Below are 144,179 nucleotides of genomic sequence, written 5' to 3'. Positions count from 1 at the left end.
ATTCCTCAGATTTTGAAAGCTTTTGTCTCCTTTGTCATTCACTTTGAGAATTCTTTTGATTTCCATCATAATTTCATCATTGACCCAAGGATAATTCAACAGCAGGTTGTTTAATGTCCATGACTTTGAATAGATTTGAGTGTTTCTCTTGGAATTGATTTCTAGTTTTATTCTGCTGTGGTCTGAGAGGATACATGGTATGATTTGGATTTTTTTGAATAGTCTTAGACTTGTTTTGTGGCCCAACATATGATCAATCTGCATTGATAACATGCTTCCCAGTTAATTCTAATCTCCACTGATTTGGAGAGTTGGGATTATTGAAAATATTTCCAATGCATTTCAGTTTATTAATCACAAGTTTGATTACTTAAAGCCCTACACAGAAAATAAGAAATATGGATTAAACTTCAAGTTTTAAGCTCTGAATCATCTTTCCCAGTTTGGAGAGCATTCCGATGACTTAGTGTCTCCTGAGTCATCTTACCATGATGTTGTTATCAATAACATTTTGTGCCAGCAGGGCCTTTATAAATTATCTAGACTATTTTTTTTAAATTTTATAGATGATAAAAATAAAGCCTAAAAAGTTTAAGTGATTTTAAACTTTGAGCTATAGTAGGGAGATGACAACTTGAAAAAATGTTCAAGATATGAATTTCTGTGATTGTTCCAGTGTGTCATACTGATTACATTTTTATGTAAATATAGCCAACATTAAAACACTGTCTCATAAAGAAAACTACTAAAATTTAAGATCACCATCTATCTATGATCTATTTTTTTTATCTTGAAGGCATATACCATGACTTTTCAAAATTTCAATTCTTGCCTGGTATACAACCAGCAATCTGTGGGCTTTTAAAATAGATTAGGTGATAATACTAGATTTTGGTTTGTATCCAGTAAAATAACACCAATATAAAGTGCTTTATTTTTCTTTAGCACTTTTAAATGTTCCATATGTCATCCTTGATATATTTAAATCTCATTTTGTTTTATATGCAATTTTTAATAATTTCAGTTGCAAATATCTAATGTTATAGATTTATTTGTGCTGTCATATTTCTAAGTAGATTTTGCTTACAGTTTAAATAATTTTTGTAACTCAAAATTATTTGGTTTTATTTCAGTGAATAGTAATGCTTTTGTTTTCACATTATCAATATTTTCTCCTGATATATAGCTCTATTGTACAAAAGCATGAAATAATTAAGAAATTTGCTGCATTGGAGTGTGATAAAACATTTTAAAATGCTCTCCTTTATGACAATATTTGTGTTTTATAGGGATTCTTCTCTTAAATACAGAAGCTCTTCATAGTTATTACAAAAAGACTGGTAAAAATAATTACTTAAAAACTTCTCTCCATCCAGGTGATGTCATCCTAACAAAATACCTCTTTGAATTTGAAAAGCATAGTGAAACTTCAGGCACTTTTCGAGTCTGTGGATTCACAATGGAAGGAAGGAGAACTGTAAGTAAGGTTGGGATATGATCATTTTAGTGATGCTGACTCTAAACCAGAATACCCAGATTGCTTCCAAGTTTTCTATATATTCCTATATATTCTATATATTTCTGTATATTCCAATACATCTGTCAGTTTATCTTATTATATAGCAGAATTGTCACCAATTACACATTCACTGAGATGAACAAGATTTCTTTATAAATTAAATATGTTTTGGAGGTTAAGAAACTATTACTCATTCCGTATTATTGATTAACTGAGATTATTTTTCTCTGTTCTTGTGTAAATTTGTTTGGGAATTTTGGCTGATGGAAGAGGACAGAAGGTGGAATTCTGAAATAAAAAAAAATTGGGGGAGATGGGCAAGTCTAGTCAGGGTGGCATCATCAGGGTCTTTGAATAGTATGTAGTGATAAAGAAATCATAGAGGACTTTTAGAGGTAGGGATGTGTGTGGGTGTGGCTGCGGGTGTATGTATATATATGTGTGAGAGAGAGAGAGACAGGGAAACACTAGAAGGATAATGGGCAGATGCTTGCCAGTTCTTTGGCTCTTATCCCAGGCTTCATTGAATGCAATGGATTTCCAATTAAAGTTACTTTCCAAGAAAATGACATTCAATTCAATTTTAAAAATATAGTCATTTTTTTCTACTATATGTAAAGCATATGACCACTCAGGAAAACAAATAAACAAGCGGTGCTAATTTTCCCATACCTTTAAAGCTAGTCCAAATAAGAAGACATATAACAATTTCATTTTATCAATGTATTTAATAAGACAACAGAGCTTTTATAACTGGAAGAAACTTAAGACATGATAGATTCTAATTCTCTCAGCCCACAAAAAAAAGGACCTCAGTCCAAGCAAGACGAATGATTTACTGAGAGTCCCAGAGAAATCTCCCAACATTATCCATCTATTCAAAACAGACTTATATGGCTAAGAAAAAAAGTGAGTTAACAGTCAGGCCAGAGGTACACCATGATTGCTATTATTGCAAATTTGTTTATGAGCAACTAGTTTAATTTGATTTGCAACTTGCTACAGAATCTCTTTGACCCTAGCTTGGCTTTGAGACATAATTATGAACTGTTGATTCATTTTTCATCAAGGTGAGGTTGTAGAAGGCTTTTCTTCTCTCTTAGAAATTACCCAATTTCCCTAATTTATTGTGAAAACAACTGAGAAGTTAGTCATTATCAGTATAATTTCCAAAGTTGTTTTCAGACTGGATGCTAAGGCGATAAAATTAGTCAACTGGGAAATTCTAAACCATGGTTCACAATCGAGGCCAATTAGAAATTCTTAACATCCCCATGAGCCTCAGGCACGTCTAATCAGAGCAAGAGCCACGTTCTCCATACAATTGTTGAGTGCTTGCTGCCAGTTGAAAAAGTTTTTTTGAGTGGGTTCTTAAAAATCTCTCTTAAAATGATTACATCATAACTCAAGATAGACCTGATTTATTTCAAATAAAGGGACTAGTGTAAAACACCTAAAATTTGGATGCTCATCATTTTCATTATAGAAGATTATCTTATAATTTCTTCCCAAGCCCCAGAAGTTTTCATTTAGTTCTTTTTTTTTTTTTTTTTCCCGGTCAGCTCAATTTAGGAATCTTTCTCTCATCAAACGAATGTGAACCAAAGTCATTCTTGTCACCCAGTGACACCAATTTACTCCAATACCACAAATTTCCCCAGAAATTTCTTCCTGATTAAAGGCTCAACTTCTCAAATCTGTTTTTGTTAAGTGTCACCTCTTTAGTCTCTGTGTAGAATGAGTCACAATATACAATGAGTCTCAGATGAAGGATTAAGGCAGCTGTGAACTTCCCAGCAGAAAGAAGCATCTCATCTATTGCACTCTGTCTCGTTAAGGTGACCTGCTGAATATTAGCTACAATATGCAATCACGAAATCTTAGGTTCCAAGGTGGACATCCATATAGATTTACTGATCTTCTCAATCATATAACTTAATGAATAAATATCTTGCTTTGGAGCAGGCCAAGACATAGGAACTTAAGTGTAGATCCTGTAATTTTCCTGTCTGACTTTAACAACAAATAATTACAATACATCAACCTCTCTCTGTCCAAAGTTTGAAGGTTATTTTTCATTTATATATCCAGAAAAAACAACATACATATTAACTTGCTAATCATTCTTTCTAAATTCTATGGAAAATATAATAGAAGACCTTAGAAGGGAGTATTTTGCTATAGTGGAAAGAAGGTGAATCACTGAACAGACAAAACTTGGCTCAAATTCTGGTTCTAAAACCAATTAGCTTTTGACATATGAAAAATTGGCTATCCCTTTTAATCTGTTTCCTTATTTGTAAAATTAGAATGCTAGCAACTGCTGTGTCAGTCAGTCCTCTAGATTGAAATATTTAAGATATGTGAAGTATAGTACCTGTAACATATGGTGGTATGCAATAATAAATGTTAATTAGTTCTCTATTTCCTCTTTCTTCCTCATAAATTGAAAAAAAAGTTGAAAATAATGCTTACTATGAACACTGAGCAATCTATATGCATAATTACTGTAGTAATACTGTTGTGTATGGATAAAAAGCAATATGAAAGGTTTATCCTTGTTTATTGATGAATTATCAATTATAAATGCAAGAGAGACATATTATGGACAGCTGTACATTTTGATGTCTATACTGGGTTTTTAACGGTTCTTCAGATTTTCTTTCACTATATCATAATAAGAATTAATACTCAAATGAATAGGTAAAATTCTACATGCAAAGACAAGTATGGAGTTAGAGTTAGACATCTATTGGGTTAAATTATCAAAATTACCTAGCTCAACAAAATTTGTGATGTCATAACATTTATATCTTGCCTTTGAACACTCAGCAGAAATCAAGGGGAAAATTTGTCAAGTAAATAATTAAAAAACTATAGATGGCCAAAATTTACCTCTGTAGGCAAATTTGTCACAGCACTGACAAAAATCTCAGGTCTCAAACTGAGCTCAGCAGAAGGCTGGAGGATAAAGTGACAGGTAACTATGGGGAGAACATAATAATCTTCTTTAGGTATCCCTAGAAATACTGAGGTTTGCTTATTTGTATTTTATTAATGATGATTCTAGAAGGAACATACTACCATATACATAGAATAAAGTTCTAAGATTTAATTAACAAGTGAGGAAGAACTGATACATTCAAATGTTTGATCTTCTTTCTTTGAATATAATTTCAGAATGCATTTAGTAAAATGATAGAAATATGTGTGAAAATAATTATGAGCCTTTTTTATTGCATATGTTTGATATTGATTTATAAAAATTTAGAAGATATTCTTTTACCTTTACCTTTTCCTCTTCTCCTCTAGAATTAAACACATGCAACACACATACATGCAGGCACAGGGACACACACACATACACACACACAACCAGACTTGATTATGTTTTTATAAGCAGAAGACAGAAGCAGATGGTAGAAACTGTGAATTCCTACCAACAGATTTTGAGACCACAATATTATTCTAGCAAAACAACAAAACATACCACTCATGTAAACTGATCAATATATAACTCATTAATAAGTCCAAATATTTCTAGCAATTTGCTAAATAATTAAATGAGTGGTGATTGAGAAAAAGTTAAGAATGTATTTTGCTTGAGTTTCCACCCTCAGATTATTTTACTTTTCCAGATAAGATAAAAGAGAAATAAAAATAATTTAATTTCCTTTGGCAAGGACAATTATTCAAAAAAGATGAAAGAAAATAGATTTTTTTTTTTAAAGGCAGAGCTGAGCATGGGACTTCAGTTTACCTAACATAAGGGAAAATTGAAAAACAAAATCAAACAAACAAACAAGCAAACAAGAAAGCTACTACTTATCATTCACAAGGGCAACTCTAATAGAGATTTTTAGATTTGGAAAACGTAAGATTCTAGCCTGTTAGCACACACACACCACACCACACCACACACAAACAAATGCATCTTTATTACCCAGGAAAATAATAAGCCTCCAGGAGAGTAGAAGAAATCAAATACTCAAAATGCTGAGATACTGAGGGAGAAATTGATATTGCTGTGGCGTTTGTTTATAATATCAGAGTCTATGTAAAGAACCTCAGGCTGCTACAAATGAATAATAAACTAGCAGATTGTCAAACTATCTTTTTTATCTCTTCAAAATCTAAGGGAGATAAAACTAGTATACTGGTCAGATCTGCTAATGCAATGAGTGGTCAGTGTTCACAAGCTGCATATAAAAGAATTTTTAAGTCAGGAAAGGATTTCCAGGGGTCATTTTCCTTCTCTTGGCAAGCATTCCTTTAATGCAAAGGAGAAGCTTTTTTTTTTTTAACACTCTGTCAGGTTTATTCTGTTTTGGTTAGGCTCCATAGACTTTAACATTTAGAAAACTCTTTTATGAAATCTTGCCTAAATTCCCATAATTTCTTCTTATCTGTTCTTGAAAAACAAGATGAAACCATGGTCACATAAGATTGAGAGATTTGGGCTGGAGTATGGTCTTCCATATGGGATTACCTTAATTTTTCCACCTATTCTTGAATTTTTAATTTAAATTTTAGAATGTCAAAAATCAACTGACTGTCATTATTTATGAGCAGCTGAAGAATGATTGTCTGTACTACCAAATTCACATGACTCCATAAATAACTTTCTTGATTTTTTCCCTAAAAACATTATAATAATCTGTTGATCAAGCAAAGTCCAGTTTATTATTGCAGTAAGGGAGAACTCTTCCTTAACAGAATCTTAGAGGTTAAGTGTGGATAATCACAGCATTTAGGGCTTTTGGTTGGAGTATTTTAAAGTGGGTCTTTCCATGTGTAGATATGATTGGCTCGGCCAACCTTCGTATTATAACAAATAGTTTATGATTGATAGACATAATGAGGATAAAATCTTGATGGTTAAAATCAATCTTGAGGATAAAATCAGATGTTTGGTAAGTGAGCAAGTTAGCTCAGTAGAGTGATCTACTGTCCCAAGAAGGGCTCTTTACCTGACGTTCAAATTATCTCCTGGGAAAAAAACTGGTTTAAAAACCTATTGTTTGGATAAATGGAATTTGGCAGAGTTCCTGAGGCTAACCAGGAAGGTATTTACCATTTTACACCATTATCTTCTTCAGCAAAAATTTTCTGAAACAAATAGTAGAGGCATATTGATGTAAAGACCCCAAAATTAAGCTATGGGTCTTCAGTATTCCAGTTTTCACTACTGAAGTCATGGGATTCAGAAAATCAGTATATCAATGTATTAATATATTTAGAGACCATGATAAGGAATGTAGAACTATCTTCTTAGGCTCAGATCCACTCAAGATAATAGACTTAGTTCATAAGTATAGAAAACAGAGATCAAATGTTACTGTACACTTGACCGTTTAATTTCTGGAGATGTGAAGCCAACATAAGCACAAGCCAACAGGCTGAACAATGGGAAGAAAGCCTTTTCTTTTCCCTCTGAGCCATTACAAATGTCAGGGCTGTGCTGGACAATATCTACATAATTCTCAACCCATTTAGCCTGAAGGAAGTGAGGTGGAAGACAGAGCAAGGTGTAACTGCAAAAGCTATAGGGCTTTTCCTCTGCACAATGAGATGGGCAACTCTCAAGCACCAACAGTGAGACAAGGCTTGCAGATCACATATTTGTCACCTTTATTATGAGTCAGGTGACTCAAAGTCCAGCACAGCAATGTATGAGGGAGGAAGGGTGCAGGTGGGCTGTGGGCAGAGGTTTCCAGAATCACTGCAGCCCTGAGGGTATATATGTGTGGTAATAAGGGAAGAGGGCTGGAGCCAGGAGCAAGCAGAAGAATAATCGTCTTCTCTCTGATCTCAACTGTAGTGAAGGAACATTTAGATCCTTTCATCACAACTTGCCAATATCTCTGAGGGGGTGGAAAAAGGAAAGGATTTATTTCTGTGTAAAAAGAGATAACATTTAGATTCTCGCTAGATTGGATTATATTTCCTTTTGCTTGGCTGCTAGGCATATGCGCATATATATATTAATATACACACATATAAGAGATACATTTGCAGAAATATTAAAGGAAGAAAAATCTTTGCATTCTCTGAAAATACTTCATTTTTTCAGATAATTACCCAACATATAGAGAATTTTACATGGAGATGCAAGTCCAGAATATTATCTAAATGGCCTCAACCAAGGCATATTTTAATTATGGTTTTTAATTTAAAAGTTGCTTATCAACAGCTAATATTTGTATAACACTTTAAACTTTTATAAAATGCTTTTACTTGTATAACCCAAATTTTCAACCTATAATAAAAACATATCTGAAAGAGAAATATAAAAAGGCAAGCAAGAGACACATGCTATGGATTAGGGTCAGGAATGTTCCAAAGGACTAAAATTAGTACAAAATCTTTAAGGTGTAAAATACTTATTTTTCCCAAAAATTACACAACGAATAAAGAATAAATGACTTTTGCAAACATAATGTGAGTTAATTTAAACAATAAAACAAAATTTCTAAAGAAATGTTTTTGTCTCAAATTCTTCTTAGCTTACCTGAAGTAATAATAATTGACAGAAAATAATTTTATATAGCAATCAAAAGAAGAATTTGATGACAAAGACTTTTACAAGTGATTGAGTAGGGGAATCACTAGATATCGAGTCTGGTTTTGACAGTTTCATGTAAATAGTATGCATATATTAAGAGAAATCTGAACATTCTTGTTCTAATAAAGGAATTGAAATAAATTTTCTCTCCCAAATAAATGCCCAATTGTTTTATGAACATTCATTTTAAATAGTTTTTAAATTCAATAATATTGAAGATATCTTTAATTCTTCCATTCCTACCAATCTGCTGTTGGAGTCTTTGGTGATATGTCTCCATTTTTAAGTTTTAGTCTTTTCCTTTCCTTCAAACATATTCAATCAATTTTTTTTCAGTAAATGTCAAAATGATTACAAATGGCAAAATTTGCCACCTTTAAAGTACTTAATGATTTCCATCTTTCTCCCAAATCATCATATAATCATCACTTTCATGTTTCCTTTTTATACTAATTTTTATAAAATAATGTCAATAGGCAATAAAATATTCAAGTAGCTTTAAGATGCACTGTCATATTGGCTAAAATTGGTGAACTCACTGAAATAAGAATATTGACAATCAGTTATTACCATCTCAATTAAGAAATGACTTGGATGGTGAAAGGTTAACATGTGTCCCTGTATCCTAACTCTCAATTTGAGATTTGTCTGCCTCTATCTCATTGCCTCTCTAAGTTATTAGAACTTGCAAAGCACCATGAGAGTTGAGATCTTATTGGACTTGGTCATCTCTGTGTCCTCATGTACAGAGGAATCTTGTAATGTGTTTGACTACAATGAATGTTTGTTAAATTAGTGAGGAGACACAATTTTTATCCATGTTGCACATGGATGTGCCTATTCTTTGCAATAGTTATAGTAGACATAGTTATTCAACATAGAAACATATCCGATGACTTGGCAGTGGAACAGATGAAGGAGGAATTAAACTCAGAGACTATAAACCTCCCAGGCCAGACAACTGAAAGAAGTGTCAAAAAAGAGGAAAAATTAGTCTGGGTGCCAAGTAGTAGGGAAAACACTCCATTTTTTAGAAGAGATTAAATGAAGGAGAAAGATGGCAGAGCCCAGTCCCATAGAAGCTGAAATAATATGCAGGGAATGAAAGTGGGCTCCCTAGCACGAAAAGGAATAAATAGGAGTAGGTAGTGATGCTTGAATGCAAAGCATTGATTTGATCACCAGCAAGAGCTCTGTTATTGGGGCCTGGGCAAAAGTAAGACATGGCCAACATCAAGCTTGTATTGATATTTACTTCTGAAGCTCCTCACCTTTGGTTTCTTAAATTTTGACAATCTTGGGGAAAAGAAAATGGCTCAGAGAATAGAGTATGATGAAAGCTATGAATAAGATGAACTAGTCCTAGCTTCTAAGAAAATCATCACCCAAGAATTAGAAACTGTGGTGGCAGATAATTCTGTTCACCAACATTCCCATAATTGTTGCTAGTGTGTTAGATGTTCCTGCCAGATTCATTAGAGTTTAGTGGCTTATACCACTGAGATTAAAAGTATGGTTCCAAACCTAGGAACAATCTCCTCCAAACATAAAAAGCAGAAACATTCAGAGGAACCTAAAAGAGGACAGGAGATATGACTTACTTTAAATAAAAGTATTAAATTTCCATTCATTTTTAAACAAAAATACCTACCCAAATTGTATCCATGGATTCTTAGGTCTGACCAAAGTGAACAAAATAAGTATAAATTTTGATTCACCATCTCCCTTCTATATTACTTTCATTTTAAAAAATAAGCAATTATTTTCCCCTCTTATGAACTGAATTATACACTTCTAAATTAAATATTAGTATTATACTTTAACATAAAACTGAAGCAATAACATACACACATATGACACAATATGGGGGATTATAACCATACCAGAAATAGTAATCATTATAGTACTTATGTGGGTCAAGATAAGTCCTTTTTACACAGAATCCCATGTAATCCTCAGGCTTAGAAAGGTTAAATTATTTTTTTTCCTAGGGCAAACAGCTAGTAAGTAGTACAACCAGTTTCTGAACAAGGAATTATTTAACTCTGAAGTCCACTACACTATGAGCCTAGAAAGTTTATACTATTAATCTCTAAGTAGTTATCAATGAATGTACAATAACAATATCTATGCTTTTATCACTCTAAAATCAATGTAGGAAGAATTGTGTCTACAGAACACTTAGTTTCCATACTGTAAACATGCTGTTGTGTTACCCCTGAAACACATATTACTAAAAGAGGTTTATTTTTCAGTGCTATGACTTCTCACTACTTGTAAGAATGACAGTATGTAGTCTAGGTATTCTGGGACTAGGAATTATACTCTAATGTTCCCTAAATAAACACAATGAAAAATAAGCTATCCCTACCTAATTGTGACAAATTAATTTAAAGGAATTCCATTATAGCCCGATGCTGTGCATCTATGTAGGAATTCAATGAGTCTGGTCAAGAAGAATAGCTGGATCAACCAGGGTGTTTCCCTACTTGAGAGAATTCACTGCTGTTACTGTGTCTCTCTGTCCAGAATGATTAACTTGAATCTTGAATCTTTCAGCAGAAACTCCTTGGAGTATTATTATTATTAGAGACAGAGTCTTGCTCTGTCACCCTGGGTAGAGTGCAGTGATGTCATTGTAGCTCACTGCAACCTCAAACTCCTTGGCTCAGTGATCCTCTTGCTTCACGCTCCTGAGTAGCTGGGACTATAGGCGTGGGCCATGATGCCTGGCTGATTTTTCTGTTTTTAGTAGAGATGGGGGTCTAACTCTTGCTCAGGCCGGTCTTGAACTCCTGAGCTCAAGCAATCCTCCCACCTCGGTCTCCCAGAGTGCTAGGATCACAGGTGTGAGCCACTGTGCCGGCCTGGAGTATTAATTTTAAAAGGGGCATTTCAAGGATCAGGTGTTCCAAATCAAGACCATCAAGGGGAGGGGGAAAGGAAAATCTGAAATGAGGATCAGATTATCACATTCAGATGTAAAAATTAGGGGTCAAAATAGAGAATGAAAGGAAAACGAGTAAATAAGAATTACAGGAGGAGGCCTCACAGGTCAAACCATAATCTAGAGCAAGGCAAAAGAAGAAAGATCAGTAGAAAAGGCAACCTAGACAACGAAAATTTTGGAGACCTGGTGAGAATATCATTCCCTTCACCTGGCCCTGTTGCAATTCACTCCCATCCCCACTGCTGCAGGGTCAGAACACTTGATTATACTTGCCTTTTCTCCCATAACTCCCTGCTTTGTAGGAATGCAATGTATGTGTTCCTGTATTTCCAAGAAGTCAGGAAGTATAAGAGCAGACTGGTCTGGGATGGTGCAAGATTATAAATTGGAAGAGGTAGCAGGTAAGAAACATATTGGTTTGGAGTCTGGAGAATCTTGTAAAATAGTATTCCCAAATTAGTTTGATTATGAAGATTGACAATGGATAATTTTTTTTAACAGATGGCTAAGGCTTTCTCTTGTTACTCTAATTTTTTTATGCATGGGGGAACCAAGACTCTGTAATTTAATATATTCTCAGAATTTTTTTTATGATTAGGAATGCTGGATAAACACTAGCACATGCTAGGATTAAAAGGTTTGGGGATATATAGGCTGGAGACAATACTAAAACACAGGAGCAACCTAATTGTTGATTTCAATTATTTAAATTAAGGCTGTGAGAAAGATGTTGTAGACTTAGTATGTGTGGTTCTAGAAAATAACATAAATAACTTGGAAATACATTTTAAATGACTGGTTAAATTGTTTTATTATACATTGAACTTTCCTAAAAAAGTATGAAGTGCTTATTATAGAAAAATAGAACGCTAGTTAAACAAAAAGAAGATTAAAAATAATTAATCATAAAATCATGCTGCCAAAAAAGAATCACTATTAATTTTACTGTGCAATAATATCTTAACTCCTCAGGGACATAGCTCTCAAAAAGTCTCATTCATGTGTGGATAAAACCTGTGTTTAGCAAGAAGTTTTCATAGAAAAAAATGTTTAAAGAAATCTTTTCAAAGTGGTTTTATTAGTCAGAGTTCTCCAGAAAAACAGAAACAATAGGATGTGTGTGTGTACACATATATTTTTTTTCTAGGACTTGGCTCCCATTATATGGAGGCTAAGAAGTCCCATGATCTGCCGTCTGCAAACTAGAGAACCAGAAAAGCTGGTGCTATAATTCAGTCTGACTCTGAAGGCCTGAGAACCAGGGTAGGCTGTAGGTGTGTGTCCAGATCTGAGTCCCAAGTCCCAAGTCCCAAGAACCAGAAGCTTCAATATCCAAGGGCAGGAGAACATGGATATCTCAGATCAAGCAGAGAGAGTAAATTAGCCCTTCCTCTTTTTTTTTTTGTAATAGGCTTCCTAAGAATTCGATGATACCCACATTTTTAAGGGAGATCTTATTTACTCAGTCTGCAGATTCAAATGCTAATGTCTTCTGGAAACATTCTCACAAACATACCCAGAAATAATATTTTACCAGGTACCTGGGCATCCCTTAGTCCAGGAAAATTAATCATCACAATGGTGTCAATATATTAAGCACAATAAATTAACATTCAGGAGGGTCCCCTCTTCCAAATCAAGTACATTTGCTTGGTATGTCACAATAATACTCCCACAAAAAGAAATGTTTTAGACATTATACACTATGATTGAATATTTTGCAATGTGTAGGGTAGGCCTATAAAGGGACATAAAAACTCAATTTGTCCACACTCCATTCTAGAAGTCAGAAATACTTAGATTAAAGTTTGGCCAACTTAGACAATGTCCCCTGAGTAATTGAACAGTGCCATTAATGAAGAAAAGTAAAAAGAATTTAAAAATATTTTTAAAAAACCTTCCCCTGAAAGATCTTCATTAATGTTTCATAAACGATTACAACCTTCTAAGGAAGATTCTTCTACAAGCCTTATGTTAATAGCTCCTATGTTTAATGTTTTGAAATAGCCCACACATGTCTTTTGCAGTTGTTTTCTCTTTTGGTAAGATAATTCAGGCAAAATTTAATGTAAAAATTTTTATTTTTCACAAGTTATCTTGCTGCTTAAGTCCATGTTATCAGAGTCTTTGTCTCTCCTCTCCCTCTGTACACACATAAGTGCGTGCTATTTGGAGAGGAAGAGTGACTATAGTTTACGCATAGCCAATTGCATTTCTGGCCAATTTTGTGAAGTCAGACATTATAAAATATATCAGCTAAATATTTTGTGACTTTTAGTAGCCGTACTTTAAATGTAGAACTTTTAAATTCAGATTAACTGTGATTTGCTCTTAAAATGCCTGAAACATCTCTGGAGTAAAAATGAGTATCTAATAAGAATGTTAAGGAAACAATGTTTTCATTTATGAAAGAGTCTGAAGGATGTGCTGAGTTTCAGGAAAATGCCAGACATGTAACATGTGACTCTAATGAGTAAATGCCAACCAAGGACCTTGTATGCTCTACTAACTGATGACGTGTGTCACCTCTTACTCTGCCAAGTCAGATGCGAGGGTAAGCTTCTATCAAAATTGATGTTAATAGAGTTCTGGAGCTTAGACATGTTTATAGAAGGAATTCTAGCAAGAAATGTCTGGGATTGTAAAGGAAGTAAAAGTAATCACTTTTCATTCTGGGTGTCACCATCTGGGGAAATGTAAGATAGTATTTTTTAAGCCTTAGCTACCACCTCATTACAAACACTTCATTAGTGTTTTTCAGCTGCTCATTTGTCTCTCTTCTCTCCACCTGCACATCCTCCCAGCCAATTTTCAATAATGGCTGTCCCTTTTCCCAGCCTTCAATGTGCCAAGCACTGGACAGATTCTGAAAGGCTTTGCTTCAAAGTGAAATGGAGAATTTGGCCAGGACTTAGCTGCCATGGAGACATCCTCGATATTTTGCTTCCAACACACATTTGTCTGAATTGAAGCATTTTTTTTTTTTTCCTATTTCATTTTCTTCTTAATGGCACCTCTTCCTTCCCAACTGCTCCAGGGCCACTTCTCTCAATTTGAGGATTAAAAGAAATCCAGCATTTTCTTCATTTCCTGCTTCCACTTGTTTAGCATAATGTAACCTACCATTTTGAAGTCTATGGTATTTATTTGTACAACTCTCTTTGTTTAATCTATCATCCTCCAGAATTATCTTCCATTACTACCGGAAACTTCAGAATCTATTTAACCTGCTTCATTTCCATCCGAGCATCTGATTTCAGCTTTTGCACTGAGGACTTGCCTAACATCCTGTACATACTCAGCGCTTAGTCATTTCAAATTATTCTAATTCACCTCTTCAAACCATAATAATGATCACTTTTTGTCCCATCATCATTTCTTGATTCCATCTGAAAAAAAGATAATGTTGAAAATCTCTTCTATTTCTAACCCAACCACCCTGTCCAAGTACCACCATCTTTATGCTGGAATGTTAATACCTTTGTATTGGTTTTCTTGGAAATCACCCCTCCATTCCAATCCACTTTTTCATTCTGCACCTGGAATATTTTTTTCAAAATATAAATTTGATCATGCACCACACCCTTAGCTTCATCTCCACTTTAAAATATTTCATGTTTTTCTTTGTTAGAAAGAGAGAATCAGTATTGTGCTGTTAATTGTTTAACAATCAGCTGGGTGGGGGAGGAGGGTGGGAGTTAAAAAATTCTAATTTGTAGTTTTTGCCAAATTTCTACAGTGTAAGTATTCCTATGGTAGATAATACCAAGCTGGCAATGTGACATCACCAAGCGTAGAGTTGGAAAAAATGTACACATTCGGCCATGAAGAACCAGTGCAAACTGGCTCTAGCACATCACTGGATAGAGGCCAATTCCTTAACTTGACATTCAAATCCCTGCTTCATCTTTTCCCTCTGACATGTTGTTAACCACAACTTGTCTCTTAGTCTCTGTCCACTGACCACTCTTGACCTTTGTTTAGTTTCTCAAATGTGCTCTGTGCTCTGCTCCCTCTAGCCATAAGGACTTTGCTATTCCTTCCACCTGGAACTTTCTCTCTACTGCAGCCTTGCCAAAGTTAATATCTCATCTCTGTCATTTTCTTAAGGATATCTTCCCTGATCCTCCCCAACACATCAGACTAATACAGACCATCCACTTACTTCTTCTTCTGTTAACATTGTTATAATTTTAACATCTATTTGTGTGACTGATTAATGTCTCTCCTCAAACAGATTGTAAGCTCTGTAAGTGCAAAGGTTATGCCTGGGTGTGACAATCATCGTATCACCAGTGCCTATTTATGTCTAGCATAGTTCTAAGCCTATAGTAATTTCTAAAAAATAAGAACAACATATGTTGAATGAAAAATGAAGAGATCTTAATCCTTTTTTACTCAACTGTACTTAGCGCTGTGCTAAGTACTAGGCTTTGCAATACTAGGACTTCATTAGATGTTTATTAAATGATTAAATGAAGACTTCAACCACTCCATTTCCTTATTTCTGCTGAAATTGGTTTTCACCTTTATTCTTTATGCCTCAGTATTCCTCAATCCAATATTATTCTTTACCCCTTACTTCCTACCCTATAATTCTCTACTCTGTTATAATTCTAAAGCCATTCCAAATTATTAAAAATGTTATTATTATAATCATAACCTGATGAGCCATTGGCCTTTATTACATTTATATATAGGTCCTATGCTCTCACCATTTAGGGAAAATTCATTGGTATTAAGCTTAATCATGATCAGAAGATGTTGGATTAAAAAATGGTAGTAAATATTAATGACAATGATTTAACATAAGATTTTTAAAAATTGTACACAGAATAAGGAAATTCATCCTTGACATAGATATTTTGTGAGAAAAGATGTGATTATTTATAAGTAAATGTTGTAAGTGGAATCTTGAAAATTTCTCTATGGTACTCTACCAGTAGACACTCGGGAATGCAAGTCACTGTATAAGTGATAGATTTAATGAGCTCACTCTGACATTCTGATTGCCTATATGGATGACATGTATGAATGAACCCAAATAAAGTTCTCATAAAGTCACCAGCAGCATTTAGTAAACATATTGTGATTTTAGTGAACCATATTATGTAGGTGTTGATACTTTAACATAAATAACTTAGTTGTATAAAAACAAATATACCAAATCAATATACAGTCTTTCCAGCTTGCAATTTCTGGTTTATTTTTCCCTGATACTATGTTCAATAGAACATCTGCTGAGGTTGTTTTTACTTTTTTTTTTTTAATCTTTGAAAGTGAGGCAGATTCTTTATACCTCTGCATCTTTTGCTTAAAAAATCAGATGGCTGTTTCTTCCAAAAAATCTATTTTAAAAAACTAACTTTAAAAAATAAAAGACAGAGAATCTCTTCTATCAAGATTTCTATTTAAACACTATGTTTAAAGTGCTCGTTGCCTAGTGTTTTAGAAGCTAGAGGTATTTCTTTTGAAGTGTCAATCTGACTATTACCATGATTTTGATGGTAATTACAGTGGAATGCCCATATTTCAAAGACTGAGATCAGAGTTCATTTTAATCTCTGCACTGAATGAATTTGGCAGGGTTTCTGCAGCTTTTGAGTTCTGAGTACATATATTTGCAATGCATTTTGATGTAATAAACTCAGAGTTTGGGTTTATCTGGATAGCTGGATCAGCTATCTCTATTTGCAAATATTCAGGGGTTTAAACATATGATATCTAATAGTACAATTATGTTTGGAAGTGGATTTAAGTATAGAGTTTATTAGACAAATACCACATGAATTTTTGTAAAAATTATTTTGAGTATAATCAAACCACAAATTGAATAACACATATATTTTTTTAACCATTCTTAAGGGAAATCCTAAACCAGATTCTATGAGGAATGTAAAAAAGTGATGTCATTATTTGGTTGCCATATGTAGTGATGAGATACTCATTTCATATAGGATTTTTCAATTTAGTTGTACATTTGTGCAAAGTAGTCCCATATTTTTTCTAAACGGTCTTAATAGTTATTTTCCTCTTGTCATGTTTGTAAGGTTTTTTGGATTGGCCAGAAAGAGAGACAAGCAGAGTTGAAAGGGATAAGTAAAGAGGCTTTATTAGAGCGCTCCCAGGTGAGGGTAACGGGTCCCAAGAGAGAGGGGCCCGGGCGAGGTTCTCAGGTCCTGGCGCAGAGGGGCCTGAGAAGTCTCATCACCCAGAAGTTTTGAGTGGACTTACAGAGGTTTTTAGGGCTGGGGGATGGGGGTCTCTTCGGCGGGAAGATTTTGGCTCGAAGAGTGAGGAATTTCTTTGTTGCACTTTTAGGGCAGGTATTGACAAATAGGAGGGGCTGGTGGTATGTGTGGACTCCGGGAACCATTGACTCTTATCAGGGTAACCATCTAGGTGTGGTCATCCTTTAACTTAGCTGGGCCTTGCAGGCATTGTTCTCGGCAGGTTTCCTGGGCTGCTTCTTTTTCCATTAGGGAGGGGAGGGGTGCCCACCACCAGCCTTACAATGTTCTCTTTTATTTATGTTTTTTCACTTTTTAATTAGTTGGGTCAAATAATGACTTTGACTTTTTTTTTATATAAAGAATCAACTTTTTAATGCTTTACTAGCTATCTGGGTATCCCTTAACTCAATCAAGCTGACACATAAATAGGCTATACCAAACAGCTACTCTGGCAAGGCACGCAGATAATATATTGGGCCCAAATTACCCTCATTTATTTTACTCATGGGGCAGAAGTTCCACAATGAAAGGCAAGTTGGGAAGACCAGGGGCTATTGTCCCCATTCAGGGCCCTATTTGTAAGCTGAGCTGTCACTCACTCTGCCCCCCACTCCCCACCTGGCTCAAGCAAGAGCAGAGACATACAGGTTCTCCCATGTGGAGGGCAGATCATAAGAACAGAGAGCTCAACACTTCACAGTTCTCACTGAGGGGACTGACTTTATTTTCATAAAACCTGGAGAAGTTTGTGTCTCAGAGCACTGTTGAAACCAATGGAGAATTTGACGGTAAGCAATTACGATGGGGCTGAGAGTTCCATAGGGCAGCAAGCGAAATCACAGGACAGCTAGAAGTTTGCAAGAATTAGGAAATGAGACAGATAAACAGAGTTTTCCTGGGGTCAGAACAAGATTGGGCTCAAACTACCCCTTCAGAGAGCTCAAATTTAATTTGGTCAGACTGTGAAGTAATTAATACCATTTATTGTCAAACATAATAGGGCAATCAGCTAGCGGTTAGTGGAGGCTAACAGCTGAGAGAATTTGTCCCTAGCAGACTTCTCTTACTAGAAATACTAAAGGAAATTCTTCCAGCTGAAAGCAAGTAACAGAAGGTAAAAGGATGGAAAAGAGTAAACCATGTAATGGCCATACATAAGAGAACTGGGGTGGCTATATTATAATTCTATCAGACAAACTAGTTCATTAAATAGATAAAAAAATTTGACAAACCATTAGCTAATCTGACCAAAAAAATAAGACAAAAGACCCAAAATGACAAAATAGAAAATAAAATAAAGGGCATAACTACTAACCTTATAGAAATAAAAAAAAAATTATAAGGAAATACTATGAACAACATGCCAACAGATTAGATAAATTAGGTGAAATTATCAAATTCCTTAAAACACACAAACTACCACAGCTGACCCAAGAAGAAAAAAAATAATCTGAATAGGTCTATAATAAGCAAAAAAATTAAATTAGTAATTAAAACTTTCCTCTGACCACACACACACACACACACACACACACACAGAGACCAGGTCCAGAGGACTTAAGTGGGGAATTCTACCAAACATTTCAAGAATAATTAATAACAGTCTTTATAAACATGTCCCAAAGATAGAAGAGAAGGGAGCACTTCTCAAGCTATTCTATGAAGCCATTATCACTCTCATACCAAAGCCAAAAACATCACAAGAAAATAAAACTTCAAACCAATGTCTCTTATGAATATGTATACAAAAACTTCAACAAAAATACTAAGGAATAAAATCTAGCAAACATATAAAAAGGATTAAACTTCATGATTGAGTGGGATTTATCTCAGGGTGTCAACAGTGGTTAATTTCTGAAAATCAATTAATACAATACATAATATTAATAGGAAAAAGAACCAAAACATATAACCATGTCAATTGATACAGAAAAAGCATTTGTAAAATCCAATACCCTTTCATGTTAAAAGTTTTCAGAAAAATTAACCTGATAAAGGGCATGTATGAAAAACTCACACCTAAAATCCTACTTAATGGTAAAATACTGAATAATTTCTTCCTAAAGTCAGAAACAAGACAAAGATGTCTGCTTCTATCACTTCTATTCAAAATTTTAGTGGAGGTTTTAGTCAAGGCAATTTGGTAAAAAACACTTCCAGATTGGAAAAAAAAAAGTAAAACTATTTGTGGATGATCTCATCTTGTACATAGAAAATCTTAATGAACCTAGTAACATAGTATTAGAACTAAAAAAAAGTGTTCTGCAATATGACAAGATATAAATCAATATACAAAAATAAATTTTATGTCTATACACTAGCAATGAACAACTCAAAAATAATATTAAAACAATTCCATCACAAAGCAATGAAAAGAATAAAATATCTAGGAATAAATTTGACAAAAAAGTTTACAACTTTGATAACTACAAAATATGTGGAAAGAAATTGAAGAATATCTACATAAATGGAAAGATGTCCAATGTTAATGCCTCCAAGACTTAATATTTTTAAGATGGCAGCACTCACAAATTGATCTACAGATTTAATGCAGTCTACATCAAAATCCAAGCTGTTGCCCTGCAGGGCAAATGGAAATCTATGTATGTATTATAAAACTAGTGTCTAAATTGCTAGAGAAAAGATAGACATTTTAAATATATGGTGTCAGGATAACCAAGTACTCCTTTATGAAACATATAATATTGTATCCATACCTCTTGCACCGTATGCCAAATAAATTCCAAATGGCTCACAGATTTATTTTTTAAAAATATAAGTAATAGAACACAGGAATTAATTCTTTTGTAATTTGAGATTGTGTAACACTTTTTAAGAAAAATTCAGAAATAATATGACAAAGTAATAATAAATTCAACTATATTAACACAAAAAAAGACAAACATATGAACCAAGTTAAAAGCAAAATGATGACCTTGGTGAAAATATTTGCAACTTATATCACTGACAAGGAGTTAATGTCAATAACGTATAAAGAAGTCTTAAAATTTACAGTAAGAATAAAAACCTAGTAGAACATGGAGAAAAAAACAATAAAAATGCATCCAAAGATGAAGAAAAACATACAAAAATACTAACTCTGGTTCAAAATAAGAAAAATACAAAATACAAGGGTGGGCACATTTTCTGTTGGTTCAGCTGTTGAAAAAACAGATCCTCTCATATATTGCCTATAGGAATGAAAAATGGTATAATCCAAATGTAAGGTAATTTATCAGTATCTCTAAAAATTTTATATGTGTATTTTTTGCCACTGTAGTTCCACATGTGGTGCTCTATCATGAAGTTATACCTGTATAAATACAAAATGACACATGCACAATGCTATTATTTGTAATAGCAAAACATCGGCAATAAATCCAAATAAGTACATTAATAGGTGAGACATTTTTATAAATTACGGTGTATTCAATTATGCGAACACAAAATATAATGAGGTAGACTCAATCTAGTAATGTGATGTGATTTCTATGGTATATTTTTAAGTGAAGAAAACAAAGTTCAAATCCATGCACATGGTATGTTAATGTTTGTGTGAGAAAGAAAGTGATACACATGTACACACATGCACTTATTTGCTTCTTAGAAAAGAAGAGACGCTATTTATTCACATAAATGTTTTCCCTTGGGGAAGAAGAGCAGGAGTAGAGAGACTGGAATGAAAGCAAAATTCCTTCAGTATACCTTTTCCTATAGTTTGACCCTGAAGCATGTATTTATTTTTCATTATTTATAGTTAAAATATAAAATGAAATATACTAATTTATTTTTAAATATATAAATATTCTACCATTCATTAATTTATCCATTGATTCATATATTATCTGTCCATTCAGTCTACAAATATTTACTGGATGCTGTCTTTGGGCCAATCCCTGTCCCAAATATAGCAGAAAACTATAGAGCAAGCTTATGCAGTTGATTTGGAATTACCTGCCTTTTTAGAAGGATTGCTCCCTCCAGTGGACTGTAGTCCATTTTAGACCTGCTTAGTCTCCATAGCATTTGTATACATGACCCTTGATTTGCAGGAATGATTTTTCAATAAATTTCATAGTAAAAAACTCTATCAATGGGAATGGCATATTTTGATTATGTTTAGAACAACAAGGTGCTCAATACAGAAACAGGGTAGATACGCTGACCGCTTTTGTGGTATCAATTTGTGGGATTGTCTTAGAGCAAGAAGAAATTCCCAAACAATTATCTTCTTAAGGTTACTAAGTGAAGGAAATAATGGATGTAATTACACTTTAATAAGTATTTTCTATGATCCATACATTTTCCTTAGGGCTTTTTTTTAATGTCCCCTTAATTTAGCTCCATCAGAGGTTATCCTCAATTTTACATATAAATAAACTGGGGCTTATGGATGTTAAATAGTGTACCTGATGTATTGAAAAACTTACCTGAGGTAAATATAAGTAGGTGGAGCTAGTACTCTAGTGCTATTCTTTCTGAATTTGGAGCCTGGATTCTTGTTCACTAATCATGGTATATTTAAAAGTAAAAACATAGTTTTCAGAGGCAAAAGGTCAGACAGCACTGGTCAAGAGAAAAATTAGACCCAATATGAGAGAGAAAGAGAACACCAAATGATTTGAATGGAAGTATATCTGTAGGCCTCAAACTGAATATTTATTAATAGCCAAATATTAAGGAGATGCTAAAAAGAGTAAATTAGTACAGAGGAAAAAGTCTTTTACTTTATTCAACTCTGACTTTATTGTAGTATACAAGATAATGCTTTATTTTCTACTCTAGTGTTTGCACTGATAAAAATTGTGTTGCGAAAAATTTCTTGGCCCAGACAAATCCATTCTAAGTTTCTCTTTGAAAATATAATTACTAATCCCCTGTTCTTGATTATTATAGCATCTTGGAGATTGGGAGAAATGGATGAAAAACAGGAAATAATTAGGTCCAGTTCTGACTTTCATAAATGTGAAGAAAGTGTCTTTGAACAGTAGAAGTGGTTGAGGTTAAAATGGATCCCCTGACTAAATCCTGTAACACATTACAGATGTTTTTCAATTTATGACCTAACCTATATAACATCACAGTTTAGCCCCGTCTATGTTACATATGCTCAGAACATTTACATTATTAGCCTTCAACTGGGCAAGATCATCTGGCAACACAATACACTGCAGAGCATCTGTTTTTTACCCTCGTGATCTTGTGGCTGACTGGAGTGGTTCCCTGCTGCTGCCCAGCATCCTAAGAAAGATAAAAATTCAAAATTTGAAGTACGATTTCTTCTGAATGCATATCGTTTTTGCACCATCATAAAGTTGAAAAATCATAAAATGAGCCATCATAAATCAGGGACCATCTGCATTTGAACACACATGTTGTGAACACTAGAAGAGATTTCTGAGAGTCAGTATCGGTTTAATTCTTGTCTATTTAATCTAGTTTTCCCACTTGGAGTGATTTCCAGATCTGGGAAATGAGGTTGATAAAGATTACAAAACAGTTAACAAGATTTTAAACAGTGTCTTAACATGATGTTTTTTAAGAATAAGAAACAACTCAATAGAAGAAAAACTGGCTGGATATGTTACTAGTTAATGGATTTCCCTAAAAAGGTGCCTAATCTCATCAACTGTGCTTTAATATTATGTGGCTAATTTGCGGACTGCATACAAATTCATAATCATTGTTTTTCCGACTAATGTTTTTGCCTCAAATTTTGTTTCTGTGATACTAATTTTGATTCTTCAGTTTTCTTTTAGGTAGCACAGCCTGACAAATCTTGCTCTGTCATTAGTTTCAAACTTTTCTATATGGTATAGTTTGAAAATAGCATAAAACTAGATTTTTTCTTTTCTTTTGATTTTTTGGTACATATTTAAGGTGTACAACATGATGTTTTGTTGTATACATGTGTAGTGAAGTGATTACTGCAGTCAAGCAACTTAACATGTCTAGCACCTCACATAGTGGCCCTTTTTTGTGGTAAGAGTACGTAAAATTTACTCTCAGCAAATTTCTTTTATATGATACAATATTATTGACTATAGTTTCATGCTGTACATTAGGTCTCTAGACTTACACATCCTGTGTAATTGTAACTTTGTACCCATTGACCAACATCTCCCCATTCCCTCCATCACCTCACTATCTCTGCTAATCATGTTCTACATTTCTTACTTTTTAAAATACAGTCTGATATCTACCATTACATAGGTGAATTTAATCCATTCACCTTTTATAAGTATTGATATATAATATAAATAAATTATTTCTTCAATCTTATTTTGTATTTTCTATTTAGAATCTCATCCTTTGCATGTTTATTTCTCCATGTCTGTTCTGGACTAACTTGTTGAAATTCTATTCTATTTTGCATTCCTTTCTCTACCCTGCTTTTCACACTTGTGCTGGGTTGAAAACAATAAATTATATCTCTTTGGTATTTCTTTAATTTGTTAACCTAAGCAATTACCTTTCATCATACATATCCAAACATATATACAAAACTTATTTGAGTAACTATGGAGAGGAGGAAGAGAGTAAGAGTTGAGCAGGAGATGAAGGGAAAAATAATAATGATATAAAATAAATAAGAGAGGGGCATAGTCCAGAAAGATGACTATGGATAGCCATGACCTGTCTAGTGTGTTGAACTTCTGAAGTACTCAAAATAAAATCATTTAGAATTTATCTCTCCCTAAGCGTGAGAGCAAATTTACATTAACTTTCAAAAAATTTATATCAACTTTCAAAAAATCCATATTATTAATATTAACTAGAGTTTAGCTTTACTTTCTTAAATACCATTATTTTTTTCACATTTGTCAATTTCTGTCTTATTTTTGTATTGTGCACATTAGCCTTCCTTTTGAGGTCACTTTGTTTTTGCTAGCATATATACAAAATGTTGGCAAACTGTTAAAGTCTTTAGAAGTTTGAAAGTGTCTTTATTTTTACCTGACTCTTGAATGAGAGTTAGCTTCAGTAAATGCTCCAGATTGTCAGTTAATTTCTCTTAGCACTGTGAAGGTATCATTCCATTCTCTTGCTTATGTGGTTGTTTTCCTGAAGTCTGTGTCAATATAATTGTTGCTCATTTGTAGGTAATCTCTTTTGTGTCTGTTAGAAGATTTCTTCAACCTTTTCTATTCTGCAGTTTCACTACAATGTGTCCTGTCTAGTTACAGATTTGAGTTTACTTACTTTGTTCCCTGTGCAGAGTGTACTTTTGATCCAAGGCACATTGTCTCCCTTCAGCTGTGGAAAATTAAGAGCTATTACCTCTTCAAATATTGCTTTTCTCGTTCTTTCTTCTCCTGAGATAAACTTTGGAATTGTATTGACTGGCTTCAAATTCTGAGCACTTATTAACTTTTTGGCTACAAACGATTTATGACTTACGTAAACTTTCTGTGCATTGGTTGCACCATCTGCAAATGGGCGAAATGCCCATCTTACAAAAGGATTAAATATACATATATAATATATAAATATATATGTGTGTGTATATGTGTGTACATACACAGAGACATACATTTATGAAACCATGTCTCTTTACCACTCCATTTCCTTGCTATTTCTGTGTTTCTTTTACTAATTAACTATTTAGTCTTGTCTTGTTTAGAGTTTATCCTATCTTTTCAGTCATTTCAATGATATCCTTTTACATTTGCAAGATTATAATCATTTTTTGTTTATTGTTTCATTCCTGCTTGTTTTTGTTTGATGATTTCTTCTTTTTTATTAAATGGAAGATTTGCTCATGCATTTTATATTTTACAGATTACATTGTTTTTAGGATTGGAGGATGAATTCCAGTCTCTGTTTCTGTGTTCACTCAGCCCTACAAAACAGCTTTTTGGTAACTTCTAATTGACCCTAGGAACTCTCAAAACCTAAATTAGATTGTTAATGATGTTTCTGGGTTTTGTTCAGTAACAATAATCTGGGATATTGCAGATGCAGTCATTGAGTCAGTGAGACATTTGGTTCACTTCCTGGTCAGTAAGTAGGACTTTCTCCCTCCTACCTCTCTCAATCACAACTTCTTATATCGTAAAGCAAAGCAGGTCAGTGGGCAAGTCAGATATTTTTAGTGTTTGTGTTTTGATTTAAAAAACTTATCTTTGATTTTCCCTAGGATTTTTATCTGAGCATGTTTGGCTTCAAGAAGTGAGTCTACTTCTGTTCCCATGATTGGAAATGAGCCTTACCCTGTGGAGCTTAACTCCTGGTCAACACCATCTAATTCCAGACACAAAGCCCAAGATGCCCACAGCATCAGAGCTAGTCTCTACTTTGTGTTTCTGTATAATCTTGGTACAAGACAACATTTATCTTGTTTTTGACCCAAATCTTTTCTTTCATTTTTTCTCTCTGCATGTATTGTTTGTCATTACTATGCCTGTGGAGTGGAGGATAGGGTAGGAGGAGGATGAAGTAGAAAGTTATAGTATCATCTTGACCAGAATTCCTCTACCACATAGTTTTTAATGCTCATTATTTTATGTAGATTCCCTATTTTAGGACCCTAATATTCCACTCCCATGATTTGTCTACTAATAGAATGTACTGAATATGAACAGTATGCTATTGGAAACACAACTGAAAAACTGAATGTGTTTAGTCCAGAAAATTGGGTTAGAGTGGAGAGCACTGAAAAAGTGTTCATATATTTGAAAAGGTGTTACATGCAAAAGGATTTAATTCATTAATATCTCTTGAAGTTAAGAAAAGCAGTTTGACTAAATAGAAGGAAACATTTTGTATGGTCCATACTACAGAAAGATGGGATGGCAGCCTACAGACACAGTGACTCTCTCAACCAAAAGATTTTACTCATGGACTGGGTGACCACTCAACAGCTTTTAGTGTGGATTTAAATATGGATTATATTGGTGGATTAGAGTAGATGAGTTGCAAGACTTTCCCACAATGGAGACTCTGACTTTACTTTAGTGGAAAAGGGAATATAGTAAATTCTGAGGTTGTCTTTTGCACTTAAATAGCCATAAGATTGAGGACTCGACCTAATCATAAGAACAAATAGGTGCTATCATGGGCATTTTGTCAATTAAAGCAGTTTGCTGTTAATTTCAGTTAGCTTGTTACATAGTAAGAGAATTGCCTCATTCGTAGATGCATAGCTTTGGTTTTGTAGATCATGGTTCTTTATATTGAGGCTTGGTGTATTTATTCACTTAACAAATACCTACATAGTACTTAGTGTTGGCAGGGACTGTTCTAAGTGCTTCACAAATGTTAACTTACTGAATCTTCAAAAATTCATATGAGACAGTACTAATACTGTCCCCACTTTATAGATGTGGAAAATTGGGGCATAGAGAAGTTAAGTAACATGCCTGAGATCATTGAAATACTGCATGGATTCAGGGAGTCAGGGACTTGAGTCTTTGGGCTTAATTATTATACTACTCAACCATAAAATCCTTCAATAAATCACAGGTACTATAATGTTCTTTAGAAACTATGCATTTTTATGTTGGAGAATACTAAAAAGGTTATTTACATATTAAATTTTGAAAAAATACATTTTACATAATACACAGCAATTTTTTGGCCCACAGTACATTTTTTACAAGACACACACACACACACACACACACACGCACATACACATATATATGAATGTAAAACAAAAAATGGAAATACAAATGTCACAATAGAATATAAGCTAAACTTTAATTATTCTTTGGTATCTTTAAATTTATTAACAGTCTGCTTTTCTAAAGGGGTTTTGAGTGGTGAGAGCAGAAATTAATTGTTTAATATATGCATTCCTTTCAAAGAAGGAGTGTTAAAGAAATCATGTGAACATGTAAGTTTTATTAATGGACTCCTAGATGATAAATCACTTCATTGGGAAACCTAAACTGGCATTAACATTCCATCTGTGACTTGTCTAGCAGCAGCCATATTTGAGGAACAATTTGTATGTAAATTTTAAAAAATAAATTGATATTGAGGTTATCTAAGGATGACTACTTTATATGTATGATTTATGATCAATTTTGAGCATGGTGTTTATCATGCAGACACAAGAAATAAATTGAACAACCAATACAAATCATAAAAATTGAAGAAAAGTACCCAACAATTGTTGTATTGACACATGTTCCCAGAAAATTGCATGTCTATTCATATTCACTCCTATTGCTGATATATAGCTAAAATAATGCCACAGAGAAAATTTTACCATGGCTAATAAAGTATGCCCCAGGTGCACTCCATTTACATGAAAGGACTTCCTATCTTCTAATTCATCCCTACCAGTTTAATTTTAACTGAAGCTGTACCATAGAATAATTGAGTTAATACTGCTAGTTCTCTGGCTGACCTTTTTTCTAAGTCACAGAAATCTTTTAGGTCCCATAGTGAACTCGGGCAATAAAAATGATAATCTTAACCACCTTCCTAACACTACAAACATTTCTGAACTTACTTGTTTTTGAGTATCTTCTGCATATAGGCATTATGATATATTGTCCTTCTGTCCATTCACAGTCTGAAATGTCAGTTCGTGGTGCGCTCATGGCTGAAGAATGACCAGATACACCAAAGTAGGGCAAGCACAAAAATGAGGTTTATTGAGGGGAGAAAGATAGGATTATAGAGCAAGAGCAAGATATAAGTTTACAGAGCAAGATACATATGCCACAGATGATGACCGGACCCATTTTCATAGCAAAAAGAGAGCAAAAAAAAGGCCTGGTTATGGTTGGGTCTTGGAGAGGGACCTCCCTGTGGCTCAGATGTCACCATGTAACCACTTTGATAGGATAGTTGGGAGTTACGTGACCTGAGTCTTACTGCACATGTAGATCTCCCATGAGCCTCTCTGAAAGCCCATTTTTTGGGGGGTGAAACCACAGCACCCACTTTTGTCCCTAGGAGACCTAGACCCCTTGCTATCAACTAACACTTCAAGCTTCCTCTTTGACTTCTTCTTTAACCCTGCAGTGATTGTCCTTAGGAAGAATATAAAACAAAAACGTTAAAAATTAAAAATAATTTTAAAATTTTATAAATTAAAATAAACAATACCAAAAATGGTTTATTCCTAGAACTTGAGTAGGACAGTGTGTTTAGTGAGTGTTGGTTATATATTCATGAATAAAGACCACCAAAATCACCTTGCTTGGGGCCAGAAGGCTCAAGAATGAGGGCAACTCCTGAAAAATCAGTAGGCCTAATGCAGTTGAAGTTTTAACTGCTTCTTGGCATGGTGGGAGTTTAATTTGTAACCTTTTTGGTTCAGAGTCTACCAAAATTAGCTGTCTATCACAGGACAGCATTCAACTTTACAGAACGGAAATGACTTTCTTGATGGTGAAATTCATTATTTTTTTTATCTTCTCTGAGTTCCATTGTAGCAAATGATACCTCTTTTGCTTAGTATCCCTGTCATCTAAATTGTGATTGAGATTTCCCCTGGGATTGGTTGTGAATGAAGGCAGACAATTGGAGCAGACTGTCATCTTAAGTAACAATAGAACCCCTGGCTCCCAGATGTTCTGTTTACTGTGGTAAAAGATGAATGCTGGTGGGAAAATGGGAGCATAAGTTTGAATGAGAAGAAAATAATCAGGGACTGTCTTATTAGGCTAACCATGGACATTAGCCTACTACATTCAGAGACCACTGACAAACAATTCGTATACCTAATGTACTCTCTTGCTCTCACGGAGCCAACAGCAATTCTCCTTGAAAGTAGTGTAATAAATGAGATCTTATGAAAAAGGAGTATAGGAAAATGCTTTTTCATGGCAAAAGTCTTGTAAATTGCTTTATTTCTGGTGGATGATTTGATTCAGAAAAAATGGGTATTGTAAAATATTTATAAAAATATTACTTATACTAATAATTCTGATGATAAGCATTTATTGAACATTTACCATACATTAAATTTTGTGCTGGGTTCTTTATATGCCTTCACTTGGTGAACTGGGAATTAGAAAACCTGAATTCCAAGCTGAGTTCATCCATTTACTTGTCAATGACATCAGTATTCTAACTTATTCTGTAGACTTCAGTGTTTGTTTCCATAAGGTTCACACACACGTATATATATAGCATGTAAAAAAATACACAGTAAATGTTAAAGCACAATGTTGGGGCTCAGAAAACCAAAGCCCAAAATATGTGCTTTAGTATGTTGAGTACTTTGAATTAAAGGATATTGGAAGGTCTCAGAAGCACCCTCAGTACTAAGGTCTCTCTGACCTCCTCCTGCCCTCCTGTTTCTGGCCACTCATTCTCACTGCAAGCCAATCATAGAAATCAGAAATCCCCTTCCCCAAAATGGATCATGGAAATTAGGACCCCTTTTTCCCAAAGCCAGACATAAAACCTAGAAATATTACTTTAACCTTCCCCTGTTTTTCTATCTAGGAGCTGGCTATAAATTTTCTGACCTATTGTTGTCTGATAGCAGGTCATAAGACCTTCATTCCAGAGGGGTCTTGACCTATTCCCGGGGGTCAAGGGTACGTGCTACAACAGAGAGGACAAGAAGAATCTGCACAGATAGATCTTTCTGAGTTTCTCCATTCAGTCTATTATCATTAGGTCATACACTTTGTCCAATCACATTTCTGCACAGCTGTCCATGCTTCATCAAACATAAACATAAAAAAGACATAGTTTTCTCTAACTCTTTGAGGGCTTCATTATAAAGCCTCTCATGTCATATAAAACTTCAACTAAATAAATATGTTATGCTTTTCTCTTAACTTGTCTTTTGTGCTGGCTATTACCCTTGTGAGGGGAGGAAAGATATCATGCCCTTTCTGTCCCCACAAATGGTACCAATAATAAGAATGATGATTGTCATTGTTATAGGCCAATAACGTTTCCAGCAGTTTTTGAATAAATTCCAAAGAAAGATAAACTCTATGTCTCAAATATTGCCCTCCAAGCAATCTCAGCAATGATGATACCCACCTCAAAAAAAATTCTTAGAGTATTCACTCATTATTTCAAAGTTATCTTCTACAACATTCTGTGATGGTCAGAAACAGTTCTTCAGGAAGGCTACAGCCATATCTTTGTATAATAAAGATGCTTTTCCTTGGCCAGACTTTAAGGTATATTATCATTTATGGAAGTTCTCATCAGAGGGCTACTTTTAATAGAGATCTTTGTATTCACAAATGACAATGGATGGAGGGTTGAACATTGTTGTAGGGATTTGGCTTAGTCAAAAAACTTAAGAAATATAAAGAAAATTCTTTGGATTGTTTTGTTCAAGATTTTACACACATACACACACACACACACACACACACATTTCTAACCAAGTTTATTCACCTCTATCTCTAGCTTTCTGGAGTAAATTCAGCCATCACAGAGATCACTCTAAAAGTGTTCTTTCCTTTGGATCTGAAATACATTTATATAATTCAGTTGCTTCTATCCTGGCATTCTCCATTTCAACAGCCTCCTGGATTTGTTACTATTGTTGTCCTGAAAGGTAATGGGGTGCTGAGTGAACAAAATGTATGTGTAACAGAAAGGATTTCTAGAAACAGCGATTCTAGATTTCAAAATATTGGAGGGAGTTGGCAGTTCAGTTTTAGCATTTGTGTTATTTATGAATTCTTATCATGGTGTAGTGTAGTGATTTAAAATAAGGTCAGCCCAGAGCACTTTTTATAAAATAAAGAGTAGTTTTGTTGAAGGCCAACCTTATCCTTTGCTTCTTTTACTGCCACCCAATATAGCAGTCCTATTTCTTACAAGTTTACATTTGCTTCTTTTACAATGTTAGAGAAAACATACCTTTTCTGGTGTCCTATCAATGTACCATATGTGAAACAAAATTTAAATGTAAACACAGAAATAATGTTTTTAGTAAAACTGCAAAAGGAGTCAAAGGTCAGTGGAGTTGCAATTAGATTTTTATTTTCCACCATTTCTCTAAATAGGCTTGCTGACAATAAGTCAAATTTTCATTATCAGTATCTCTAGCCAACCAAAAATAAACCTAGTTTGGGCAATATTTGCCCTTCATTTGGAAAGGCATTTAGCCTGATTACTTATTCATACTCTTAAAACTTTTCTGTTTTTATCTTCTGGTTATTTGAGAAATCATTGAGTAAGGTACTGTCTAAAACGTTTTGATGAGGGGAAAGGATGAAAATAAAATAATTTTCTTCTATGACTTTCCATCATGTACACTCAAGTACTTAATCACTTTTATCACTGCCATATATGAAATGTATGGTGATAGGCTGTTTGGAATAGAAAGTGATACTAGTACAAACTGAAGTCTTGTAGAGCTTTCTATATAGTTTAAGAACCAGAGCATGAACATGCTCCTGACCAAGATGGCTCCAATTTGACTATACATTAGACAGGTTTCTTTCTGACTAAAGGATCCTGACCTCTCTTTTCTTACAGAATCAAATCATTTACTTTACAACACATTCAGTGCTAAATTCTCTCTATGCCCCTTGGAGATATAAATTTTCTTCCAGTCTCTTGCCAGTTTTACAACCGAGGAATGTCTTTCTTGAGAACCTGGGAGCCAGTCCTTTGAAATGTAGTCATCAAGAGGAAAGACAGGGTCCCTTTCTCCTGGTCTTTGTGAGAAGGTAGGAACTTAACTCCGATAAGCATCAATTAGGCCACAGAAGGCCTAATCACATTCATCAGTCTTCTTGCTAACTTTTTCCAGTATTTTTCCACTTGGTCATCCCAGCACTCAAAATCTCTCTTGCCTTTTGTTTCAGTGGACTTCATTTCAACCTCTTTCCCTTATTGCAATAGGCTTGAATAATGTCTTTCTTGCCTGTTTATCTTGTCCAGTGCAATTTTTATTTGACAATACAGTAAACACTTTTAGAATGTTCAGTGGACATTTTTCACTTAGAACTGCCCAATCTCTGAACCCCTTTTATTTGGGAAAATTTCAAGAAAGAAAGTCAAGCTTTTACCTTCCACAATGAAAAGTGAAAAGGAAGGCATATTTGTTGTTTTCTAGGTCCTTGGCAGCTATATGTGGGCCTCTGACTTAAGCTTACCTTGGTTTACTACCTCCTGGGACTTTGAATCTGGAGTGGTTTGTGTCAATATGCAGATGCCAGTCTGGAAACCATTCTAGGAGCAGTTACAGATGCACTGGAAGGAAAGGCTGTATTCTCTCTGGAGGCAGCCATGGCACCAGGGATTCCCACACTCTCTATTATGGTCATGAAGGGTAATAGGACTTTGGAAGTTGTTCTGGGTCCCAATTTCTCTTGGTCCCTGCTAATTTTCTGGACCTGGTTCTTCAACTTTCCATCAAATTTTTTTGCAATTTGGAGTACTTTTCAAATATGCTTCACTCCCTTCAAATTATCCAAAGTTAGTTTATATTGCTTGTAACCAAAACCATAACTAGTAGATAAAGATGACCCACACAGTAAACACCGGAATGTCTGTGTGAGAGGTAGTGGGCACATCACCAGATTTGTGATTGAGGAACCTTATTTCTACTTCTTGCTCTGCAGTTCCGGGTTGTGTATATGCTGGATCATTAGCCGAGTCCCTCTATCTTTTTGGCTCTCAGTTTCTTTCTTTAAAAAATGACACAAGGCAGAATTCCATCTATCCCTAATGTTCTCAGAAGGTGAATCAGTGGTCTGACCACGGGAAAAGTGCTTCAGGAGGTCAAAAGTGGGAAAATTCACTGTGAACCGAAATGGCCAAGGAAAATTTCCCAGTCCAAGCTTGTCTAGAATGTATTTACATTTTTTATGAGATGCACATTCCAGTGACCTTTTCTGCTTATATAGAGGAAATTTTGAAAAATAAAAGAGAAATGTTACTAATAGATGCATTAAAATACATGACGGAGATAAAAGGAGAGACAAGAATTTAGAGCAGTTGCCCTGGCAATAGCAGTACAGGCTGCATTCATGGTTCCAATTATTAATCAATCAACTTGTTATTAAGAGCTTGCCATCAGAAAGACATTATGTAATGGGTGAGACAGAAGATAAGCAGTCCTCTCCCTGCCCTTAAGAGATAAATACACATGAGAAATGCTATGAGTCAAATTTCTCCCAATCTATCAATGTTTATCGCTACCCTGTCTTCCCTGGGGCCCCAAACAGAGGAAGCCTGATTCTCTTCCTGCCTCTGCATATGCCTTGATGCAAAGATATAAACTAAAGACATGGCTTTGAGTCACCTGGGATAAGATAATAACTCAGAACATGAGTCTGGCATTTACAGAAATGGATCCAAGTCTTCACCTCACTAATTTATTAGCTTTTGACTTTGATTAAGCCACGTACCTTCACGAAACTTCAGTTTCCTCACCTACCTAAAAGAAATGATAATAGTGTTTAATTCCTAGCTCTGTCATATAGATCAAATGAAATAATCCATGTGAAGGGTCTAGCAAAGTGTTTGGTATTCAATGACTGTTCCTTGAATGGTTAATTATTATGCTTTTACATTATATATAAATTTTTAAATCATTCCTATGACTCATTAGGTAGCATAAGGTGGAAGTGTCAGAAAGCTAGAAATAAGCACCTAAGGGCCTGTGGGAAAATTGGAAGACAGCGAATCCTGCTTAAACGTCGACAGATACAGACTGTGTGAGGAGGCAGGTGGCAAGAGGTAGTGGAGGATGAGAGGGAAATTTCTGATCCTGAAATTCATGTTTTTTTAGAACTCTCCCCCCCCCCCCCACCCTGAGTATGAGCTCAAGGAAAGAGAAAATTTACAACTTAGTCTACACACACTGTTGCCTAGGGAACCAAGCCATGTAGCATAGGCAACAAACACCAATAAAAATAAGTCCGGAGTATGTCTCCAAAACCTGGAAGAAGAACTATGGGATTTAGACTCCTGACTTCTCTCTTAGATATTTTAAGGTTGAAAAAAAGTGAGAGCTTATCTTTGCCTTAAGAATAAACATAAACGGCTGCAAAGTTGTGAAACTCATTGATGTCACAGAAATAAAAGAATCCAAGAAATTTCAAAATCGTCTGTTTTTTTAGGCAAGTAAAACTAAGAATTAGAAAGCAATAGGAAGGACTAGCCAGTGTCTCTTGGTCTCTTGCTCTCGTTCTCTCTCTTGCTTTCACTCTTACTCTCTCTTCTCTGATTTCTCTGCACATTTATTTATTCTATCTATAGAATAGCTTTCTCTACTTTTCCATGTGTCAAGTAGCTTCTCCCCACCCCTTCCGATTAGATTTGCGTCACTTAAGTCCAAACAAGCAGCTCAGACTGAATTAGAATCTTTCTTACGTCTAAATTCCTGGGAAGAAGAATCTGACTGGTCTATGTTAGGGTGGTTATCTACCCTTGATCATCTACACCCAGGACCCAGGACCTTGTTGGATAGCCATGGTAGTTCTCGGTTTTATTTTTCTGAGGCATAGGAATAATGAGCATGTTGGGTGGATATGTTCCCAGAGGAAAGAATATTATTAGGCACCTCAAATGATGCTTATTTCTTGTACGTTGAGTAGAATAATTGCACTTTTAATCATGTCAGAATATCAGAAAGAAATTCAATAAATGGCCCAATGTCAAAACTTTTTGACACACAAGAATTTTAAATTTAATGGGGAAGATTTTGAAAACAAATCATGGGTTTTTACAATTAAAGTAGCAATAAGCATTTAAGAGAAAAATGATCCTAAACAAATTTATCAGAAGATACAGAGGCCTTCACTATCTCCTGCCTACGTTGGCCTTTCAATCAGTATGGTTAGCTTGAATTCTAGGCTGATCCACAGCACCCTAAAGAAGAAAATAATGGATTTAATGTAAATTCTGTCCTTATTTTAGGGCTTCTAACCAGTCAAAGTTGAATAAAGATGACTCACTCTAAAAATGAGGTAGAAGGTCTCCCTGGGAGATGAATCTAAAGATAAATTCCTTCAATCTATGAGAATCAATTAAAAGTGAAAGGGGGGGGCAAGGGCAATATATGTAACCTAAACTTTTTTATCCCCATAATATGCTGAAATTAAAAAAAAAGTGAAATGAAGTTGGGTGAAATTTCATGATGTATTCATTTTTCATTAGACCACAATATCATAAGAAAAAGTAAAAACTGAATTTCACAACAGAATTATTTGCTTTCTAAAAAAATAATTATTGTAGCTGGGTTTGGTGGCCTGTGCCTATAGTTCCAGCTACTCAGGAAGCTGAGGCAGGAGGATCACTTGAGCCCAGGAGTTGGAATTTAGCCTGGAATTTAGAGACAGCAGGATCCTGTCTCTAAAAAAAAAAAAAAAAAAATTAATTCGGGAATTCTTTGTTAGGATAAATTCAGTTATGAATGTCAGTATTATGTATGTGTTCAGGACAGTCCATGCAAAATTTGGCAAACATTGGCATTACATATGTTGTATTTAGTTAGGAAAGCAATTAAAATAGAAAGTAAATAAACTGTGTGTGTATGTATCCCTCTGTATATAAATACTAAAGGATTCATTCCCCATTCTGAAAAGAGCTTTGCAGGAGAAATTTATATAAAAAATTAGAAAAGCATTGAAGATTATTTCAAAGAACATTTATGTTTCCTTGAAATGATTTCTTAATGGGATTTTCAGAACTCTCTGATACTGAAGATGATCTAAGGCCCAAGATAGTAATATAATCACAGTGCTACATGCATAGGCATTTGGTTACAAAGTGGGAAGCTGAATATCTGTTTGGCAGTATCCCTAGTAGCAGAATAATAAAATGTCTGTGAAAGGTCCGTTCAAATTACAGCTACCATGCATGATTTCTTTTCATCCTTATTGATTAGAATTCTAAGACCCTCATTTCTTTATGATGTGTAAAGGACTACTTGAGAATAAGAATTGTAGTTAGTATTGTTTCCACTTACACATACCAAATGAATTTAATAGACATTAAAGACTGAACACACTGTAATAACATATCTCCTCATTGTTTAATCATTAATAATACTTGACAGTATTTCATTCCTGTTTTAGTGTCAAAATCAAATTTTAATGATGTGAACATTCTATAAAGATCTAATAGTATTTTAAATAATACTTAACTAAGCACAGGAGAGCAGTATTTACAAAAGGAAATAGTAAATGCTATGCTATACTTGCTTTATACCATGTTTTTAATCTTCTTTATCTTTGTTAACTACACAATTCTAATTTAGAATAAATGAGCAGATAGTTCATTTTGGCAAGAAGGCAATAGCAGGAGCTGTAAAAGTTTTTTGAAATTCCTTGGCAATAATTATTTTACTCTCATCTGCAGAAGAAATTTGCACTAAGTTCTAATTGGAAATTGAGCTTCAAACTATCTCAGCTTTGAGGTACACGGTGAAGTTTTGTGGAGGAAATTGCATAAACCTGTAATTTCATATCAATGAGCACCTCTAAATAGTGCAAACTCAGTATTGTAGGAGAATAGCAGAGGTGGCAGGAAAATAAGAGTTTGCCAGTAAGGAATAAAAAATAGTTAAAATGTTGAAACCAAAAGGGAGTTTTGGCCTGAGTCCAATCTCTTGTTGCATAAAGATCCAATTATTGAGACAATGAAGATTACCAAGGAAGAAAGGAATTTTTTTAATACCACAGACCTCTTGTCAGGAGATTGGGAGAAGATGCTTCCAATCCCTCTCTTTGAATAATGGAGATCAAGGCTTCTAAAAGAGGGTCCTTGTGTCTTGGGGCAGGTCATGGTGACAAGGTGCTACTTGCATTGGGGGCAGGTTGTAGGGGAGGATGAATCTTGGAGTCAGGAAGTCTGCCCAGGAGCCTTCAGGATCTCAGCTCCTTTGTCTTGGAGAAAATCCACCATTTCTGGGAAACAACTCAAAAGATTAAGTCATTAGTCAAGGGAAATGATTATTAGAAAAAAACATAGAGGGGTCATTGAAATTTGTTCATAGAGCTGGTTATAAAAATATAGCTGTTTAAAAAGAGATTCAAGACATATACTTTGAGAAATTCCACTGACGGTAGTCTAGTATTGTGAATTAAATAATTTCCACATTCTACTGGGTAGTTTCCAGATTCACTGAAGATCAGGACTGGGCAGCACCATTGGAATATCTAGGTATTATTTTGATGAGTTTAAGCGACACTGTTATGTGAATGTAGGGGTGTAGTATTTTCTGAAATAAAGAGTTAAACCCATTTTCACATAAAAGTGCAAGCATGCTTAATAAAGACAACAGGTTTAAATATTTGAAATAAAATACATTTTAGTTTGCATCAATGTTTTCACGGGAGTATGCAGTGAATGTACCTATGGGAGATTCCACAACATTGAGAAGACTGACCTCTCTACCCAGTGGCCAGGCACTACAGAATTTGACTGCCACACTGATTAGCGTTCAGTTAACTCAGTATCCTGCAAGAGTTCTAACTGGGAGCCCATGAAGTCACAAGAATTCTGTTAAAAGAAATTAAGGAGTTCATAAACTTGGAGAGTAAAATTTTTACATCACTGTTTTCTAGATGTTCTTTATTTACTGTGTAAATGCTATACACCAAATATGTAACATAAAATAAAGATATACTGATTTACCTCATAGGCTTTGGGGATGCCTATGTAAGTATTTAAAGAGCTTGCCACATGATAAGAATTCTACAAGTGAGACCTGTTTTTATTATTTGCAATAATGGTAAGCCTAACTGGAAACAGTTTTTGCAATCGTTACGTTCAAAACATGCTCAGGGTACTCCAACAGGCAACAGTTACTCAACACGGATTAAGGGCTGAAAATTCCAATCAGTGCATTCAGAAGAGAAACTATGAATATTAAGAGTGTTTACCTCACAATTCAGGGGAGAGAGCCGCTATTTCCTTTTGGAATAATTATCATCACCACCACAGAGATAGTTCATCTGCAGTATATCATGACTTATTCTACTTGCCAGGACAGTCACATGAATGTATGTAAGATTGTTCCTCAAAAATTAAGGTTAGAGTTACGTTAGGATTAATCTGGGGTGTTATGTAGACCTGTGGTCCCCAACCCCCGGGCAACAGGTGACTACTGGTCTGTGGCCTTTCAGGAACTAGGCCACACAGCAGGAGGTGAACAGCAGATGAAACAGTGAAACTTCATCTGTATTTACAACCCTTCCCCATTACTAGTGTCACTGCATAAGCTCCGCCTCCTGTCAGATCAGCAGCCGCATTAGATTCTTGAAGGAGCACAGCTCATACTGTAAACTGCGCATGTGCGGGATCTAGGTTGCACGCTGCTTATGAGCATCTATGCCTGAGGATCTGAGCCAGAGCTCTCTGCAGCCCCCCCCCCCCCCCCCCCCCGCCAATCCATAAAAAAAAATTGTCTTCTATGAAACTGGGCCCTGGTGCCAAAAAGGTTGGGCACCACTGAAAATTGAGCTATTGCCATAGTTACAGAAACTGTCTTATATTAAAACCAGGTCTGAACTAAAATATTATGAGACATTTCCACATAAACTTGAAAAATATTAAATAGTGAGAATGTCCGATCTTAATTAGTCCTTGACTTTCTTGATTTTTCCCCCACTCCACCCCCAGGAAGAAGAGGATCAGGACTTCATGTCTCTTTGAGTACTTGCAAGAAAAGTAAGAACAAATTTTTCAAGTAATTGTAGCTTTTATTTTTGACATTTAACAATGAAAATTAGAGTAAGAAGGCATCCCTTTATCTAGCAGTAAAATCTTCAATATCAATCTCTATCTACATATTATCTCTCTTTTATCTGAAAAACTACCTATGTTTTAACACATTTAAAAGGCTTTTTGATGAATTTTATGATTACCCAGACCTGGAACAGCAACTGGGATAACAGTGAGTGAGTATATAAAAGAAGTCTCATAGCCAGTCCCAGTGGCTCATGCCTGTAATCCTAGTGACTCTGGAGACTGAGGCAGGAAGATCCCTTGTGGCAAGGAGTTCGAGACCAGCCTGGGCAACAGAGCAAGATCCCATCTCTAAAAATATATATGTGTATATATATATATATATATATTAGCCAGGCGATGTGGCATGAGCCTGTGGTCCCAGCTACTCAGAAGGTTGAGACAGGAAGATTGCTTGAACCCAGGAGTTTGAGGCTGCAGTGTGCTACTCCAGACTGGGCAACCAACAGAGTGAGACCCCATCTCTAAATAAATAATAAATAAATAAATAAAAGAAGTCAAAGAAGTCTCATTCTAAACACAAAGACAAAATATAGGAGAGATGTGGTTTCCTAAGAAAAAACTGGAGTGGAAGGCTAGAATAATGGAAAATATATGATGATTAAGTTGATCCATAGATGTCCACTACTTAATTTATGTGACTAGTTATCCAATTTAAAATGTTAAAAGATGTTGTTTCCAATACAAAGTCAAATAACCTTAAAATACATTTGCTCAAATAGTGAAATTAAGAAGCTAGTGTAAAGTAACCACTTGTTTGAGCTTTGAACTGTGGCCCTGTATTCTTAAGGAAATCATAAGGAGATCATTCCTTTTACTGGCTTCTAAGTGTCAAGCTCCTAAATGAGCAGTTTTCCTTGTGTCCCTTATGGGAGGAGTGAGAAGGCAGTGATGATTTATTTCTGGTTCACCTTTGGAGTCCTAGTCTTCTGAATGGTGGTTTCCTACTAGAGTTTCTATTTTGACTATACTGTGAATTTTGTCTCTTGCCCTCTTGGTCCGTTGAAGTCATTTAACCTGATTCAGCAAATGCTTTCAATAATAAATATGCTTTCATGTCCTGTTTATCTGTCTAGTTTCCATCTTTGTTTAGTTGTAGCCTGAGTATGCCTTACTTTCTAAGTTCATTGACATATTTAAAATACTAGTTAAAAATATTTTCCCCAGGTCTTTTAGTTGTTTTTCACAGAAAGAGAGACTACCTTCATGCCTAGTTCACCATATTACTATTAATGGAAACCGATACCTGAAAAGTAAATTTTTAACTTTTTTTATTGGCCATGGAAACCATTGGATTTTTTTTTTTTTTTTTTGAGCACATGACTCCTGTGTTTTAGAAAAATTAGCACTGACTATTGTAGAAAGAGTAAATTAGACAGTTGGAGATTTAGGGCAGAGATAATTTAGGGAACAAATTCAATTGTCCAAGTAAAATCTATTGAGAGTAGAAACTAAAGCTGGGTTAGCTGAAGGGGAGAAGAGGGAACAAATACTAGAGAAGCAGATATTTTCAAGTACAGAGATACGGGTGCATCAGCACCATTTCATCTCGAGTCCATATTGCTGGAAAATACCAGGTAGTAGTTAGGTTGTGTTAAGTTTAGCTGGAGGGCCCATTGGAATTAAGTTATATGTTGAATCATAATACATATGAACTGTTGCAAAGATGTTTTCTCACTATAGTGGCATAGAATTTTTAGTTCAATTACAGAATCAGAATTAACCTTACTAAATACGTGTCTTAGCAGATACAACAAACAAACAAACTAGTTAAGATTTTCCTGGGAAAGTCTTGATGGCATCAGGATTTATTAATCTAGCCATGTTTAAGTCTTTTAAGAATTCATTTCTACACTGCAAAGTTAACATCTTCTATAATAAATTGTTTTCTATATTCAAATATTATAAAGTGGTCTCTTTGGAGATATAATGGAAAGAGTGTGGACTTTGGAGCATTCAGCCAGTGACATATTTGCTGGGTTTGAATCCAGCTGCACCACTTTATAGCTGAGGGACATTTCTCAAGTGTCTTTTTCTCTGAGCCTTAGTGGCCTAATATGTCAAGGAAGATTGTTCTTGCTTTGAAGGACTTAAATATTTGAGATAATGTAAATTGACAAGCACAGTGGCTGACATGTATTAAGAACTTGACCCCAAATATATTGAGTCCTGTAGTATAGTGCTATGTCTTAAAATGAAATGATCAAAGTCACACAACTTCCCTAAACATTAATTTTTATAATTTGTTATCTGAATGAATTAAACAATTGTGTCTAAGGTCTAATCGAGTTCAAAGTCTGTTTCCATGATGCTCCTTCTGCATCCGATTATAATGTACATTAGTGTTAGATATGAAGAAATGACTGAATGGAAACATGTTGACTATATTCTAGTCATAAATTTGTGGTTAAAATTTAAAAAGTTTAATTTTTTCCATTAAACTTTGAGCTTTGGTGTTTCAAGTTTCTCTCCTTTATGTGTATGTGTGGATTTTTAAAGTTTTGCACACAAGTTAATTTTTCATAAGCTCTATCCATTTAAATGCTTTTGTGTTATGTGTAAACAGAAAAAATCCTGCAGTAGATGAGAAAAAATTTCCTATTTTAAAAAATCTATCACATTGCTATGACAACCTAAATTTTAAAATTACAAAATATAGGATAGACTATTTTTCTTTTATCCTTAAGAATAAGTTCTTAATTCTTTCATCCTTATTCCTTATTCCTCTTAGTGTTGAAATTTAAGAGATAAAACGTGGGGGGAAGAGAGAAGAAGGAGGAGGAGGAGGAGAAGAAGAAGAAGAGGAGGAGGAGGAGTAGGAGGAGGAAGTGGAGGAAGGGGAGGAGGGGGAGTAAGAGGAGGAGGAGAGGAGGATGGGGAGGAGGGGAAGAGGAGGAGTAGGAGGAGGAGAAGGGGAGGAGGAGAGGAAGAGGAAAAGTTGAGTCAGGCAGTGCTAAGTGTGTATGTGTGTACCATAATGACATGGCATAGAATGACTCACAGATTGAAGAGCTCCTGGAATATGTAGACTGAAGTGCTTTAAATAGATATAGAAAGATAAGAAGAAAATGTCACTACTTGTGCTGCACTGTGGGGAAATTGGAAGGCAAAGTTTTTTTTTTGTTGAACTGAGAGGTAACATTGTTTCCCAAAGCCATGGAAAAGCAGTTACCGAATTCCTACTTTTTGCACTATCCTAGGCCTTGTGGGCTGCACAGTAGAATAAAAGTCCTTGTTATCAAGAAGCTTAAATTTAAGATGGAAAGGAAGAAAATTAAGGAGGAACAGAGAAGGAAAGGAGAAAGAGCAGAATGGAGGAAAAGAGGAACCAGTGAATGAAAGGAAGAAGTAAACAACATATTATGTGATATGCAATGTGCTACAATATTTTTAAGTTCATTTGTAATCTTGTAACATTCTCATTTAATTAAATAGAACAGACAAAAGATTATGAGATAAGCTTTCTTATCTATGCTCATGTAGCCTAAATTTTATATACATTGGTTCACAAAGCAGAACAAAGTGCTAACCAATTAGATTTGACTTGAATTGACCATTATTGATTTAAATTAGCAAAGGATTCCTAGAGAAGATATATCTTGGAAAAAAATGATGCAATTGAAAGTTGCTTTTATTTAACTTTTTGGCAGCTATATCAATACATAGATAGTGCTTCTATTTGATTTAGAATAAATTTTATACATGAAAAACATGGGTCTTTTGCTTCATAATAACTAAATTGAAAAGCAAAACAAGTGAAACTTATGGCCTGTTGTGTGTTTGCTTAATAACACCCCCTAATCCTGATATGTCTCTAAGCAGAAACTGGATTTTTCTTCCATAGACCTATATTGACATACTATTCTCCCAAAGCAGTGTATAGTGTGGAGAAAAAAAATAGTGCACAAGGGCAATTAAGTATGATTGTCTTCTTTACAACATATCATATTTTAATGGATATTTTTTACCTGCCACAAATGAAATTATCACAATTGTACTATGCTTTCCTATACTCTGGTTAGCTGATGAGATCAGGCAAAGCATTTAGTTTCAGTGAAGAGGGTTATGAATAGAAAACTGATTTCTGGTAATACAAGGTGAAGGAATTATTTGGAATATTTTTTTGTTCCCTAGTTTTCTAAACACTTCCATCTATATACTTACATGGTTTATTTTCATGGATGATTTATTTATCCACTTTCAATTAATTCTATCCTAAAACAACTCCCTCTGTCTTGCAAAATGATTTCTCTCACCTATTACTTCTAACCTGTTATATATAACAAGTTGATCCAAAAGGAATATAGGCTGTGTAAATTTATAACTTTGGGGAACTGCCTGATGACATTTTTCAGTCTACTAAGAAAACAGTGTAGAAGGATAAACATATTTCTAGTACTTTACCCATATAGCTGAAGTTATATTAAAGGCACAGTGATTATATACATATAGATGTACATGTAAGAATATACAATCTTATGTGTAGAGAAAGGATTATAAAGTATTTTATTATAAAATAGAAGGTGCTATTATATATCACGTTGATCTCCCCATTTTTAAGTTTTTCTCATATCAAGGTTTTAAGGCTGCATTATTTCAGATTCTTCCAGATCTTTTCATCTGTGAATAAGTAATTTTAAAGTAATCGGATACTATTGGTTTGTTATATTCTTTGTTATATTCTTCTAGTCTGATTCCTAAACTTTGATAGTCATTACATTCTACAGGATGGAGGATAATAACACCACCTGTATAACCCCCCAAATCTATGATATCCACCGGATGCAAATATGGTAGAACATACTTTTCCAAAGGAAAACATTCATGTGGGACTAGAGAAAGCAATAAAGTAGTATTAGTGTAAATATACCAAAAAAAAAAATCTCCTCAGTCATTAAGTATTTTTTTTTAGCCTCTTTCCTGGTAAACTACATTTCTATATAGGAAAACCAAAGATCAGATAAAGTAAGATAGTCTACTTGATTCTGAGTGTAAATAAATCACACTTTCTATCTCTTTATTGCAGGTGTCACTTAGCAGGTTTTATTATGTCATGCCAAATTCATATTAACATGTGTAACAAATGAAGTGTGATAATGCTGCTAGGCAAGTATTATGTAAATAAAACAAAGCCTATTTTAATAGATTAATAACTGTGATACAGTTCTATTCAGGGGTCAGGATTTATGGTCCTATGGAAAGAGAATTCATCACAAGAGGCATTGGTTCTGCCAATCTTCTGCATGATTTTTTATAGTGTCTTTTAAGTGATCCAAGAATATTTCCTAGAGAAGAAACAAAATAAAAACCTTAACAGTAGTGACCTTCGATTCATGAACACTGTAGGGTGTAATGGAAGTCTGAAGTCCTTGGAATCAGAGTCGAATACTTGACACGACTCTATTCAAATGGAGTCACGTGTGATCTTGGGACTGCTACTTCACATCCCTGAGAGTCATTTCTCCTTTTGTTAAACGTATATAGTATCTACATCAAGGATTTTAAATTATGCAGTATACAAAAAATAACTTGCATACAATAAGCTTTCAATATGTATTACATATTTCACTGTTACTTTGTCTCCATCCAAGCCTATTAGCCATTAAATTCCTGATCTATTTTTTCATCAGAGCAAGAGAGTTAGATAGAATGAACAATATTTTATAGCACAACAAAGTGACTACAATCAACAAATTAGGGTATACTTTAAAAATAACTAAAAGAGTGGAATTGGAATGTTCCTAACACAAAGAAATGATAAATGCTTGAGGCGTTGGATACTTCAATTACCCTGATTTGGTTAATATACATTGTATGCATGTATCAAAACATCACATGTACCCTATACGTATATACAAGTATTCACCCATAATAATTAAAAATGAAAAATTTAAAAATGAAAAAAATATAAGCAGATTGTTCTGCAATTGAAAACATCACTGACATCCCTTGGTGCTTAACAAAATGATAACTATTCATCCTGCCCAATGACCTATATGATCTGATATCTGCCTACCTTACCAAAGCCATCTGCTAGTACTGTTCCATGCACTATCGTATAGCCTCATGGACCTTCTTTCTATTTTAAATTTATCAAGTAATTTTTCTCCTTAGGGTTTGTGCACTTGCTATGTCCTTTGTCTGGGATTCTGTTCCTTCAGTCCTTTCCATAGCTAGATCTTCCTCAAAATTTAGGTCTCTATTCAAATTTTACAACTTTAGTGATGCTTTCTTGGACTATGCACGTAAAATGACTTCCCAGTTTCTTCTGGATCATCAGCCTGTTTGATACATCCATGGTACTCTTCATAATCTGTAATCATTTATTTGTTTATTGGTTGATATTCTGCCCTCAATTTTCTTACAGGGATTTATCATTAATATTTTAAAAGGCTAAAGAGAAAAATCAGATCTGTGAGAACAGCTATGAAGTCTCTCCAGTAAAGAAATGCACAGCACACTTCATATTTTTCTAACCCCAGAATATGAAGCACTTTGACCAAGAAGCATTCTGTTTCTTTGTTCTTAAGAAACCAAAAAGGATAGTAAGAGGCTGAAAGATTAGTAGGGATTTCCCAAGCAGAAGCAGCACTTACAAAGACTTTGGAGACATAGAGAGGTGAGAAGAACTACAGTGAGTATTAGAAATTAAAGAGAATTTAGCTTAGATGTAGGAGGGTAGTGGGGAGAGGGTGTAATGTAAGATAATGTTGGAGAATAAATGAGGAAAATGAGGGCCATGGTGTCACCTGTGAGCATCAAATAATAGATGTTAAAATAACTTCAGATGACATAAAGAATGATTTAGGTATAAGCAATTCATTTTAAAATTAGCAAAGAGAAGAAAAGAAAGGTGCAAAGAACACAGGCTCCATGAAAAGCCACAGGCCTGAGATTATGGATTTGACTCTGCTGGAAACAAGCTAAGTGATTTTGAACACGTTGCTTAAGGACTGCAGATACATGTATAAGGAATGGACAATTGAATAAGTGATTTTAAAGTTCCTTTTCTGCTTAAAAATTCTGTGCATAAACACCTCAGTCTACTACTTGCCCACTATTGTTTCCTGAAAAACTTTAAAATAAATGATAATGAATCATTTGTCTAATCTTAACCATCCTTGAAGATTTTTACTTCTTTTATCTCATTAATGTTTATCAACTAGTTACTCCTCCCTATCTTATAGAATAGCATCTTACTATTTATGGCTTGTATTAAGAATAGGATAAGAATTCTACACCTAGTATATAACTTCATGTTTGTATTTGTTTTTTTTGGTTCCTTATATTAATATTCGAACATAACCTAAGTTCTAAACTCATATAGTAGTCTGGAAACCCTGTCCTAACATATGTATAGCTTTTATATTTCTCTCTTAAAAATATAAATGTGTGTTTCCTAAAGTGAAGAGAAATTGATGAACAAAACAGAAAAGAAATCTTGATTGAGGTCACATCAACAATTTCAACAAATCATCACAGGCATTAAAGGGAATGAACTTAGTTCCTTCCTAATAGCATTTCGGCTTGTTTCCATATTGCCCTTTTTTTTCTGTTATTATGCAGTTAATGCAATCTAATTCAGTAATGTCTTCTGAATGATTAAGCCATTTATGATTGAACCTGATGAAGGAAATGAGAAAAGCCTCTTAAACATCTAAATAGAATAATTCCTATTAACTGCTGTAAATCACAATCAGAATGCTATTGCAGTCAACATTTTACTCAGGCACAAATACTTCCAGAATTGAGACATTTTCATCAATATTTGTAATGAAACTTAGAAAAGAATTTAGAACTCTTGACATTAGAACTATTTTTATAGCTTGCAGAATTTTCTCTCTGAATATTTTGTGGAGATAGTGGTGTTTGCTCTTCATAAACAGCAAGTGAAATGATCAGGCTAAGCAGAGGATTGTTTATGCTAGTGGCCTTCCATATATCAAGGAAATAAAAATAGCCTATTTGGTGCCAGATGGGATCTGATATATTTTCTTTTGCAGAAGAATTCATATTATAAAGCCTGTAGAAAGGCACATCAGTCTGCAAACGTTTAGTTTGAATTTATCATTTTGAAAAAAAATTTTTAATCATTTTTAACATTGATGAACATATTTCCCATATATACTTAACAAATATTAACATATTTGATTAACAAAAAATGCATTAATTGTTTTAGAAGACTTACTCATGTTAATATAATCCTTGAAACAGACACGCTTTCAGAACTCTCACATTTTAAATGGTTTTTACGTGGTCAAAGTTTAGCTCTGTTCTGATTTTTTTTTTTAATTTAGTTGTGAACATATATCTGTGCCTCAACCTGTACAAGCGGGAGCATTATTCCAGCCTTTGGTTCCAGGCTTGGTTGATGTCAGGGGAGATTAATCTATATCTACCATTGCATGTTCCTTGGGGGAATGTTACTAGGTTGTAAAATAACAAGGCTTTGTTATGTTGTAATAAGGTAGTATTATATAATGATACCTCTTATCTAAATATATATTGTCTAAATATGTTTATATAAATATTATTTTTGTGGTTTAACATTCGGTGAAATGAATTACTTTTAAAAGGGGATATTTTACATAGATGAATAAAATAATTTTCCTTAAACAAGATTAAATAATAATATGATGGATAAGACCAGTCAGGGTTCATGTGAAGTGATACTGCCAAGACCTGGTATTTCTTCAATCAGTGCTAGTAGAACATAATCTGTAGAAAATGAAAGAACATAAGTCTTGTACTTCCACACAGTCTCTCAAAGTAACAACTTTTGCTCTGTAGATTACATGCAGTTCTGCCCTTAGATCCAGGCAAGCAGGACCTCTGCCTCAGGTTCTACGCCTCTAGGGGGCTCCATGTTTTGGAATTTCTTCTTTGAGGTATTCTAAGTTCCCCTTTGGTGTCTGGCATAGGGCCAGGCTAGTGATGCTATCTGGATAGCATGCCTCAGATTTGTGCTGGGACCCATGTGGGCTCTAGGGAACTCTTCAACCCTTTGCTTCATGTGTGAGGTTGGCCAGATACCCCTGGGAGCTCTGAAACTCATGCCCATGGAATTATTCAAGGGCCTTCCAGTCAGGCCTCCACTGTAGCACAGTGTTACTTTCAGAGGATAATGTAAAACTGGGTCACCAGGATGGTTCTGACAAGGTTAATTTAGGTGTTTCAAACTGTTTACATAAATAAGAACCCCACAAAATTTTTTTGTCCAGGGTCTTGTATTTTACAGGAACAACCCTGATCACATGCCATTAAAGCTTAATTTTTATGTTGATAAAAAATTATACAGTCTTAGTGCGTTTTATGCTACATATTTAAACAATAGATCTAAGACACTTGACAAAGTACAATGTCATTTTGAAGCAAACATAGTGAACATAAAAATATCTCTCTTGGTTTCTTTCATCAAAAATAAAACAAGCTAATGTTATCAAACATTATGTCAATAAATGTTGAAACTAGCAACAAAAATGCAATTCCAACAACATTCAGGGAATTTTACTACATCATGCATCAGGAAGAAGCATACACAATTAGGAAAAAAATAAATATTGAAATCCATGCTGTTGGTACAGTGATGTTCTGGTGAACTATTGTTATAAAAAAAGCCAATCTAAAACACAGTGGCTTAGATCAACAGCAATAATTTATTTTACTCAAATATCTTCAATTTGAGTAAAGTTCCTAAGGGATGGCTTTCAGTATTCCACACAGCATCATATAATGCATTTCAAATAGGGCTAAAGGATCCACTTCCAAGATGGTTCGCTTATCTGGTTAGCAAAGTTGATACTGGGTGTTAGCTGGTAGCTCAGTCAAGGCTATCAGCAGCCTTTGAGCCTCTCTACCTGGGCCGTTTGCTAATTGTGCTTACTCATATGATGGCAGCTAGGTTCCAAGAGTGAGTGTTCTAAACAGTAAGTAGAAACTGTCAATATCTTCCTGCTTGCGCCTAGAAATTGGCCAGTATCACTTGTGGGATATTCTATTAGTCAAAGGATTCACAGAGCTCCCACCTGTGATTCAAGAGGAGAGGACAGAGGCCCCTATTTTCCAATAGGAACAATATCAAAATATCTGTGGGTAGCTGGAATTCACCACAGGTAGACAAGTGGGTAGCACAATATAATTCGAATCATTGTCTGATCTCAAAGAAATTGTCTAGAATCCAAAAGAAGATTTACCATTCTAAACAATGTAGTCAGTGTGAGAAAATGGAGTCTAAAATGGCTTCTGCCATTAAGAGTCTATGAGGACACTCAACCAGAAGAGAAAACTGCCTCTATGAAAATAAGTAAATAGAAGGGTAAGAAAACTATTGAACTTTTGAAAATCCTCTCCTGCAGCTACACTGTGTCTGAAATTAACCAGTGTATGAACAGTTAAATTTCCTCTGTTGTTTAGTTTCAATGAGATTTTCTATTAGTTGCAACTTAGATTATAATAACTGGTGTAGTCTTTTTAAATGTGCAGAAATAGAGGACCAATCAGTGAAAATGACTCTCCAAACATTTAAAAAGCTGTTTGATAGCAGAATCAGGACTTAATCTCTTGCTCCTTTCACCACCTTGTTTTGCCTTTCCTGTTTCCATGTTTCACATCTGATATTTTTATGTCTTATCTTGGAGAAGTTGATTAAAATATTTGTTTGCATAAAATAAGTTAAAAATAAGCAAAATGCCACAACAAATTACTTATGGTCTTTGTAAGTACAAAATCATATAAAGATGTCTGGGCCAAATACCAGTCATTGAATCATTTGAAGGTCTGCAAAAGTCCGTTCTGCAGTGTTGCAATGAATGGTTTGGTGTTTTCACTTTGAAATGTTGCCTGAGAAATATTTTCAGATTTGAAAGTTCTGCCTAAAGCCTTTTGAAACAGATTCTGCATGTAATATTTTCCTATTCATCATAATTCATTAATTATCTTTTGGAAAATGCTATAAATGAGTTTTACCACAGGCAAGATGGGCTCACTTACATTTTCCTCCAATGCCAATGGCAGATTTGTGAGCAAATAATAATGCTTCATAAGAGGACTCTAAATATTTAAAAAGAAATTGTGAAAAATCCTGAATATTGAATTAGTAAAGCCTAATACTAATATTAATACCAATAAAACAGATAATGGACATTCATTCATTCATTCAATTAGTTTTATTGAGCCCATGGAGTTATAAGAAGGAACAAATTACTTGAAGAACCACAGGGTAAGGGACTGAGGTAGAAAACAGCTAGATGTACTTCAACATGTTAGTTAACAATTGTAGATAATATTAAAACTTTAAGTTTTATGTGTTTCATACTTGAAACTCTATTTGCCGGCATTATCTCATTTAATTCTCATCATAAGCTTTCCATTTAGTTTCTGTGATTATCTCCTCTTCAGAGATGAAGAAATTGAGACATTGCTCAAGCTCTAAAAGTGCTTTATGGTGGTTAAATATTAAATATATCACAAGAGAGTAAAAAAACCAAGTAGATTAAAAGCAAAAAGAAGACTGAAGTTTTGCTATATGAGGTAAATAGATACAAATATTTACAAGTTATCTCTGATGGTGAGCCTATGGATAATTTTTATTTTCTTTATAATTTTCTATATTTTCTAAATTTATTTTCTAAATTCATTTCTTACATTCATGTGACTTTTACAATAAAAAATAAATATTATTATATTTGAAAACATGAGGAAAGTACACAAAACACAGTGAAAAAACCTAAAACTTGGTTAGATGCTCTTGGTATTCTGCGTGAATGGTTCTCTAGTTTTGAGCACTGCTGAGAAGGAAGACGAAGGAGCCACAGTGTTAAGATATACCAATGCACAATCCATTTCAAAAGGCTCAGCTTGGATGAGCCTCAAAATATTCAGCTATGCTGAATTAACCTGTATCATCTAACCCTCTGAGATTTTACTGTAATACTGAAGATAAAATTTGGCTGAATTAGAAGACATAAAAGCAAGAAATACAGTTGAACTCATGTTTCCTTGTAGGTTTTTAAATTTATTTTTTGCTGTTATTACTAAAGAAATTTTAATGAAATAAATTAAAGTATGAATTCAATTATAAGATACAATGTGTTAATCTGAAATATGTTTCCATTACACCCAATGTTTTTATTTTTAATCACAAAAATGGAAATGGCAAATATTGGAAACAATGTTTGTTTTTTCCTGTTGACATAATTTATATGTACTTATTGTAAACACACCTCCACACACAGATACACACATGCATATATATACTCAGATGAGAAAAAAAATCAAATAACAAATGAGAGACCAAGGAATAAAGTAAAACTTCATGCATATTCCATATCATCCAGGCACTTTTTTGTATATAGGTACTCATACAGATGTAGCATTTCAAAACTGTCATAAGTATTTTCATCTACTTCTCTCAGATAACAAACCTTAAATCAAACTAATATCCTGTTTGCTTTTAATCTGCATAAAAATTCTGCTCTCCAACTTGCCTTTTTGATTAAATATAATAAATATGTTTTCTTTGTCAATAAAAATAAATCTTTGTCATCGGTTTCCATAGCTCTATACTATTTTATTGTATGGTTATAAACTATAATTTACTCAACCTTTCTACTAATGATGCACATTTAGATTATCCATTCTGTGAGTCACTAGCTAAAGTACTTTCCTAAAAGGAAGACAGAACAATTACCTCCAGAATTATTATGAAGATTGTTTAAACAAATGTGTACAAGAATTGGCACACTGTTAGATGTATAGCAGCCAAAACATAAATGTTTAAGACTAGAAATATAGCCATATTCTATTACAATGTAGGACCAATTAGACCATTAAACAAGTGGCTCATGTAGAAGATCCAAAAGCCTGGGTCTAATATGTATTATTTAAAAAAATTGAAGGGCTATTTCATAGATAATAGATTAGGCCCTGGTATATAGTATCAGGAGATAGAACCAAGATCAGTAGTGGAAGTTACGCAGAAAAACATAACAGCTATGAAACATGATAGTTCTCTAACTTCTGTAGTTGAAAGAAATTGCCTCAGCCACTCAGCTTCTGGTTAAAATGGAGTAACAGAGATCATGTTTGCCCTTCCATCTGAAATTTGACAAAAAAATTACTAACCAATGGTTTATAAGAAAAGGTACATCAGGCAACAAAGAACTGATCACCAAGAGACAGAAAACAAATCAGATAAACTTCATTACCCTCCCCCAGCTTTATGCCTTCAGGATTGATATGCTGTTTAAACAAAGAATAATGTTATGTGGATTTTTAACTTATGTAAAAGTAAAATGCATTCCAATAATAGCACAGACATATAAAAGAGAAAAACGAACTGAGAAAATATAACAAAATAAAGTGAATCAAATAAAATGAAAGAAAAGAAAAGAAAAATCCTCATCAGAGAGTAATCCACCTGTCTTCTTTTCATGTCAGGGTACAGGCTATTTCCCTTTCCTTGAATGGCCCAGTCATTTGACAGCATGAATGGAGTATGAAGTGAAGGGTTTGTCTGGATGTTACATAGCTTTCTCATATCTTATCAGGGACTTGAATTCGTACCTTTTGTGTGTTAAATTATCAAAAAACTGTGCAAAGCGATAGAAAACTTCCATATATTGGATAAAAATAATTATATATCACAGAATAGAAATAAATTTTTAATATTGCTAAGGAAAAACATATAGCTTAATTTTATGTAAATGAGGTCTACAGTTTATACTGCAAGTTTAACTCTGATAATCTAATGATTCAGTGGTCTCCTTCCTGTTGAGACTTTAAAGTCAAAAGCACAGACCACCAATCAAGTCAGTTCACATTTTCAAATTCCTGAAGACCCGTTAGATTTCAACTCAAATGTAAAGTAGCATCATATGAATCTAAAACAGGGAATTATTAGGTCACTGTAGATATTAAGCCATCTCTAGGGATTTAAATAATAAAAAACATCCTTCAGATGTGCAGCTGAAAACTGCTTGATTTATGTTAATGCTGATGTGCACTTAGTGTTTTAGAAAAGGATTTTATTACTATCTAAAAGCAGCACTATATTAAACCCACAAATTAGCTTCTGTTCTGTTGGAATCTAATTATCTTTATGTAGGGCAAGAGTCCAGCAAGCCAGGGGCAAAATCTTACCTTTCTAAAAGGAGACTTGAATAGAGAAAATGATAGACTGCTTAGCCAAACAGTATTTACTGCAGAGAGTCCACTGGGGTGAGGAGGTATGAATGCCACAAAGGCATCTGTTGCCCACTTATTTGTAGACAGGAAGATCCATTCTTTCCTTGACATTCAGTGCTGCTTTCATCTTTCTCAGAATGTATTCAAAATTAAGTCTTAGTTCCTTGCTTTTTAAAATTCTTTTTGGGTACTCAGTTATAACTAAAAAATCTAGTCATCACCTCTTTTCAGGCTTTTGTAAAGATCAAGTCTTCATCTTTTCTGGGCATAGCATGAGATCACTGATTTAATAATTTTCATTTCTTTTATCTTTTACTTTTATGATCTATCATTTATCCTAGGTATTTCTTTAAAGAACCAATGGTAGTAACCAAGCAACTGTGGAGAAGATATGCTTGTAAAATGTTCATACAGAAATAAACCTGGCTATAAAAACATTATTCAAAGGATTGTTCTTTACCTGACATATCTAATCTAGATCATCTGAAGTATTTGGTGGGAAATTGGTAATCTATAAAAATGGCTAAAAGGCTTCTTCGTCCTATTCTATGAAAAATAAAAATTAATATAATATGAGTAAAAATACATTATGGAATTGATTATATAAAATTTGCTATTGAGTTAACTCAACATGAGTGTAAAGCAAAAAACATTATATTAGTATCTGGAGATTTTATATTATCCCCCAATTCCCCCTAATGGTGGAACTGGTTACCATATTTAGGCAGGTATTAATCAGAGAATTTTCTTTATTTTTACTTTGTAAATCATATGAATATTTATTGAGCATCCTCTGCATGTTAGGTTTGCAATGACCACTAGGGATATAATGGTAAAGAGGTATAAATCTTGCCTTTCCTGTGGAGATAAATCTATTGAGTAAAAAAGAATAATGTGTAAACAAATAGCAGATTAAATGCAGTAATGGCAATTTGTGATAAGTGTGATAAAGAAGAGAAACAATGTGCTTTAGTCTATAGCACCAGGGAGGGAGGCTTCTGCAGAAAGGGTGTTTAGAAAAAGGCCCTTCGAAAGGGTGAAAAAATGATACCTGACTGGCAAGAAGGAGCTGGTGAGAAGTGGTGAGAAGGGGAAGAACAATCTAATGAAAGAAGACAAAGTTTTAAGGACCCTTTGCAGGAATGAGTTTTATGCATTCTAGAAAATGAAAGAAGACTAATGAGGTTGATGAGTTGTAAGTTTTGAAGAAAGGAAGAGCCATGAGGATGGGGAGAGGTGAGTAGAAAGGAGCAACATGAGATGAGCATGAGTTGGTCAAGAAGTAGATTCAAGACCATGCCTGTTTGGTTTTCTCTATTTATCTAGGTTAGTCTGGACTTTGCTATTTCTCATTGTATGTTACACTGAGATAATACTTCTTGTTATCATCTCCTTTCTCAGTATTTGCAGATGGTGACACACACTAGCATAAACTCAAGAAGGCAATTTAATCTACATTCACAGTAAGTGTCTGTTAACTTTAAGAAAGTAATCTTTTCTTAACTATATGGTTATGCAAGTTTGTTTTGCACAATTGCTGCTGAGCATTTACTTCAAAAATTTTTAGCTTCCCTTTTTATTATCAGTTACCCAAAGAAGAAGAAATGAAAGCTCATTGAATGGGTGGACAAATATGGGAGGAAATAATAACAGATATCCACTTCATACATCTTCCTGCTGCCATTCCTTCACTCTTGACCCTGAAACAGAAATCTCTCAGTGGCCTAGCTCTTTCTCTTAACTGGGCATGATCAAAATATCTCCCTCTGGGCAATGCCTTAGTTGTATTGCACCATCTTCCTGCCCTAGAAAGGGTCAGACAACTGAGAATAATTCTCAGGATGACTTCTTATGAAATTGATATAATGGCAACTGTGGTAGCTCTTGTCTATGTCCAGAGTTCAGAGCCCAACCTGTGCTTGCACGTGTGTGTGTGTGTGTGTGTGTGTATACGATGATAGGTTTCTTAACTGTTATTGGATTATTTCCAGAGGAAAGTGAGATTTAATTAGTAGGGAATCAAATACTTGAATTTAGGGAGGAAAGACAGAATGGCTGGCTGGCTGGATTATGGTGGCTAGTACAAACTTATGTTTTGATTCATAATATCAGAGTCAGAACACCATTATTTTGACTTGCTTTCTGTCTGTTCCAAAAAAAGAAAAATTCTCATAGACAGATGACAGTCTGATTCTCTTATTCTTTCCCAAACCAAAGTCATAATAAGGAGAGATTTAAGATATGTCTACTATATCTTGTTTCATTTAATTCTTTCATCGTAAATCCTGCCTCCAGTTACCTGTAAGGAAGGAATGACTACTCTTTCTCTGTCCATGGTGCTGAAGCTTGTGTACACTTTCTGTATGTATCTCACACATTCGCTACGAAGTTTTTCCACAAATATACAATGGGAATTCAGCATTAAAAAAATAAAACATAGCATAAAAATCTCTGCCTATATGAAAATATTCCTTCTTAGTAAAATAAGATAAAAAAATAAAAATTAACTTTACATCCTATAACCCTATAATATTTTAAAAATATGGGACAAAAATAGAGATTCAATTCAATTCAAAAGGATCTCTAGAAACCCTGTTTGATCAACATTCTTATATGTAGTGTGTATATACATAGCCTGTAGTTTAAAAAATCTTTTAAAATGCAAAAATCGAAAAGCCAAAACCTGCATTTTTGTTACTTTTGCAAGTGAGAAAATGAATCTTTAAATAATTTTACAATTGCAGTAGAATACATACTTTATCACTACTTCCACACTAAGTATTATAGTTAACATTTATTAAAGTTTTAATATCTACCAAGCACTTTTCTGGGTGCTTTACCTATATGTTTTGTATTAAGCACTCCACAACAACACTATAAGGCAGGTACTATTATTGAAACTATTTTTCCAAACACGAAATTCAGGTATATTAAGAAAATAATTAAGAAGTACTATTGGGAAGTTATGGATTGAGGATTTATCTCAGACATTCTGATTTAAGAGCCCATTCTTTAAGTAACTGCCCTGTGGTTGCCCTCAATTAACAAAAGAAAACAAAATTGGAAAAGTAAATGCATACATACAACATGAGCCAATGAACATACCAAAGAAATAATGAATAGAAGATTAAATCACTTGTTCCTGGATTTTTTAGTGCTCCTTTGTTTCATGTTATACATGTATAGGTTACCTATAATTTAATAAATATGAGTGAAATCCATCCTTTTTATCAATCACTTAAATGATTCAACTTTTCTCCTCCTCTGAATGGATACTAATGTTGGAGAGAAAAATCACCTTTGCACAAATATTTTTAATACTAGAGAATAATTCCTCTACTTCACCATGACATAATAATAGTATTTATTTGTTAGATTTAGTTATTCAACTGTTACTTTTGCATACCTATTAAGTGCAAATTTCTATGGGAACATCAAGGTAAATAAGACATAGCTGATTCTTCATACAGATTTTCATGTGAATGAAATTAGTATAATCTAAAATAAAACATGTACCAAAGAGGAATTCAAATAAGGTAATATGAAAATTTAATGGTTTATCCTTGTTCCAAACAACCTAGGTTTGTTTTGACTGTACATCTTGTAACTTCTGATTTCCAAGATGTGTAGTTGAATGACATCTTTCTGGGATGATAGCCTTCTCATGTTTACTACCTGCTGTGTGTAGTAGTATTTTATTTTATTTAGGCCTCATTATTTAAGGATATTTTCACAAGAAATAGAAGTCAGTATTGATAGCATTTTTTTAAAAATTTTTTTTTTACATATTAAAAAGGTTGTTCCACTCTTTTCTGGCCACCATAGATTCTGATGAGAAGTCCACAATTAATCTAAATTTTATTCACTAATATATAATGTGCCATTTTTCTAAAAACGCTTATACTATTTTTTCTTACCTTTTATTTTCAGCAGTTTGTCATAAGTCTGGAATTTTTGTCTTCATATTGATCTATTTTGGATTTAGCTGACCTTCTTTAATGTATAAATTTATGTCTTTCACAAAATGTGAAAAGTTTGTGCTGTTATTTCTTCAAATAATTTCTTTTTCTGCCCCACTCACTTTTCCTTCTGTAACTCCAATTACATATATATTAGACCATCTGATATTGTCACACATGTCTCTGAGGCAATCACTCAATCTCTCTCTCTCTCTCTCTCTCTTTCTCTCTCACATATACATACCAATACAATAGAACATAAAATGTAATATGATATATACTATAATATACTATGTAAGTATATATCATAATAACAGCTGTGACTGTAGCTCTCAATCATTCTTTTATTCAGTTTGGATAATGTGTATTGCTATATCTTCAAATTCATTGAATCTTTGATATTATGACTAAATAGTGACTTTTTAAAAGATCTTATATTTTTCAGTCCAAGAATATTCATTTGGAGCTTTATGTAGTTTCTATTTCTCTGAAATTTTCTGTAATTTTATTCATTATAATAACATATACCTGTATATTTGAGCAAAGATATAATAGTTACTTTAAAGTACTTGTCGGCTGGGCGCGGTGGCTCACGCCTGTAATCCTAGCACTCTGGGAGGCCGAGGCGGGTGGATCGCTCGAGGTCAGGAGTTCGAGACCAGCCTGAGCAAGAGCGAGACCCCGTCTCTACTAAAAATAGAAAGACATTATATGGACAACTAAAAATCTATATAGAAAAAACTAGCCGGGCATAGTGGCGCATGCCTGTAGTCCCAGCTACTCGGGAGGCTGAGGCAGTAGGATCGCTTAAGCCGAGGAGTCTGAGGTTGCTGTGAGCTAAGCTGACGCCACGGCACTCACTCTAGCCTGGGCAACAAAGTGAGACTCTGTCTCAACAAAAAAAAATAAATAAATAAATAAAGTACTTGTCTGATGATTATAAGATCTAGGTTATCTATTGACTGCTTTACTTTTTAGAAGGGGCAACATTTTCTAATTTTTTTGACAAGTACTTTTGAATTATATTTTTGAAATTGTGCAGGTTATTCTATGGAGAATATAGATTTTGCTTTACCTCCATGAGGTACATTATGTTTTGTTTTAGTAAAGCAATAACCTATTTAGAATCGAACTGAAAAATCTTGTCTTACATACCTTGAGTAGCCCCTCAAATCTCAATTCAATTCTGTTTTTACTCAGTTGGGCTGTTTGGGATCTTCCTAAGGATCAGCTAGAGACATGGGCATGGTTTGTAATTTTATCGCTTTATATGGCAGTGGTTGCCTTGGACTATGTCCTTCAGTTCATCAGGTTAGTAAAATGGCAGGCTTTTTTTTTCCGCCAAATATGGCAACTGCAGTCTTCTCTCAGAATAAAGCCGTAACATTGAGAAACTCAATCCCCCTTCAAAATTTGCCTGCTTTTGGTCACTCTTGAGAGCCTAAACATTCATAGGGTGTCTATTCTACAAAGTTTTCCAGAATTTGGTAAACATTTTATAGTTTATTTAATTGCCATGGAAGATATCACAGGTAAACATCATCTTTCTTTTCAGTCTTTGTTGTTGTATAATGTGCATTTTATGAGTATATTTTCTGCTCTCTGGTTTGCCATACCCTATTTAATTATTACAAATATAATTTGGCTCTTTCGGTTATGGTAGGACAATGGTTTAGTATCTTTCAGAAACAGTATAAATCTCACAGACCCTTTCCTGAGTCATGAACAGAACTTGTAATTTACAGAGGTGATATAACTTATCTCAAAAAGCATGAGTATGTACACATGAAATTTATTTTAAATTAATCACAACTGAGATTAATGTTGTCAAAACCACTAATTTAGAAGGACTGAAAAGCTACCACTCTCTCATAAGTTGTACCAACTAATTATCTAGAGTTTGACTAAAAATTTTGGCTAGCAATATTATGGTCATGATCATGATCGCCAGAACTTCACTGATATGAATAAAAAGATTTAAGAGATTCTATCGTTTTGAAAAAGTTCATTTGTAAGTTCAGAATAACAGATAAGCTAAGATTGTATTCACGTATTTACCCATTAACCATTGTGGAAGGATAATTTTACATGTTGATTGATATGCTTGTTGCTAATATGATATCACTTCAAGGTAAGGAAGCTTGCATTTATGAAGTATTTTTATGTTTTACATATTTGCACATATTTATTTATTTGTTTTTGGTTTTTTTTCGGATTTCCAAATAAGTTTTTTATTTGTTGGTTTGGTTTGGTTTGGTTTGATTTGATAGAGTAGTGGCTCAGTTTCAACTCAAGATTCAAGCTGCCTGGCTTCAAATCCTGTTTCTGTCATTTAATTGTGTGACCTAAGGCAAATTAATTTTCTTAGCCTCTGTTTGTGATTTTTTTTTTTATTTCAGAATATTACCAGGGTACGAACACTTTGGTTACATATATTGCGTACCCATCTCCCAGAAAGTGCACGCCACACCCATTAAGTGTGAATTTACCCATCCCCTCCTCCCGCCTCCCACCTTCCAGACACAGGATGAACATTACTTCCATATGTGCACATAAGTGTTGACCAATTAGTAACAATTTAATGGTGAGTGCATATGGTACTTGGTTTTCCATTGTTGTGATACTTCACTTAGAAGAATGCGTTATATATTTAAGCTGTTATTTCATTTAGTCATTTTAATATTCTTGAAGGTTGTTATAAGTGTTATATCATAGATGGAAAAAACTCAGGTTCACAGTGATTCAGTAACTTAAATAGAATCATCGTCTTAAAAGCTGCCATGTGAGGATTTCAAACTCAGGACTGACATTTTACATTAAAACTTCCTGCCTCTAAACATCTTTTTTAAAAAGCCTCCTTTCTACTAAACATTTTTTCTTTGTTTCTACTGCTTAAAATTCTTTTGTCATCACATGAAATATCTAAATTAGAAATAATGCTTAAAATGTAAACATCATTAGGTGAGATACTATTATACTGATTCCATTTCAAATTTAGGGTATTTATGTAAGATATCAGGATCTATCATTTATTCAATAGGTATTTTGTCCATTGCCTGCCATGTCCAATTCACTGTGTTAGGTCATAGAAATTGATGGAGTAAGGTGAATATGGGTGATACATGAGAATAAAACATAAAGGGCTGTTTACCATTGTATAACAGTATAACATGGATAAGAAAGCTTCAGATGGCAACTTCATCCTTGCACAAATTTTCAGTTTCTGCTAAGAATGACCCAGGCCATTTATACCCTGGTTACATTCAATTATGGAGTCAAATTCTCCCTGGAGAGTAATGTAAAACTTTTATTCTGAATGAGATTACTGAGTTATGAAGATGATTTCAGTTTTATTTATTGATTGAAAATATGATATAATTTTGTGGAAATTTCCAAGCAAAAGAATCATAACAAAAAATTATTAAGTGCTATGCCAGGCAACTTTGGAATCATAAGAGCAATTGATTAGATTTGCTATTAAGGAGATATAATGAGATCTACTTCTAGAAATAACCTACTATTGGTGGACAGTTGACTATAAAAATCAAAATATTTTTAAAATTTTGCTTTGTTTTTAGTAAATAAAATTAATTGCTGTTTCAGAAATATTGGCTTCGAAAATAACAGCCTCAATAAAAACATTTTATTGAGTTCAATCCAAAAATTAAGGTTTTGAAGAATTTTGAAAATATCCTCTTTTTCAGAAATACTTCTGGACACTAACTAACAAGGGTAATTTTTCAGTCAGAACCTCCCCAACCCAACCCTAATTACTTCAGTAGAATTATATTGTCTAGAATTACCTTGTAGGTCTACCCAATTAGAATAATATTTTTGAGAAACTCTAGGGAAAGGGCCAGCAAATAGAGATCAAGAATAGGCAGATGGTGATTATAAACATAATTACACTATTTAAAGGCAGAAATATCTCCTCTTTTGGAAATATCACACTGATATGCTTTAATTATTCTCAGACCTCTGGCTCCAAACATAACTATTCATTTAGGGAGAAAAATGCTTCCAATAACTGATATAAATAAAGTAAAAAATGAGAAAGAATCCTTTCACTGTGTTCAACTTGGGCTTTGATTTCCACCATTTGTTTATGTATTTATAGAATTGTTAAGTATATTTTAAATAATTATTTAAAATGAACAAATTCACAAGGCACAATTCTGAAATCACCATCTTTTTGAATGAACTTTCATGAGAAAGGAAACTTATGAGATCAATTTTCCATCCTATTAGATTTAATATCACATTTTACCGTTGGTTTCTGAAGCACTGGAAAACTTTTCATTTGAAAGAATAATCCCCATTAGTTTACTTTGTGCATTTTTTTCCCTGAACTCTTTCAATGTAAATAAAATTTACCTAAAGGAATAGTAGATTGCTCCAGTAAAGGATTGGATACTATTAAATAAGCATCTGCATTGTTTTCTTTACCAAGAATTTTATTATAAAATATTTGTCCCTCTCTATTAAAATCTGAATAACCATCACCATTTTATTGAAAGATATAATTAAAATGCCAATAAAATATTGAGAGTAAGAACTGATTTACTAGAAATAGTTCAGATAGTGGATTGTCATTGCCAGGTCAAGGTGTGTGAGCTAAACAAAAGCCATGTTAGTTCAGTTGGCTTTATGTCCACACCTTTTAAATTTCTTTCTTGACAATTGAACATTGCTATAAATCTAATAGGAAGTATCTACAATCTCTATAAAATAGATCAAGGATTAGCACATTGGGAGAGCTATTTATAGTTTATATCCTCCCCAACAAATAAATGACATTTGCTAGACTTTCATAAGAAAATAAGAGTGGGGAATTTGAACTTGTACAGTATTTTTATATCTATGCATATAATATATCTAGTGCGCAAGTAGCATAACTCTAGGCTTATAATGAAAAGGTAGCCACTGTTAGTATATAATTTGTGGAGTAAAAACATATTTTTTGTCCCCAGATTTCTTTCTCATTGGATTGCCACTACTGTGTGTCTGCTTTAAGTCCACATCAAAACATACTTGGGAGAACAATGCCAATGATTTCTGAGTATTAATAATGCTCTTTGAACCTGAGACGAAAAAGGAACTGAAGGGAAAAAAATTAGGACAAACTTCACAAACCTCTAAATGTTTCCCAAGAGCAATCTGAAAACCTATCTCTGTATATCTACATATCTCTGTCTATATCTGGATACAGACACAGATATAGATATATGCTCTCCCTGGCGATATTTGACGCCCAGAAAATAGAAATTATAAAGAAATCAAACAAATATTCAAAGTAACAGCCAACTTTGGTGTTATCCATTGACACCAAAAGATAGGTTTCCCCTCCCCCACTTTTTTATTAGAGGCAAGGATTTTAAGTTCCCGTGGCACAAATAAAGTTGTAATTGCTTCCCATTTTAATTAAGAACCAATTTCAAACTCAGGAAGGCAGAGTAGCTGTTTAAAGAGTTTATGCCACAGGCAGCTGGAACCATTGAACAAGGGCAATTAGAAGGACTTTTGTATGGTAGGTTTGGCCAAAATTGTTCTGCTTTGAAGAGCTGCTCTATTTTAATAATAGTATTTACATACACAGAAAAGAATTTCTTTGAACATGAACAGTTTCATAGACTACATCCAGTGTCACTATTGTCGTGCTAAACAACTTAAGACAAGAGTTCTCAAACATTTCTGTGCCAGACTTCTTTGGCAGCCTGGTGAAGCATATGGACTTTTTTCCAGATTAATGTTTTTTAAAGCACTAAATAAAATATATAGGATTACAATGAAAAACAATTATATCTAAATATAGCTATAAAATATTTTTTAAATATAAATTTGAGATATGGTTATATGTGCACTTTTAAATTAACATTAAATAACAAGGTCTAGCAGCAAGGCTAATGTATTGTAATTTTGAAGTAGCGATGCGTGTACATTGTGTTTTGACTTATCTGCAACAACTTTAATATATGACATTATCTGTGGTTTTTATTGGGACAGCAACATAGAGAGTGCTAGTCCTATTGTAGTTTGTTGCCTTCATTTATTATAGAAAGAAATGTTAAATTTCCACTAAAAATTAATTAATAATGATATAGTTTTCTCATTGAAGTTTATGGTGCCCTTAAATTCTAGTCACAAATCTTTGGTTAAAAATCTCTGAATTATGCCAAGTTATCGTTAATGCACTTTAGACTTTTCAAAGTACTATATAGCTATATTCTATTGAGTGCTGACTATATGCCAGAAAGTATGTGTTTTAAACATTATCTTGCTCAAATTTTGCAACAATTCTGTAAGGTAAGAATTATTATTTCTTTTTACAGATAAGCAAGTGGAGACCAAAATTAACACTGCAGGTAAGTGGCAAACCTAAGGGGCCAATCTTGGATGAGAAAATAAAATATTTTATCTAATATCCATACCTGCCTATGGAGACATATAAAAACATTTTTCTACTTCTATTTTATGGAATAAACACAGAGAAATTAAAATTATGACTTTTATTTTAAAAAGTTGGAACTAGAACTCAGGTCTTCAGAATCTCATTTTGGCATTCTCTCAGAAAAACAAACAAAAAAACCCTATAACCATCTGGTGATAATTGCAATTCAAGAAACTATTCTTTCTAAAGAGTCCCATGAAAGAATACCAATCCTCTGAAAACTGCCACTTTAGAAAGAGATTTGCTCAAGAGATCATAGAAACAATTCCCCCATGAGAAAAGTCAATGATGAGTGGAATTATCTCCATCTGCTGACTAAAGAATACACAATAAGATTACACAACTGAACAAAAGCCAGAAGAATAGAAAAGTGTTCACTTCTGAGAATTAGGTTCACCCAACTAAGCCATACTTCAGTTTTGCCTAGAATCTCCTAAACTTAGAGAGAAAAGAAGTAAAAGAAAGTCATCTGAATATCATCTGAGTCTCAAGATTGGTCTCATAACCCAAGCTTTGAGGCCAGTTTTGCTAATACCAACTGATTAACCAGACCCTCAATACAGACAAGCCTAGAGGTTTTACAACACTCAATTCAACAAAGTCTTTGGAAAAGTAAGTGCACCAAAAGCTGCACCAAGCCTTGGGATTTGTGCCATTAAGAAATTTTACTTCTTAGACTGGAAGGGGCTTAATGAAGAAAAAAAATTAAAAGAGAAATTTTATAACACTGTATGATACATTTTATTAAGAACTTCAATTGAGTTAAAGACTCAAAACTCAAGGGGACAGAAACCCCTTCTGGCCCAGAAAGTTAGAAAGGCTTCATGTAGGGCTTAGTCTTTGATCTAAGTCTTGAAGATTAGAAAGGATTCTATTAAGAAGAGAGAGACATTTCAAAAAAAATTTAGCTAATATTACACATGGATAAGAGGACATTAAATGATTCATATTAGGAATCTTTATCTAAAGTCTGGAGAAGTTCAGAGCAATGGAGAAAAAGGAGAAGACTTTTTGTAATGAAGAAAATTTTAGTAGCAGTGTGGTAGAATGAATGGAAAAGAGAAATGATAGGTGTTAGAGAACACTTAGAAAAAAATTAGAAATAATGCATAAAAAGTCTTATCTATGAAAGCTGTCTTAGAATAGAATAAAAAGCTTCCAAAGACATTCTGGGGACAGAAACTTTATGGCTTGAAAAAGACTACACATGGGGATAGAGGAAGTGATCGTGGTCAGGGTCACTATCTTGGTTAGCTTGGAAAGTCAGAAGAGCATTTTCTGGGATAGGAAATGAAAAAGAAGAGCAGGCTAGGGAGGTAATACTATTATTTCTTGAGTGAATACCATGAGTTTGCAGTGCCAATGAAAGAACTTCATAAACGTGTTCAACAGGGTTTAGAAATAGGCTTTGGAGAAGGTGCTAGAATCAGCAATAGTGATTTGGCCATTCTAGACATATAGATAAAAGTCAAAGGTGTACGAATGAATAACATTGCAAAGGAACAGAGCAGAGAAGAAGAGAAAAATTGATCCAGTGATGAAAGCATAGGAAATGTCTTTAATTAAGTTCAGGAGAAGAAAGAGAAACCATCAAAGATACTAGCACCTAACATGGGAAATGTTTTCAGCAAATATTGAAATAAAATGAACAGATATTTGAAAATTAGGAAAGAACATCAGAAGAAATAAAAGGAGAAGCAGAGTTTAGTATTGTCATTGAATTAAAGATAATGTGAGTCTGAAGAAGATACTGCAAAACAATGGCGATTTTATAGAAATGAGACCTAAGAAGAGACAGTGGTTGATTTTGACAAGTTGGAGGTCATTAATTTCTCTTTTAAGGTCAATTTATGGGGACAAAATAAGAGTGCAGTGCTTTGAGGAATCAGTGGAAGGTGAGAAATTTAAATCAGAAAAGCTACATTCAACTTTTGAGAATGTTTTTTAGTTAAAGATTAAAGTATGATACTTGAATGAGAAGCAAGGTTAAGATATGTTTGGGGGATATAGAAGAACTGAACATTTTACTGACCCTTTGGACTGGTGATAGATAAAAGCAGAAGAAAGAAATGGGAAGAATAATTGGATAAAGTCCTAGAGGAGAAAAAGGTCCTAGAATTGAGAAAAAAACAACAGGATCATATGTGTAGAAGGCTGAGAATATGATTGCCTACAGAAGGAGGAATGTAACAAACCCCTTTTCTAAGCCCCTGGAATAGTTTTAGCCCACGCCTCCTTGACAGTAGTAAGAAATTGGAAGAGCAATGACGGCATCAAGCTGCCATAATTGTGAGTAACCTGTCAGATCGTGAAACCTGCAGGAAAATATGTTCTGCATCGTTCTAGTTCAGAGCTCCAGTGGCAAACCAGTGATGCAGTTGTGACTCACAAACATTTGTTTTATTTTTGTTATTAGATGTCATGTCAATGGGGAAAAATGAAAGACAGATACTATGCTCAAAGATCAGGTTTCTCTTGATCTTTCCTACTCAGTTTGTGCAGGTCAATAATTGCATCCTTGTATACACAGACCAAGATGTGTCTAATCCAATTTGAAGTTCCATTTATCATAAGGTACAAAATATTTATAAGACTATCTAATAATGGTATTAAACCTTTATAAATATTCCATTTTAAAATTTTCATATTACTTTCTTATATATACATATATACTTAGAATAGTATATTTCTTGTTCCAATTTTTCCAATCTGATGTATAATGTCCAAGGAATAATGGATTTACTAAGAATGAGTCTGAGGAAATCAAGGTAGTTTTCAGAATGGGAAAGCAAAAATAGAGTTAAAGGATTAGGTACAATAGTAAAAAATATGCTTCAGAGAAAGAAAAGTGTCAAATGTAAAAATATAAAATGATCATCATGCAATATCAAAGAGCCAACCCAGACTAGCAGCATAGCAATATTATCTGGATAAAATCATCTACCAAGCAATAGTAATTAACCCATATTATATTGTATACCTGCTGACATTTTCATTGTATTATAGTAGACATCTGCAAGTACTCTATATACTCCCACCAAGCTCCAACCCCAACACAGACTCCCTACTCATTTTGGGGGTGGGGCTGGGGTGGGAAACTGCTCATTCTCAATTCTAATGGTGAGACTTTAGTGGAGCTGCTAATCTTGGGTTCCTGCCACTCAGGCCCTGACAATCACAGCCCTTTATTCCCTTGCCTCACTTATTAGTCGACTAGGGAAGAGCATGTGATTCACAGAGTTCTTCCCTAGGAATTTCCTCACTTTATAGTATGGACCTGAAGGAAAAAAGACAGTGACACTAGGCCCCACAGCTGGGGAGGTAAATTGGGAGGTGGTGGAGAGGGTTACCTATGGGCTTCTTTATCAATGAAAAAGGCCCATTAAGAGTTGAGTAACATAAAAGAGAATCCTGGAGGTGTAGAGGCAAGATTTCAGTGCCTGAAGTTTTCAGAGCTTCTCTGGTTCCTGCAAAGTAACATTTATTTTTTTTTTTAACAACCCCAATATATCTTCATATTTTTCTTCTAAGTTACTTTGAGTTAGGACTTTTGTCACTTTTAACATATTAATTAAAATGGACATTGTTTATTTTTTGAAATTCAGCTTTAATTCATTTTATCTGGTTCCTATGGAAAATAAACAATTCAGCAAGCTCTAATTCTGTACTTATGATAATTAGGGTCGAGTAAAGGTTAATATTTGATACGGTGTGCATAATCTTCAAAATAACAAATAATGATAAACAAAATTGTAAAAGTGATATTTTACTCAAGAAAACGAACTATTTGCAAATAATTTGCATTCAAAAAATGTGCCAACTACAAGTGATGCTTGATGTTTTATTACAATATGTCTCACTGAACACCTACATGGAAATATGCTTGTATTTTTGCTTGAAGCTGTTTGATGATTTTTTTTTAAATCCCTTATTTTTCATTGTTGTTTTATGCATGATGAATACATTTTTATTTTTAAGTCATCAGACAGTACTCATTAAGTTTATGTTTCTGTTGATGCATACAGTCTAAAATGAGTGTACTGCCCAGAGGTAATTACTATTTTAAATCTGATGTTTATCTTTCTAGATGATATCCTTCCATTTCCATACTTATGAAAATACTTATTAAAATATATTTTTAAAATATATAGAACTATGTGTATTTGTAGCTGTTTTTCTGTGTTTATTTTAATATGGATTTAACATCTTATGTAGTATTAAGCCATTCATTCATTATCGCTCTTGAAAGATTTTCCCATGGAAGCAGACATAAAATTAAATCATGTTTATTTCAAGATATTACGGGGGTACACATGTTTTTGGTTACATGTATTGATTTTATTATGCTTGAGTCAGGGTCATAAGTGTGCCCATCACCCAGCTAGTGTTCGTTGTATTCATTAGATAGGTTTTCACCCACCTCCTTCTCTCCTCTCCACCCTGCTTGATTTCCGCTGAGTTTTACTTCCCTCTGTGCACATGTGTGCCCATTGGTTAGTTCTAATTTAACAGCAAGTACCTATGGTGTTTGTTTTCCCATTATTTAGATACTTCCCTTAGGATAATGGTCTCCAGTTCCATCCAAATTGTTACAAAAGGACTTAATTCATCCCTCTGCATGTATAGAATTCCATAGTATACATATATCACATTTTGTTAATCCATTCATGAATTGATAGGTATTTGGGTTGATTCTACATCTTTGCAATTGTGAATTGGGAAAATACTCAGTAGTGGGATTGCTGGATCAAATGGTAGTTCTACTTTTAGTTCTTTGAGAAATCTCCATACCATTTGCATAGAGGTTGTACTAATTTGCAGTCCCACCAACAGTATATAAGCATTCCTTTCTCTCTGCATCCATGCTAGCTAGCATCTATTGTTGTGGACTTTTTAATAAAAGCCATTCTAACTGGGTAAGGTGATATCTCATTGTGGGTTTTTCTTTTCTTTTTCTTTTTTTTTTTTTTGAGACAGAGTCTCACTCTGTTGCCCAGGCTAGAGTGCCATGGTGTCAGCCTAGCTCACAGCAACCTCAAACTCCTAGGCTCAAGCAATCCTACTGCCTCAGCCTCCCAAGTAGCTGGAACTATAGGCATGTGCCACCATGCCTGGCTAATTTTTTCTATACATATTTGTAGTTGTCCAGCTAATTTCTTTCTGTTTTTTTTAGTAGAGATGAGTCTCACTCTTGCTCAGCCTGGTCTTGAACTCCTGAGCTCAAATGATCAGCCTGCCTGGGCCTCCCAGAGTGCTAGGATTACAGGCGTGAGCCACAGCACCAGGCCTCATTGTGGGTTTTTTTTTTTTTTAATTTCATCTTATTGTTAGGGGATACAGAATTGCAGGTTACACACGTTGCCCATGTACCGCCTTTCCCCCCAAGTCAGAGCTCCAGGCGTGTCTGTTCCCCAGATAGTGCGCGTTGCACCCATCATGTAGGTATATATCCCTCCCTTCCCCACCCCCCCCTTCCCGAGTCAGCACCTTCAAGCGTTACCATTCCCCAAACGGTGTGCAATGCACTCATTGTGTAGGTATACACCCATCCCCTCCCCCACCCCCCACCTCAATCTGATATCCGATTGGTGTCGTTCCCAGATGTGTATTTAGGTGATGATCAGGGAAACCAATTTTCTGTTGAGTACATGTGATAACAAGAATCTATTTAGAACTCAGGAAGATCAGCAAGAAAAAATCAAACAACCCTATCAAAAAGTGGGCAAATGACATGAATAGAAACTTCTCAAAAGAAGATATAAGAATGGCTAACAAACATATGAAAAAATGCTCAACATCCTTAATCATCAGAGAAATGCAAATCAAAACCACAATGAGATATCACTTAACCCCAGTGAGAATGGCCTTTATCAAAAAAACCCAAAACAACACATGTTGGCATGGATGTGGAGAGACAGGAACACTCATACACTGCTGGTGGGACTGCAAACTAGTGCAACCCCTGTGGAAAGCATTATGAAGATATCTTAAACAGATTCAAGTAGACCTGCCATTTGATCCAGCAATCCCATTATTGGGCATCTACCCAAAGGAAAAAAGGTCATTCTGTAACAAAGACACACGTACCCGAATGTTTATAGCAGCACAATTCACAATAGCAAAGATGTGGAAACAACCCAAATGCCCATCAATACATGATTGGATTAGTAAGCTGTGGTATATGTATACCATGGAATATTACTCAGCTATAAGAAATAATGAAGATACGACATCTCTATGGTTCTCCTGGAGAGAGTTGGAACACATTATATTAAGTGAAGTATCATTGTGGTTTTAATTTGCATTTCCCAGATGATTAGTGGTGTTGAGTATTTTTTCAATGTTTATTGACCATTTGTTTATCTTCTTTTGAGAAGCTTCTGTTCATGTCTTTTGCCCACTTTTTAATGGGATTGTTTGGTTTTTTTCTTGCTGATTTGCTTAAGTTCTTCATAGACTCTGGTTATTAGCCCTTTATTGGATGTGTACCTTGAAAATATTTTCTTACATTCTGTAGGTTTACTATTTGCTCTGTTGATTATTTCCTTTGCCATGCAGAAGGCTTTTAATTTTAAAAAATTCCATTTATTTATTGTTGTTATTTCTGTGATTGCCATTGGGTCTTCTTCATAAATTCTTTGCCTAGGCTGATATCTAGAAAACTTTTTTCAACATTTTCTTCTAGAGTTCTTATGGTTTTGTGCCTTAAATTTAAGTCTTTTATCCATTTTGAATTAATTTTTGTGAGGGGTGAGAGATATGGACCCTGTTTCATTCTTCTGCATGTGGTCATCTAATGTTCCCAGCACCATTTATTGAATAGGGCTTCTTTTCCCCAGTGTATATTGTTGCCTGCTTTGTCAAAGATCAGTTGGCTGTATGTGGATGGTTTTATATCTGGGTTCTCTGTACTATTTTATTGGTCTATGTCTCTATTTTCATGCCAGTACCATGCTGTTTTGTTTACATTAGCCTTGTAGTATAGTTTTAAGTCTAATAATGTGATGTCTACAGATTTGTTCTTTTTGCTTGAGATTGCTTTGCCTATTTGGGCTCTTCTGGTTCCAAACAAAGTATAGAGTTATTTTTTTTCTAGCTTTGTGAAATACGATGTTGGTATTTTGATGGCGATTTAAATGGTGTATTTTTTCCATGATATTGATACATCATAGCTTATTTAACTCAGTTCTCACTAATGGGCACAATTTGGGGTATGTATTTGTGAACATTGATTGTATTTTTTCTGCTTGTTATCAGCCACTAACTAATCAACCTGTTTGTTGCTGCTGAGCCCCTGGTTGTTCTCATTATCTACTCCTTCTTCCACTGTCAACATTCCATGGGACTGGTATTTCAGGAAGAACACACACACACAAACAGCCCATATATACACACACTATATAACAAAAAGAAACATAAAATCTCTAAGGTTGAGAGAGAGTGAATAACTTGTTTAAAAATATATAAACAAACAACAAAAAATTGGTAGGTTTGGAAACAGGATTTTGGCACTGATCTTTCTTACACTGAGACAGCATCAAATAATCCCTCTCAAAAGGAAAATGAATTAAATTAAAAACTTCCCATGCTAAGATAGGGCCTGAGTCACAGACTGTATTTATAATCTAATTGAAATTTTTGAGTTACTTTTTATATCACATTCATTTTGGAAAGAGTGATCTGTGAATTGATGGTTTAAGACTTGCATTGCAATTTGAATTATTGCCTCGTAAGTGCTTATGTCTGTGTTGGCAAATTAACTAAGCCTTTGACAGAACTGCTGGGTAATAATTATTTTCTGAGATCCTTCTAAAAGTAAGATATTCACTAATGTTATCCAAGGATAAAATTATCTGCATAATGTGTGCATAATGTGATCTAAGGAAAGAAATAATAACTCTACAAATAAATCAAACACTTTTTGTGCCAAAAAATTTGGCCAGTATGCAACTTTATTGAAATTTTAGGGAATGTTGTTTATTTCTTAAACTATCAGTAAGAATTGGTCCTTGTTTCTAGTCATTGTCTTGATAGCAGATAGTCAATGTGAGCGACAATAGAAACAAGGTATACCTTAACTTAACAAGGTATACCTGAAAGACAGAAAACTGTAAAAGCTAAGAAGTAGTGAGCATGACAACACACAGAAAAATGATATTCTGGAAGGTTAAAAACATCTGCTGTTGGTATTATTCAAATATTATTTGTTAAGCAGGGAGCATTCTCTTGCTAGACTTTGAATCTGTACCATTCATCAAAGTAGAGCAGCTGCTAAATTTAAGAGGCTCATTCTCCAACCAAGCATCTTCCTACTCTAGTACAATCTCAGTGTCTGGTGATATGCCAAGGTTGGCTAAGGAAAGTAGATGACAGCATCTCTGGAACTGAATGTTACTGGTCTCCAGCTATATGGACCAGGCTTATTTATAATATAGGTGAGGAATAAAAACTTGTAATGTGATAGAATAAAATATCTTTTAGACAAGTACAGAAGAATTTTGATAGATTGTTAGGGGGGAAAAAAAGGGGAAGTTATTTTGTATTTTTCCAATCTGAAAAAAAGTATTAAGCCAATTTATCCAAACCAGGACAAAAATGAAAAGTTCAGACTGCTGAGTTTTCTCTAAAATCAAGAAGATATTGGATGTTCTGCACACCTTAAATAAATTAAGTCATGTAGGAATCTATTATATTTATGAGATATAAAATTTATCTTTTATGCTCTTCTGTTTCATATTTAATCTATGCTGTATTACAGAACCTGCATTATAAAGCAAAGCATTTTATGAACTGAACAGATGGTTCTGTTAATGTAACACAGTCAAATTATTTAAACTTGCATCATTGTTTATACAGAAGTGATCTTAAATGCACCTCAAGAAGGATAGGAATAGCATATTTTAATTACATTTAATGAAATGTCAGAAAGCTATATGTTACTCAGAGACATGAAAATAAAATTAGTCCTAGAATTTTAATAAATTTATATTAATAGTGTAAGAAGTCTTTGATGTTTATTATATAAATTAATATTTATTAAATAAAAACCAAAAAGGATATCAGTTAATAACTAAAACTTAAACAAATGTATTTTAAGGATAAATGATATTTATCATTTTACAGGTATCTTAAGGATAGATACATAAATATATGTATTTTAAGGATAAATTGCCACAGTTTTTATTCCCAAAATTTCCAGGTATCAAAAGAAAATTATGAGCAGGCAGGGAAAGGAAACAGGGAGCTCAAGTCCTATTAATCATTTTAAGATTGACGGAAGGATCTTTAGGTTCATGGTAGGAAGATAATTTACACATGGACATGAGAGTTGTGTGAAAATATTTATAGGATCATTATATGGAAGAAATACTATAATCTTTTTTTTTTTTTTTTTTTTTTGAGACAGAGTCTCACTCTGTTGCCCAGGCTAGAGTGAGTGCCGTGGCGTCAGCCTAGCTCACAGCAACCTCAAACTCCCGGGCTCAAGGGATCCTCCTGTCTCAGCCTCCCGAGTAGCTGGGACTACAGGCATGCACCACCATGCCCGGCTAATTTTTTCTCTATATATTTTTAGCTGTCCATATAATTTCTTTCTATTTTTAGTAGAGATGGGGTCTCGCTCTTGCTCAGGCTGGTCTCGAACTCCTGAGCTCAAATGATCCGCCCACCTCGGCCTCCCAGAGTGCTAGGATTACAGGCGTGAGCCACCACGCCCAGCCTAGAAGAAATACTATAATCTAACTCCAAAATTCCAAACACTTAGATGTAGATATCAGATGTGAACCAATTAAGTTGAAATATAAAGTTGGTCTTGCTGCTCGTTAGGAAATGACCAATATAAAAATTGTGAATAGCTGCTTTGCAAAGGTTAAATTCCTGTCACTGAGGCATTTGAGCACAGGTTGGAAGACACTAGCTAAAAGAAGTGAAGTATAATATACCTGATTGTGACTGGTTTGAACTGCCTTGCTGGTCTCTTCTAACTATTAATATGAGATTATGACAACATGGAAGGGAGGAGTGGAAATAAAATCCTGTAGGATTTACAGTTTAATGCCACCACAACTAGTCTTCTGCCATTGGGAGAATATATCAGTGATGCCTTTGTTTAGTTTTGAAAAAGTTGTTAAGGTCAGTAATGGAATCATTCTGTAGGTTGTCTATTTACTCTAATGATTGTTTTCTTGGCTGTGCAGAAGGTTTTTAATTTGATCAGGTCCCATTTATTTATTTTTGTTGTTGCCATGATTGCTTTTGGGGTCTTCCTCACAAATTCTTGACTTAGGCCGATGTCTGTAACAGTTTTTCCAACATTTTCTTCTAAAATTCTTATGGTTTCATGCCTTAGGTTTAAGTCTGTTATCTATCATGAAGAAAATATTTGCATGCTATACATCTGATAAAGGGCTGATAAATAGAATTTTAAAGAACTCAGACAAATCAGCAAGAAAAAAATGAAAGAATCCCATTAAAAAGTAGGCAAAAGACATGAACAGAAACTTTTCAAAACAAGACAGAGTAATGGCCAACAAACATATGTAAAAATGCTCAACATCTCTAATCATCAGGGAAATGCAAATCAAAACCACAATGAGATATCACAACTCCAGTGAGAATGGCTTTTATCTAAAAGTCCCAAAACAACAAATGCTCACATGGATGTGGAGAGATAGGAACACTCATACACTGTTAGTGGGACTGCAAACTAGTACCACTTTTATGGAAAATACTATGGAGATACCACAAAGAACTAAAAGTAGAACTACCATTTGATTCAGCAATCCCACTACTGGGTATTTACTCAAAGGAAAAAAAGACATTCTATAATAAAGACATCTGCACTCAAATGTTTATAGAAGAACAATTCACAATTGCAAAGGTGTGGAAACAACCCAAGTGCCCTTCAATACATGAGTGGATTAGTAAAAGGTGGTATATGTATACCATAGAGTACTACTCAGCCAAAAAAAAAAAATGGTGATCTAATACCTAATACCTCTTGTATTATCCTGAGTGGATCTGGAGCCCATTCTTCTAAGTGAAGTATCACAAGAATGGAAAAACAAGCACCATATGTATTCACCATTAATTAAATTGGTACCAATCGATCAACACTTATGTGCACATATGGAAGTAACATGCATTGGGGATTGGGCAGCTGGGAGGGGTAAGGTGGGATGTATAAATTCACACCTGATGGGTATGGGGCATGCTGCCTGGGGGATGAGCACTCTTGTAGCTTTCACTCAGGCAGTGCAAAGTCAATTTATGTGACCAAAATGTTTGTACCCCGTAATATTCTGAAATTAAAAAAAAATTAAAAAAGATTAGTAATGAAATCAGCACTTGGATGAACTTGTAGAAAAAGAAAGAAAAATAGATGGTTTCATTTTATTTGTAGACTACTGCAAAAACTACTAATATATTTGGTTGTTCAGTTTTTATTTTCTCCTCCCAAAACTTGGCATTAGCTCTTCAAAGAGATTGGCTAATGGTTGCAACTACCAAAACAAACTAAGTCTCTACTGAAATTAAGGCAGTGTTAGACATTGCATTTCATATTCTTAATAAGTTGTTTGAATTCAGTCAAGTACCGATCAGTGTTTAAACTTAAGAGTAAAGAACTAGAGGAAGACAATAGGGAGAACAAAAAATACCATTTGCCTTAGATTTACTCCAAATGCAACCTGGTGGATAAGAAATAAGCCAATTAGTATTCCACAACTAATTCTAGTTTGTTTCTTTGATTTTTTTTTTACTGTTTATCACCTTCCTTTCTTTTGTTTTCATTTTTTCTCCATGGTCCTTGGCTTTTTCAATCATCTCCAGTCTATTATGTCAGTTTCTTAGCAGTGCAGCATTGGGGCAAAGGTTCAGCAATTGATTTTGAGCCCACTCAGTTAGGAAGAGTCCTTTCCACTGCCATCTGAGGAAAAAGGGTCATAGTAGACACCAAGAGTGAAGCTGAAATAAGAGATCCTGTTTCAGACCTTAGAAAGAATAACTTTCCTTGCAGAGTTCCAACATTTGGAGCCTCAACTTTTTCTGACCAGAACACCACACTTTGATTTATCAAGTGCAAAATATCTGAGAAGAAAGAAATTAGAGAATAAACTGGAGTTCTAGCCAGATATTTACTGACATTAATTATTATTTTTTATTTTGCTTTTGTATCATAATTAGAATGATATTTGGCATATCATAATTCTTCTCACCATCCTTCCCCTGATTCCTCCTTCTCCTTTAGTGTTCTGTTACTTTGAAAGCTTTTGTAAAAAAAAAAAAAAAAATCAGAAGTTTCTCATAGATGGCCTCTCTTTCTGTACCTTGTGAAGGAATCTAACAATTTAAGAGATTGTGTTAGGTATTCCAAAGTGAGAAGAGAGATAAAGAAGGGTCATTGAATTGAAGCAGAGGCTAAATCAAAAATGAATTTTTCTTGAATGGGCTGCTAAAATCCAGAATAATAGATACTTATGATCCAGGTAAGTGGAAAACACTCAAAGGTCTACTGCTTCTGTGTCTACTGAGGTAGGCTGGACCCTAGGAAGAGGCATTTAGATTACCAAGAGCCTAGCATGTCCCTACTTGGAAAGAAAGCAGAGAAGCAACTGGCCATGATGAGGGACAATATGGATTTGGATTAAAAAAGCATTAGCAATAGCCAGGTGGTTAAAAATTGACCTGGTTTCTGTTTCTATATGCCATATAAACTTCTAAAGATTTGTTTCATAATCCTAAAAGGGGAGAACTCACTTCTACAATAGAACATTGGGATTGAATTTTCCCAGTTCTATAGGATAAGGGTCAAAATGAGAACTAATAGATTACTATTCAATAGGTGCAGATAGAAGAACATTTTAGTGAATTATTTAGCACATCTGAGATGATGGACTACAATTGATAAATGCCACACAGACATATGAAGGGACAGCAAGAGTTCAGCAAAAAAAAAAAAAAAAAAAATATATATATATATATATTTTCAAATGACTTTTTATAATATTGTTTATATTTTGAAGTATAATAGAAAGGTAAAAAGCATACATATATACCATAAGTGAACACATAGGCAATCACTAATGCATGAACTTGTACTGCCAGTTGATCTTGTTTTTGTGCAAACCTGGGAATAAATCTTCTCCTGAGGAAGATTTTAATTACTTATCAATATGCAATTAATTAGGAACTTTATAGATCTGCCCTGATCTTTTTTAAAAAATTGGGCCTGTTCATTTCTATTCCCAGAAATTTATACAAATCAACATGCTACATCATTATCTGTAGGCTAGATTGAATACTAGGTGAATCTCAAGTGTATCTCATTAAATACTATAGCCAATTGTACAATTACAAGTGAACACATGACATATTTGGTTATAACATTTAATTATAGATTTTTTCATCACTTAGGACATTTCTTGTTTAAAACATATCTATAATAACGAATTAAAATAATTTTCTTAAAAATGTTATATTTCTCTCAGATTTCTGGATTGATAAGATTGAAAGTATCTGGAAATTGGAAGATGGATAGTTTAAAATGTATAACATTTTAAAATGTGAAACATTATTTATTTATGAATGAGGATTTTTTTATGATATTGACCAACCAAAATAAAATCAAAACTTTGAAATCTGAAGCCTCAAATTCAACTCATAACACTTTATTTCAAATAGTTGTATTTATTTAAGTCTTGGATTATTTATGGAATTTATAATATGTAAATGTTCTTAATTTGATGAACAAATATTCTTTACTGGTGGGTGAATAAAAGAGGTAATTGAAAGAAGGATGCCATCACTTATCAAAAATATGAAAAACTTCATAGGTTTAACTAATGTAAGTGAAGTAGAAGGTGTGTTTGTCATTTGGTGTTTGCCACAAACTACTAACTCTCTTTCATCTAGTATTTATATACATTGTTTTAGTCCATCAAGACATGATATTAATGACCTGCTCTAGCCTAGTCCTTAACTTCCTTGGCTGTTGGCTTCCTTGAAACAGACAATTAAAAAGCTCAAGGTCTAGAACTATTCAGACTAAGCTCAGCAATGAACAAATACTTAACTGATATCAGCACTAAGACACATTAGACCTCAATATGTCATTTATTAGATTCTTCCATTGAGCTAAATGACATTATGATTATATCACTTGATATAAAATATGGCCCTATCTATTATCAGCTGAATTTTGTTTATATCCAAACTAAGAATTCCCAGGATCACAAGAGGAACAAAAGTCACAAGGAGAAATGCAGGACATCCTAACATTCTGAAGTCACAAAAATATTAGAGAAAAATAGATACATAGATTCTTTTGGAGATTCAGTCAGAGAGCAGGAGTGAGCTCCTTAGATTCTCTTTTAATTATGACCAATAAAGCACACCAAAAAAATAATTGGCATTACAACATGGCACTGTGTTACCAGGTTAATGATTTTGCACAAGAGCACTTTATAAGAAGCAGCTCTTGATGGTGCATCAGAATGCTTTGGTACTGCTGCCCTACAGAAAACATTGGTGTCTCACTCTGGGGTGCCTTGACCAATTATGGGTGGGGAAAAAGAGTTTGGGTTCAAGGTTGGAAAGGATTAAAACAATTCAAGTGCAGAGGAGTTTGAGTGACATCATTTTGATAACAAAGAAATTTATGAAAGGACATTGTTCATTGGCAGAGGAAAGAAAAACTTAAAACTTAGTTTGTGGTTATAAAAAGAGGAAATTTTAAGAAAGAAATTCTACTTCATGCCGCATTACTGTTTTTGACATATTATGAAAACACGACCAATATGGACACTTTCACATGTGCTTCCCATCAGTGTTTTGGAACATCTGCCACCATTTACATCCCATAACAGATAAAGAGATCATCTTTAAAAAAAGAAAAGAAAAGAAAACACCATGACATTTTCTCCTGGGCATGTTGTGGATTTCAATATGGATGAATTCATTTTAAGCATGATGACCCATTAAAAGAATGCTCACACATAGTCTATACCAAACAACAGGAAGTTGACACTAGAAAACAAAACTCCTGTTAATGTCAGAATCCCATCAACAAATATTTTCAAGAAGGCTATTCCATCAAATTTTGGTCAATTTTCAAGGTTACTTACTTGGCAATTTACTCAAGATGGCCATAATTGTTGATCAGTCTACACAAGATATATGTAGACAATTTGTAGGCCAACTCAGATTGATAGGTACTGCCTCAAGCTTTTGGTAGCAGAGGATTTTGAGGCCATTACCTAGATTCAAAAGGATAGAGCATCATTATTAATTGTCATTATTTTCCATGGGTGTTAAACAGAGAATAAAGGTTGTGTCAATGTCAAGTTTTGGCTATGCTTTGTGCTCTTATTTCCACACGGAGAATGTCAGGTAGCTTATCACAATGCCTTCTTTTATTTTCTCATGCATTTATTTATTAATTCAATGAACTTTTTAAATCACCTCCCATGTGGTAGGAAGTGAATTAGGTACTAGGCATTTGCTCCTAACTTCTGTTACTTCACAGTCTGATATGCACTATCACTTCTAAAATGCTAAACTGTTTTGATTTTAATAATGTCACAGAGAGATGCTTTCACTCACTGAAATCTTTCAGGAAATGTTTTTGATATTTTCATGTTTTAATGGTAGTGGTCCTCTGTCTTCCTCCTGCTTCCAATTTTTATGACTATTTTAGCATCTTAACTATATTTTGTATATAAGTGATTGTGAGGTGGGGAGCTTGATGGTGTTTTCTTTGTTTTTCTTTTCTGTTTTTTCTGGTGCTGAGTGGAGGAAGACTCTGAGGACAAGTTATGGAAAGTTCACTGCATGTAAGATTACTGAACAGAATTATTCCCCAAAACCAAAAGTCTCAGGATTTCCTGTCATTCTGTAGTACATAGGTTTGCTTATTTAAGGTATATTTTTGTGTGTGAAAGTAGTCAAGAGTCACTTTTTGTTGCTTGCGGAAAAGAACTTAAGAGTTTGCATTAACTTGTGCTTTTTGATCCCAAAGAAAAAAGAACATAATTATTGGAGGTTGTGAGAAAATCTTAAAAAAATTGAAACTTGATTTAGACCTTAACTAAAGATTACATCCTGACTAAAGACGAGAGAGAGACAGGCAGAGACAGAGACAGAAGCAGGGATGGCATTTTGGCATTTCAGCTGGTAGGTATGGAGAACTCAGGAGCAGATTGATATTGAAGGAGAAGATCTGTCACTGAGTGTCCCAATGTCTATAGTTAAGAATTTATAGGGCAACAAATTTTAATAAAATTTGTTGGGGCCAGATTATGGAGAGTTTTGAATGGTATTAAATATCATGACAGTTACATCAGCTTTAAAAATATAGTGTTTTTTGTAAAATGTCTTTTTTTTCCCTTTGGGTAGATGCCTAGTAGTGGGATTGCTGGATCAAATGGTATTTCTATTTTTAGTTCTTTTAAATTACATTCCACAGAGGTTGTACTAATTTGCAGTCCCATCAGCAGTATAAAACTGTCCCTATCTCTCTGCATCCTCGCCAACATTTATTGCTTTGGGACTTTTTGGTAAAGGCCATTCTCACTGGAGTCAGGTGATACCTCATTGTGATTTTTATTTGCATTTCCCCGATGATTAGAGACGTTGAGCACTTTTTTATATGTTTGCTGGTCATTATTCTGTCTTCTTTTGAAAAGTTTCTGTTCATGTCCTTTGCCTGCTTTTTAATGGGGTTGTTTGTTTCTTTCTTGTTAATTTTCTTAAGTTCTGTATAGAATCTTCTTATCAGCCCTTTATCAGATGTGTAGCATGCAAATATTTTCTCCCATTCTGTAGGTTGTCTATTCACACTAATGATAGTTTCCTTGGCTGTGCAGAAGCTTTTTAATTTGATCAGGTCCCATTTATTTAGTTTTGTTGCTGCTGTGATTGCTTTGGGGGATCTTCTTCATAAATTATTTGCCTAGGCCGATGTCTGTAAGAGTTTTTCCAACATTTTGCAAAGATGTGGAAACAACCCAAGTGCCCATCAATACATGAGTGGATTAATAAAATGTGGTATATGTGTACCATGGAATACTACTCAACCATAAAAAACAATGGTGAACTAGCACTTCTGATATTATCCTAGGTGGAGCTAGAGCCCATCCTTCTAAGTGATGTATCAAAAGAATAGAAAAACAAGCACCACATGTACTTGCCATCAAATTGGTACTAACTAATGAACATTTATGTGCTCATGTGGAAGTAATACTCATCAGGTGCCGGGAGGGTGGGAGGGAGGTGGTAGGGATGGGTAAATTCACAACTAATGGGTACGGAGCGCACTGTATGGGGGATGGGCACACTTGTAGCTCTGGCTTGGGCTAGGCAAAGGCATTATACATAACCAAAATGTTTGTACCCCCATAATATTCTGAAATTTTAAAAATAAATACATGTAGTATTTTTTTGGTGGTTCTTTTTTTTTTTTTTTTTTTTGGTTGTGCTGTGTGCCCTCACAACAGCTCTTTGAAATAGCAAATTTGAGATTGGACAGAAGATCAGGATTATCTGACAAAGAGTTGAGCTAAGGGCAAGTATCAATACATGCTATAAAAAGCCATAGGAACATATTGCATACCAATTACTAGGTAACTTTTCCTCTGGAAGGTTTAACAAAGATGCTGTCCTATATCTTCACTCCTTAACAAATGGTATGTGTAACACATCTTGACACTTAAATAATAATGAAAAAAATTCTTCTTATAAATGCCATGTTAACTTAAACGTCAAACTTGGTGAAATGTGGAGTACACACAGAAATATCAAAAAGTAGAAAGAAAGAAAAAAAGCAAAGAAGCAAGCAAGAAAGAAAGAATGACAGCCTTTTAATGAATCTCAGAAAGAAGGAATATGAAGCCAGCCAATCAATGACAATAGACTTTAGGCATTTGGTTCCACTTTGATGTCTTGGTCTCTTGGGCTTATCATATTATTAAGAATATAGAGAAAATATAAACAATTTCCTAATGGTCTTTATGTTTCTAAAATCTGGATGAGATTCTAAATCCTTAGGGTGCATATACGGCCTCAGCTGGGATTTATTGTACTGCCTTAGAAGAACTGATTAACTTGTAGGGAATGATGATTTGTGTGTCTAATGTAGTTACATTCATTTGATATCAAAGAAAAATATTTACTCATGAGATTCATGTAATAGTCCTAATTAATCCCACTATGCTTTGGTAGATAATTTATGGGACAGTAATAGAGCCCAGCAAGCTTCCAATTGCATATATACAAAGCAGTCCCTCAGTATTTTCATTACTGCTGTGTTTTATTTTCTTAAAGGTGAAGAAAAAGTTATAAAGGATTGCTTTTCAGCTAACAAATGGATTTGAGAGAAATAGTATTTATGTTAAGAAATGCAATGACCAGTTTGGAAGTGTATAATTGTATTGTTTAAACATGCTAATTGACCCATTCTGAGATACTTAAAATATAGTTGAAAAGCAGATTACATTTTATTGAACTTCCGGTTGGAACTGGAGACCATTCTTCTAAGTGAAGGATCACAAGAATGAAAAACAAACACCACATGCACTCACCATTAAATTGGAATTAATTGATCAACACTTATGTGCATGTATGGAAATAACAGTCATCGAAATAAAGCAGGTAAGAGCGGGGAGAAGGGGATGGGTAAAATCATACCTAATGGGTACAAAGCACACTGTCTGGGTGATGGGCACACATAACTTTACGGTGCATGGACTCAAACGGTACAAAAGCAATTTATGTAACCAAAACATTTGTACCCCTGTAATATTCTGGATAAAAAAAGATACAAAGTACAATTACTGTTTTAAAGTATCTTTCAGAATTCTGTTTAAAAAATGGATCCATGAATGTAATGGATCCTTTTTCTGCACTAGAAAAAAATTATACATACATACATATATATATATATATATATATATATGTATACACACACACACACACACACTCTTCCAGATCAGGATCTATGGTTAAATGTCTAGATAGTTCCCAAAAACTATTAGAAGAATTGAGATCATTAGCCTTCTAGTTTTCTCAGGTATTCTGAAATCCCACACCACACCCAATCAAGCAAAAATTGAGAAATCTTAAACTCTGCTTCTCTTTCCTATTCCTTTTGTAAAAACTATTTATGTAAATCTAGACATTAAAATGTCAAGGGACTCTGAAGTCATTTTTACAGTCAGAGATGAGACCTGTCAAAGCATTATGACACATTTGAGTGTTGGGATATAAATGGATAAGGTAGAAGTATCGTTAAAGCTTTGCTAATATCAAAGTGGGTTGAGTATTTCTTGAATCACCTTAGCTCATCTTCTCATTCTGCATTTGTAATATGTGGGAGCTAATGTATAGTTTAAATATAGTTCTTACTTGTGGAAAAAATTACTCATAATCTTATACTATCATATTTAGACTACATTTTCAACTTTAGATAAAACATTGAAATTAAGAAATAAAGAAAATTATATATAAATTAAGAAAAAAATAGGAAAATTAAGGGAAATTTTTCAGGTCATAAATAATATATTGACAGATTCCATAGTAGGTAATACAGATTTTTAAAAAGTAACTCTTCAAGGATATATAATTAATGACACTTTTAAATCATATTGGGTATATTACGATGACTCAGCATGCTTTGCGTGAAGCCAATAGTAGACATCTTGTCAATCAATTATTTTAATTATTTTTTCATGTGCCAATAGATGAATCCTGGAAGAATGTTTGAAAAAAAATGCCAGCAGTACAATGAGAAATTTCCCCAGCCAACTTTGATCAGTTCAATGAACCTCCCAGATATAACCAATTAAAAAAATAAAAAGAAAGAAAAAAAATATTAATGTGCAAGAATAGCCAGGACATGCTTGAAGAATAAATTTGGAATACCTGCAGATGTCAAAACTACTATGTACTTAATAATTTAAAAAAATGAAAATTATTTATTAATCTTAATGTTAACTAAACTTTAATTTTTTTTTAATTTCAGTATATTATGGGGGTATGAATGTTTAGGTTACGTATATTGCACTTGCCCCACCAGAGTCAGAGCTTCAAGCGTGTCCATCCCCCAGATGGTGTGCACCTCACCCTTTGGTGTGAATATACCCATCCCCTCCTCCCACTCCCATCTGCCCGACACCTGATGAATGTTATTACTATATGTGCACTTAAGTGTTGGTCGGTTAAGTCAGTTAATACCAATTTGATGGTGAGTACATGTGGTGCTTGTTTTTCCATTCTTGTGACTTCACTTAGATTAATGACTTTGTTTTGTTTGCTTTTGCTAGAAAACATTTCAATATTTGGTTGCAGACTGGAGGTACACAGTTTCAGTTGACCCCCGAGATGGGTATCAGTCATTTGTGCTCTTAAGGGCATCTTGATTTAGGTTAGGTAGGACAATATAGATTTGCAGCAATAAGTGGTCAAGAAGCAAGAAAGCATTTTTTGGGCATGTTGCCAAAGGCATGGGTATTCTATTGCATTTTTCCATATTTCAATTGGATCTTTCTTATAATAGCATCAAACAATGACTTTAAAATGTCATCACTGACAGCTCAATCAATTCCATCTGTACTTCCTTGGGTGTCTTGGTGATATCAACCAGGTGAGGCTGAAAATGCTAATTTGAGTGTGATGTCATGATTCTCAAAGTTAGTGAAACTTTCATTGTATTCTCCAATTAATAGGTCTATAACAGCCATGCATTCTTCAAATGATTCACATATATCATCCTGCTCATCAATGACCTTTGCCAACTGTGGAAAATGTTCATCCAAAATTTCCTTTTTTTTTTTTTTTTTGTTGAGACAGAGTCTCACTTTGTTGCCCAGGCTAGAGTGAGTGCCGTGGCATCAGCCTAGCTCACAGCAACCTCAGACTCCTCGGCTTAAGCGATCCTACTGCCTCAGCCTCCCGAGAAGCTGGGACTATAGGCATGTGCCACTATGCCCGACTAATTTTTTCTATATATATTTTTAGTTGTCCATATAATTTCTTTCTATTTTTAGTAGAGACGGGGGTCTCGCTCTTGCTCAGGCTGGTCTCGAACTCCTGACCTCGAGCGATCCACCTGCCTTGGCCTCCCAGAGTGCTAGGATTACAGGCGTGAGCCACTGCGCCCGGCCCAAAATTTCGTTTTGAAGAAGTGTTTTGAAAAAAGATAGCTTTTTTTGAAAATGTTTGGATTTTTTCCACATATCATATATAGACTTAGTTTTACCTTGCAAAAAAAAATGTCCAAATAATTTTGATTTGACACGATATCATACAGAAATGCTGCATTTCCACAGAAGTCTTCTTTAATAATTCATATTGCTGATTTTGTTCTTCATCAAATTTAACTCTCTGTTCTTACAGAGATAAAATTTTGGCTAACACCTGTCCCTGGAATAGCCAACACACTTTAGAATGATATGGCAAATCCACATTGAATACCTCATCTTTCAACTTTAGGATTTTATGAAACTGCCCATGCCATGTTGCATTTGCAGGAATATAGTTAACGATACTTTTAACTTGTTGCAAAGTGTCACTTAAAATACTAGCAGTAGCACAGATTTTGCTGAGGCAAGGTACAATGAAAAGAAATGAGAGCATCTTAATCTGTTAATACTTTTCTTATCTGTGCAAAAATCCCTTCATGTTTTCTGTTCTGCAAGGTGCATTGTCTGTACATACACTCATTGCATTTACCAAATTCAGTCCAACCTCATAACATTTATCTTGAAAGTTGTTGAAGATATCTATTTCAAGTGTTCTAGTCCCAAGAGTGCCCAAAGTGAGTAACTTCGTAGCAAAGAAAATCTTCTGTTGTGACCTGAATGAAATATAAAACCTGTGCCAAGTCAGTAGTATCAGTTGATTGTCCAAAGAGATTGCATAGTATATATTTTCCTTTTGAAGTATTACATGAAATTGTTCTGTTAAGTTGAAGACTAATTCATGCTGCCAATCAAGTATGGTTCTCCTTGTCTGTAGTTTGAAATGTTACTGCAGTCTAAGCATCCTACAACTTTGACAGTGCATTCTTTCACAATTTCCACATCACTGAATGGTTTCCCTTTTCCCCCTGAATATATAAGCTACTTTATAAGTTGCTTCAGGGGCATTACTTTCAGGTCTTATTGCTGCTTGAAAGAATTGTCTTTGCTTTTGCTTTTCATCTTTTAATTTCTGCAGTATAATCTTTCATGCCTCACCCTCTAATTTAAAATATTTGTGGTCCTTATGAGTGTTATAGTGCTGAAAAGCATTGCATTTCTTTAATGTTGATATTGCAGTATCACAAAGCAAGTAAATCATCTTATCTTTAGCAGAAACAAGATAATATTGCAATTCCCAATCCTCATTAAAAAATCTGTTTTTTTTTCTTCAGCCTTCTCTTGGTCTTCTTTGACATGATGGGCTGTTAAGCAGACAGAATTAAAAACTACTTTGATCTGTGCAACTAAAGACATATTCCACTTCACAGAGAAACACAGTGCACCATTTTCAAAGGTGGGTAACAGTGGTGTACTTGACCCCCATAAACTTTCACGAACCAACCTTGTACAGTAGTGGCACCAGCCAGCCAGGGGAAGTTAGAACTAAATCATGAGTGCAGCAGCCGTCAATTTAGCCCTTTGGCTTACTAATGTTCTAATTGTGGTGGTCAATGTGGGAGGATTATTTTGTTGAAACTTATTTTATTCTTTGGTATTTTAAATATGTTCATTTTAAAAATAAAATGTATTAATGAAAATAAAAGGATTTGGTCTGTAAAATTTGGATTCAGTCAAAAGGCCACACGTAAGTACCTAGGAGACCACATGTGGCCTTGAGGCCTCAGGTTCCACACCCCTGCTCTAGAGTTTTAAATATTTTCTGAAGTACAAATATTATCCTACCCTGGGTTTCTTGTTTTCTTTTATAACTTCTATAGGGTAATCCCAGGAGAGAAAACCCAGAGCCCACGCTAAGTCCCCTCTTGGTGAATTGAAGGTGAACTTCTGCAAATTAGCCATTATTTTTCTTTTACTTACAGTACCCTTTCTTGTTTTCCAGCAATATTATGAAATATTTCTCTTTGAAAAATGAAAAAATAAGAAGAGCAACATTTTTCCATTCTTCTATGGGATTTGGAACTTACATCCAGTGACAATTTTTTTAAATGATTAACCAAGTAATTGCTTTTATTCCTTTCCCTTGGTTTTCTTTAGAAAATGTAGCACCAATATAATACACTTTTTGACACAATCTGATCATTTTGATTTCTACATTTTTAAATATCCTTTGTGATGGCATCAAAATGTAAAGACTTTAAATTTACATTGTTGCTATCAAGTAGATATTGTCTTAGGCTTAAAAATATTTCACCTAAGCAAGAATGATTAAATATTATTCTGAATGCTATGAATTGTCAAATTTATAATCAACCTTATGTATCACATATTGAATATCATCATTTGATCATTCAGCATTCTGCCTAATTGAATTGATGGCTTACATAGCTGTTACTATTTCTTGATATTTACTGACACACACACACACACACACACACACAGTCATGAATGCTAATGGTCTTGTTCACTTTCTTGCACCTTTAATTTTAGTCACTTAATGTAAATTTATTCCCTTTATCAAGTATGCAAATAAAATCAGAATTTGCACATATGGAAAGAACTCTAATGTACATAGAAACAGTAAATGTCACATAAGATTTTTAATAAGAAGAATAAATGCCACACAAATAATGTGATATTTTGATTATGATCCCATCTATTTTCTCAGAACATGATGATCATTCTAGACTATGCCTTTGTCAGCTAGGTCCTGGTAAATTACTGTCTTATGTCTTCCTGCAACCATCTTTTTGTATTCCTCACGCCCACTATTCCAAAACATAAGAATGATACAGGATCACATCTCTGAGTTTGTTTTTCTGTTTATCTCTACAGCTAGGTGAAAAAACAAACCTTAAACAAGAAAAATAAAGAAAATAAGCGATGTTCATAAGCGATGTTCAGAGAGCCTAATCCAAAGATAGTGCTGACTTGATTTTTTTCTTATTTAAATGCAAATACTTTATCTTGCTGAAACATTCACTTTCCATTTCAGAGGCAATTACTGACTGTGCACAGCTGTGCCCCACCCTTCAATTGTCTATAATGTACTGTTTCAACCATAAGAAAAAAATTATTCTTTAACTGTCGTAACCATACTATTTTTGGACGTATTAACATCATCCTCTTCCATGTCGCAGGCTTCAGTGCACTCCACTTCCAATTGGTTTTTGTGACTGCGCTGGTCAATTCTACTCAAGGTACCTGACCATAGATAGATAAAGTTTCCAAGGCAGGGATTTCAGCTATGAACATTTTCTTTCCATTTCAAGTTTTCTCCTCCACTTGTCCTAAATCTGAGCTATCCTACCACATATTTTTAAGCTCTGTGAGTGTATTCATTAGTATTCTCAAGAAATACTTTGCTCCAAGATGTACATATAACATGTATTTTGTTATATAACTGGTATTCTTGAAGAGAGAAATTTTACACTAAGGAGGAATGAATTTTTCAGACAAGTTCGCATGATATAGCTTTTACATATGGTCCACTAGAGTAGCCTTCTCAAGTACCAGATAATGCTCAGCTTCATCAGATGATTAAAGGATGAAATTAGCCCAGGGAGTGAGAGTCCTTTCTTGTAAGTTGCATTGCCAGAGGTGATGGAAATATAAGGGAGAATAAAATCATTTACCTTCAAACTTAAAAAAAAGAGAACATTTAGATTTATTATTTTATTTATTGTTTATTTATTTTTTTATTTTTTTTTTTTGTTTATTTATTTTTAATTTTTTTTTTATTTCAGCATATTATGAGGGTACAAATGTTTAGGTTACGTATATTGCCCTGGCCCCAACTGTATCAGAGCTTGAAGCGTGTCCATCTCCCAGACGGTGCGCACCACATCCATTAGGTGTGTATATACCTATCCCCTTTTCCCCCTCTCCCATCTGCCCGACACCCGATGAATGTTATTACTATATGGGCACTTAAGTGTTGATAAGTTAACACCAATTTGATGGTGAGTACATGTGGTGCTTGTTTTTCCATTCTTGGCATACTTTACTTAGAAGAATGGTTCCAGCTCTATCCAGGATAATACAAGAGGTGCTAGATCACCATTGTTTTTTGTGGCTGAGGAGAACTCCATGGTATATGTATACCACATTTTATTAATCCACTCATGTATTGATGGCACTTGGGTTGTTGCCACATCTTTGCAATTGTGACTTGTACTGCTATAAACATTTGAGGGAAGATGTCTTTTTTTATAGAATGTCTTTTGTTCTTTTGGGTAGATGCCCAGTAATGGGATTTTTGCATCAAATGGTAGTTCTACTTGTATGCCTTTGAGGTATCTCCATATTGCTTTCCACAGAGGTTGTACTAGTTTGCAGTCCCACCAGCAGTGTATATGAGTGTTCCTATCTCTCCGCAACCACGCCAACATTTATTGTTTTGGGACTTTTTGACAAAGGCCATTCTCACTGGAGGTAAGTGATATCTCATTGTGGTTTTGATTTACATTTCTTTGGTGATTAGAAATGTTGAGCATTATTAGTCTATCTCCTTTTGAAAAGTTTCTGTTCATATCTTTTGCCCACTTTTTGATAGGGTTGTTTTATTTTTTTCTTGCTGATTTTCCTGAGTTCTATATAGATTCTAGTATCAGCTTTTTATCAGATATGTAACTTGCTTTGTGGCCTAAGGTATGGTCAATATTAGAGTATGTCCTAAGAGCTAATGAGAAAAACATATATTCAGTGGGTTTTGAGTAGAATGTTCTGTAAATGTCAGCCAGGCCCATTTGTTGTAAGGTTCTATTTAAGTCCATTGTTTCTTTGTTTATTTTCTGTTTGGAGGATCTGTCCTGTTCTGTCAGAGGGTTGTTGAAGTCTCCGGCTATTACAGTGTTGCTGTTTATCATTTTGTTTATATCAAGTAAGATTTGCTTTATGAATCTGGGTGTACCTGAGTTAGGTGCATAAATATTTAGAATTGTTATGTATTCCTGTAGAATTGTACCCTTCACCATTATATAGTGACCATCTTTGTCTTTCATTGCTTTTGTTGATTTGAAGACTAAGTTATCTGAAATCAGAACTGCCACGCCAGCTTTCTTTTGGCTTCTGTTGGCTTCAAATTTTTTTTTTTTTTTCCATCACTTCACCTTGAGTCTGAATGCATCCTTGTGGATTAGATGTGTTTCCTGAAGACAGCAGATACTTGGCTTGTGTATATTTATCCATCCAGCCAGCCTGTCTCCTTAGTGCACAGTTCAAGCCATTCACATTTATTGACAGAATTGATAAGTGGGGCAGATTTCTGTTTATCCTGTTGAGTTGGGCTTTGTTGCTTTGTATTCTCTCTTGAGCCATTGTGATATCTGGCCTTTGATGTTTAGCTTTTCGATGATTTTACATTGGTGGGTGTTTATTGTGCTGATTCGTGTGTAATACCGTTTTGAATACTTCCTGGAGGGTAGGTATTGATGAGTTCCCTCAGTCTTTGCCTGTCTGAGAAGGTCTTTATTTCTCCTTTGCATATGAAAGTTAGTTTTGCAGGGTACAAGATTCTACGCTGGGCAGTATTCTGTTTGAGAAGAGTAAGAATGGGGCCCTAGTCTCTTCTTGCTTGTAAGGTCTCAGTTGAGAAGTCTGCTGTTATTCTGGTGGGTTTTCCTTTGTAGGTTACCTGTTTCTTTCACCTTACAGCTCATAGGAGGGCCTCTTTGGTGGTTATTTTGGTCAGTCGGATGACAGTGTGTCATGGTGTCTTTCTGTTTGTGATGAATCTCCCAGGAGTCCTTTGAGCTTCTTGTACCTGTATACCTAGATTTTTAGCAAGACCTGGGAAATTTTCCTCTATTATACCTCAAATAGCTTATCCAATCCTTGTGTATTTTCTTCTTCACCCTCACGGATGCCTGTGATTCTCGAGTTAGGCCTCTTCACATAATTCCACATTTCTTGTAGGCTTTGCTATTTTCTCTCATTTCTCTGCTCTGTCTCTGTGATGGACTTATGTAATTGAAAGGTGTTTTCTTCAATCCCTGAGATTCTTTCTTCTGTTTGATCTACCCTGTTCTTGAGGCTTTCCACTGTGTTTCGCCATTCCTTGGATAAATTCTTCATTTCCAGGAATTTGGTTTGATTTTTCTTTAATATTTCAATTTCTTTAGTGAATTTTTTCTTCCAGGTCCTGGATTTTTTTTTCCCCATAGTTTCTTTGTGTTGGTTATCCATTTTTTTCTTGCATATCATTGAGTTTTCTTACAATTTGTGTTCAAAATTCTTCTGTAATTTTAGTGTTCTGAATTTGGTTGATGTCCATTGCTAGAATGCTGTTATTCCCTTTGGGGGTGTGCTTTCCATTTGCTTCTTCATACTTCCAGAGTTCTTTTGCTGATTTATTCCCATCTGGATCAGCTGTTGTTTCTTACTTTTAGATTTTCGTTTGGATAATGACAGGCCCTGTTTAGTCTCTGAGCCAGTGTGTGGTGTTTGTGGGTGAGATTCTACCACACCCTGTATGATGAATCAGTAGATGCAGTAAAAGGGCGTGCAAAATGACTACCCTGTCAGTAGGTGGCACTTGCTGGGAGGAGCAGGCTGCAGTGTTGTTTTGGGGTCCTGTAACCAGCTCTTTTTCCTCTAGAGAGGCACTCTAGTGCCTCAGGTGAGGCCCTGAGACTTCCAGGTGTGTCCTTATTCTCCACTTCAGTGGGGGTAGGTGGGGGAGTGAGTCTGGGCGGAGCTGGGTTGAGTGAGGCTGCCCTCAGGCTCTATAAATGCTGTTAGCAGGGGTCAAAGGTCTGTTCTCTGCTTCTGGGCAAGGCTGCCAAGGAGGAGCTGAAATGGCCCCACTAAGCCAAAAAGTCTGCATGTGGGGGTGGGGCTGTCTGAGACTTGCAGTCTGGAATAGGCATCACTCCTTTCCAGCCTCCCTTATTCCACGGTTTCTCCCGGGCCTGTGCCAGCAGTTGGACCTCAAGCCAGCAGATCTCCCCTGGTTATGATGCAGGCCAGGAGGTTCCCTGCCCAGGATCACAGCCTGGGCTCAGCACACAGCCTTCTCCTGGGAGGAGGGTTGCCCATCAAGCACGCTGATCTGCACCTGAAGGCACACACAGACTGGAGTCGTTCCTTCAAGATGGCAGACGAGAAAAACTGCCAGCCAGCGTGTCTCTGCAAGAAAAACAGATTTTAGAAGAAAGTGAAAAAAAAAAAAAAAATAGACAGAAAAACATAGATTGGAAGAGGGGCAGAAGGAAGTGGCCTGAAACTACAGGAGACTCCACGAGAAGAAGCTGCAGAGGAGAACTGGAAGGAGAAAGGCCCCCAAGAGGCTTGGAGACCAGCCACAAGGGTAAGTGGAGCAGTTAAATTTCCCCTCCCTTGCATCTCAGATTGCTGGTGGGCTCCTGAGTGGTTGGAGAGACCTGCCAATACCATCCCAGAGATGGCCGCTGCCAGTGAGAGGTGAGCCTCTTTCGGACAGAGCACCAAGCTCCCAGCTCCCTGGGGGCGCCTCCCAGCCCACAGACCTGAGCTGATTGGCAGGCACCATATTGCTTTATTCTCTCCTTCCCGTTCCCTACCCATGGCTGCTGCTGATAGAGACAATTTAGCCACCACTCAGAGGCATTTGTAGAGAATGGGACCTTTCCTTTTGGGGTCCTACAGCAGACTGAGGGGTATTCAGACTGTGAGCGCCCTACCCACCGGCCCTCCCAGGTGCTGCTTGCCTGGTGACTCCAGGAGAGCGGGGCAAATCCTGAGGTGGAGAGACATTGATCCAGGTTTAGTACCCCGTGGGTGACTTGAGACCAGCACTCCTCTCCCTGGCAGGGTCAGGAATTGATCTCCAGGGCCCAGGGGACAGGCTTGCAGACCAGGTCCTGTACACCCAGGTCTCAATCACATTGTCCCAGGGCATAGAGGGGATATTTGTGAATGAGCCTATTGGATTTGTTATTTTAAATAGGGCACTATTTTTGGCATAATGACTGCATTTATTGATACATACAATTGATTCTCAGAAAGAAAAAAAAAAGGCTTCCAGAGAGGCGATTGTGAGTTAAAATTGATGATGGTAGCAAATGATGATGATATAATTAATATCGTATTAATACAGCATTTCACATACCATATGAAATTTAGAATGCTTTGTTTCATCCCCACAATTTACAGTGGCAGCAGGATAGCAATATCCTGACAGAACTTTCAGAGCCAGATGGTTTTGGTTTGACTTGTTACTCCACAACTTGCTAGCTGGGTGATCTTGGCAGGTTTCTTTTGACCATCCATAAAATGGGAACATTAATACTAAATGAGATAATGCATAAAAAGGGCCAGATACATTTTAAAATCTTTATACATTTATTATTACCACCATCATACAAGTGAGAAAATTTAGAATTAGAAAGATCAAGTAGCATACTCAGGTTGATAAAACTAACATGTAGTTTGATGGATTTCAATCCCAGGTGTTTGCAATTTTAGTCCATAGTGGTTCTGGAGTCAGAATGTTTGAATTTAATCCTGCCTCCCATCTACTGGCCATATGCTTTGAGAAACATAAAATGTACTTGGGTCTCAATTAATGTCTTTAAAATCAGGGTGATAATAATAATATTACAAGGGTTATCCTAAAATGTAAATGAGCTGTTATATACATATGTAAGGGCTTGCTCTTAGAAATCACTCAATGTTTAATATGATTAATATTTTATGCAGTCTCTCTACTATTTTTGGGTGGTTAACTATTCTCTGAATAATTCCATATAGTCAATGTAAATTTTATCCTTTTAATTAACTTACCTTATTTTTACATTCAGATGCATGATCTGTTTTGCAATCTTATCTATTATGAACTAATCTTATTGGATGCCAAGTTTCTTCTAAAATTATTATAATGTCATCATAAAGAGCAGAGTCTGTGAATATAACTTACCTTGCCTGGTGCATGTTCATTTTTTTAAGTAGGTGTACCCAAACATAAAACATAATCAAGCTTAGGGCTGTTTTTAATTCTTCAGACAGATGGCTTAAAACATAAACCTTTTTCTGTTCTGATTTAAACCAACCAGCTCTTCCAACAATACCTTGAACTTGCCCCTATTTTTTCTTGGGGAAAAAATATACTGGCCCAGACATGAATGGCTTTATTCCCAAACTAATTAATAAGACTCCATGCTACCAGGATTGTTTTATTTGAACTAACTCAATAATTCAATTTTAATTGAGTTTCAAAGTATTTGTTAGTTTGCGCATAACTAAGTCTGTTGTTATTCATAACTGATATTCAGAGAATTTTCAGAATTTAATGGGGTCTTAACAAAAAACCATGGCTCTTGTTTTGGAAAACATTTTGAAAACATTTCCAAAATGTTGACAAGACCAGGCATATTTATTTTTATTTGTTGTTTAGACACAAGGGAAGAATAAACAGTTAATGAATAACTTGTAAGTAGAGAATAATGAAACCTAAATAAATTTAAGAGGCCAGTGGAGAAAGAATTCGGAGGGAAGAAAAAAAGATAAATTAGTGATTTGAGCTTGATAGAAATATTTGAGTATATAAGCTTCCAAAATTATCATTCTAAATTTTTAGAAATACATAGTTTCTTAAGCAAATAGTCCAAATGAATACGTAAATAAAAGAAAGAAAAAAAAAGTGAAGCAAAATAAGAAAAGACAACAAATACAACAGACAATGTAAGTAGACTCGTGTACAACTCAGATACTCTAATTAGTTAATATGGATTATGCCTAATTGCTTAATTTACTTAAAGAAATAAATGATGAGCTTGAATATAACTATAAGTTACAGGTAATTATAGAATATGGTGTATTAGAGTAGTAAAAGGACCAAACAAATCTCTTAGAGGTGAAAAATAAAACAACCAAATTTTAACAACAAGAAACATAATGAACGTATTTGGTAGCATATTGGACAAAATAAAAAAGAAAATAATGAATTGGAAGATAAAAAAATTCAAATGCAACATAGAGATATTAAAAAAAGAAAATACAGAAGAGTGTATAAGAAATGTAAGGTGCACAATGAGAATGTGGACAATATGTTAGACTATAGTCTTGAGGTTGGTGGGGAGACAAAGATGTAAAGGCTTTATTTAAAAAGAAAATGGCAGAAAAACTTCTATTACTGCTTAAATATAAATTTACAAATTACAGTCTCAGAGGATTCCCAGGATAATAAAGAAGAAGCAGATGAAAGGGGAGGAGGAAGAAGATGAAGGAAAAGAAGAAAAGAGGAGGAAGAAGGAAGGGTAGGGAAGAAAAAAAGATAAAACACCTCTGTGTTTTTTTAAAACTTGAAAAAAATTTTAAAAAATCTTAAAAGCAAGAAAAACACACACACACACAAATACTTTGAAAGGAATGGTAGCTAGACCAAAAGTATTCTTTTAAATAGCTGCCTAAAAAGTCAAAGAAAATGATAGTGAACTTACCATTCCATACTTTGGAAAATATTTTTCAAGAATGAGGAAAGTAAACTTGTTTTCAGAAAAAAATGTTCATCACCAACAGATATTCACTAAAGGAAATGCTAAAGGAAGGGAAAAATGTTATACTCAATGTAATTTTCTTTTCTAAAAAGAAAACAAAAAGAAAAATTCAAAATGTTGACAAATTTTAAAAAGTGTTCCACGTAAAACAGTAATAATCATATGGTGTTTAAAATATCAAGTGTGGATTAAAATTACAAACAATAAAATGCTAGTCAAGAAAAGGTGTAATTGGAAATAAAATATTTTAAAGTACTTTTAAGACAAGAAGATAGTTTTATTTAACTCTAAGGTTTGGTAAGTTAGGGATGATTGTATGCTTTCTAGAGAAATGGTAACAGAATAAAATTAGAATTTATAACCTTCAAACCATGGAGAGAGTGAAAAAATGAAATGATTAAAAAACTCAGTAATTACATAAAGGATAAAGAAACAGAATTTGTGCAATAAATACATAAAACAAGATAAGATTTTAGATGTACTCCAAATGTATTTACACTGAATGAAAAGAATTACATGCTTTGGTTAAAGATAAATTGGAGGAAATAAGTTCTACTATATGCTGTTTATGAGACACAAAAAACATAAAGACACAGAAAAAGCTAAAGTAAAAAAATTGTATGAAAATATTAAAAATATTGGTGCCACTATATTAATGTTGATACGTTAAATTTTGACAATGCATGGCAATATTGTTAGAAATAAAGAAATTGACTTCATGATGATAAAGGTTTACCAAATGAATATACCATTTTAAAATGGCTGGCCCTTAATATTAACAGCATAGAGTCAAAAATTTAAAGCAAAAGTTGATAGTAAAGGGAAAAACAGGCAAATTTACAAATACAATGGATACTGGTAACATATATCTCTAGATAATAAGTAGAGAAACAAAGAATTAGTGAGGAACTGTAAGATATTAACAAACAGTTAACAAAATGGCCTAATGAACATACAGTGAACACTGCTAACGGCTTCTGTAGTATACACATTCTTTTCAAATCAGAAACATTTATAGACATTAACCATATAATGGTCCAGAAATAAGTGAAATTTAGCAAGAGGAAAGTGCAAACTCTTTATCTAGAACATTTATGTTTATTTAAATACAAAAACATTCAAAATAATATTTCTTTCTGAAATGTCTGAGGAATTGTTAATATTGCCTTTTCTCTAAGGAAGCTATTCACTAGATCTGTTTTATTGAGGCTTTATTACTACTGTGTTTTATTTTCATTTTCATTTTCTTTTCTATTCAATGCCATTTGCATATCTGTCACAATGTGTGCTATCATTCTGAGGCAGAAATGTGAAGACAGCTGAAAGTAATCACTGATAAAGATGCTGTCACAAAAATTTTTCATTTTTATGTCATTTTGGAAAAATAATCCACGAAGCCAGGCTGACTTGAGTTTGAATTATGGCTCTCTCTGTTGCTTGCTAATCTCTATCATGTGGACAAGTGCCTTTTATTTCATGGGGCTTTCTTTGTAGTGTTATCTGTAAAATTTAGATAATAATGCCTCCTTTCTCTTCCCCCACCCCACCCAACACACACTAAAGGGTAGGTTAGTATTTAATATTAATAACATAGCTGACACAGTTCCTTGCCCAAAACATATACAATTGACCCTCGAACAACACGGGTTTGAGCAGTGTGAGTCCACTTATATGAGAATTATTTTTTAACCAAACTCAGATCAAAAATGTGGTATCTGCTGGATGCAAAAACATGCATATATGGGGGAGCCAACTTTTCCTACAGGTGGTTTCTGCAGGGATTTGAGTAGGCAGGGATTTGGGTATATTTAGGGGTCCTGGAACCAATCCCCTTCATATACCAGGGGATGACTATGCATTGGTGATGATATCCATTGCAATTATTGTTATTATATATTTCTGTGTATCTTAAACACATTTTATTTTAAACATAAAAAATGATACATTTTATTAAATTATAAATTTAGTATCAACTTGAAACTTGGGAGGAGAAAAAAAGTATTTTTAAATAAACTTTCAAAAGCAAGAGTTCAGATGGCAAAACTGACTCCCAAAGGCAATGTCGAAGGTTTTCCATCTCTTGGGTCATTAAAAATAGTCTTTTTAAGACATTCTTTCTAGTCAATGCAGGGTGATGTGATTCCAGGTTGTCAGAAAGATGAACAAGATAACCTAAATGGCCTTTCCATCTTTAAAACTTTGTGATGTTAAGTTACAAGAAAACTATTTTCCTTTTCTATTTTCCTTCTTTACCATTTCCATTTGTCAGATTTCAGTGAGAATGGACAGATATAAATTTCTATAACCTATCTAATTCTGTCATAGGTCTAATACACCCTTTAAATGTCAATTATTTTTTATGTTATTTTCCAGAGGAGTGGGCTCACTACACACTTCTCAAATAATGCAAAACCTGAAAGGAAAATTTGGTTACTTATAATAAAAAATAAATTTTACAGTTTCTTCCTGTGAATGGTGTACCTGTGGGCTCATTTGCACATTTAGTTTTTCTCCACTTTACATGTGAGAATCATCCTGTGACCTTCTTTTTCAGATATTTAACATCATCCTCATCCATTGCCATCAAGCTTTTGGTAGGTCCCTACTGAATCAGGTTTTAGGTTAATGTTATACAAAGTTATGTTTCCTCCTGTATTACCAAGGCTTACCATCTATATAAGACATCTTGATACAGATGCAATCAACTAAGAAGTATATAAAATACCAACTAGGTTAGCATTTTCTGAGAGTCTGTGAAACACCAGAAAACACAGCAAACATTTTCCAGGTTTTCTGGTTCTTAATTTCTCTCACAATCCTGTAAGGTAGTTATTTGTATTCTCACTTTGAAGATGAGTAGAAACATAGATAAAATATATACATTCTGTATAGGTTAAGGTTGGAAGCATTAGTTGAATTATACATTGTAAAGAGTGGAGGGAATTTTATTTTTATATAGTGTGAGCTCTATCAAGTCATTTCTCCTGCTCAATTAACTCTTTGGGTTAGTTGTGACCAGTTTTGCCTCATCCCTATTGTTTATGGAGCTTATGTTAGTTTTTGGATGAAATTAAGTCTAATTTTACTAAAAGACTGCTAAAAGACTGCAATACATTCTTTGCATGGTGCAGATAATTTGGATCGCATTGGTACAATCCACCCATATTGTATATATCAGGGAAATGAAAAAAAATCCATGTAATTTGCTAACTCATAACAATTCATGTTTGAAAATTCAAATGTTTTAAGCACTGTAAAAATGCCAAACCACCCAGAATGTACCCCAAATATAAATTTAAACCTAATAATATTATATAATTCTTTCTCTTACTCTATAGTATTATACATACACATTGCAGTGTATAAATATATCATACAATATTCCAAACCTAAGTTGATGGTAAATAGTCAAATTTCCTTGGAAAAAGCCTTGCAATCGCCTCTCTTTTTAAATTCTTGCACTTACCAATGACTCGTATAAAATTATTTATTAGGCTTTCCCAACAGATGCTTACTTAAAAAAAAATCATTCTTACAGCAGGATATTTTTTTAAAAGTCACCTTTAAGAGTTTCTATTTCTAAGAATTTCATAATTATTAACTTGCTAGTTTGTTAAATGTTCCTCTGAAGAAAAATCTTACCCAGGTTATGATATTCAACAATGGAAAAAATCAAGTAAATTGTCTAGGTTTCTCACATTCTAATTCATTTTCTTAAGTAATTCTCTAAAACTGCTTAATTACAGTTATGCAAAATATTGTACTATTAGTGCATGAGTTCATTCACCTAATTTTAACAATGTTTGGTAAATCAAAGTGTATTTAAATTTCTATTTTCTTGAATTCTTTAGCCCAAAACTTTCTACAAAACCAAGTTCATTAAGCAAGATGCCCAAGCAGGAGGTAATCCAATTTTGGGCCTTCCAAATTTATATGATTTGAGATATCTTCTTTAAGAAAATGAATGCAAAATTAGACACAAAAGTACATGTTTATCTAGAAATAAAATATTAATGATAGATTATAAATTGCAAAATAGTTTCAGTATCACTTCACAAGATCAAAAAATAAAATACAACATATACATTTTGTATTAATTATCTACTAAGAATTCTATAATCTTTTTTCTAATATATTTGGCTGCAAACCCTTTGGTTTCCTGTGCTAATTTTAATGTATTATTTTCTGTAAAAAGAATAGAAATAATGTATTATTTTCTTCTGGCATTGCTGATAAAAAAATTTTTTCTATTTTTTAACAATTTGAAAATCTTTTTTTAAAAACTTCACAGCCCATTATAGTGCAGTCACATTAACTTTTGGGATTGTCATGCAATTTAGAAATGGCTATCAATTTTCTTTCTTATATGAATTGTTATAGTCTTGCAATACTCTTTATAATATCTATAGTATTGCTTCTCAGTCTTTTGGTGTAGTGTCGAATCTATTCTTATTAGTTTAATACCTATAGGTTTGTGCCCTATGAAAAGGAATTCTAATCAATACTATTATGGATGATATCTGTAGTGGATTTTTTGTTTCCCAAAAAGATATGTTCAAGTCCTAATCCCTGGTACCAGTGAATATGAATGTATTTGGAAATAGGGTCTTTGGAGATCTAATCAAGTTAAGATGAGGTAGTGCTGGATTAGGGTGGGCCCTAAATTTAATGACTAATGTCTTTATGAGAGAATGGAAAGTGAAAGTTGGACACAAACACACAGAAGAAAAGGAAGCCACGTAAAGACAGAGACAGAGGTTGGAGTGATGCAATGTCAAGTTAAGGGAACACTAAGGATTGCCTGGAGCCATCCAAAGCTAGGAAGAGGCAAGAAAGGATTCTTCCAAGGAACTTTCAGATGGCACATGGTCATGCTGAAACCTTGATTTTGGATGTCCAGTCTCCAGAACTGTGAGAGAATAAATTTCCATTGTTTTAAGCACCTGGTTTGTAGTAATTTGTTATGACAGCCCCGGTAAGCTAATAAAAGGAGAGAGAGACAGTGCTTTAATACAAAGTGTGGTAGTTTCAAAATATGTCTGTAAATTCTTTGATACTCCTGTCATTCAAGACATGGAGCCTAGTCCCCCTCACTTCCCTCATCTTGAGTGTGGGCCAAATTTAGTGACTCACTTCTAATGATTAGAATAAACGGGAAGTGGCGTTGTGAGACTCTGGGGCACTGTAACTTTCTTCTTGCTGTCTGTCAGGTCACTTTTACCCCAGCAGCTGGGGTAAACCAGCTGCTGGGCCATGGAGACATTCAAACAGCCTTGTGGAAAGGCTGATGTAATGAGAATTCGAGGCCTCCTGCCCATAGATGTGTGATTGAGCCATTTTTGAAGTTCCAGCTCCAGTTAAGCCTTGACTGAAAACTCATCAGAGGCCAGAGCCGGAATACACAACCAAACTGTTCCCGCACACCCGACTGTCACAGTCTGTGTGGGATAAGAAGGGCTTGTTGTTTCATGTGACTAAGTTTTGAATAGCTCATTAAGCAGCAATAGCTAATACTCTGAGTATAGTCTTGGTAAGAAAGAATTTTTATCAATATCAGTATCAATGACAATTTAATACACCCTTCAATTGTATAAACCTGGTGATTAGAAGATCATTTACAAACATTTCTGGTTCGAAATATTTTACACTGTTTTTTTTCTCCACTTCATAAATGTTTCCAAGCCTGGGTGCTGTAAGACACACATAAACTGTGGCCAGCACATTCTTGTCATAATGGAAATATTCGTGGAAGCCAATATTATAACAGGACAGCTAGTGATTACTTAAATATGTGTCACATTGAGTGCAAACCATTATAAAGAGATCTTCCTAAATCCAGTCTGAAGGTATTCCTAACTTAATTATCCATTAGCCAAATCTGCAAAACACCTATTGCTACTTCATTGCCACCATAGAGGAAATAAGAGGGGAATGATAGGAAATAAAAGTGGAATAAGACAGTAGTTTTAACTGGTTATGGTTAAAATATTTCATTTTTACAAATTTTACATGACCATGTGTCTAAGTGAACAAATTACTAAGGCCACTGCTAGAGCTGAGGAAGATGGCTTTCAAGTGAGGCACCATAAAGTTTAAGTTTCATTAGCTTCACTGCACATCTACTTTTTAGCTTAAGACAATTTAAAAACCATATATTTTAATCTGTATCAAACCCACAGGTGGTGTTTTATATATCAGTTAAGTTCTAAACCTACTAAAGATCAATATGAGGACATTTTTATAATTTTGTAAAAATTAAAACACCAGTCTTAACTAGAATACTAAATGAACATTAAATGGCATTTTAAATACGTTACAGTAAGCTTTGATTCTTATAAAAATAACCATCACAGAAATTAGCATGTCAACTATTTGTTAAGACTCATTTGCTTTTAATTGTTTTCTGCTGAATGATGGAATGTAGAAAAGAGGAAGTGCCATCTGCTAGTTCATATTTTCAAGAAATGATAAAGAGTTGCCCATCACCCCTTTTTCATAGTGCTGCTCTCAGCATTAAAATGTGCATGACACTAGATTTTCATACCAAGGAAGAAAAGAGTGTTTAGGATAAAAGAGGGAATTAAATTGCCTTTTTTGCTTTTCTGTTTGAGAGTATAAAAATGTACTCAGTAATCAAGCAAACACTAATATCTGAGATACGTTAAAAATAAAAAGATTAAAATGAAATAGTTGGCCAGTTTCCAGTTAAACATATAAAGTGCTTGGAGTTGTGACTCCCATCACAAAAACAAGAAAAAAGCTGAGCAGAAATCTAATAAATCTTCTTACATTGACTGTAGAATTGAGGTCACAGGGCAAACTACCATCCCTCAAAATTGGAGAGATAAGTGAACACAGAGCTTATTGAGAATCACAGCTTATTGAGAGCAAAAGTCACTAGGGTCATTAACTAGCAGGAACACCAAAATTGTAATTGATTAGGTGCTGGAGGTTAAGTGTAATCTAGTTTCATAGCTAAAATCTAGGGGTCCAGTCTTAGGTGGATTGACCCACACTTTAGTGAGTTTTACTTCCAGGAGCCCACAGGTATCATGGTAAAGATGATACAGGAATCCCCTCATGGTTTGGGCAGGGAGAGGAGAAAATAACCACTTAAAAATATGTCCATGGTAACAGTCACCATTTTGAAACATGCCCAAAGCATTCTGTGTCAAGGGCTTGCTGTCAGGATACACTACTTTGCTGGAACATTGACTGACATAGAAAAGCAATTGGATGGCTCAAGACACCTCTGTCTTTCCTGTTTCACATAGAGGAGAGAAAAAAGGATAACATACACTTCTGAAGGTCACAACCCAGGGATTTGGCCTCATGAAAAATATAGAGATTTAATTCTAAGATTATAGAATGCTTTTCCTCCCCAAATATCATACCACCACTTCAACAGGGCTACAGTGTAATAACAGTGATAGACTGTTACTAATAGAGCTGCAAGATACAGACTCTATTTAAGGAATTTTTAGGAAAACTCAAAGAAAATAGGGGAGACAAGACCAAGATTATTAGAGATTGAAGCCTCTGGCACCTGTAGCTACAGCAAACATTAAGCACAGCCTAAATATTACTAGTTAAAAACAAAACCACACACTAAAGGTCTTTTAACTTCAGTTCCTATAAACCAATATATCATATCCCATTTTCAATAAAAAATGAAAAGATCTTCTAAAAGGCAGGAATAAAACACAAAATGAAGAGACAAGCATCAATCATACTCATATCTGACAGATTTTTTTGAATATCAGACAGGGAATTTAAAATCACAGTGGTTAAAATGCTAAGGGTGCCAATGAAAAGAGTGGAAAAAATGCAAGAACACATGAATAATGTAACAAAAGAGATGGAAACTCTAAATTTTAAAATTTCAGAAATAAACATCATAACAAAAATGAGGAAAACTTTTGATGGGCTCAGCAATAGACTGGACACACTTGAAGAGAAATGAATGAACTTGAATATATATGTCAGCAGAAACATCCCAAACTGAAATGAATAAAGAAAAAATAATTAAAAAATCCCGGAATATTCAATATCCATGGAAAGATAGAAAAGAGCATAAGGAGTATTTGAATTAATAGCTGAATTATTTTCAGTAAAACAAATATGTAGTCATCATATTACCTGACTTCAAATTACAATGCAAGGATATAGTAATCAAAACAGCATGGTACTGGCATAAAAGTAGACACATAGAACATAACACAGAACCTAGAAATAAAACCATATACCTACAACCAAATGATCTTCAACAAATCAGACTAAAACCATATACTGGGGAAAGGACACCCTATTCAATAAATGTTGCTGGGAAAAATTGGAAAGTCACATGCAGAAGAATGAAACTGAATCTAATCTCTTACCATAAGAAATGGTAATCAAGGCCGGGCGCGGTGGCTCACGCCTGTAATCCTAGCACTCTGGGAGGCCGAGGTGGGCGGATCGTTTGAGCTCAGGAGTTCGAGACCAGCCTGAGCAAGAGCGAGACCCCATCTCTACTAAAAATAGAAAGAAATTATATGGACAGCTAAAAATATATATAGAAAAAATTAGCCGGGCATGGTGGTGCATGCCTGTAGTCCCAGCTACTTGGGAGGCTGAGACAGGAGGATCGCTTGAGCTCAGGAGTTTGAGGTTGCTGTGAGCTAGGCTGACGCCACGGCACTCACTCTAGCCTGGGCAACAGAGTGAGACTCTGTCTCAAAAAAAAAAAAAAAAAAAAAAAAAGAAATGATAATCAAGATGGATTAAAGACTTAAATGTAAGACCTGACACCATAAACATTCTAGAAGAAAACGTAGGGAAAACTCTTCTGGACATTGACCTGAGCAAAGAATTTACGACTAAGACCCCAAAAGCAAATAAAACAAAAACAAAAATAAATAAATGGGACTTAATTAGGCTAAGATCTTTTTTACACAGCTAAAGAAATAACCAACAGAGTAAACAGACAACTTACAGAATGGGGGAAAATATTAGCACACTATACATCTGACAAAGAACTAATATCTAGAATCTACAAGTAACTCAAACATATCAACAACCCTCCCCCCCAACATAACCCCATTAAAAAGTGGACAAAGGGCATAACAGATATTTTTCAAAAGAAGATCTACAAATGGCAGACAAATAAGTGAAAAAATGTTCAACATCACTAATCATCAGGGAAATGCAAATTAAAACCACAATGAGATACCATCTTACCCCTGTCAAAATGGCTATTACTAAAATGACAAAAAACAATGGCTATTGATGAGGATGCGCTGAAAAGGGAATGCTTATATGCTGTTGGTGAGAATGTAAATTAGCACCACGCTATGGAAAACAGTATGGAGATTCTTCAACAACTAAAAGTAGACACACAATTTGAGCCAGCAATCCCACTGGGTGTCTACCCAAAGGAAAAGAAGTAATTTTATCAAAAAGACACATGCATTGGGATGTTTACTGCAACACGATTCACAATTGGAAAGATGGAATCAACTTAAGTGCCCATCAACTGATGAATGGATAAAGAAAATTATTTATGCAGTATATATACAATGGAATACTTCTCAGGCATTAAAAAAAGAATGAAATAATGTCTTTTGCAGTAACGTGGATGGAATTGGAAGCCATTATCCTAAGCGAAGTATCTCTGGAATGGAAAAACAATTCATGTGCCCACTCATAAGTGGGAGCTAAGCAATGGGCACACATGGTCATACAGAGTAGTATAATAGACTTTGGAGACTCAGAAGGAGCTGGGTGGGAAGGCGCTAAAGGATACAAAAATTACCTTTTGTGTACAATGTATACTATTTGGGAGATGTGTACACTAAATGCTCTGATTTCACCACTATACTCACAGATTATATTCAGAGAAAAAAACTAGACATAAAAGAATATGTACTGTATTATTCTATTTATTGGAAATTCAGGAATGGGCAATACCAACCAATATGATAGAAGTCATAATGGTGGCTACTACTGACTTTGAAAAGGGGTGAGAGAAACTTCCAAATGCTGCAAATATCCTGATCTGGGCAGTGGGTACGTATGTAAAAACCAAGTTGAATAGCTAAGATTTGTATACTTTACACATACTTCACATGTGTGTTATACCTCAATAAAAATAAAAACATTTTAAAAAATTTAAAATAATATAAATTTCCTAGTGTGCTCCCAGATCACAGTGGAATTAAACTAGAATTTTATAACAAAAAGTTAGCTGGAAAATTCCAAAATATTTGGAGATAAACAATGCACATCAAAATAACACAAGCTCACAGAACAAAAGCTCAAGCTCTCAAGTTCGTGTCTATGAACAGTATTTTGAACTAAATAAAAATATAACAAAAAAATTGAAATTCAGGAAAACAATGTTTAAAGAAAAATTTGTGGTATTGAATGCATATGAAAAGAAAGGTCCAAGATCAACAATGTAAGATTCCACACCAAGAAATTAGAGCAATGTAAACCCTATAGGTAGCAGAAAATAAATAATAAAAAGGAGCAGAAATTGAAAACAGGAAACAATAAAGAAAAATCAATAAAAACCTTGTTATTTGAAAATTTTAATAAAATTGGCAAATCTCCTGCCAGGGTAACTGATTAAAATAAGGCACAATTTACTAGTATCAGAAATAAAAGAGAGGTCATTGTTACTCTATGGGCATTAAAAAAATAATAAGTGAAATATTATTAAAAGCTTTATGCTCATAAATTTGATAACATAGGAAATAAAACAATTCTTTAAAAGGTACAAAATATCAAAATTCACATAAGAAATAAATCATCTTATTGGGCCTATATTTATGGAAGAAATTTTTATTAACCTCCCAAAACAGAAATTGCCAAGATCAGAGGATTTCACTGGAAAATTCTACCAAACATTTAAGGAAAAAAGTTTCCAATTATCTACAATCTTTTGAAGAAAATAGAAGCAGAGGGAGCACATCTTAATTCATTCCATGAGGCCAGAATTATCCTAATACTGAAACCAAATAAAAAAAAATTACAAGAAAGGAAACTATATATCACTGTCTCTCACAAACATAGATGCATAAATCCTCAAAATATTAGCAAATCAAATCCAACAATGTTTAAAAAGAATTATGCATAACAACAAAGTGAAATTTATCCCTGGTATGCAAAGCTGGCCCAACATTAAAAAATCATTAATATAACCTGTCATGTCAATAGGCCAAAGAAGAAAAATTATATGATCATAATATCTGGAAGTAACAAGATATCTTTTAACAGTTGAATGAGTAAACAAGCTGTGGTACATCCATACAATAGAATATTATTCAGTGCTATAAAAAAATAAGCTGTCAAGCCATGAAAAGACATGGAGGAATCTTAAATGTATATTTGTTAAATGAAGAAAACCAATCTAAAAACGCTACATATTGTATAATTTCAACTGCATTATGTAAAATGGTAGAGATAGTAAAAAGATCAGTGATTGTCAGAGATTCAGGGAAAGCAGAAGTAGAGTACAGACAAGGAAGTGAAGCAGAGAATTTTTAGAGTAGTGAAACTATTCTGCGTAATACTTTAATGGCAGACATGATATCATGCTTTTGTCAAGACCAGCAGAACTATACAATGCAAAGAGTGAACTCTAATATAAACTACAGACTTGGTAGTCTGTGGTCCCAATTGGTTCATCAATGGTAACAAATGTACCCCACTAAAGAAAGATGTTAATAATAGGGTAAACTGTGTGTGGGGTTGTGGGAGAGTGTGGAACATATGGGAACTCTTCGTCCTATCTGCTAAATCTCTCTGTAAACCTAGAACTGTTCTAATTAATAAAGACTATTAATTAAAACAAATAAAAATAAAATAGTTAACTAAATGTATAAATTCAACATGGTATTTAATCTGATCCTAAACTGTTAGATTTGCCTTTTATTGCTGAAAATAAGTCTCATAAACTAAAAATGGTAATTTAGTGTAAGCAAATCTTAACATCCTTTGTCCAAAACCACAATAAATGATTTAACAATGATTCTAAGAATATTCCGGAAATTGCACTCCAAGGAACTAAATTCAAACAAACAGGACAAAAGAATCTTCAATATATATGTGTGTGAGGCTGTCTCATAAATAGCCGCACTCACATATTGCTTTTTTTCTCAAATGATATTTAGATCCTCCTCCTTCTCAATGTTACAATCTACTTAAGGATTCTGAAGAAGTATAATAAGATAATATTAGAAGAACTAGAAAAATGACAATATTCCAAATATATCCTAAAAAATATCCTGAACAGAAAAAGAACATACAGAATTTGAGAATGCACACTGCTGAAAAATTATCAGCTTTGGAAAACCTATAACTGAATTGTCAAAAAACTCCTTGTTTAAACTGGTCAGGTGGGCCGATCCAATGTGCCTTACTAGACAAAAGACACATTCATTTTATAATTTGTTAGCTTCTGGTAAGGTAATAGATTATTAGAATGGTCTGTCAACTGTTATTGAATGACCTTGTAAAGTCTTTCTTGGTAAGAAACTTAAAGTTTCCATGATCAAGTGGAGGTGGCTATTTGTATATTTCAAATGAGTTGTTTATTGAGAGACTTCTGTCCTTGGAAAAGAGATACAAGAATGCTACCAAACAGAAGACCAGGCAAGATTTGGATTTATGACAAAAATAAAACACAATTCTTACTGTTGTAAAAAGAAATGCATTTACTGCATTCATTAAAATAGTTAAGATGTTGCAATTAACATAGTATTATGGATAAATTATTCCTTTTTCTGCAGTCAGAAATTTCAATTTTTCTATGTAAGTAGAAATTCAATGCCTATGTAAAAAGACCTTTGCTCCTTGAAAAAGAATAATTTGTGAAGATTCAGATGGCAAAAATGCAAACATCTAAACTTAGTAGAGTGTAAATGAAATTATAATTAAGGGAAACACATTTACAATGTCCTTATAATTTAATTATTTGTAGTCATTTCCATTAGTATCATTTCCATTATCTAATAATAATTATGCTGGCCCAGAAAATACTATGAAAAGACTCCTGGCTCTCAACTCAACCTTCATATTGACACATTGTGTTCTGAGAACCCAAATCTCTTTCCTGGTTTAGAAGTTCATTGACATTATCTTTCCAAGATATAATGTTAGTACCTGGATTATATATGATAGAACAATGATCTACTTTTATTCTAACTTATAAATAAATTAGAATATTCCATATAAAGATAGGATAATTGCTATCAGTGCCTACTCAAAATTTTTCAGAAAGAATAACTTCATAAAATATGATGTTTGACCAAAAATACAGACAATATTTTATATACCCCTCATCTTTTTTTATGAATTTTTGTTGCCCCTTGTTCTTATTTAAATTATAGCAGTTCTATCTTTAAAGTCATATAATATTTATTTCTTTTTTTTTTTTTTTTTTTTTGAGACAGAGTCTCACTTTGTTGCCCAGGCTAGAGTGAGTGCCGTGGCGTCAGCCTAGCTCACAGCAACCTCAAACTCCCGAGCTCAAGGGATCCTCCTGTCTCAGCCTCCCGAGTAGCTGGGACTACAGGCATGCACCACCATGCCCGGCTAATTTTTTCTATATATATTTTTAGCTGTCCATATAATTTCTTTCTATTTTTAGTAGAGATGGGGTCTCGCTCTTGCTCAGGCTGGTCTCGAACTCCTGAGCTCAAACGATCCACCCACCTCGGCCTCCCAGAGTGCTAGGATTACAGGCGTGAGCCACCGCACCCGGCCTAAAGTCATATAATATTTATTTCTGAATGGGTCTTTTATGTCTTAACTGCAGTCTCTTTAATTACAGTTGAGGGCAAGAGTCAATAATATCTTTAGCTTCCATTTCGTCTGGCATATTTGTTAGAGTAGGAGACTAAGAGACAGGGCTGAGACCAGATAAGGTCAGGTTCAGGTGTTAAAGTAAACAACCATTAAACAAAAGGGACTGATAATCACAGGCAAGAACTGGCTTTGACTGACTTGGCAGCTATCTCTGTCACTTTATATGATTTTTGGCTAATTATAATATCATTTACTTTGTGGTTTTAAAATTTTTCCACCCTTGAAATCACCATCACAGTTCTGAGACAAACACATAAAGTATGAAAATGGGAGGGAACCCAATTTTAAGAATTACTTCTCAAATTCCCAGTAAAAGCCTTGAACGTTCCTCCTCTCAATTAGTAAAACTACAAAAGATCTAGAACCACTTCCTCCCAGTGCAGTTGCTCTTTTCAAACCTGCCTGCTCTCCTCCTTGAGGGTATACTTTAGCATTCAACAAAGCTTTTGTTTGCTTGGCTTGCATGGTGTAGCCAGAAATTCTTTTCTGTGATGAACCAGGAACTTGGAAAAATTGTAACATATTCATTTTCTTAAATAAGTATTCAATAAATATTTATTAAATGAATGGATAAATTCTCAAAAATCTAATCCCAAGAAGTATTCAGTGATCCTTACTCTGTAGAAGGAGGTATGATAGATACAAGTGTCAAGCTCAGAGTGCCTGGGTTTATGGATCTTACAATTAATTAAGAGAGAAGAGAGACAAAAATAAAAATGAAACTAAATAAAACTATGCTACCATATATTCACAAAAGCTGCCCTAAGAAGCAAATGTATGTTGCTAAATTGTGAAGGTCTGATTAGATCACTCTGCAGAAAGCCTTTCCATGTTAGCTGATTGTTTTTTAGAATATATTCTTAAGACATTAGCATTGTTTAAAAGTCCTTAGGTCAAACCTCTACTTACGTCTACAGCTTCATCTATGATCACTCTCTGCTTTATTAACTTCATTTATTAATTAGTTAAAAGTGTTTATTGAATGGCTTTTAACTGTCAGACATTATTCTAAACACCAGTGATGTAGTTGGTGAAGAACACAGCAAAATTTCTGTTCCCATGGAGCTTATATTGTAGTGCACGCATGTGGCAGGAGTGGAAGGAGGAATTGGATGGGATGAAATGAGAAGTCAAACTATCAAATATGCAGATAAATTAATGGAGATAATTTCAGACAATGATTAAAAATTGAATAGGGTAACAGCACAGAAAATGACTTCTAGGGCTAATCTAGTGTGTGTGTTTAGAGGTTGCCTTCCTGATGAGATATAGTTTGAGCAGAGACCAAAAAGCAAAAGAGGGCAATCATATGAAGATATGGGGTATGGAGCATTCCAGGCAGCAAGAATACAGCTGGTTAGAATACACTGAAATGTGTATTCTTGTCTGAAACCAAGAGGATGAGTGTGATGGTAAGGGAGAAGCATAATACAGCTCTAGTACGTAGTCTCCTTTTAAAATATAATAGTAGTAATTATTAGCAGTTACTTTCTAAATTTCAATCTTTGATTAAACTTTCTGAAAATTCTGAAAGGAGAAATCTGTGCTTGATAAAAAAATAATAAACTATTTTCTGGAGGTAAACAGAAAATGATATAATGACAATGTACTTTAATCTGAGGGACACAGACATAAAAATGAAAACTAAAGTGTAGCTTAATAGAAACCTCATGATTATAAAAGATTTTAACACCACAATTATTAATTAAAATAAACGATAGGGGTTTTTGACTCAATCAAGATGGATTTTGAGTCTATGAAAAATATCTGTAGCAGAATGGTCTGTTGTAGAATTTTGAGTATCACACTACATGGTATAGATTCTCTCTTTTAGAAGTTGAGATGTAAACCCTTTCTGGACATTTTTTTTCACAGTTAGAAAGATGCCAATATTCCATAGCAAAATCTCTTAAGATATAGAAGCCTTAGTAAATCCAGTAAGACATTAGAAATAATTAAAGAGAGAGAATATTATATGAAATGTCATTTTGAAAGTTACATGGGTAAATTCCTCAGATGTTTGAAAGTCTAAAACTTATTTCAAATTATCATAATTTCAAACTTCATTTAAAAAATTTTTTGGTTAAATTTTTTTTTCCAAAGGGATTAGGAAAAGAGTTTGTGTGAAGCTGTAGAAAAAAATTATATACGGTATATCAGCAGTCCCCAACTTTTTGGCAGGGAACAGTTTCATGGAAAACAATTTTTCCATGGACCATGGTTGGGGGTGAAGGGGTGGAGCAGGGGTAAGCGGGTGTGTGAGGGAGAGAGAGCTCAAGCGGTGATGATAGCGATGGGCAGCAGTGGCTGTAAATATAGGTGAAGCTTCCCTCCCTTACAGGCTGCTCACCTCCTGCTGTGCAGCCTGGTTCCTAAGAGGCCAGACAGGTACTGGTCTGTGGCCTGGGGGTTGGGGACCTCAGTGATACATATTTTGGTTATATTACCATAGTTTTGATACCAACCTTTTCTTATAAGTATTGCCTGGTTATACCTCTTCAGTCAATTTAAAGAAAAGTAGTTTTCTTTTTCATTGAGAGAGAACATTATGTTAACAAATTAAGATACAAAATTATTCATAACTCCAAATACTCTGGTAATACAGGTTCTTTCACTCAAAAGCAAACAAACCAGTAAGAACACACACACACACACACACACGCACGCAAAATTATTCTACAGATAGCGTCCCAGTTCTCAGTCTGGAGTTCCATCCTCCAGACACTAGATAAATAGGAAAAAAAATTGTCATATATAAAAGATACTATTTATATTTTATAATCTTCTCTTCAAAATCTTCAGGTACTATCTTTTTGACTTTAGACCTTGAACATAAGGGAAATGTGTGGTAAGAACAAATTAGAAAGTATGGTAACAATTAAAAACTAATGAGCAAACACAATCTCAGCCTGTAATGTTTCTAACTAAATACCAATTTTCAGTTCAGCTGTGGGCATGGCATCAGCACTACTATTGCAATTTCCATTTAAACTCCCCTTTTTTGAAAACCAGCTGATTCCCTCCACATTCCATTCCAATAAACACAGGTTTGACTGTACTTCTTTGCACAGCCTTCAGTCACCACACAAAATGAACTTCCATGGTACATTATTATGGTCAAATAGAATGACTGGATGGAGTTCCAAATCCATGATTATTTTATTACTGCTATTTAGACATTTGCAAGCCAAGATCACAGGGAGGGTAATCTAATCATGCATTTAAAGTTCCTGCTGGAGGGCTACTGTTGAAGAAAGGGTTGGACATTTCCTGAGACAGAATTAGCAGCAACCTGCAATTTCCTAAGCCCTATTTGCTTTCCCTCAGCATGACATTGCTATTTAGTTAGAATACAATACATATAGATCAACCTTATTAATTGTTCTTTAACAAAATAATATTTCTCAAAATATTGCATTTAGTTATAAGCTATGCTTACTGGTCATGCCAATGTAAAAAAGCCTCTCCCTCCACTTCAATTTTACCACCTTCTACATTAATTCAGCAAACATGTATTGGATATTTATGTTCCACTTATAATATTACAAACACTAAACAAACCATACTTTCAATGAATAATCCAAACAAGAAATATTGATTAAGTAGTTTCATTTGGCTTCGCAATTCTTTCTTGTACATGAAATTGGTACTTTCAAACCTGAGCTGAAATTGAATTACTTAATAGCTACACCCAATTCTCTGAAAGACTATCTGAACAAGACCCCAAATCTGTGTAATGCAGCAATATCTCAGGAATTTTTCATATTAATTGTAAATCACTTAAGTTAAATCTTTTAAGCCTACGAGTTTTCAAGGCTGTTAAATAAGCTGCTCACTTAAAGTATTAAAGTCCAAACTCTTTCTGTATTTTGGATAAAATGTTAAACCTTTATTGGCCTCAATATGATGAAATGACAGTGTTCTTCACAGGAAAAGTAAAGACATGTTAATTTATCAGCTTAATTTCTGCTAGTGCAACCATTGTATGTGTAAGAGGAGTACTTTTAGCAAAAAACAGTAACATGTAGTACAAAATGAGATGAGTGAAAACCAAGGATTTTGTATAAATTAAGGATGACTGGATTTCTACTTACTGAAAAACGAAGATTGATGCTCTCTATTAAAATGTTAATGCCTTGTCCAAGCAAAGTCATGATAATTTTTCTAATTGTTCTTGTCTGTCTAATTTAATAATTTTTTTCAATATAATGTTACAATCAATTTAAAATTATTAATTTGTTAAAATATGTTAATGTGTAAAGTGGTCTGAAATGCTCATCTTAGTTCATTTAAAAATTTCAAAAAGACTGATATCATTCTAAATGTCCATTGATAATTGAATGGATAAATAAAGCGTGGTACTCAACAGAATATGATATAAAAGTAGAAATTAACAAAGTATAATAAGACACCAACATACATTCATATCATAAATATAATTTTGAACAAAAAAGCCAGACAACTTTTATGGCTCTATTTATATAAAGTTCAGAGGTAGATATACCTAATCTATAACTTTACAAGTCAGAATAGTCCTTGTCCTTGAAAATGGGTAATGATGAGAAGGGGATAAGAGGGGGTTTTGAAAATGCTCGAAATGTTTTTTCTTGATCTGAGTGCTGGTTATGTGTGTTCACTTGTGAAGTCCATCATGTATTACTATTGCCCCTTTCTCTGTGTGTGTTACAGTTCAATAAACATGTATTTAATATTTTATTTTTCAATAAAATGTATCACTTCATAGTTCCCTTAAACAGGAAACACCAGTTTTCCCAGTATAGAATACCCAGTCTTTTAAAGTATGAAATATTGTTAAATTACTCAAATTTTGACACTTCATTTCATAAACTCATCTCAATAATACCAATGTTTGAGAATAGCAATGATATTAAAATAAGATTTATTTTTAAACAAACTTGGCCTTTATTAGAGTCTCCATGTTGCCAAAATCTAGTTCTGAGAAATTTCTGGTTAAACTTTAGAGGGAAGAGTCAAGGTAAGACAATAATACAGCTATTGAGATCTAGTTTGGGAATGTCAGGAAAAACACAAATTTTTGCCCTATCTCCCCAAACTCACCTTATATTTATTATCATAAACTAAGGCATTTAAGTCAAGAATACTTTCCACTCAAAGTAAAATTATGATGTTGAATTTTTCCTGTTACTTGGATGTAGCCAGAAGTCTACATCATCTCTGTACCAAATAATCAGCCAATCACACTGACATATCTTCAAATCTTTAGGAATATTAAATCAGGTAAATAAAAAATGATTGATCAAATCAATGAGAACATTTAACAAAAGAAAAATAGATTAATTTCTTCTACAGAATGTGTCATTAGTATCATACTATTACAAATGGTTAGAAATAACTGTCAGAATGGAAGGCTGATTCTTCAACATTGATATTGTTTTCCTCTTTAGAATGGAAGGAAACATATTTCCCAGAAGAGGGAAAAAGCAGTTAATAATATCCTGCTTTAAATTTGTATTATTTTGAATGACTATAAATTCTCACCTATTTATATTTGATTATGTGCTAAATCATTATCACAATTCACTGGAAATAAAATTCAGTGAATTTCAGGTATGCAATTACCATCATCCTTTAATCTAAGGAAAGAATGGACTAATAAAATTACTTGGTTCTTTTTTTTGAGGTTTACGTGGATCAGTTAATTGATCTCATGTGGTTATGAATTTTACATATATTTGTATAAAATTGTAGTTACATGAATATGTAGGAAAATAACTATTTCCTACATATTTTATACATATATAGAAAGTTGCACATATTTATGGTAATACAAATGTGAAGATCAGTGTTGAAACAAATACATCAAAATGGACATGTGTATTCTTTGACCCACATATAAAATCTCTCATTATGCATAATGTACATAGCTCTTTTTTTAACAATCTTATTGAAATATATTTTATGTACCATAAAATAATGCATTTCAAGTTTGAAGTTTTTTGGTACATTCACAGAGATTTTAGTGCATTCACAGAGAAAACATCACGACAGTCTAATTTTAGAACATTTTAATCACCCCCAAACAAAACCCTGTACCTACTGACAGTTATTCCCCATGCCTATTCCCTCAATGTCTCCATTGTTCCAGACCTAGGCAACCACTAAACAGCATTCTGTTTCTATAGATTTGTCTATTCTGAACATTTCATATGAATAGAATCATAAGGTATGTTGCCTTATGTAACTGATTTCTTTCACTTAGAAAAATTTTTCCAGGTTCATCCATTTTGTAGTATGCATCAGCATTTTATTCTTCTTATTAATAAATATATTCTTTGGGGGAAATGTCTGTTCAGATCACTTGCCCATTTTTAAATTGAGTTGCCTTTTTATTGAGTTGTAAGCATTCTATATATATTCTGGACAATAGATTCTTATCAGCCACATAATATGTAAATACTTGCTAACTCTGTGAGTTGTCTTTTCACTTTTCTGATTGTGTTTGATTTAGAAAATTTTTAATTTTGATGAAGCCCAATTTATCTATTTGTGTTGTTGCTATGCTTTTGGTGTATTTATCTATCTGTATGTACTGGTCTGTTTATCTATCTGTATGCCAGTAGCACAGTGTCTTGATTACTGAATCTTTGTAACAAGTTTTATAGTTATAAACTGTGAATCCTCAAACTTCTTTCTTCTTTTTCAAGATAGTTTTAGCTATTCTCAGCCTCTTATAATTTCATATAATTTTTGGATAAATTTCCAATTTCTGAAAAAAAATAAGCCAGATACAATTTTGATAGAGATTACATTAAATCTACAGATCAATTTGGAGAACATGGCCATTTTAATAATGTTACCTCTACAAATCCATGAATATTAGAAGTCTTTCCATTTATTTAGATCTTTATTTTCTTTCAACATTTTTAGTTTTTAAAATATAAGTCTTGATCTTTTTTGTATAGAAATACAATTGATTTTTGTATATTGATAGTATATCCTGCTACATTGCTGAATTCATTTCAGTAGAACTAATGTTCTAACAATTTTTGTACTGGGCTGTATGGGCCACTAAGGAAGTTTACAGAAATGTCCAAAGTCATCACCAAAGGCATTCAAATTGCAAACTGGAAATTTGTTGGAATTCAACTGCCAACTTTGAGCTCAACATCTAGAAATCTTGACTAACTTCCCTCTGGACTCAGAAACTGGGTTTATAATGATTAATCTTTCTTTTTTATTAAATTAAATTCTCCTCATTAAATGTCTTACTGCTTCCGCTATTCAGCAAATATCCTCTACTACCAAGTCACAACAAACGAGTCAGCTGGTTGTTCATGAATAAAAGAAATGTTTTATATCATTCAAAGAAAAGAAAAACATCTCTTCTTTCTTTAACAAGAGGAAGAACTGACAAAGAGTTTCTTCATGACTAAACTTTAGTCAGGCTCCTTTGAATCCTCTTCCCAACTAGGCCTCAACTTTTCAACTTGTGTGCCCTTTTTCGTGTTGCCTAATTTCAGCAAGAATCCTGTCAAGTCAAGTCAGTTTGGCCAGAATATGCCCCCCTTGATATATGATCACTCTCAATATCTGACTAAATTTCTCATTATCCACCATGCCACAGGTGATGTCTGATCACCCTGACCTGCCATTAGCAAGAATCCTCTTAGGTTGGTTTAACCAAAATCCTCCCCTTTTTCTGATGTTTCTTCTCAGTCATTTTCCATCTACTGACATCCTCACACCACTCCTTGGCTGTAAATTCCCACTTTTCCTTGTTGTCTTTGTAGTTGAGAGTTGAGCCCAATCTCTCTCCCTTACTGCAAAACAGTAGTCCCTGTACCTATTGCAACAGTCCCTCTGAAAAAGTTCTGCCTTACCCTTCTTAAACAAGTATGAAGATGTATATATTTTAATAGATGACAATAGGGATAGAAGGAAAGGAATTTAGTGTATGAAAACCATAAAGTACTTGGTTACTGAATGTAAGGACTAAAGAAAGAGAAGGAAACAAATCTTTTGTCTCAAGTCAGACAAAAGAAAAAGTGGTAGAGAAGACAGAGAGTTAAAGAACTTTCAATAGGGCTTCTTAGAAAGATATATGAATATTTAAATCATAAATATCCCTCTTTAAATAGATCTGCCTCTAGAATACATTTGAAAACAGAACAAAAATGAATCTATATTCTAACAAAGAAGAGCTTCAAAAGTTTTTTTTCCTGCTGTTCAGTCTTTTGCAAGTCTTTTTTGTAGTCATGAAAATCAATGTTATAATTAGTTGTTTATCATATCTACCTTTCCTACTAGCCAGTAATCTCCCTAGAAATCATCCTAATAGCTCTAGTGCCTTGTACAGTACAAATGCGCAATGAATGAAGACGATGTCTCAGAACAGGGTAATTTTCTAGTTCCCTTACCAAATGAGAGAAGTTAAAACATATTTTGGACCCATATTTTGGGTCCTGACAACTACCCAGAACCCTATTGCAGCCAGGAAAGAAGAAATCTTTCTATTCCTCAAACTCCCAATGTAGTCTTCAAAATAACTCCCTGAGATAGTTGAGTTACTGCCTTTTGTCTGTCTCTCTCATTTAATATCTACTAGATGACTTCAGACTGAAGTTACTAAAAAGTTTCTAAAATTACACACTGCTTTCATAGCCACTATTAGTTTTAAATATTTCTTTGCCGTACAAATTCTCTCCCTGAGTCCAAATTTGCCCTGAATGATATTATATTTGATACCTCACTCTCATTAATCACAAACACTAATTATTCTGGCTCCTTCAAATTTACTCATAGCTCATGACTTGATCCTGCAGCATACCCCCCCCCATAGTAGTTCTATGAATAATGGTTATCTTGTCCCTGTACTCAAAAAAGCAATTAGTTTCTGGGACTTTTACCTTAAGTCAACTTAGTAGAAATCCCATATATTTTCCCAGGCAAGAAAAGAAGGTGATGTTTGTAACCATCCATTTCCAGTGAATTGAATTGCATAGCCTTCATGTTGTACAAGGCAATAGGACATATATAAGGTATATAATATTTAATTTTTTAAACATGTTTCTCAATGAAATGGAAATTCATTCCATAATTTAAATCTTTCTCTCTCTCTTTTTTTTTCCTTTGAGGCTTAACAAATGTCCTATTAAAAGACTCTGACTTTTCAAAAATTAACTGCCTCCATTTCTTTTATATGTAGCCATGCAATACAAGAAGGACAATCTTCCAGCCAAAAAATTTTGGTAGACCCAAATTTAAATACTGGTTTTTCAGTTGGGTTTCATCAAAGAGTACATTTCTAAACTACAAGATGGTATGTATATTTAGTAACTTACTTGTTTTTGACTGTGGTCTGATATCCTAACAAATCTAAGAAGTTGTAAGGTATAAAGTCTCATGTATATTTTTTCTGGCATTGCATGTAGCAGCTCTCAGTTACATAGGATCACCTTGATTTCATTGAAAACATTATATTTAAAATATATTCTTTGACTGACACAGTAATATTTGGAAATTTAAAATCCAGGGCTGCCATTACTTTTCCAAAGTTCCATTTCAAGGAAATACAATAGAGAAGATTATTTCCTTGTAGGCTGCTTCTCAAGGGATAACTGTCTGAATAAGAGGAAAATACCTGGTCAGAGTAATTTATCATTACAATTACATAGTGGTAAATGACAGCCCTAGGAGCGAACAATTCTAGAGGGAATTTTACTTGCATTCCTAACCACTTAATAGTCAGAGCAGTATTACCTCTCTACATTTCTTTTTATTCATCAAACATAGGTTATACTGCTACAATTTTTAAAGCTGGCAATTAAGAATACACAGATATCTCAGATGTGGTTCCTGCCTCTCCTTCTTTGTTCTTTTCAAAAAATTTTCATGGAGATATATATTTTTTTTCTTACCCTAAAACGAAGATGAACTGATTTTATGCTTTAAAATGAATAAAGTGGTAATTCCATCATCCAAATTCAATTTGTTTTTAAAAATTCTAACAAAATACACATGATACAAAATTTAGCATCTTTATTTTTAAGTAGTCTATCATTTAGTAGGGCTAAGTACTTTCACATTGTTGCACAACCAGACCAGATCACTTTCCACCTTGTAAAACTGAAGTTCTGTAATCATTAAACAAAAATTTATCTCTTCCCCTACCCCTGGCAACCTCCATTCTACTTTCTATCTCTATGAATTTGACTAATTTAACTACTTACTGTAAGAGGAATTATATAGTATTTGTCTTTTTGTGACTAGCTTATTTCACTTAACATAATATCCTCAAGTTTTACCCATGTTATAGAATGTATCGGGTCCAATGCAATTTCTGTTAGCATTTTATTTTGCATCATTTCAGTCATATTTATTTACAATTTACATTTTTACATAAATATTTTACTGTCTGCTTTATTCACATAAACTGACAAGTATTTTCTTTTGTTTAAATAAATCTTGGGAGTATAATTTTGTATAATTGTGTATATATATATATATATTTATAGCACATGAATTTGCTATTTCTTCCCTAACAATTTTTCTTTTTCCTTCCATTTATTTTGAATCCATCTTTAGTCTATGACTTTTAGTTGGGGAGATCAATTTGTATGTATTTTGGCATAGACAGCTTTATGGTATATGTTTTTCTATTGACTCATTATTTTATTCAAAAATTACTTGTGAACATATGCTACATATTAGGCACTTAAAAGATTCCATAGTACAATGCTAGGAAATTATATAAAACATATAGCCCCTGTTCTCATTGAGATTACAGTCTTATGAGGGAGAGATTCATCAAATAATTACTTGAACAAATCTAAAAGTACAGTTAAGGCAAGGGCTAAAAGTAAAGATAAAATAATTATTACATGTCTCAGTGGAATTATAGAAATCACCAAGATCAGAGAAAACTTCCCAGAAGAAGTGGGACTTAAGTTGATATTTAAAGATTGGGTAGGAGAGAGTTAGATGAAGGAGATTAAGAGGGATATTCCAAGTGGAAGGAATGCACGTGCAAAGAACTTTAATGAGAAGTAGGTGAGTAAAAAGTACTGAAGGTAGGTTGGCAGATCAAGGAGCAGAGCATGGTATGGGAAGACTGGAGAGGTAAGGAGGGCCCAACCACAGTGTAGGCTTTTTCTACGGCTTTTGAGCCATGGAGAGCCACTGAAAGGTTTTATATAAAGGGTTCAGATTTTGAATTGTGCTGTGAGAAGCTCACACTGCTTGAAGATCAGAGAAAAGGTTGGAGGGCAGCCAGAGTGAATGCAGACAGTTTAGTTAGAAACTATTTTTTGTGTGATCCAGAATAGAGGGAATGATGACCTCTATTCATGGTAGTGATGACGAAGAAAAGTAGACAGGAGGTAAAAATTCATTACATGTATCATTAGATTAGAATTGGATGGTATGAGATAGGGATGTAGCAAGGATGATTCTTTGAATTATGAATGGAATAACTAAATGGATGGTGGTGCTACATGTAAGAGATACTGGGACTATAGGTGTGGGGGGAGGAAGATTGTAGGTTTGATATGGGACATGTTAAGTTTTAACTGTCTTTGAGACATCCGATAAGAGATGGCCAAGTAGACAGTTGGCTCTGAAGTTCTAAAGCTCACTCATGTGGTGTTATCTTAATAATTATTTTTTTTCTTATTGTTTCCTAACTGCTGCTGTATTTCTGTGTAAGCTGTTTGGCTTATATTATCATTTATAGCGATTTAGAGTAGTGATCAGCAAACTTTTTCTTAAATCGCCAGATAGTAAATATTTTAGGATAGTAAATATTTTACCCTTATAGGGTATGTGGTCTCTGTGCAAGCACTCAACTCTGTCCTTGTAGAGTCAAAAGCATAGTATGTAAATGAATGGGTATGACTGTGTTCCAATAAAGTCTTATTACAGAAACAGGTGAGTAGTTTGTTGAGCCCCTGTTTAGAGAAGTTATCACACTTTAAATCTTTTGAGATGCCTGAGTTTATACTGACATCTCTATCTATGTACTGGGTCTATGGTTCTCAAATTCTGATTCTTGTACCAGCACTTTCACCATCTTATGAGAAAGGCAAATTTTCAGACTTACTGAAACAAAAACTCCCGGGAGTAGAGCCCAGCATTCCACCCAGCCCTCTAGGCGATTCTAATGCATGCTAAAATTTGGGAACTGCTGTAGTAGAACAGAGGTTCTCAACCATGGCTATACATGAGAATTTCTCAGGAAGTTTTTTAAAAAATTCTACTACAAGAACACTATCCAGAGCATTTAAGTCAGTTTCTGGTTATGAAGGCCAGCAAATATCACTATTTTTAGAATGTTCTCAGGCCATTCTCATATTGCCAGCATTTAAGAGCCATTGATTTTGTATGACTATCCTATACTAACTTTGAAAGTGATCATTTTCTCCTGAAATTTAAGTTAATTTCAATAACAGTGCACCTAAACAACTAATTTTAGGGGAATTAAAGTTGAAATAGAACTTCCCTATTGAGATAATCATGAGCAAAATTCATGTCATAGAAAATGCTTTTGTCTAAATAAATAGATTATAGACAAGTTGAACTTAACCTATAGATCATCTTAAAATTTGATTTTGCTTTGTTTTGTATTTTAAAAGAAAATTTATGAATCCCTTTAAATTATGGCAAATTTTAGAAGAGACTTTTAAAAGAAAAATCATTGAATATATTTGAAATTTATTTCAAGGTGATTTTTTTTTTTAAACTTCACCACAAAATCAACCATGGACATGTATGGATATTGCCATAGAGTATGGCTTTCAAAAAATGTGCATGTTTAGTGGTTATGATTGTACAACTTATGAATTCAACTATAGAGTCCTATCATTCAAATTTACTGACAGCTAATTAAATACGATCTCAATAGTAGAGATCTAGCATTCATTTTACTTAAATTGACTGCTTGAGGGGAAATACAAAAAATTTTAATGGTAGTTATATTGGTTCCTTGAATTCATGAAATAAAAACTTATCAGCATATTTAAAAGCTAATAAAATGGTAAAAAGACATATCCCATAGAGATCTAGTCACTTCACTCACTTGAAAACAAAAAAACATAATTTTTCTGTTTGATATTTTAATAATAACAAAGATTATAAGAGTTTCAATATTTGTCATATTATTCAAAACACAGTTACAAACACTGTATTCCATAAAATACCAGCATCTGTTGTTTTGGAACTTTTTGAGAAGATCTATTCTCACTGGAGTTAGGTGATATTTTATTGTGGTTTTGATTTGCATTTCCCTGATGTTTAGAGACATTGAGCATTTTTTCATGAGTTTGTTGGGCATCAGTCTATCTTCATTTGAAAAGTTTCTGTTCATGTTTTTTGCCCACTTTTTAATCGGGTTGTTTGGTTTTTTTCTTGCTGATTTGCTTGAGTTCTTTGTAGAGTCTGCTTATTAGCCATTAGTTGGATGTATAGCATGCAGATATTTTCTCCCATTCAGTAGGTTGTCTATTCGCTCTGTTGATTGTTTCCTTTGCTGTGTAGAAGCTTTTTAATTTAATTAAATCCCATTTATTTAGTTTTGTTGTTGCTATGATTGCCCTTGAATTCTTCTTCATAAATTCTTTGCTGAGGCAGATATCTAGAAGAATTTTTCCAATATATTCTTGTAGGTTTCTTATGGTTTCGTGTCTTAGGTTTAAGTCAGTTATCCATCTTGAATTAATTTTAGTGAGTGGTGAGAGATAAGGATTCTGTTTCAATCTTCTGCATGTGGCTATCAAATTTTCCCAGCACCATTTATTGAATAGCAGTTCTTTTCCCCAGTGTATATTGTTGTCTGCTTTGTCAAAGGTCAGATGGCAATATGTGGAACGTGTTATATCTCAGTTCTCTTCCATTGGTCTATGTCTCTATTTTTGTGCCAGTACCATGCTCTTTTGGTTACTACAGCTTTATAGTATAAAGTCTGGTAATGTGATGGCTTCAGATTTGTGCCTTTTGCTTAAGATTGCTTTGGCTATTCATGCTCTGTTCAGCTTCCAAATGAAGCATAGAATTACATTTTCTGTTTGTGAAAAATGGCTTTGGTATTTTGATGGGGAATACATTGAATCTGTAAATCACTTTGGGAAGTATGGACATTTTAATAATGTTGATTCTGCCAATCCATGAGCATTTTTTTTTATTTGTTTACATCATCTGCAATTCCCTTCCTCAGTGATTTGTAATTCTTTTTATAGAGATCTTTCATCTCCTTGGTTAAATATTTTCCTAGGTATGTTATTTTCTTTGTAGCTATTGTGAAAGCTATTGAGTCTTTGATTTGATTCTCAGCTTAACAGCTGTTGTTGTATAGGAATGCTACTGATTTGTGTACATTGATTTTGCAACCTGAGACTTTGCTGAATTTGTTTATCATTTACAGAAGTCTCTTGGTGGAATCTTTGGGATTTTCTAGATATAAAATATATCATCAGCAAAACACAACAGTTTGACCTGCTCTTTCCCCTTTTGGATACCCTTAATTTCCTTCTCTTGCCTGATTGTTCTGGCTAGGACTTCCAGCACTATTTTGAATAGAAGCAGTGACAGTGGGCATCCTTGTCTTGTTCCAGTTCTACATGGAAATGTTTTCAACTTTTCTGCTTTCAGTTTGATGTTGACTGTGGGTTTTTTGTACATGATTTTTATATTTTGAGAAAATTTCCATCTATACCTATTTTGTTTTGTTAAGACTTTTTATCTTAAAAGGGTGCTGAATTTTGTCGAATGCCTTTTTTGCATCTATTGACATGATCATATGATCTTTGTTTTTGCTTTTGTTTATGTAGTGAATCACATTTATGGATTTGCATATGTTGAACTATCCTTGCATCACTAGAATGAAGCTCATTTGGTCATGGTGGATTTTTTTTTGATAAGCTGCTGAATATGGTTTGCTAGAATTTTGCTGAGAATTTTTATATCTATATTCATAAGGGATACTGGTCTATAGTTTTATTTTTTTGTTGTGTCCTTTCTTGGCTTTGGTATCAAGGTGATACTGGCTTCATAGAATGTGTTGGGGAGGACTCCTTCCTTCTCAATGTTATGAAATAATTTCTGTAGTATGAATACCAGTTCTTACTTGGAGGTCTGATAAAATTTGGCTGTGAAACAATCTGGTCCAGGACTTTTTTTTATTAGAAGATTTTTTTCATTGCTGCCTCAATTCTGTGCTGTTATTGGTCTGTTCAGAAGTTCCTTGGGAGGTTGTGTGTTTCTAGGAACTTTTCCATTTCCTCAATATTTTTGAGTTTATGTTTGTAGATATTTTTATAGTATTCACAGATGATATTTTGTATTTCTGTGGTATTTGTTGTAATATCTCCTTTTTCATTTCTGACTGAGCTTATTTGGGTCCTTTCTTTTTTATTTCTTGTTTTCCTAGTAAGAGGCCTATCAATTTTGTTTATCTTTTCAAAGAACCAAATTTTGTTTCATTAATCTTCTGTATATATTTTTTTGTTTTTGATTTCATTTGGTTCTGCTTTGACCTTAGTTATTTCTTTTCTTCTGCTGGGTTCGGGTTTGGTTTACTCTTTCTTTTCTACTTCCTTGAGATGATTCTTTAGATTATTGATTTTTTGATCTTTCTGTTTTTTTTTTTTTTTTTAAAATTCCCATTATTTTTTTTTTTATTTAATTTTACAGAATCAAAGAGTCTAACAGTATATCTTGTTAGATACAGTATGTCCTCATAATGTATACATTATTTCTTGTACAATGATATGAAATAATATGGGAAATATTCATGATAAATTATTAAGTGAACAGTGCAAGTTTAAAAACAATAGTTTCATATTTTTTTCCCCACCCCCCCTTTCCCGAGTCAGCACCTTCAAGTGTTACCACTCCCCAAACGGTGCGCAATGCACTCATTGTGTAGGCATACCCCCATCCCCTCCCCCACCCCCCACCTCAGTCTGATGTCCAATTGGTGTCGTTTCCAGATTTGTATTTAGGTGATGATCAAGGAAACCAATTTTCTGGTGAGTACATGTGATGCTTGTTTTTCCATTCTTGGGATACTTCACTTAATATAATGGGTTCCAGCTCTCTCCAGGAGAACCATAGAGATGTTGTATCTTCATCATTCCTTATAGCTGAGTAGTATTCCATAGACCTTTCTGTTTTTTTGATGTAGGTATTTATGGCTATGAATTTTCCATTTAGGTCTACTTTTGCTGAATCCCATAGATTTTGTTAATGTGTGCACACTTTGCCATTTAGTTTGAGGAATCTTTTGATTTCCATATTAATTTCCTCCTTGACCCAATAATCATTTAGCAGTAGGTTGTCTAATTTCCCTGACTTTGTGTAAAATGGAATGTTTCTGTTGGAGTTGATTTCTATTTTATTGTACTGTGGTCTGAGAAGATACATGGTACAATATCTATTTGTTTAAATTTGTTGAGACATGTTTTGTGGCCTAAGATATGATCTATCTTAGAGAATGTTCCATGTGTTGATAAGAAGAAAGCCTACTCAATAGTTTTTGGGTAGAATATTTTGTAAATAGGCCCATTTGTTCTAGAGTCTCATTTAATTCCAGTGTTCTTTGTTTATTTTCTGCCTGGAGGATCTGTCCAGTTTTATCAGTGGGGTGTTGAAGTCCTCAGATATTATGATGCTGCTGTTTATCACTTTGTTTAGATCTGGTAGGGTTTGCTTTATGAATCTGTGCCCACCTGTGTTAGGTGCATAAATATTTAGGATTGCTATGTCTTCTTGTTGAATTGCTCCCTTTACCCTTACATAATGACCATCTTTGTTTTTCTTTACTATTGTTGATTTGAAGTCCATGTTATCTGATATGAGAATGGCTATATCTGCTTTCTTTTGGTTTTCATTTGACTGGAATGTTTTTTTGCCATCCTTTCACCTTGTGTCTTAATGAGTCTTTGTGCATTGTATGTGTTTTGTGGAGAGAGGAGATAGGTGGATTGTACATTTTTTAATACATTCGGCCAGACTGTGTTTCTTGAGTGAGGAATTCAAGCTGTTCACATTTATTGAAAGAATTGATAAGTGGGATGTGTTTCTGTTCATCCTGTTGGGTACAACCCTATTGATTTGTTTTACTTCTTGAGCTGTTATTAAATTATGGGCTCTGAACTTTAGATTTTGGGTGCTTTTACACTGGCTGGTTTCTATTTTCTGATCAATGTATAATGCAGATTTGAGTATTTCCTGCAGGGCTGGTATGGTCTTGACAAATGCCCTCAGTGTGTGCTTATCTGAAAAAAATATTTCTTCCTCATATAAGAAGCCTAGTATTGCAGGATACAAAATTCTGTTTATGAAGACTGAGGATGGGATCCCAATTCATTCTGGCTTGTAAGTTTTCAGTTGAGAAATCTGCAGTTAGCCTGATGGGTTTTTGTTTGTAAGTTACCTATGTTTTTGCCTTACAGATTGCAGGAGTTCCTCCTTGATGTTAACTTTGATCAGTCTGATGACTATATGTTATGGTAATGTCCCTGTTGCATTGAATCTCCCAGGTGTTCATCGAGCATCTTTTACCTAGATATCTAAATTTCTTGCAAGCCCAGGGAAATTTTCCTCAATTATTCCCTCAAATAGGTTTTCCAGCCCTTGTGTGTTTTCTTCACCCTCAGGATGCCTATGATTCTTATGTTTGCCCTCCCTACATCATGCTATATTTCTTGTAGGCTTTGTTCATGTCTCTTATTTCTCTGTTCTTTATCTTTGACTGACTCCTTTAATTTGAAGGTGTTATCTTCAAGTTCTGAGATTCTTTCTTATGCCTGATCTGGTCTATTTTTAAAACTTTCCACTGAGTTTTGGATTTCCTTGAATGTTCATTTCCAGAAGTTCTATTTGATTTTTTAAAAATAATTCTATCTTTTTAGTGAATTTTTCATTCATTTTCTGTATTGTTTTTGTGGCTTGTTTCTGTTGGTTTTCCATTTTTTCTTGTATTTTGTTGAGCTTCCTTATAATACAAATTTGGAATTCTTTATCTGTCATTTTGATATTTTTGTTTTGGTTGGTATCCATTGATAGAGAGTTGTTGTTCCCTTTTGGGGGGTTCTTTTGTTTAATTTCTCATACTTCTGGAGTTCTTTTGCTGATGCCCTATCATCTGGCCTTTCGATCCAGTCCTGGGGCTACTGGGTGTATCTTACAGGCCTGTCCCCAGGTCCCCGAAGATCAGTCCCTCACCATGTCAGGGAGAAGAATGCTGTTCAGGAGTTTCCTATGGAGTGTTCAAGCAGGTTTGATGATCGTCGCAGGTTGCCTCTGTCCTGCTGTCTTCACCTCTTCCCAGCAGTGTGAACTGTGTTGGGTCCCACAGCTTAATCTCCGCTCAGCTTAATATGGAGAGTGGTACTTGTGAGCACAAATCAGCCTACCTTGTTTGCTTGAATTGGACAACACTATGATAGCTATAGAGTTGTTCTCTCTGTCATTGGTTGATGTTTGTGTGAAAGAGCCAGCTGCCAATATGTTCTTTTGTGCCCATGATAGAGTCTGGTCTCCCTGGAAGAGTACTTTAGTGCTCCAAGATTTAGGAAAAACCCTATAGCTCCCAGAGGGTTGCTTGATCTCCATGACCACTGAAGTAGGGGGAGGTACAAGGCAGTTTGTGGCTAGTTTGCAGGAGCCCAAGAGGCTTTGCAAAGCCTCAGAGGGGCACAGAAATTGCTTCTGTGGCCAGTAGGGGGAGCCACGGGCATGAGAGTCAGGACAAACTCTCCAAACTGGAAGGGCTGTTCACAAGGAGAGAGGTCTGAACACTGGAGTGCTAAGGCCTTGGGATGGGATCTTTCTGCCCCTATCCAGTAGCAGAGTTTTTTTGTGGGGAGAAAATCCACCAAGTCATCACTCATCATTCCTTGGACCCCCATAGCACACTCCCATCAGTTCAGTCCACGTGTGCTCCTTCACGACCTATGTCCAGCTCTCAAATCTCCCCCCAGTCTGTGTCTGACCGAGTAGCATGCATCTCCATGAAATGCCAGCTGGTAAGGAATTCCAAAATTGTGCACCCCTGTTCCACTACAAGACCTCAGAGGGAGAGGAGTTTGTCCCACTATCTGTGTGGAATTCAGCCTGTAGCATGCACTTGCTGCGCGCAAACTTCTTGGCTCAAACTGCGCTTCCCATTGTAATGAGTGGGGGGAGGAGTCACTGAGATTTAATTTTTGACACAATTTTTACCTACATAATCTAAATGATTACCTTTTTAATAATGGATACCACAGTACCAAACACAGTTTCCACCTCTATTTTTACCACCCACTAATATTGTTGAACAACTGCAAAAAGTGTGAAAAAACTGTTCAGAGTATGAGACTGTGTCATGTTAAAAAACATAGTCATGCAATACTGTTGTTTTTGTTCCTTTATACTTACTGGAAAAATCTATGACAGTCACTATTTAAGCCAAAAAATAATTTGTATACGGTCATCTTGTGTTCACTGTTAATTCAGTTTAATACTATATGGTTCTAAAAGTATCGTGTACATCAAAATCACTTTCTAATTCAGTTGGTCTGGGATAATACCAATAATTTGCATTTTTAAACAAGTTCTAAGGTGATGTTGATGCTGCTTTCAGACCCCCTTTTAGAATCACTGGCATACATCATCAGTAAGCAAGAAATAGCATATTTAATTTTACCCACTAGAGCAACGTTTACAACTGATTTAAGTATGTGGCTAATCTAGGGTCATAAAACTTGGATTTTAGTTTCAGCTCTGAGAACTGAACAAGAAAAAAAAACAACACACACACAATAGACTTACTACATATGAAAATAAATAAAACTTCTTCACCCACAAGTTCTGTAGCAATCTGCTCTTATAAGCAAACCATATCTTCTGTAGCAACTAGTCCAGGAAGCCATACCACAAACTCTGTAGTAATTGGTCCAGATTGGTTAGGACTTGGTCAATGAATGCCAGCTTTCTTTCTTTCTTTTTTTTTTTTTTTTTTGGCTCCAGCCTCCAACTCAGAATCAATCAGACAAAGCCAAATATGTTCCCCAAACCAATTACATAAGATAGTTGCAGCTTCCCCAGGCAAACAATCTTTAATCAGAGCACACCTGAAGCCATCCTTTTTTTTTTCTACTAGAAGAGTCTTCCCATTTCCCTGCCTGATTTTGAGCCTCTGCCAAGTGCAAGTGATAATGGTGATAATGATCTCTTGATAGAGCAAAGTTGAAATGCATATCCCCTGTTTATTCTCATTCTTTTGGTCATTTTTTATTTCCATCGCTCCATCACTTACTGTTTCATCTTGGATAACTCAGTCAACTTCTTTGTGCTTCAGTTTCTTCATTTATAAAACTAAGGTAATAATCGTATTCATAAATGGTTGTGGTTTTGCTTATAGTGTTATTTTAATTATATTCAATTTTTATCAGCTTTATAGAGGATCACTGAAAACAATATTCCTTATTGTAATATATCTGTATTTTTGTAAGATTATATGGAAAGTATAAACTGTATGTAGAAACATGGAACTTGTATGATAAATTCTCCCTTGAAATCTATGCCAGGATAATAGTTAATGAACTTGTAAGCATTATTTTATATAAAAAATTGTACATACCAAACTAAAGTTGTTTCTATTTTTGTAAAAGCTGCTGAGAAACTCAGAACTCTTATTATTTCTCTATTTTTTTTTTATTTCAGCATATTATGGGGGTACAAAAGTTTAAGTTACGTATATTGCCCTTGCCGGCCCCCCCCCCATTTCTCTATTTCTTTAAGGCAGATTTTTTCTTCAAGGACTTTTTTTTTGTCAATGTCATTATTTAATAAGCTGCTTCAGTTACTTTTGAGACACACAGGACAAAAACTGAGACAAATATATATATATATATACACACACACATAGTTTTTTAAAAGTAATTTTAATTACACAAGAAATGTATGTTAAAAAATGAACCATACAGATAAGAAAAGAGTCCCTTTTGACTACCACCATAAATCCCCATACCTTTTCCACAGGTGACCACAAATGTCAGTTTGATGTATGAACTTTCTACATCTTTTCTGTGCATTCATAAACATACTTAATATTGTTGAGGTCTTTTTACCAATGCATCTCATTTGTTTCTTGGAAAATTGTGCTTGCCTTGATATTTTGGTTTATTTCTGATACTATTGTCAGTACCTAAGTATACTATTCATTGAGATTTTTAACTTGAGTTTATGAATTATCTTAATCTGTGTCATTTAACTGGCACAAGATTATTTGAAAAGTTTAGTTTAGGAAATATCACTGATCCAGACTGCTATGGAAATACTACTTTACAAAGAGATTTGTACCCAATCTGTCCAATACTTCTGTAGAAGGAAAGATGATATAAGGACTGATTTTTTGCTCTGTAGGGATACCAAATAAATTGTTAGGAAGAAGGATGTATACTAGGAGAACATGAGAGACCACAAGTGATGACTGACCTAGGACAAATTAGCTTCACTTGAGTCAATCACTCAGTGAAACTTGTATACAAATAATGGCTAGCATTTATTGAGCTTATTCCTTGTTTTCTAGATATTTACTAATTTAATCTTTGCATAAACCTCATCTAACAGATAAGGCAACTGAGATACAGAGAAGTCACGTGAACCCCCAAGCTTAAGCTTACACAGCTGGTGTACAGCAGGGGCAATATGAACACAACATACCCACATTCAGACACTGAAGTCTTCTATATTCTACTGCTTCTCAAGAAATATATACATTCTTCCTAAAATAAACACCAACAAGACAAATTAAAAGCCATATATGGAACATTGAAAAAAGCAGTGAGAATCTTCCTCTTATCCCCAAGAAACCAACACTCCTTATGTGGTTGGGGAATGATGTCACCTGGTTCTCAGTAACTTTGCAATGGATTTAGGTCATATTTCCATAGATAACAGGACAGCAGTTTCTTCCTTCTTTCTCCTGACTATTATATAGACTGGCAGCTGTAGGATTTCAAAAAAGCATTCTTTTTTAATCCAACTCGTAAAATACATGGTAATCTGCATGAAAATGAGCAGGACTGAATATGGAACACTCTTACGCAAAAGATGGCAGGCATAACTGAAAAGGCTCTCTCAGTGCAGTCTGAATTTAACATTTAATTTTCTTATTAGCTCCAGAAGGGCAGGCTGATTTTCCACAGGTGTAAGCAATATGCATAATTAATGCCACACCTCAGGACTCTCAGAACTATCACTGGCCAACATTAACTGTACACATGCTAGGCTGAAATTAGATCATATCTGATATTCAATTTTGAAGTTACATTTATGAATGATGTGATTCATATATGCATTCGAAAGATGTTATCATTTCCTTCTGCTTTTTAAAACAGCTTTAAAATGCTAACATAGCATTCTCTTGAGAAAAGAAGAAAAAGCTCTCATTAATCCATGAACAGGAATCATGTAGACTTAAAGCTGCAATGAATGTGAATAAAATTGAGCTGAATAATGACATTTAAAGTAAAACAGAAAGATCTACAATTTATTTGCAGTTGCTGAGCATTGAATGCACAGCTAAATTGCCATTATTTGAAACATGGGGTCTTTTCAAAAACAATTGTTTGGCAGGAACACCATTTTCAGATTTGAATTATGTGCATCAAAGATCTTGGCTATTTTTTGGTAGGAAGAATGGGTCCAAACCACAGTTGTTCAGAAGGCAAAAGGGCTCCAAACTGCCAAGTTCAATTTCCAACATTGTAGTAAATAGAACAAAAGAGACTCAACTGGAATTTCACCTGAGTTTTTGTGACCTTGGAGCAGACCTCCCCAGCTTTGAACCTTATATGATCTCTCCGTTCTTATTACTTTCACCATATTATTTCATCAACCCCTGACTTCTGCAGAAAGATGATATGCCAAAATTCAGTAGAAAAAACCCTGAGATTCCAGTAGGTTTATTTGAAATCAATAGAGACCCAAGTGGTTTGCTCTCTGATTATCTTTGAGGAGAGCTCTCTCCCTTGCTCAAATAGGATTCTAAAACTAGCCATTGTGACTGGCTAGGTCAATGGTAAAGTGAAACTTTTCCCCTTGTAATTCCTTTTATTCCTGTAAACAATTCCTTTGCAGATAAGGATATGATGCTATTACTTATCAGACAATTGGGAATAGTTTGCTCATACTGGGAACAGATTAGTTATGTTCCAGTTACATGTGGTACAAGGGGAAATAATTGCAAAATGGTTGATTGAGGCATGGTAAATTTTTTGGCTACAAAATAGGAAAAAACTAATTGGACACATGAGGATCAAAGCCATGGCTGCTACTAGTTCTTTTTTTTTTCCCCCCTAATCTCATCTGGGTCACTCTCCGTCCAATTTAGTCAGTTATAAATAACCACCAATTCTGACAAATTATATTATCAAAGGCCCTTGCTTCAGTGAAGTTATTTATATTACCTTTTTAATTTTTTTACTGAGTTATAATAATTGTCACATGGCATAATATTAATTCTTTTATAAGAGATTGATTTATGCATTCATTCAAAAATATTTTTTAAGACAATTCCTGTGTGCCAGTGACTATTCTATATGCTAGCAATAGAGAAATAAGCAAGATAATAATAGTGCAAAAAGGAAAATAAAACAGGGTTTGGGAAATAAAGAGTGATGAAGGCAGGGGAGGGCTATTTTAGATTAGTGTCAGAGAAGTCTTCTCTGAAGAAGTAACATGAATTATGTGATCCCTCAAGAGAAAAAATATTCCAGATCAAAGGAAGAATAAGTTTAATGTGCCTTGCATGGAAATAAGCTAGAATGTTTAACGAAATTAAAAGAACAGAGTGCCTAGGATATAATGGGAGAGGGTAGAGAGGCAGGAGATTAAGTTGTCTAGGTTTTCTGGGGCAAGATCTTGTATGGCTTTGTCAACTTTGTGAAGGGTTTTGGATTGTACCCCAAATGCAGTGGGAAGGAACTTACAGGGTGACATGATCTGATTTATATATTCAAACTATCACTCAGATTGTTATTTGCAGAATAGACTCTGGGGTTGGAAGGCAAGCATGAAAACAATGATAACAATTAGGAGTCAAATAAAATACAGAGTTCTCTTCAGACTGTTTTTATCTTTTCAGTAAAGTAAAAGAAAATCACTGGGTACTAGTGGAGGAGGGAGGAGAACGATTTTGGAGGTATATGGAGAGAGGAAAAGGTATGAAGTATTATAATAATTTGAGAAAGTTGTGGAAAAGTTGGCCAAGGAATTGTGGCATATCTACAATCTATGCTGAGGGATGTTTAAGAATAGAGATTGTAAAATTAAAGGGATTATAGTCAGTTCCTCCAACTCATTCATCAGTGGAGAACAATGGAGAGAAACAAACAACAACAAATTGGGTCCAAGCTATAAACTAGCTTGAGTCGATAATTTAAAGATCTGTTTTTTGAAACTGTCTTGGGAATTACTAAACCTTTAATATTTCCTCTCCTTTTCTTTTATGCTCTCCAAGGTGACATCAAAGAGTCTCCCCTGGCCATACAGAGAAGGGGGAAGGTCGGAGCCCAGACCTATATATTCCATGCTGGGTTGGTGGGCACTGAAGTCTCATCTACCCTTTTGAGCATTTGCATGGTACTCACTTAGATCTGACCAGAGGACCCTGGTGAATCACTCTTCATAATCAGTGACCTGCATGTCAGGGTTCTTCTAGTACACTGTTCCTTTCAGCGTGTCTTCTCAATAAGGTCCATGGACACTTATGGAGAGTCTATCTGGCATAGTGAGTCAGGAATCGTGCCTCAAGCCTATGTATCAAGGTGTCTCTCACAACAATTTCAATTTCAATGCTTCTCAGACATTTTGTCATGGTGCATATCCACAATCTCAGAGTCTCCAAGGATATGCAGCCTCCCCTGTGAGTAAAAAAATCAGGCAACTATCCTCAATTACTTTTGACTCCCCTAAATTTATGTAAATATTTCTAAATGCAGTCTTATGGAATAGTGGTGGTGATGAGGTTTTGGAGCTGGTGGCAAGAACACTGGCATTCTATCCAAACACTCTTCTTCTACACATTGGCCTAAAGTTAAACCCTGTAATTTAGTCCCCTGGATTGGACTCTTGAAATGTTAATGATGTTAATATTTACAGAAACTTTTTAAAAGTTTCTAAATAAACAAAGAAAAAAGTGAATTTCAAGATCCTTGTCTTGTTAGAGATATTTAGAAAGTCTGCTTTGAACTCTGAGCTGGTCAGTGGCTCTTTGTTCGTTGGTATATAATCACTGGAGTTGGAAATATTCATGGAATCATGATTTCAGGAGGAAATCAAAATGTATGTTTTTAAAATCCCCAAAATGTTATCCCCTTTGCAAGGATATAAAATTTGAGATATTTTTCTCCCACCTAAATAGTGAAATGAGAAGGAAGCTGGAAAAGAGTTTGTATTTCTAGGACTAAGATTAATTTTTTTAACTTGCTGGACAAAGAAAGTTAAATTATTCACAATTACTGATTGAATAGGTATTTTGAATTTACATACTGTGGCTAAAATAGAAATAGGAACAATTGAGTATTTTGTGAATCAGACACAAGGATTAAATATAGATGAAAAAGCATATTGCCTCTTAAATGAGATAATACAGCATAGATGCTGAATCAGTCAACTTTTTTCCATAGTCTAACTCTGTCAGTTATTAGCTCTGTATATTTCAGTAAGTTGATTTACTTTTCTTCATATTAATTTGTGTGGCTCTGAAAATCCATAGTGATATTGTGAAGATTAAATGAAATAAATAGAAATTGCTGCCACTAGCTAGCGTTGGTATTGTCATTATTATTGTTAATGTATTATAATTTAATAATCTACAAACAAAGACTTTACAATTTAGTAATGTAAATAAGATAAATATTTAGTCAACAGTTTAGCCTCAAATGAGCCATGGTATGAGATATAAAAGAATAGTTAATGGGGAAAGAGTTCAAGACTACCATATATAGGCCAAAAGACATATTCCGATCAAGGACACAATCATAATAAACAATCCTCAATGTATTAACAAAGAGCTAGTGAAAGCCATTCACAGAGGTCTATAAACTGATTTCAAACCCATAGGGTTGCCAGACATATTTTTCCATATATGAGGAAGAATTATGAAAGGCAGAAGCTTTCCTTCCCTGGAAACATCTGGGCTCTGTGTTTTGCCTGTAGCTCATTCCTTCCTTAAATAGAAAGTCAGGGAGATGCTACCTACCCTCAGGCAAGTGCACCTGGGCCAGAAGTTTTTCAGTATAATTATCATTGTCTACGTGGACCCTAATTATATGGCATACCCTTAATGGCTCTTCTTTCTCATTACTGTTGATTGACCCCAAATACTCTTTGACTTGAACTTTTGTAAATAAGTCCCACTAGCATCATAAAGCTTCTCTAACAAGCCCTCTTCCTTCCTGAATTCATATGGCTTTCTTTTTGTTGTTCAGCCATGTACAGAACACATTTGTGTTCCATGGAAATATGTCTTGTGATTCCACTGATATCATGTAAATTGTGAAGGATGGAATGTTACCTTTTAGTGATCTCTGCCTTTCAGAGCTGAAGACCTAGAATGATCCAAATATATTTTATTGAATGGGCTTCATTGAACTATTATTAATTTGTTTGTAATTCACACATGATATAAATATCCTCTGAATTCCCTAAATTAGTATTCTACCCATAATTTCCCTATAAAGAAGAGAGCATGCTATGGAACAACTCAGTTTTGTTTTGTTTCTTTTTTTTAAGTTCTTTCTCTGCCTTCCATAAGAATTCCAGACATAATTAATTTATGAGCACAAGGCTTGGAGTTTGATTATTTTAAAACAGATCAGCAATATGTCTGCACTGAAACCACAGCTGCTGTAGCTGTGCATTTGCATCTGGACTCATCTCATCCAAACTGCATTTTCTGCACCATCAGGTGCATTTTAAATCACAGTTCTTTGAGTGTTGGTATGTTGGTATCCAAGTCACTCGAATAATTTAAACATAACTTAAAATAAACCAACAAAGCTCTTTTACATGTCTTCATGCAGCCCACAATGATCATACATAATTTAAATATGTTATTCTGTGACAAGCATAAATATACTGTTGCTCTTTTCTTTAAGTTAAACACCTAATTATCAAGGTGATTTATTCTCTTTCCCATGCTGACTATCACTATGATATTATGTTTAAGAGAACATTAGGCTTAAATTGGTTTTACTTTATATGGTCTACTCTATTTGTATATTTATATTCAACATATTGAGGTAAAACAAAAAAATTGTATTTTCAAACTGTGAACATTCAATAACCTAACAGATGTTCTTCAAATATATGAAGTAAAGAGATAGATTAAAGAAAAGTCACTTGCATAAGCACCAAAACATACATATTCCACTCATAATCTCTTAGTATTATATAATAGTGAATGGAATGAAATCAAATAAATTGTGAGTTCCCTTAAATATGCCTCAAGTCATCATCCCACTCTAACTGAACACAGTATTCCCAAAATGTTAGGGCTACCAAAGAGCAAAGCAAGACTATCTATTCTCAGCTAAAAATTGAGGAGTATAATCACATCGTTTGTGCATTCCATTTTTTAAAAATTTCAGAATATTTTACAGGGGTACACATGTTTTGGTTACATAATTTGCTTTTGTACAATTCGAGTCAGAGTTATAGGTATGCCCTTCACCCAGATAGTGTGCATTGTACCTGTTAGGTGTGAATTTACCCATTCCCTCCTTCCTCCTCCCACTTGCTTGTTTTCCGTTGAGTTTTACTTCCATATGTGCACATAGTGTTGATCGTTTAGTTCCAATTTAGTATTCAGTATGTGTGGGGTTTATTTTTCCATTATTGTGATACTTCAGTTAGAAGAATGGTCTCCAGTTCTATTCAGGTTGTTACAAAAGATACTAGATCACTATTTTTTTTTTTATGGCTGAGTAGTACTCCATGGTATACATATGCCATATTTTATTAATCCACTCATGTATTGATGGGCACTTGGGTTGTTTTTACATCTTTGCAATTGTAAATTGTGTGGCTGTAAACATTCGAGTGTAAGTGTCTTTTTTATAAAATTTCTTTTTTTCCTTTGGGTAAATATCTAGTAGTGGGATTGCTGGATCAAATTGTAGGTCTACTTTTAGTTCTTTGAGGTATCTCCATACTACTTTCTATTGAGGTTGTGCTAGTTTGCCATCCCACCAACATTTCCATGTTTTAATAGAAATATTGACACACTGAAACACATCTAGGGCAGAAGAATTCAGGTGAAGAGCCAATGGAAAGAGTTGTTTTCTAGGAAAAGAGAAGGCTCAGTAGAGACATGATAGATGTCTTCAAATATTTGAAAGTCTATTGTATACAAAAGTTACTTGTTTTATTGAATTCTGAAGGAAAATTTAGAACAAATAGGTAAGTGTTACAATAAGGCAGATTTAAGGAAAAAATGATAAATGCCTTTGTAAACAATTAGAGCTGTCCAATAATGCAAGACACTGAGTTTCTTATCACTGGTGGCGTTTAAATTTTGACTATATGAAAAGTGATTGAATTTATCCAAGCATCCTAATTGGGAGTTGACCAAGATGATCCCAATTGTCACATGTGATCCTGAGATTTGTTTATTTAGAATGCAGCCTGTTTGGTAACAACCGGAAATGTCACACTCATCTGGACTATCAATATTTTAATCCAAACACATTTACAGAACAATTATTCCATTTTGTCTGGAACAGACAAATTTTACAAGTTTATAACTATTCTTCTAGCATAATTCATAGGGCCCATTTTCACTTTACATATTGCCATAGTTTGAACAATCATATGGTTATACTAATTATGTTGGTAATTCTTCCAAAGGATTTAAAACATTAATATTCAAAAGATATTATATATCATTAATATCCCCTGATGTCTAGTATATTAATAAACAATGGATTACTTAACAGAATTAAATACATAAATTAAGATAAAAATGATATACCATATATTTTAATACTGCTACCTAAGGGAAGTAATAATATTGAAGATGATTCTTTTGAAACCTTAAGATATTATTTTATTTCCTTAAAAAATTAATGTATGTAAACTCTGCAAAATGCTCAGGAAAAAGGAAAAAGTGGATAATAGTTCACTTTTGTTTTTATTTCAGTATATTATGGGGGTACAAAAGTTTAGGTTATGTATATTGCCCTTGCCCACCCCCTGCCCCCAGAATCAGAGCTTCAAGCGTGTCCATCCCCTAGACGGTGTGCATCGCACTCATTATGTATGTAAACACCCATCACCCCCCCACCCCACATCTGCCTTACACCCGGTTAATGTTATTCCTAAATGTGCTCTTAGGTGATGATCAGTGAAACCAATCTGATGGTGAGTACATGTGGTGTTTATTTTTCCATTCTTGGTATACTTCACTTAGTAGAATGGGTTAATAGTTCACTTTTAAATGTGAAAATTTGTAGAACGTGTTAGAAGAATGCCCTATAAAATATTCTGTCTGGAACCAGATTTTGAATGGAGGTATAGAGAAATGGACACTTTTTTGTCCAAGAGTTTTCATTCTTATAATGCTGATTTAGGGTTGAAGATTTATTTAGTCTGTATGCCAGATGTATTTATAAACAGCTGACTAAACAATATTCACTTCTACTGTAACATCTTTATTCATTTCCCTATGATATGATTTTAGCATTAATAATGTAGAATAAAGTTAAAGTTTGATTTGTAAAGCATGGCTGATTGAAGTATCAATTGCTGAAAGATGTAAAAGAAGAAGGAACTGTGGGATCATTTGATGATATTAAAAGTAGAATTGGCTTAATTAGCTGTTTGAATAAAATTTTTAAATATAAGTAAAAGATGATTTTATTCTACACAGAATTTCTGATACCATAAAATTAGATATTTGATGTTTTTTTTATGTACTATCTATGGTACATACACTTTCAAGACATTATATTTTTCTTTATGAAAAATAATAATTAAAGTAATGGTGAACGAGTAAGACCTTCTTTAAGAAGCCTTTATGAAAAAAATCACATTAATTCTGCTCATTCTTTGATTTATTCATTCAACTATATTGAGTGTCCTCCACATGCCTGGAAGTGTTATAGATGCTGAAGTAATACCTGAACACTGTGTATCACACAATATTGTAATTTACATACATTAACTCTTATAATCTACATATTAATAAAAATACTGGATGAGAACATTCTGAGCTGGGATTCAAACTTAGGCAATATGGCTGTAAGCTTTGCTGGTAAGTACTTCTGCATAGCTGTAGTTTTATAGAGATTAGGCCATGATTTTGAGTACTTTTTTAGCTTCTCTTATAATTTCATATATGTCTACATTATTTTCTCAAATATTTTGTCATCTCCCTGAAGAATAGCAGATGAGGTTGTCTTTTGGTTGTTGTGTGTTGCTGGTTTCCTTGTATAACCTGGGAATATTTGATTATACTTCATAGTGAACAAATAAAAATGCTATATTGAAATATCTGTACATTAGAATAATGTGAAATATTTTGTGAGTGTAAAATAAGAAGGAAATCTCTATCAAGGGCTAGAAAAAGATCAAGGGTAAGAATGGGTCATAGAACTAATGAAAGAGCAAAACAATTCTTTGGAAAAATAAATATTATGGTGAGTTACATACGTAAAATATTAGCATGTACATACCATGTAATACTTTTTTATCATACCCAATAGTGATCCAATTTTGCTGAGTAACCATATCTAATTATATGGTTACTAACCATATCTAATAATATCTATTATCTGAGGATAAGAATGAAATTATAATGAAACATGCTTTAAAAAGAATATATTAAGCTTAGAAACTATTGTGTTTAGGATTATTCTATATGCATGTGGGGAAACTGACAGAGACCTTAAAATAAAAATGTGACCACCTGAGTGCACAGGGACAGAACACATCACAGTTTGAGATACTCATTAGTGATTCTTTCTTCACTGTGATGAATGAAATTGATAGTGCAATTATGGGTAGCAGAAATATAGCTGGACAGACAAGACCTGGAATATTACATACCATAATAGTTACTCTGTTTTAGGAAGGAAAGAGACAAAGCTACTTTTGTTAAAAGGCAAATGAAAAAGGTAGTTAGAAAACATAAGACCATAGCATATAAAAATTGGTTAAAAGAACAAAACATTCAGGGGTTATAATAACTAAATTCAAATATTAAGATGACATATATGAGTGTGTGTGTGTGTATACATATATATGTATATAAAAACAAACTACAATGAGGTAGAATTTAATACTATGTAAAAATTCTTAACTGTTCCAATTGCCTGAAATTGTGAGTGGTTGCTTCAAAATAAGAGGGATATTTAATCTTAAAGATATCTAATCTGAATTTAATGACCACTTGTTTGGATGCTGTGAAGAAGATTCAAGCATTAAATGAGTGGCAGAGCCATGAATGAGATCAGTAAGCCTCTTTTTACCAGTGAAGTTCTTTGATAGTTGAGGCATTGAAAATGGAGGGATTTTTCAGTAGGGGATAAACTGGATGAGACAATGGGTAGCAAGTGCTAAAAAATGTTCTTAGTTTAAAGGCATGAATGAGGAAAAGAAACATGTTAAACAGTTGAAGAGAAATATAGAATCAAAATCAGGAAAATGTAGTTCCATAGAAGTCAATGTACAAGAGGATTTTGAGGAAGATATCATGATAAGCCTTCAAGTCTGCAATGAGATCATTCATTCATTTTTTTCTTTTTTCATTTAGCAAAGATTTATTAAACTTTTATGGTATGCAAGAAACTGTGAAGCATTGGGATTTAGTATTAAACCATGTAGATACAGTGCCTGTTCTCTTGCAGTTTTTATTTTAGCCATGGTGGTAAAGATTATACAACTAATTTCACAATTTATTATTTAACAAATTAGTAACATATCATAAAATGCAGAAATTGAAGTTGTTAAGAAAAGCAAGGGGTTATGAAATAATAGAGGGGTACATAACCCAATCTGGTTTGTCCTTTAAGGCTTCTTTGAACATAGAACAATTAAACTAGCTTTGACGTATGGGAGGAAACTAGTTAGGCAACATAAATGGAGGGGAGAGTTCATTAAAGAAACTGAAAAGATCCAGTGTCAGTAGAGTTCAAAGAACAAGAGGAAGAGTGGCTTGAGCGAGGCTGGTAAGATTTGGGATTTTAGCTTTAATAAAAAAAAGTCAGGTTTAAACAAGAGAGTGTAGAAATCAATCTGTATTTGTAACTATCACTCTGGCTGCAGTTTGGGGAATAATGAGGTTAAGAATTAAGAAAGGGAAAAAGGTGAGTGTCGAAAGACCAGCTAAGATACAGTATTTCAGGCAAGAGACTGTGATAATTTGGGCAAGGAATAGAGCAGTAAAAATGGAACAAATGTACTGGCTTTGAGAGATAAATAAGGACTTTCAATTGTGGGAAAAAAAAAACAGGCAAAAAGAAACTGTAGTTGCTGGAAAGAGAAGTGATGACACTGGAAATGAGGCTTCTGGGGAGGCAAAGGGCGATGAGATACAAAGCTTTGAAACATACAGGTAAGAAAAATGGCTGGGTGGTTAGATGCTTTAAAAAAGCTTAATGAATTACAATATATTTTCTTTTCTGTAAACTGCTCTTTTATGTTTGAAAGAGGACAGGGTTTATAAATCTCCCATATGAGCACTGTGCGGGCAAAATGAGGCACACTTACTGCCTTGTTCTCCGTTCTGCACTGGGTCACCAGAGGTTTGCAGGGCAGTGTATGACCTACTGAAAGCCTGGTGCCATTTCTTATAACGTCTGAGTTATCACTATAGGGCTCCTACTCAAACACTAACCTGGAATCACTTTGGGTTTTGCGTCTCAACTCGATTATTCCTTTAAATGATATGGTTCTAGAACCAGTGCTTAGAAAAGGATTGAACACATACTTGTAAAAGGCTAGTGCAGAGAAAGAGGGCAGAGGATACTTGGTGAGAGAAAGATACGTAACAAGGATAATAACATATATAAAGGCATCATCAGTTATACAAACCACAATTTCAGAGATTTTCAGTGACCAAGCCTAGTAGAAAAAGTTTAAAGGGAAATATCAAAAGCTTACTTCACCTCTGGCATTTAAAATTGACCATGAATTAGAAAATAAAATAGATTCAGACAAGGAAACAAATAAAAATATGAAGGAGTTAGACTTCTATATAGTATTTTAAATAATTTTTTATCTTGAAAAAAGGAGAATTTCAACTGAAATTACAGACAAAAATTAATTCTTTATTTTGCCATTGGGTTTTGGATAAAACTATATGACTATACACACCTCTCCCCCCCACAACAAACACAAATACATGAGCGTGAGATATTTACCTGTCTATCCTGGTTCTGATAATAGTCTATATAGCTTTAAGCCTCAGCTACTCCACTTCTCTCCAGAAAGCTATGCCTACACTGGAGGGCTAGCAGCAGCCTAAATATACTTGGTAATGATTATAAACTGCAAATATATATTTCACTACCTCAAGCTGTGTCCACATTACAAACTCCTTAACTGAACCACCAAAATGCCTTTAGCTACTTAAACAGCAGCAAAGATACGGGGGAGAGGTGTGACAAAAAGGGAAGTCAGAGTAGAAAGAGAGAGGTGGTCTCCAAAAATAAAAAAAGGTCAAGGCCTAAAGGAAGAAAGCCAAAACATAAATAATAGGTCTAAGAGCAAAAAAGCTAATAAGCTATAAAAATACAGTTTTAAGGTAATTGGGAAAAGTTAAATAAAAATTTGGCCTACATGGTGTGTGAACTGTTACCTACTTTTGTAGGCTTTTTTTTGTACCACCTCTTTTAAGAGCCCTACAGTATCTTCTATTTTTTCCAAACTCATCTGGGCCAATTTCTTTTTTGTCCAGCTTTAGGGAGTTCTTTGAGTTCCTGCAAACTGTTAAGGTCATTCTTGCATCCCAATCTCTACCAATACCATCTCTTTTTGCTAACTCTCACACATGACACCAAACTCAACCGCACAGCAAGGTCTTCTGCTTATTTCCCAAAGCTGTATGTTACCAGTTACTCCTCTTTCATATTATATTTTTGCTTCCTAGAACTTGCTTCATGTCACAGTTATATATTTGTTTTATGTTTATTTGTAAGAATCTTTCATCTCCACTGAAATTAAAGGTTTCTTAGGTGGGACATTGTGTCTATGTTTTTCTTTGTCATATGACCAGTACCTGGGACAGTGCCTGATTTCCCTAAAGGACCAAAACAAAATTTTAATGAATGAAGAGACACTCATTAAAAACATGTAAACTTTTCCCGTTCACTTTGATTTTGGCTGTGGGCTTGTCATAAATGGCTTTTATAATTTTGAGATATATTCCTGATATGCCAAGCTTGTTGAGGGTTTTTTTCCCCATAAAATATCTTTGCTTTCATTATATTTAAATGTACTCTTGTTTATTTTTACCTGTATTATTGATAACTTATTTTTTCATTTTTTAAAAAATTTTAAAATATGATGGTAGTACAAATGTTTCAGTTATGTGGATTGCTTTTGTACTGCTTGAGTCAAAGTTATAAGTGTGCCCATAACTCATATACTGTAAATTGTACCCATTAGGTATGATTTCAACCAACCCCTTTCCGCCACCTGCATGATTTCCATGGAATTTTACTTCCATTGTGCACATGAGTGCTGATTGGTTTGTTCTAACTTAATAGTGAGTACATGTGGTGTTTGTTTTTCCATTCTTGTGATACTTCACTTAGGAGGATGGTCTCCAGTTACATCCAGATTGTTGAGGGTTTTTATCATTAAAGAGTGCTGGATATTGTTGAATGCTTTTTCTGCATCTATTGAGATGATCACATAATCTTTATTTTTACTTCTGCTTATGTGGCGAATCACATTTATTGATTTGTGTATGTTGAACAATTCTTGCATCTCTGGGGCAAAGCCCACTAGGTCATGGTGGATTATTTTTTTGATGTGCTGTTGAAGTTGGTTTGCTGACATTTTGTTGAGGGTTTTTGCATCTATATTCATCAGGGACATAGGAACTTTGTGTAGAATTAAGTGTTACTCTTGGAATTGATTTCTAGTCTTATTCCACTGTGCTCTGAGAAAATACATGGTATGATTTGGATTTTTTTGAATTTGTAGAGACATGTATTGTGCTCTAAGATATGATCAATCTTTGAGAA

The sequence above is a fragment of the Eulemur rufifrons genome, chromosome 19, assembly GCF_041146395.1.
Source record: "Eulemur rufifrons isolate Redbay chromosome 19, OSU_ERuf_1, whole genome shotgun sequence".
Lineage (NCBI taxonomy): Eukaryota > Metazoa > Chordata > Mammalia > Primates > Lemuridae > Eulemur > Eulemur rufifrons.
The sequence above is the reverse complement of the archived record's forward strand: the minus strand, read 5'-3'. Positions refer to the sequence as shown.